The 144,179-nt window shown below is 45.2% G+C and overlaps 2 protein-coding genes and 1 pseudogene across 5 annotated transcripts; 2 read left to right on the top strand and 1 right to left on the bottom strand.

The window, feature by feature from the left end:
* The first annotated feature begins 27,852 nt into the window (after positions 1-27,852).
* LOC129554777 (beclin-1 pseudogene) lies at positions 27,853-29,251 on the top strand (annotated as a pseudogene).
* Positions 29,252-45,307: 16,056 nt separating this feature from the next.
* ADRA1D (adrenoceptor alpha 1D) lies at positions 45,308-71,297 on the top strand. The gene is made up of 2 exons (XM_055432117.2): positions 45,308-46,707; positions 69,261-71,297. The coding sequence occupies exons 1-2, from the start codon at positions 45,606-45,608 to the stop codon at positions 69,848-69,850; spliced, it is 1,692 nt and encodes a 563-aa protein (XP_055288092.2). The 5' UTR covers positions 45,308-45,605; the 3' UTR covers positions 69,851-71,297.
* A 17,721-nt stretch (positions 71,298-89,018) lies between these two features.
* On the bottom strand, positions 89,019-125,537 carry SMOX (spermine oxidase). 4 transcript variants are annotated; one of them, XM_055432162.2, is made up of 8 exons: positions 125,373-125,537; positions 103,187-103,420; positions 99,444-99,670; positions 94,151-94,324; positions 93,229-93,583; positions 92,393-92,553; positions 89,940-90,029; positions 89,019-89,494 (listed from the first exon to the last, which is right to left on the bottom strand). In XM_055432162.2, the coding sequence occupies exons 2-8, from the start codon at positions 103,392-103,394 to the stop codon at positions 89,357-89,359; spliced, it is 1,353 nt and encodes a 450-aa protein (XP_055288137.2). In that variant the 5' UTR covers positions 103,395-103,420; positions 125,373-125,537; the 3' UTR covers positions 89,019-89,356. The 4 variants fall into 4 exon arrangements, with proteins under 4 accessions (XP_055288137.2, XP_055288106.2, XP_055288116.2 ...); XM_055432131.2 differs by having other exon boundaries at positions 93,229-93,988; positions 125,373-125,536; XM_055432141.2 differs by lacking the exon at positions 89,940-90,029 and having other exon boundaries at positions 93,229-93,988; positions 125,373-125,535.
* Positions 125,538-144,179: the final 18,642 nt, after the last annotated feature.

The following is a 144,179-nucleotide window of genomic DNA, read 5'->3' as shown; positions in this document are numbered from 1 at the left end:
TTCAACATCCACAACTATGACTCCACTCAAAACCCTGGTCTTAACTGTAACACTTCCTTTTCCACTCATCAACTATTCCTAAGTCACACTCTAGACTCAAGTGACTGAGCAACTACTCAGTCACTTTAGCTATGTCCAGCTCTTTGTGACCCCAAGAAACATAGCCCACCAGGCTCCTCTGTCCGTGGGATTTTCCCAGCAAGAATACTAGTGGTCTTTTTGTTGGCAATAAAGTTGGTGTCTTCATTTCTTATTGTTGCTCTAACAAATAACCACAGATTTAATTTTTAAAACAACACAAGTGTATAATCTTCTACTTTTGGAGGTCAGAAATATGAAATGAGTCTCACTGGATTAAACTCAAGGTGTCAGCATGTTTGTGTTCACTTCTGAAGGCTATAGGAGAGAATCTGTTTTCTTATCTTTTCCAGTTCCCAGGGGCTGCACATATTTCTTGGCCTTGTGGGCCCCTCCCATCTTCAAAGCCAGCAATATCCAGTCTAATTTTTCCTGCCCTCTCTCTATTCCAACTCTTCTGCCTTCTTCACCTCCATTTAAATACTCTTGTGACTCCATTGGGCTCACTTGAATAATCCAAGATATTCCCTTTGTTTTCAGTTTTGTTGATTATCGAAGTTAATTCTCTGCAGACTTGATTTTCTCTTGCCATGTGATAAAACATATTTACAGGTTCTAGGGATTAGAAGTGGACATTTTTGCAGGGTCAATATCTGCCCACTAGCCCCCAAACATTCACAACTATTCCACATGAAAAATGTATTCATTCCATCGCAAGGTCCCTAAAGTCCCAATTCATTACAGCATCAAGTCTAAAATCTCAACTGACTATCATTAGTTCAAAAATCTCAGCTCTCACCATCTGAATCAGGTGTAGGTAAGACTCTGGCTATCATCCATCTTAGACACCATTCCTCTCCATCTGTGAGCCTGTGAAACTCAAGAAACAAGTTATCTGCTCCCAAATAACAGTGGTGGGACAGGCTATTTGATTCAAAGAAGAATAAGATGGAAGGAAAAAAGAAGTCACAGGTCTCAAGCAATTTCAATATCCAGCCAAGCAAATTCCATTTAGAACTATGGTCAGGGAAGAACCCTCTCTAGCTCAAGGCTCAACCCTTGGAGTCATGCTCACTTTCTTCTATGAATGGTCTCAGATTTGCAGCTGAACAGTTTTATCAGCTTGTTTCTTTCTGATAGAATTTTAGGAGTCCAGCAGCCTTTCTTCATTTTCTTTTTTCCATTTGAGCCAGTCTGTGTTTCTGCTGGCATAAGCTCTCAAGAGCCTTGTGAATTTCCTGTGCATATCTCAAGGATTCACTCCATTAGACAAGAGGCTCCCCTACAGAAATTTCCTGAATGATCCTGCCTCTCTTCCTGGCTTCTGTTGAGACAGCTGAGGGATCCACGAGTCATGCACCTTCAAGAGCCCTCTGTAAGATCAGAAACTCTGAACTTTGAGCTTTTCAAGGCACTAACAAAAGTTGCTGATCTATAGTCTTTTATTTCTCTCTAGACTGTGATTTCCTGACATTGAATCTCTTAATTTTAGCTTCTTTTGCCATCTGGATAAGCTGACAATTTCCCAAATCATTAAGTTCTGGTTCCTTTTCACTTAACAGTTATTTCCTCAACCTATATCTGTCTTTAGTATTTTGCTATAAGGAGCAAAAAGAAATCAGACCACACATTTAGCACATGGCTTGGAAACTTCAGCTAAATATCTAAATTCATCATTTGCAAGTTTTGCTTTCCATGTAACTGCAGAACATAATTCAGTAAGCTTTTAGCTAATCCCCTTTCCACTGGTTTCCAATAATATATTTCTCATTTCCATCTGAGCCCTCACCAGCAGTACTTTTAATATCTGTGTTTCTATCAACATTCTGTTCATGGAGACACTACAGTGTTCTTCTTACTGGCTGCAAGTAATAAATCCTTCCTTCTCAAACAAAACAGAAAAACAAAAACACTTCTGCTCATGATGATTTATATATCCTCTAAGATCAGTCCTGGGTGTTCATTGGAAGGACTGATGCCAAAGCTGAAACTCCAACACTTTGGCCACCTCATGCGAAGAGTTAGTTCATTGGAAAAGACTCTGATGCTGGGAGGGATTGGGGGCAGGAGGAGAAGGGGACGACAGAGAATGAGATGGCTGGATGGCATCACCAACTCGATGGACGTGAGTTTGAGTGAACTCCAGGAGTCGGTGATAGACAGGGAGGCCTGGTGTGCTGCGATTCATGGGGTCGCAAAGAGTCGGACATGACTGAGCGACTGAACTGAACTGAACTGAAGGCTTCCCTGGTGGCTCAGTAGTAAAGAATCAACCTGCCAATGCAGTTGAAACAGGTTAAATCCCTGGGTCAGAAAGATCCCCTGGAGAAGGAAGTGGCAGACTACTCCAGTATTCTCGCTTGGAAAATTGCATGGACAAGAGGAGCCTGGTGGGCTACAGTCCATGGGGTTGCAAAAGAGTCAGATACAACTTAGCAACTATGCAACAAAAAAGACAGTTGAGGTTTCCTCTACCATACTTCTCAATATCTTCTGAGTTATCACTGACAAAGCTATTAACATCCATATTTCTACTAACAATCTATTCAACAATCTAGGTTTTTTCCTAGATTAATGCTCCTAAAAATTCCTCCAACCTCTAGTCACTGCCCAAATTCAAAAACCAATTTTTTAATTCAAAAAAATTCAAAATATCTGCTTCCTATCGCTACTATAACAAATTATCACAGATTTAGTGACTTAATGCAAATTTATAATCTTACAATTTGGGAAGTCATATGTCCAAAATTAAGCTAGGCTTCAACAGTATGTGAACTGAGAATTTCCAGATATTCAAGTTGGATTTATAAAAGACAGAGAAACCTGAGAACAAATTTCCAACATCAACTGGATCACAGAAAAAGCAAAAGAATTACAGAAAAACATCTACTTCTGCTTCATTGACTACGCTAAAGCCTTTGACTGTGTGGATCAAAACAAACTGTGGAAAATTCTTAAAGAAATGGGGATATATGGCAAAAACTACCACAACAGTGTAAAGCAATTAGCTTCCAATTTAAATAAATGAATAAAATTTTCAAAAAGAGATGGGAACATCAGACCACCATACCTGCTTCCTGCAAATCCTGTATTCAGGTTAAGAAGCAACAGTTAGGACTGGACATGGAACAATGGACTGGTTTCAAATTGGGAAAGGATTATGTCAAGGCTGTATATCATCACTCTGCTTATTTAACTTATATGCAGAGTACATCATGAGAAATGTGTGCTGGATGAAACACAACCTGGAATCAATATTGCTGGGAGAAATGTCAATAACCTCAGATACCCAGATACCACCACCCTTATAGCAGAAAGTGAAGAGGAACTATAGAGCCTCTGGCTAAAGGTGAAAGAGGAGAGTGGAAAAGCTGATTTAAAACTCAACATTCAAAAAACAAAGATCTTGGCATCCAGTTCCATCACTTCATGGCAACTTGACAGGGAGACAATGAAAACAGTGACAGACTTCATTTTCTTGGGTTCCAGAACCACTGCAGATGGTGACTGCAGCCATGAGATTTAAAGATGCTTGCTCCTCAGAATAAAAACTATGACAACCTAGGCAGCCTATTTTAAAGCAGAGACATCACTTTGCCAGTCAAGGTCGGCAAGGTCCATATGTATAGTCAAAGCTATGGTTTTTCCTGTAGTCATGTATGGATGTGAGAGTTAGATCTTAAAAGAAGGCTGAGCACAGAAGAATTGATACTTTTGAACTGTGGTGTTGGAGAAGACTCTTGAGAGTCCCTTGGACTGCAAGGAAATCAAACCTGTCAGTCTTAAAGGAAATCAATCCTGAATATTCATTGGAAGGACTGATGCTGAAGCTGAAGCTCCAATACTTTGGCCACCTAATGCAAAGAGCTGACTCACTGGAAAAGACCCTGATCCTGGGAAAGACTGAAGGCAGGAGAAGGGGATGACAGAGGGTGAGATGGTTGGATGGCACAACTGACTCAGTAGACATGAGTTTGAGCAAGCTCTGGGAGATGGTGAAGGACAGGGAAGCCTGAAGTGCTGCAATCCATGGGGTGACAAAGAGTCAGACATGATTGAAGACTGAATAACAACAACAAATGTCCAAAATGGACCTCACTGGAAATTAATCAGAGTTTATTATTAAGAGTATCCTCCCCCTGGTGGCTCAGAGGTTAACGCGTCTGCCTCCAATGCGGGAGACCCGGGTTCGATCCCTGGGTCGGGAAGATCCCCTGGAGAAGGAAACGGTAACCCACTCCAGTATTCTTGCCTGGAGAATCCCATGGACGGAGAAGTCTGGTAGGCTACAGTCCACGGGGTCGCAAAGAGTCGGACACGACTGAGTGACGGAACGGAACGGAACGGATTCAAAGAGAACAAGTGAATCCCATTAAGAACATCAAGCCCTGATGCAATTTAACCTACCCTTAATCCATTCCCCACTCTTCAGCTCCACAATAGTCTTAAAAAATAACCCACATTCTCAGTGTAAAGTAGCTGCCTAACTGCCACAAGGAGCACAACAAAGCTAGAGCTCTTTCAAAACTACAATCCTAAAGAACTGTCATAATTTTATTGGTTTGATGATTTCTTGGAAGATCTGCAGACTTGCAAGGCTGTCTGTATTTGATTTGACTCAGTGCTTTCCAAATAGGAAAAAACAATTAAAGGCAAAATGCTTATTCATACTACCTATGGTGATGGATAGCAAACATTAGACTAGCCAAAAATTTTAAAAGGAAAACTTTAAAAGTGAGATATCCATGAGGACCTGGGAAATCTATGACATATGCCTGGGAATCTAGAAGGGAATTTGCATGCAGAGGGCTGTGCACATGCTCAGAAAAGGCTTGAGAAGACCCTCAACTCTCATCTCTGGCTGACTTGAAGGGACTACACAAGCTAGTGAAGGCAAAAGGAGGAAGAAGGGGTATTTCCTGGTTTAGTGTTGAGTTTGTGCCCTAACATGAACACATATCCCTTTGGCAAAGACTAGGAGGCTTATCTAAGAAATTCTCCATTCATTAACTGACAACTAAGCTACCAAGCAGAGATTTCAGTAGCCACACATGACAAACAACACAGACTTTACAGAATTAGTTCAGGAAAGTCAGTGAACAAACAACATCTATAACAAACAGCAACAAAAACTAACTCTGGTGGGGAAGAGAGGGGAGAATCTAATTTCCGAACTTGCCATATTGTATTTTTAAATGTACAGATTTCAGCAAAAATTTAGGAAACATAAAAAAAAAAAAAAAAAACTAGAGTGTATGTCCCATACACAGAAAGCAAGGGCAATCCATAGAAACTGTCCCTGAGAAACCCAGATGACGAACTAAGAAGACAAAGACCTTAAATCAGCTACTTTAAATAGAATGGAGTAATATTCATCTACAAGCAGGAATGAAGTACTTAAATATATTGAAACATAGATGGATCTTCAAAATATTAAGCAAGGTAAAAGAAGCTGGCCACAAAAGACATATACTATTCCATTTATATGAAATGTTCAGAATAGGCAAGCCTACGGGTATAAAAAGTAGATTAGCGATTGCCTAGGACTGCAGAGTCGGACACGACTGAAGTGACTTAGCAGCAGCAGCAGGACTGCAGAGAGTAAGTGTGAGGGATGGCTCACATTGTGATGGTAAGTATAAGGGAGTGACTGCTTATGGGTAGGAATTTTGTTTTGGTAGATTTTGGAGAATAAGTAATGAAAATGTTCTAAAAATGACTTTCATAATAATTGAATCTAATAAAATGCTCTGAATTATACTCTTTAAGTGGGTGAATTGTACAGCATATGAACTACATCAATAATGCTGTAAATTTAAAAAAATAATAAAACTAGGCCTAAGCAAGAAGTGCAGCCAAAATGTGACCACACAAGGGAAAAGCATCCCTTTGCCAAAAGCTGCTTACCCAGCTTCTTCATACTCAAAGACTCTTGACAAAAAACAAAAACAAAAAAACCTTATGTATCATATCTACTTTAATTTTGCTTTTGAATAAATTGATTAAAGGTGACCACAATAACTGCCTGCTTCCATTCAGTTCAGCTGGCTTAAACTGTTAAATGGAATTAAGTGAGAGTTGGACTGTGAAGAAAGCTGATCGCTGAAGAATTGACGCTTTTGAACTGTGGTGCTGGAGAAGACTCCTGAGAGTCCCTTGGACTGCAAGGAGATCCAACCAGTTCATTCTAAAATAGATCGATCCTGGGTTTTCATTGGAAGGTCTGATGCTACAGCTGAAACTCCAATTTTTGGCCACCTCATGCGACAAGTTGACTCACTGGAAAAGACTCTGATGCTGGGAAGGATTGGGGGCAGGAGGAGAAGGGGACGACAGAGAATGAGGTGGCTGAATGGCATCACCGACTCGATGGACATGAGTTTAAGTGAACTCCGGGAGTTGGTGATGGATAGGGAGGCCTGGCGTACTGTGATTCATGGGGTCACAAAGAGTCGGTCACAACTGAGCAACTGAAATGAACTGAACTGAACTGAATATTCATTTATTCATTACTTCATTAAGTATTTGCTGGACACCTAGAAATCTCATGTAACCAGGAAGCATGTAGATTTGTCAAGTTCATAGTCAAAAGAGTGGCTTCTACCTTGGATGGACAGTGGGTCAGTCATGATGAGTGGCCCAAGCCCAGAGTGTAACCCAAGGATGAACTGAACCACCATGCTCTTGCCCTCAGGGAGCCTCGAGTCTAGTGGGAGAGACAACCATGAACTACATTACCAACCCAGGTGAAGACTCAAAGGAAAGATGCCATCCTGCAGGAGACCATAACCAAGGGGCCTCACTAGGACTGCCAATTGAGAAGGGCCAGTTGGCCACCATGGGACGAGAATGTGTTAACATTGTATTTCTTGAGCTGGGCAATTGCTACACAGGTGTGCTTACTTTATGAAAGTTCAGCAAGTTATTTGCCTATGTATGTTATACTTTAATTAAAAGTTTACTCAACAAAATTTCATTATGTGGAGCTTTGAAGGTTGGGGGCAGGAGGAGAAGGGGACGACAGAGAATGAGATGGCTGGATGGCATCACCGACTCTCTGGACATGAGTTTGAGAGAACTCCGGGAGTTGGTGATGGACAGGGAGGCCTGGCATGCTGTGATTCATGGGGTCGCGGAGAGTCGGACACGACTGAGCGACTGAACTGAACTGAACTGAAAGATACACAGATATCTACATCCCTGTGTTTTCACCAGCTTCCTCTCTAGCTTCAACTCATGCCCTCAATCCTCATACTCTACTCTAAGTTCAGAATTCCAAGATTTTCCTGAGCTGAGACTTTTCTACATACTTTTTTATATGCCTGAAGTGCATTTGTCTTCTCTTCACAAACTTGATATTTCTGAAAATCCAATGTCAGTTGAAATGCCACTCTCTCACCTGTTTCCCAGTGCCCTCCATGATCCTGCACAGTGCCATGTGAGTGTTCATTGACTATACAGACCTTGGACAACAAAGTGATGTCTCTGCTTTTTAATAGACTGTCTAGGTTTGTCATAAATTTTCTTCTGAGGAGCAATCTTTTAAGGATAAGGAAATGCATTAAACAACACAATGACAGCAGCAAGGTCCCTATCATTCCTACCATCTCCTCACTCCTACCAACCTGGGAGGTTTGCAGAATCATAACATCTGGATTCTTAACACAGTGGCACAAGGGCAGTTCTAGTTTACCAGAAGATATGATTATCAAAACATCTTTGTGTGCAGATGTGATGATGCTTTACTCACACAGTAGAGAAAGACTACACAGTATAATTATGCCCAGCCACACTGTTATCAAAGTCACGCCACTTCCTCCCCAACACTAAACTATACCTAAAATTATCCCCCAAATGTACCATGTGCAGTTGGGGATGTTATTGTTGTTCAGTCGCTCAGTCTGGACATTTGTTCATGCTGTTCAGTCTTCAGTCTTGTCCAACTCTGTGACCCCACCGACTGAAGCATTTCAGACTTCCCTGTCCTTCACCATCTCCCAGAGCTTGCTCAAACTCATGTCTACTGAGTCAGAGGTGCCATCCAACCATCTCACCCTCTGTTATCCCCTTCTCCTCCTGTCTTCAATCTTTCCCAGCATCAGGGTCTTTTCTAATGAGTCAGCTCTTTGCATCAGGTGGACAAAGTATTGGAGCTTCAGCTTCAGCATCAGTCCTTCCAATGAATATTCAGGATTGATTTCCTTTAAGACTGACCAGTTTGATCTCCTTGCAATCCAAGGGACTCTCAAAAGTCTTCTTCAACACTACCAAGCTCGTTCTGTGAGGCCACCATCACCCTAATACCAAAACCAGACAAAAATGCCACAAAAAAAGAAAGCTACAGGCCAATATCACTGATGAACATAGATGCAAAAATCCTTAATAAAATTCTAGCAAACAGAATCCAACAACATATTGAAAAGATCATATATGATGACCAAGTGATCTTTATCCCAGGGATGCAAGGATTCTTTAATATCCACAAATCAATCAATGTAATACACCACATTAACAGATTGAAAGATAAAAACCATATGATTATCTCAATAGATGCAGAGAAAGCCTTTGACAAAATTCAACATCCATTTATGATAAAAAAAAAAACCCTCCAGAAAGCAGGGATAGAAGGAACATACCTCAAGATAATAAAAGCCATATAGGACAAATCCACAGAAAACATTATCCTCAATGGTGAAAAATTAAAAATATTTCCCCTAAAGTCAGGAACAAGACAAGGGTGCCCACTCTCACCACTACTATTCAAGATAGTTTTAGAAGTTTTAGCCACAACCATCAGAGAAGAAAAAGAAATAAAAGGAATCCAAATTGGAAAAGAAGAAGTAAAACTCTCACTGTTTGCAGATGACATGATCCTCTACATAGAAAACCCTAAAGACTCCACCAGAAAATTACTGGAGCTAATCAATGACCATAGTAAAGTTGTAGGATATAAAATTAACACACAGAAATCCCCTGCATTCCTATACACTAACAATGAGAAAACAGAAAGAGAAATTAAGGAAACAATTCCATTCACCATTGCAACGAAAAGAATAAAATACTTAGGAATAAATCTAACTAAAGAAACAAAAGACCTATATATAGAAAACTATAAAACACTGATGAAAGAAATCAGAGAAGACACAAATAGATGGCGAAATATACCATGTTCATGGATTGGAAGAATCAATATAGTGAAATGAGTATACTACCCAAAGCAATCTATAGATTCAATGCAATCCCTATCAAGCTACCAATGGTATTTTTCACAGAACTAAAACAAATAATTTCACAATTTGTATGGAAATATAAAAAACCTCGAATAGCCAAAGCAATCTTGAGAAAGAAGAATGGAACTGGAGGAATCAACCTGCCGGACTTCAGACTATACTACAAAGCTACAGTCATCAAGACAGTATGGTACTGTCTGGAATAAAGACAGAAATATAGATCAGTGGAACAAAATAGAAAGCAATGAGATAAATCCATGCACCTATGGACACCTTACCTTTGACAAAGAAGGCAAGAATATACAATGGAGAAAAGACAATCTCTTTAACAAATGTTGTTGGGAAAACTGGTCAACCACTTTTAAAAGAATGAACGTAGGCAAAACACTCTCCGACATAAATCACAGCAGGATCCTCCATGACCCATCTCCCAGAATATTGGAAATAAAAGAAAAAATAAACAAATGGGACCTAATTAAAATCAAAAGCTTCTGCACAGCAAAGGAAACTATAAGCAAGGTGAAAAGACAGCCTTCAGAATGGGAGAAAATAATAGCAAATGAAGCAACGGATAAAGGATTAATCTCCAAAATATACAAGCAGCTCCTGCAGCTCAATTCCAGAAAAATAAATGACCCAATCAAAAAATGGACCAAAGAACTAAACAGACATTTCTCCAAAGAAGACATACAGATGGCTAACAAACACATGAAAAAATGCTCAACATCCCTCATAATCAGAGAGATGCAAATCAAAATCACAATGAGATACCATTTCACACCTGTCAGAATGGCTGCTATCCAAAAGTCTACATGCAATAAATGCTGGAGAGGATGTGGAGAGAAAGGAACCCTCTTACACTGTTGGTGGGAATGCAAACTAGTACAGCCACTATGGAGAACAGTGTGGAGATTCCTCAAAAAACTGGAAATAGAACTGCCATATGATCCAGCAATCGCACTCCTGGGCATACACACCGAGGAAACCAGAATTGAAAGAGACACATGTACTCCAATGTTCACTGCAGCACTGTTTATAATAGCCAGGACATGGAAGCAACCTAGATGTCCATCTGCAGACGAATGGATAAGAAAGCTTTGGTACATATACACAATGGAGTATTATTCAGCCATTGAAAAGAATACATTTGAATCAGTTCTAATGAGGTGGATGAAACTGGAGCCTATTATACAGAGTGAAGTAAGCCAGAAAGAAAAACACCAATACAGCATACTAACGCATATATATGGAATTTAGAAAGATGCAAATGATAACCCTGCATACGAGACAGCAAAAGAGACACAGATGTATAGATCAGTCTTTGGGACTCTGTGGGAGAGGGTGAGGGTGGGATGATTTGGGAGAATGGCATTGAAACACGTATGTTTTCATATGTGAAATGAATCACTAGTTCAGGGTCAATGCATGTTACAGGATGCTCGGGGCTGGCATGCGGGGATGACCCAGAGGGAGGATAAAGGGAGGAGGGAGATGGGAGTGGGGTTCAGGAGGGGGAACTTATGTAAACCCGGGGCGAATTCATGTCAATGTATGGCAAAACTAACCAATATAATATTGTAAAATAATTTGCCTCCAATAAAAAATTAATTAATTACAAAAAAAAAAAGAATGAAGCTAGAACACTTTCTAACACCATACACAAAAATAAACTCAAAATGGATTAAAGATCTAAAAGTAAGACCAGAAACTATAAAACTCCTAGAGGAAAACATAGGCAAAACACTCTCCGACATAAATCACAGCAGGATCCTCTATGACCCACTTCCCAGAGTAATGGAAATAAAAGCAAAAATAAACAAATGGGACTTAATTAAACATAAAAACTTTTGCACAACGAAGGAAACTATAAGCAAGGTGAAAAGACAGCCTTCAGAATGGGAGAAAATAATAGCAAATGAAGCAACCGACAAAGAATTACTCTCAAAAATATACAAGTAATTCCTGCAGCTCAATTCCAGAAAAATAAACCACCCAATAAAAAAATGGGCCAAAAAACTAAACAGATATTTCTCCAAAGAAGACATACAGATGGCTAACAAAAACATGAAATGTGCCCAATATCACTCATTATCAGAGAAATGCAAATCAAAACCACAATGAGGTACCATCTCATGCTGGTCAGAATGGCTGCTACCCAAAAATCTACAAACAACAAATGCTGGAGAGGGTATGGAGAAAAGGGAACCCTCTTACACTGTTGGTGGGAATGCAAATAGTACAGCCACTATGGAGAACAATGTGGAGATTCCTTTAAAAAAAAAACTGGAAATAGAACTGCCATATGACCCAGAAATCCCACTGCTGGGCCTACACACTGAGGAAACCAGAACTGAAAGAGACACATGTACCCCAATGTTCATCACAGCACTATTTATAATAGGCAGGACATGGAAGCAACCTATATGTCTATCAGCAAATGAATGGATAAGAAAGTTGTGGTACATATACACAATGGAATATTACACAGCCATTAAAAAGAATGCATTTAAATCAGTTCTAATGAGGTGGATGAAACTGGAACCTTTTATACTGAGGGAAGTAAGTCAGAAAGAAAAACACCAATACAGTATACTAAAACATATATATGGAATTTAGAATTTATATGATAATGATAACCCTATATGCAGAAATGGTATGGACTTAACAGAAGCAGAAGACATTAAGAAGAGGTGGCAAGAATACACAGAAGAACTGTACAAAAAAGATCTTCACGACAAAGATAATCACGATGGCATGATCACTCACCTGGAGCCAGACATCTTGGAATGTGAAGTCAAGTGGGCCTTAGAGAGCATTACTATGAACAAAGCTACTGGAGGTGATGGAATTCCAATTGAGCTATTTCAAATCCTGAAAGATGAGGCTGTGAAAGTGCTGCACTCAATATGCCAGCAAATTTGGAAAACTCAGCAGTGGCCACAGGACTGGAAAAGGTCAGTTTTCATTCCAATCCCAAAGAAAGGCAATGCCAAAGAATGCTCAAACTACCGCACAATTGCACTCATCTCACACACTAGTATGACTGTGAAATTCCAGATGTTCAAGCAGGTTTTAGAAAAGGCAGAGGCACCAGAGATCAAATTGCCAACATCCGCTGGATCATGGAGAAAGCAAGAGAGTTCCAGAAAAACATCTATTTCTGCTTCATTGACTATGCCAAAGCCTTTGGCTGTGTGGATCACAATAAACTGTGGCACATTCTAAAAGAGATGGGAATACCAGACCACCTACCTGCCTCTTGAGAAACCTGTATGCAGGTCAGGAAGCAACAGTTAGAACTGGACATGGAACAACAGACTGGTTCCAAATAGGCAAAGGAGTATGTCAAAGTTGTATATTGTCACCCTGCTTATTTAACTTCTATGCAGTACATCATGAGGAACGCTGGGCTGGAAGAAGCACAAGTTGGAATCAAGATTGCCAGGAGAAATATCAATAACCTCAGATATGCAGATGACACCACCCTTATGGCAGAAAGTGAAGAGGAACTCAAAAGCTTCTTGATGAAAGTGAAAGAGGAGAGTGAAAAGGTTGGCTTGACGCTCAACATTCATAAAACAAAGATCATGGCATCTGGTCCCATCACTTCATGGGAAATAGAGAGGAAACAATGGAAACAGTGTCAGACTTTATTTTGGGGGGCTCCAAAATCACTGCAGATGCTGATTGCAGCCATGAAATTAAAAGACTCTTACTCCTTGGAAGGAAAGCTATGACCAACCTAGATAGCATATTAAAAAGCAGAGACATTACTTTGCCAACAAAGGTCGGTCTAGTCAAGGCTATGGTTTTTCCCGTGGTCATGTATGGATGTGAGAGTTGGACTGTGAAGAAAGCTGATCGCCGAAGAATTGATCCTTTTGAACTGTGGTGTTGGAGAAGACTCTTGAGAGTCCTTTCTTTGGACTGCAAGGAGATCCAACCAGTCCATTCTAAAGGAGATCAATCCTGGGTGTTCATTGGAAGGACTGATGCTAAAGCTGAACCTCCAATACTTTGGCCACCTCATGTGGCGAGTTGACTCACTGGAAATGACTCTGATGTTGGGAAGGATTGGGGGCAGGAGGAGAAGGGGACAACAGAGAATGAGATGGCTGGATGGCATCACCGACTTGATGGACGTGAGTTTGAGTGAACTCCGGGAGTTGGTGATGGACAGGGAGGCCTGGCGTGCTGTGATTCATGGGGTCACAAAGAGTCAGACACGACTGAGCAACTGAACTGAACTGAACTGAACCCTATATGTGAGACAGCAAAATAGACACAGATGTATAGAACAGTCTTTTGGACTCTGTGGGAGAAGGCGAGGGTGGGATGATTCAAGAGAATAGCATTAAAACATGTATATTATCATATGTGAAACAGATCACCAGTCCAGGTTTGATGCATGAGACAGGGTGCTCAGGGCTGGTGCACCGGGATGACCCAGAGGGATGGGATGGGGAGGGAGGTGGGAGCAGGGTTCAGGATGGGAAACACATGTACACCATGGCTGATTCATGTCAATGTTTGGCAAAAACCACTACAATGTTATAAAGTAATTAGCCTCCAATTAAAATAAATTAATTTTTTTAAATGATAAAATTTTTTAAAAACCCACCACAATTCAAAAGCATCAATTCTTCGGTGCTCAGCCTTCTTTATGATCCAACTCTCACATCCATACATGACTACAGGAAAAACCATAGCTTTGACTATACATGCGGACCTTGGTCAGCAAAGTGATGTCTCTGCTTTTTAACAGGCTGTCTAGGTTTGTCATAGCTTTTCTTCTGAGGAGCAAGCATCTTTTAATCTCATGGCTGCAGTCACCATCTGCAGTGGTTCTGGAACCCAAGAAAATAAAGTCTGTCACCGTTTTCATTGTTTCCCTGTCTATTTGCCATGAAGTGATGGAACTGCATGCCAAGATCTTTGGTTTTTTGAATGTTGAGTTTTCCACTCTCCTCTTTCACCTTTAGCCAGAGGCTCTATAGTTCCTCTTCACTTTCTGCTATAAGGGTGGTGCTATCTGGGTATCTGATGTTATTGACATTTCTCCCAGCGATCTTGATTCCAGGTTGTGTTTCATCCAGCACACATTTCTCACGATGTACTCTGCATATAAGTTAAATAAGCAGGGTGAAAATATACAGCCTTGACGTACTCCTTTCCCAATTTGGAACCAGTCCATTGTTCCATGTCCAGTCCTAACTGGTGCTTCTTAACTTGAATACAGGTTTTGCAGGAATCAGGTCAGGTGGTCTGGTATTCCAATCTCTTTAAGAATATTTTTAGAATACTACAGTTATTGTGATCCACTCAGTCAAAGACTTTAGCTTAGTCAATGAACAGAAGTAGATGTTCTTCTGGAATACTCTTGCTTTCTATGATCCAACAGATGTTGGCAATTTGATCTCTGGTTCCTCTGACTTTTCTAAATCCAGCTTGTACATCTAGAAGTTCTCAGTTCACATACTGTTGAAGCCTGGCTTGGAGAATTTTGAGCATTATTTTGCTAGTGTGTGAGATGAGTACAATTGTGTGGTAGTTTGAACATTCTTTGGCATTGCCCTTCTTTAGGATTGGAATAAAATCTGACCTTTTTCCAGTCCTGTGGCCACTGCTGAGCTTTCCAAATTTGCTTGCAAAATGAATGCAGCAGCTGGGGGAAGGTCTCTTAATGCCAAACGAGATATTGAGAAAGCAAGAAGAGCTTAAGTTAAAGCTGGTCAGAGATTGGGCTAGAATTACTGAGTCATCCTTACATCACTAGCCTATCTTCTTTGGCCAACCCCCTTATTCTTCTCTGACCACAACCCAACACCTCTCCTGAGTACAACCCAACCCTCATTCCACCTACATCTGACCTTCAGCCTCCCTTCAGATGGATCACTTTATCCCAGCCACAAACAGTCTTGTCCTTGAATGTACGTCTTATTTCTTTACCCAGACTGTGAACTTTCTAGGGCAAGACACCAATGTCTCCTCAGAGATTGAATATACAACTGGACAGTGGCCAGACCATATCTGACAATAGAACTCTAATCCACAATCTGTAGCATCCAGCCTAGTAAGCCAAACCCCTACAGCAATCATCCCAGAAGAGTCGGGAATTGGTCAGTTACTTTCAGCTTCATTATTTGTTGGCCCCAACTCACGGCCAACTAGAAAAGGGCAAATATGTTCCCCAAACCAATCATACAAGATGCTTAGCTTCTTGTCTGGACCCGTCCAGAGTCCTCATGCAAACAACCTCCAATTAAAACACACCTGAAATTCTCCTTTTCTTTTTTTTGGCTGTAATTCTTCCCTACTCTCTGCCTGTATTTGAGTCCCTGACAAATCCAAGTGATGGTGGCTGACTCCCTTGGTAGAGCAGGTTCTGAATAAATGGCTTCTGTTTTTTCTCATTTGGGTGGTTTGGGTAAATTAACAAGATGGCATCAGTCAGGCTCTCTTGCCTCACACTCTCATGCCCTCTTGCCCCACGTTCTATAAACAATGACTTTGCAGGGTTTTGTAACAGCTGAGATCACTCATAGCACTGTGCATGCATATCACAAGGTACTCACTTGGTCACAGGCAACTTTTTGCAGTACACCTATATGAGCTTCACTGTGAAAGCCTTGGTTGTTGTTCCACTGGGGCTACAATGGAGCAGCCTCATGGTTATGTTATATGAGGTTCTGTTATGTCTATGTCAAGGCTATATTATGGTTATGTCGTGGCTGCTGTGTCAGCAGGAAAGAGGCTGTGTTATGGCTGCCATGTCAGCCAGGAAAGAATAAACATGTCTGTAGCTCCTCGAGTTTTCTTTCAGCCTTCTTTTAGCTCACACCTTGCCTACTCTGGGTTCAGAAACAGTGAAGACAGTGTGAACAATTAGACAATTGGCCTCACAAACAGGATCAGCAATACAGGTGGTATATTATTTCCAGTTTTCTTGAAGGTCCCAATGAGATACAGTCTGTACTACCCATCACTGCAGATCCCAGCCTTTGGCCAGATGCATTATCTATAGATAATAACATATGAGCCCCTTGTGACTTGCTGCTCATGGCTTGTCAGATCTATGCCAACATGATAAATCAGTGGTAGGTTTGAACTCTGCAGTCCAAGCTTCCAGAAAACCAGAGCCCTGCAGCTTCCAGGGCTTCTTCCTGCCTCCCCAAGACTCCAGCATCCCCAGCCAAGGCCCCACTTGATGAGAGGGCTCCTGTCACCCCCCGAGTCCAGGGGTCCCCACTATGGCAGCCCTGGAGACCCCCAGACCCTGAAGCCCTCCTATCCAGGAGCTCTCGGGCACCACAGCCTGGAGCAACCCCCAGCCCCTGATGGAGGGAGATAAATTGCTGAACCTCCCTTGGATGTTTTCATCAGAAGAGGGGGTGGCCACAGGTGATAAGGACCTCCATCCCATTGCCCTGGTTCAATGCCAGTTTTCCAAAGGTATTCTGAAGCCACCCAGCCAAGACAAGGAGAAGTTGGGGACTTGCTGGTTGCCCTGCCCCACATGCAGGGGAGCCGGTTGGATCATCCATTTGGGGGTAGGACAGAATCCAACCAGAGCTTGTCATGGTCTTTTGAATGGACCTTCCCCATGGGCCTTCAGGTCCAGTGGTGTGGTTGCTGTGTTCCCAACCCCCTCCTCTATCACTGAGGCTGCTGAAGCTGCCGAGGCTGGAGATTGGACTGTGTACAGCCAGGAGGTAGGCATGTCCCAGCCTGTACAAGGGGCCCTGTCAGCTCCAGAAGGCCAGCTTCCCGGGTGCAGATGGATGATCCATGAGTCTCCCCAACCCCAAAGGAGATGGAGAGGGCTATCCTCAGGCCCCAACTGTCCCCCTTGAGCCTTTACCAACAGCAGGGGACCCACTCAGACCAGCCTTGTTATAGGCAGAGGAGACGTAGGAGGAATGGGAGTCCTTGGCTGGACAGGAATCCCTGCTCCCTCTAGCCACCAGGGAGGCCGCCCTGACCATCCTGGACCAGTCCTGAGTAGCAGCAGCCAGCATCCCCTGACCAGCCTTCTGTCCTCTTTGCTGACACCTCTGATCCCAGGCAGGCACTGTCTGCCAAGGAGAAGGCCGTGACCCTGACCTGAGCTGAGACCACCCAACCCAGAACAGAGATTCAAGACCCCTGTCAGGCATCCCCTGAGCCTGCAGGCCCTGAGAGCAGCTCCCAGCAGCTAGAGGACCTTCTGGCATAACCACCACTCAGTGCACAGCAGGGAGCCAGACCTGAGCTGAAGGATGCCCAAACATGCATCACCTTCTCTGAGGCGTCTCAGGTGATGCTGGTGGTAAAGAATCTGCCTCCCATTTCAAGAGATGCAAGAGATGCTGGTTTGATCTCCGGGTCAGGAAGATCATCTGGAGTAGGACAGGGAAACTCGTTCCAGTATTCTTGATGGAAAATTCCATGGAAAGAATTCCATGGCAGGCTACAGTCCATGGGGCCAAAAAGAGTTGGACACAACTAAGTGACTGAGCACATCCTTTGTACTCAGTTCAGTTCAGTTGCTAAGTCGTGTCCATGGACTGCAGCACTCCAGGCGTTCCTGTCCATCACCAACTCCCGGAGTTTACCCAAACCCATGTCCATTGAGTCAGTGATGCCATCCAACCATCTCATCCTCTGTCATCCCCTTCTCTTCCTGCCTTCAATCTTTCCCAGCATCAGGGTCTTTCCAAATGAGTCAGTACTTCGCTTCAGGCGGCCAAAGTATTGGAGTTTCAGCTTCAGCATCAGTCCTTCTGATGAATATTCAGGACTGATTTCCTTTAGGATTAACTGGTTGAGTCTCCTTGCCCTCCAAGGGACTCTCAAGAGTCTTCTCCAACACCACAGTTCAAAAGCATCAATTCTTCGGCACTCAGCTTTCTTTATAGTCCAACTCTCACATTCATACATGACTACTGGAAAAACCATAGCTTTGACTATATGGACCTTTGTGGGCAAAGTAATGTCTCTGCTTTTCAATGTGCTGTCTAGGTTGATCATAGCTTTTCTTCCAAGGAGCAAGCATCTTTTAATTTCATGGCTGCAGTCAGCATCTGCAGTGATTTTGGAGCCCAAGAAAATAAAGTCTGTCACTGTTTCCATTGCTTCCCTATTTGCCATGGAGTGACAGGACCAGATGCCATGATCTAAGTTTTTGAATGTTGAGTTTTAAGCCAACTTTTTCACTCTCCTCTTTCACTTTCATCAAGAGGCTCCTTAGTTCTTCTTCACTTTCAGCCATAAGGGTGGGTGGTATCATCTGCATATCTGAGGTAATTGATATTTCCCCCAGCAATCTTGATTCCAGCTTGTGCTTCATCCAGCCTGGCATTTCACATGATGTACTCTGCATATAAGTTAAATAATCAGGGTGACAATATATAGCCTTGACTTACTCTTTTCCCAGTTTGGAACCAGTCTTTTGTTCCATGTCCAGTTGTAACTGTTGCTTCTTGACCTGCATACAGATTTCTCAGGAGGCAGGTCAGGTGGTCTAGTATTCCCATCTCTTTAAGGATTTTCCACAGTTTATTGTGATCTACACAGTCAAAGGCTTTGGCATAGTCAATAAAGCAGAAGTAGATGTTTTTCTGGAACTCTCTTGCTTTTTCCATGATCAAACTGATGTTGGCAATTTGATCTCTGTTTCTTCTTCCTTCTCTAAATCCATCTTGAACATCCAGAAGTTCATGGTTCACATACTGTTAAAGCCTTGCTTGGAGAATTTTGAGCATTATTTTGCTAGCGTGTGAGATGAGTACAATTGTGTGGTAGTTTGAACATTCTTTGGCATTGCCTTTCTTTGGGATTGGAATGAAAACTGACCTTTTCCAGTCCTGTGGCCACTGCTGAGCTTTCCAAATTTGCTAGCATATTGAGTTTAGCACTTTCACAGCATCATCTTTCAGGATTTGAAAGAGCTCAACTGGAATTCCATCACCTCCACTAGCTTTGTTCGTAGTGATGCTTCCTAAGGTCCACTTGACTTCGCACTCCAGGATGTCTAGATATAGGTGAGTGATCACACCATCATGATTATCTTGGTTGTGAAGATCTTTTTTGTACAGTTCTTCTGTGTATTCTTGCCACCTCTTCTTAATATCCTCTGCTTCTGTTAGGTCCATACCATTTCTGTTCTTTATTGTGCCCATCTTTGCATGAAATGTTCCCTTGGTATCTCTAATTTTCTTGAAGAGATCTCTAGTCTTTCCCTTTCTATTGTTTTCCTCTATTCTTTGCACTGATCGCTAAGGAAGGCTTTTTTCCCTCTCCTTGCTATTCTTTGGAACTCTGCATTCAGATGCTTATATCTTTCCTTTTTTCCTTTGCTTATCGCTTCTCTTCTCTTAACAGCTATTTGTAAGGCCTCCTCAGACAACCATCTTGCCTTTTTGCATTTCTTTTTCTTGAGGATGATTTTGATCACTGCCTCCTGTACAATGTCACGAACTTCTGTCCATAGTTCTTCAGACACTCTATCAGATCTAATCCCTTGAATCTATTTGTCACTTCCAATGTATAATCATAACGGATTTGATTCAGGACATAACTGGATGGTCTAGTGGTTTTCCCTACTTTCTTCAATTTAAGTCTGTATTTGGCAATAAGGAGTTCATGATCTGAGCCACAGTCTTGTTTTCGCTGACTGTATAGAGCTTCTCCATTTTTGGCTGCGAAGAATATAATCAATCTGATTTTGGTATTGACCATCTGGTGATGTCCTTGTGTAGAGTCATCTTTTGTGTTGCTGGAAGAAGATGTTTGCTATGACCAGTGTATTCTCTTGACAAAACTCTGTTAGCCTTTGTCCTGCTTCACTTTGTAGTCCAAGGCCAAATTTGCCTGTTACTCCAGGTATCTCTGACTTCGTACTTTTGCATTCCAGGCCCCTGTGATGAAAAGGACATCTTTTTTGGGTGTTAGTTCTAGAAGGTCTTGTAGGTCTTCATAGAACCATTCAATTTCAGTTTCTTCAGCATTACTGGTTGGGGCATAGACTTTGATTACTGTGATATTGAATGGTTTGCCTTGCAAATGAACAGAAATCATTCTGTCAGTTTTGAGATTGCACCCAAGTACTGCATTTCAGACTATGAGGGCTACTGCATGTCTTCTAAGGGATTCTTGCCCACAGTAGTAGATAAAGTGGTCATCTAAATTAAATTCACCCACTCCAGTTCATTTCAGTTCACTGATTCCTAAAATGTGTATGTTCACTCTTGCCATCTCCTGTTTGACCACTTCTAATTTACCTTGATTCATGGACCTAACATTCCGGGTTCCTATACAATATTGCTCTTTACAGCATTGGACTTTACTTCCATCACCATTCACATCCACAACTGGGTGTTGTTTTCACTTTGCCTCCATCTCTTCATTTTTTCTGGAGTTATTTCTCCACTCTTCTCCGGTAGCATATTGGGTACCTACCAACCTGGGGAGTTCATCTTTCACTGTCCTATCTTTTTGCCTTTTCACACTGTTCATAGGGTTCTCAAGGTAGAAATGCTGAAGTGGTTTGCAGTCCCTTCTCTAGTGAACCATGTTTGAACAAACTCTGGGAGATAGTGAAGGACAGGGAAGCCTGGAGTGCTGAAGCCCATGGGGTGGCAAAGACATACAACAGCGAGAACATAAACAACAAGGGACACATGACCTAGGGCCAATTCCTCTGGGAGAGAGCATGACCCACCTCAGACTGTAACAACATCTGGTGGGTCTCTACTGCCTAAGGCACTCCCCAGTACATCTCAACTGTGGCTGCTATACCCCTTCTTTTCCCCAGCCTAACTGAGCAAGTGAGCCCTAATAAACCTTGGTCTATGCCCCTTCTTTGTCTAGGGAACAAACACCAGAGGGTGACTCACAAGCAGAGGTTGGACAAAACCAAAGTAGAACACTTCTCTGTAACCAAAGAAGAAGAGGGTAATTAGCTCCTGCAACCACAGGTGCTACAGATGAAATCCCAATTAACCTAAGACTCCGGAGAGCAGAGACAATTGTGGACTATGGGAGCAAGTGCAAGCTAAAGTCAGAGAAGGCAATGGCACCCCACTCCAGTACTCTTGCCTGAAAAATGCCATGGATGGAGGAGCCTGGTGGGTTGCAATCCATGGGGTCATTAAGAGTCGGACACTACTGAGCGACTTTGCTTTCACTTTTCATTTTCGTGCATTGGAGAAGGAAATGGCAACCCACTCCAGAGAATGTGCCTGGAGAATCCCAGGGACAGGAGAGCCAGGTGCCGTCTATGGGGTCACACAGAGTCAGACACGACTGAAGCAACTTAGCAGCAGCAGCAGCAAGCTAAAGTAAAGGCAAGGTCTGAATCTGAGCTGACCCCACACTACCCACATCAGGTCTGGAGACATTCCTAGAGATATTGGAGGACTTTCTGAGTAGGCAGAGTGACTGGAGCACACTGTGTGCAGAGGAAAATGGAGGAATCACAAGGACATTCTTCCGACTACCACTTTATATAGTTTTCTGTTTTTCTTCCTTTTTTTTAGTATTTTCTAATGTTGTTCTTTATTATTTCTTTCATTTTTATCTTTTATAATTACTTTTTCCTTTTTTATACACCTCATTTTTAAATAAATTCATTTTATTTCTTCCTGTTTTTACTGTACTGCTTAGTTACAAAGCGTTTTTAATCATGTTTTTAATTTTGTATTTATGCTAGTCTAGTTTTTAGTACTCTATTTCACTTAGGGGTTTGTTTATTGGTTTGATGGCTCTTCTCTTTTTGGACTCCTGTTTTTATCCTTTTTTCCTCTCTTCTCTCTCTTCCTTTCTCTTTGTAAATGTGTGAGTCTCCTTGCATGTTCTTGGCTGTTGAGCGTTGTTTCACCATTAATCTTGAAGTTTTGTCTTCTATGCTATGTGCCTGTGAAGTCTTGGTGCTGCAGGAAGGAGTTGGCTGAACCCCTGAGGTCAGAGAAATGAGTCCAAGACTTTGAACTATCAGAGAACTCCCAACCCCATGGAATATTACTCTGCAAGAACTCTCCCAAAGGCCTCCATCTCAACACCATCAAGATCAAGCATCACTCAAAGATCAGCAAACACCTGTGCTAGATGCCTCTCACCAAACCTTTAGCAAAACAGGAGAACACAACCCTTCCCACTAGCAAAAAGGCTGCCCAAAGCCATACCAAGCCCATAGTCACCCCGAAACACTTCTGGATATGCCACTGCCCTTAAGAGAGACAAGATCCAGCCTCATCCACCAGAATACAGGCACAAGTCCTCCCAACCAGGAAACCTTCACAAGGCACTGGTCAAAACCCAACCATGGGGGACAGACTCCATATTTAAGAGGAACTACAACCTTCCAGCCTGCAGAAAGGCGATCCCAAACACAGTAAATTAAACAAAATGAAAAGACAGAGAAATATGCAGCAGATGAAGGAACATGATAAAGACCAACAAGACCAAACAAATGAAGAGGAAATAAGCAGTCTACCTGAACAAGAATTCAGAGTAGTTATAGAAAAGAGGATCCAAAGTTTTGGAAATAAAATGGAGGCACAGATAAATAGACTGGAGGCACGGACTGAGAAGATACAAGAAATGCTTAACAAGGATCCAGAAGAATTAGAGAATAGACAATCACCAATGAACAACACAATAAATGAGATTAAAAATACAGTATAGGGAACCAATAGCCGAATAACGAAGGCAGAAGAATGGATAAGTGAGCTGGAATGGTGGAAAAAACTGAAGCAGAGCAGAATAACAAAAAAAGGATAAAATGAAATGAGGACAATCTCAGAGGCCTCTGGGACAACATTAAGTGCACCAACGTTCAAATAGTAGGGATCTCAGAAGAAGAGATAAACAAATGGCATGAGAAAATATATGAGGAGATTATACTCAAAAACTTCCCTAACATGGGAAAGGAAATAACCACCCAAGTCTAGGAAGCCCAAAAAGTCCCATATAGGATAGATCCAAGGAGAAACATGCCAAGACACATATTGATCAAACTAGCAACAATTAAACACAAAAACATTAAAAACAGCAAGGGAACAGCAACAAATAACATACAAGGTGATAACCATAAGGCTAAGAGCTGACCTTTCAACAGAAACTCTGAAGTCCAGAAGGGAGTGGAAGGATATACTTAAAATGATGAAAGGAAAAAAACTAAAATCAAGATTACTCATTCCAGCAAAGATCTTATTCAGATTTGAAGGAGAAATCAAAAGCTTTCCAGACAAGCAAAAATTAAGAGAATTCAGCACCACCAAGGGAGCTTTACAACAAATGTTAAAGGAATATCTCTCGACAAGAAACATTAGAGAAAGAAAAGGCCTATAAAAACAAATCCAAAACAACAAAATAAATAGTAACAAGACCATACATATCAATAATTACCTTATGTGTAAATGTATTAATCCTCCAATCAAAAGAATGACATTGGCTGAATGGATACAAAAGCAAGACCTCTATTATTGCTGTCTGCAAGAGATCCACCTCAGACCTAGGGACACAGAGACTGAAAATGAGGGTCTGGAAAAAGATATTGCATGCAAATGGAAATCAAAAGAAAGAGGGAGTAGCAATACTCACTTCAGATAAAATAGACTTTGAAATAAAGACAATTACAAGAGACAAGGAAGAACACTACATAATGATCAAGGGATCAATCTAAGAAGATATAATAATATCTAAATATCTATATTTTATTTATTTTTTAATTTATTCATTTTAATTGGAGGCTAATTACTTTACAATATTGTATTGGTTTTGCCATACATTGACATGAATCCTCCCCGGGTGTACATGTGTTCCCCATCTTGAACACCCCTCCCACCTCCCTCTCCATATCATCCCTCTGGGTCATCCCGGTGCACCAGCCCCGAGCATCCTGTATCATGCATTGAACCTGGACTGGCAATTCATTTCACATATGATAATATACATGTTTCAATGCCATTCTCCCAAATCATCCCACCCTCACCCTCTCCCACAGAGTCCAAAAGACTGTTCTATACATTTGTGTCTCTTTTGCTGCCTCGTATACAGGGTTATCATTTGCATCTTTCTAAATTCCACATATATGTGTTAGTATATTGTATTGGTGTTTTTCTTTCTGGCTTACTTCACTCTATGTAATAGGCTCCAGTTTCATCCACCTCATTAGAACTGATTCAAATGTATTCTTTTTATATGCTGAGTAATACTCCATTGTGTATATGTAACACAGCTTTAAATATATATGCACCCAACATAGGAGCACCTCAATACATAAAGCTAATGCTAATGATTATTAAAGGGGAAACTGACAGTAACACAATAATAGTGGGGGACTTTAACACTCCCTCACACTAATAGACAGATCATCCAGACAGAAAATTAACAGGGAGAAATGAGCTTCGAATGATACATTGGACCAGTTGGACCTAATTTATATCTATTGGGCATTTCATCCAAAAACAGTAGACTTCACTTTTTTCTCAAGTGCACATGGAATATTATCCAGGATAGATCACACCTTGGGTCACAAACCAAGATTTGGTAACTCTTAAAACACTGAAATTATTTCAAGCATCTTTTCTGGCCACAGTGCTACAAGAGTAGATATCAATTAAAGGAAAAAAATATATAAAAAGCACAAACACAATAACAGCAAATGAAGAAACTGATAAAGGATTAATCTTCAAAATATACAAGCAGCTCCTGCAGCTCAATTCCAGAAAAATAAATGACCCAATCAAAAAATGGGCCAAAGAACTAAACAGCCATTTCTCCAAACAAGACATAAAGATGGCTAACAAACACATGTAAAAATGCTCAACATCCTTCATAATCAGAGAAATGCAAATCAAAACCACAATGAGATACCATTTCACACCAGTCAGAATGGCTGCTATCCAAAAGTCTACATGCAATAAATGCTGGAGAGGGTGTGGAGAGAAGGGAACCCTCTTACACTGTTGGTGGGAATGCAAACTAGTACAGCCACTATGGAGAACAGTGTGGAGATTCCTCAAAAAACTGGAAATAGAACTGCCATATGATCCAGCAATCGCACTCCTGGGCATACACACCGAGGAAACCAGAATTGAAAGAGACACATGTACTCCAATGTTCATTGCAGCACTGTTTATAATAGCCAGGACGTGGAAGCAACCTAGATGTCCATCTGCAGAACAAGGGATAAGAAAGTTTTGGTACATATACACAATGGAGTATTACTCAGCCATTAAAAAGAATGCATTTGAATCAGTTCTAATGAGATGGATGAAACTGGAGCCTATTATACAGAGTGAAGTAAGCCAGAAAGAAAAACACCAATACAGTATACTAACGCATATATGTGGAATTTAGAAAGATGCAAATGATAGCCCTGTATACGAGACAGCAAAAGAGACACAGATGTATAGAGCAGTCTTTGGGACTCTGTGGGAGAGGGTGAGGGTGGGATGATTTGGGAGAATGGCATTGTGACATGTATGTTGTCATATGTGAAACGAATCACCAGTTCAGGGTCGATGCATGTTACAGGATGCTCGGGGCTCGTGTGCGGGGATGACCCAGAGGGAGGATAAAGGGAGGAGGGAGGTGGGAGGGGGGTTCAGGAGGGGGAACTCATGTTCACCCAGGGCAGATTCATGTCAATGTATGGCAATACCAACCAATATAATATTGTAAAATAATTACCCTCCAATAAAAAAAAAAGTTAAAAAAAATAAATAAAGTGACAAGATGACTATGAAAAAAAAAAAAAAAAGCACAAACACATGGAGGTTTCTCACACACAATATGCTTCTAAATAACCAGGAGGTCACTGACGAGATCAAAGAGGAAATCAAAAAATACCTGACAATGAAAACATGACAATTCAAAACCTATGGGATGCAGTAAAAACAGTGCTAAGAAGGAAGTTTATAGCAATACAAGTCTACCTCAAGAAACAAGAGAGACATCAAATAAACAACCTAACTTTACATCTAAAGCAACTAGAAACACAAGAGCAAAAAAAAAAAACCCAAAGTTAGTAGATGGAAAGAAATCATAAAGTTCAAAGAAGAAATAAATGAAAAAGAAAGGGGATAAGAGCAAAGATCAATAAAACTTAACAGCTAGTTCTTTGAGAAGACAAACAAAATTGACAATCCATTGGCCAGACACATCAAGAAAAAGAGGGAAAAGACTCAAATCAATAAAATTAGAAATGAAAAAGAAGTTATAACAGACAACACAGAAATACAAAGATCATAAGAGATTACTACAAGCAATATATGCCAATAAAATGGACAACCTGGAAGAAATGGACAAATTCTTGGAAAAGTATCACCTTCCAAAACTGAACCAGGAAGAAATAAAAAAAAATGAGCAGATGAATCACAAGCACAGAAATGGAAACTATAATCAAAAATCTTTTTGTGTATGGTGTTAGGGAGTGTTCTAGTTTCATTCTTTTACAAGTGGGTGACCAGTTTTCCCAGCACCACTTGTTAAAGAGATCGTCTTTTCTCCATTGAATATTCTTGCCTCCTTCGTCAAAGATAAGGTGTCCATAGGTGAATGGATTTATCTCTGGGCTTTCTATTTTATTCCATTGATCTATATTTCTGTCTTTATGCCAGTACCATACTGTCTTGATGACTGTGGCTTTGCAGTAGAGCCTGAAGTCCGGCAGGTTGATTCCCCCAGTTCCATTCTTCTTTCTCAAGATTGCTTTGGCTATGCAAGGATTTTTATATTTCCATACAAATTGTGAAATTATTTGTTCTAGCTCTGTGAAAAACACCGTTGGTAGCTTGATAGGGATTGCATTGAACTTATAAATTACTTTGGGTAATATATTCAATTTCACAATATTTATTCTTCCAATCCATGAACACAGTATATTTCTCCATCTATTAGTGTCCTCTCTGATTTCTTTCACCAGTGTTTTTTGGTTTTCTATATATAGGTATTTTATTTCTTTAGGTAGATATATTCCTAAGTATTTTATTCTTTTCGTTGCAATGGTGAATAGAATTGTTTCCTTAATTTCTCTTTCTATTTTCTCATTATTAGTGTATAGGAATGCAAGGGATTTCTGTGTGTTGATTTTATATCCTGCAACTTTACTATATTCATTGATTAGCTCTAGTAATTTTCTGGTAGAGTCTTTAGGGTTTTCTGTGTAGAGGATCATGTCATCTGCAAACAGTGAGAGTTTTACTTCTTCTTTCCAATCTGGATTCCTTTTATGTCTTTTTCTGCTCTGATTGCTGTGGCCAAAACTTCCAAAACTAAAATGGGTTAAAGATCTAAATGTAGGACCAGAAACTATAAAACTCCTAGAGGAGAACATAGGCAAAACACTCTCTGACATAAATCACAGCAGGATCCTCCATGACCCACCTCCCAGAATATTGGAAATAAAAGCAAAAATAAACAAATGGGACCTAATTAAAATTAAAAGCTTCTGCACAGCAAAGGAAACTATAAGGGACCAGGAAATAGCTGAAGGCTGGGCGATGGCAGTCTTGGAAGCCCCACTCGCAGACAGACCCGAGGCCATGGTACCCCCGTGGTAGACCGGATCAGGGTGGCGGGCTCCAGGTCCCGAGGGATGGAGGGGTCTAAGACATCCAGCAGCACCATGCAGGTGAACTTCGTGTGTCAGAGCTGCAGCCAGCCTCTGAAACTGGACACGAGCTTCAAGATCCTGGACCGTGTCACCATCCAGGAGCTCACAGCTCCATTACTTGCCACAGCACAGCTGAAACCAGGAGAGACCCAGGAGGAAGAGGCTAACTCAGGAGAGGAGCCATTTACTGAAACTCGCCAGGATGGTGTCTCTCGCAGATTCATCCCCCCAGCCAGGATGATGTCCACAGAAAGTGCCAACAGCTTCACTCTGATTGGGGAGACATCCGATGGCAGCACCATGGAGAACCTCAGCCGAAGACTAAAGGTTACTAGGGACCTTTTTGACATCATGTCAGGCCAGACAGATGTGGATCACCCCCTGTGTGAGGAATGCACAGACACTCTCTTCGACCAGCTGGACACTCAGCTCAAAGTCACTGAAAATGAATGTCAGAACTACAAACGCTGTTTGGAGATCTTAGAGCAAATGAATGAAGATGACAGTGAACAGCTTGGGTTAGAGCTAAAGGAGCTGGCATTAGAAGAGAAGAGGCTGATCCAAGAGCTGGAAGACGTGGAAAAGAACCGGAAGATAGTGGCAGAAAATCTCGAGAAGGTCCAGGCTGAGGCTGAGAGGTTGGATCAGGAGGAAGCTCAGTATCAAAGGGAATACAGTGAATTTAAAAGACAACAGCTAGAACTGGATGATGAGCTGAAGAGTGGAGAAAACCAGATGCATTATGCCCAGATGCAGCTGGACAAGCTGAAGAAACCAACGTCTTTAATGCAACCTTCCACATTCGGCATAGTGGACAGTTTGGTACAATCAATAACTTCAGACTGGGTCGGCTGCCCAGTGTTCCTGTGGAATGGAATGAGATTAATGCTGCTTGGGGCCAGACAGTGTTGCTGTTTCACGCCCTGGCCAATAAGATGGGTCTGAAATTTCAGAGGTATCGATTTGTTCCCTATGGAAACCATTCATATCTGGAGTCTCTGACAGACAGATCTAAGGAGCTGCCGTTGTACTGTTCAGGGGGGCTGCGGTTTTTCTGGGACAACAAGGTTGACCATGCAATGGTGGCTTTCCTGGACTGTGTGCAGCAGTTCAAAGAAGAAGTTGAGAAAGGCGAGACACGTTTTTGCCTTCCTTACAGGATGGATGTGGAGAAAGGCAAAATTGAAGACACAGGAGGCAGTGGTGGCTCCTATTCCATCAAAACTCAGTTTAACTCGGAGGAACAGTGGACAAAAGCTCTCAAGTTCACACTGACGAATCTTAAGTGGGGTCTTGCTTGGGTATCCTCACAGTTTTATAACAAATGACTTTCTTTTTTCCTTAGGAGTTTGTTTGCCTTAAAGGCTTTCAATTTGTTGTTTGCAGGAAAAAAAAAAGTGTTAAATTCGGGTACTATTAAACAGCATATGTTTGCAATACTAAAAGAGAAAACAAATCCACAAAAGCCACTTTATTTTAAAATATCATATAACAGATAGTTTCCGGAACTACAACATGCCATGTATAGCATCTGGTCTCTGTCACAGTTTGGACTCTTAACCTCATGCCTTCCTTTCCCTTTGTCCCCTCAAAACAAATAATTTAAGTTTGCTTTTTTTATTTTTAAACTGAGTTGAATTGAGATTGATGCGTTTTCACTGGAGTTTGTCTCTCTCAACTTCCTGCACTTAGAACGTGAACTAGAAACTTTTGTCTCCACTGAGAGGACAAGAAGTTTGAGATGCACAGTTGGATAACATGAGAAAATGACACAAGCTTTGGTCACCATGTGATATGATCAGAAGCTTGAAATTGTTCTAGTACTGAATGCCTGCTCTGCTCTGTGTTAAGAGATATGAAATGGTGTTTGATACTGTTTGAGACCTTGGTGGAGAGATTTAATTATTTGTAATAAAAGATCAACTGCAGTCTGATTAAAAAAAAAAAAGGAAACTATAAGCAAGGTGAAAAGACAGCCTTCAGAATGGGAGAAAATGATAGCAAATGAAGCAACTGACAAAGGATTAATCTCAAAAATATACAAGCAACTCCTGCAGCTCAATTTCAGAAAAATAACGACCCAATCAAAAAAATGGGCCAAAGAACTAAACAGACATTTTGCCAAAGAAGACATACAGATGGCTAACAAACACACGAAAAGATGCTCAACATCACTCATAATCAGTTCAGTTCAGTTCAGTCTCTCATTCGTGTCCGACTCTTTGCGACCCCATGAATCACAGCACGCCAGGCCTCCTTGTCCATCACCAACTCCCGGAGTTCACTCAAACTCATGTCCATCAAGTTGGTGATGCCATCCAGCCATCTCATTCTCTGTCGTCCCCTTCTCCTCCTGCCCCCAATCCTTCCCAGCATCAGACTCTTTTCCAGTGAGTCAGCTCATCGCATGAGGTGGCCAAAGTATTGGAGTTTCAGCTTTGGCATCAGTCCTTCCAATGAACACCCAGGATTGATCTCCTCTAGGATGGACTGGTTGGATCTCCTTGCAGTCCAAGAGACTCAAGAGTCTTCTCCAGCACCACAGTTCAAAAGCATCAATTCTTCGGCGCTCAGTTTTCTTCACAGTCCAACTCTCGCATCCATACATGACCACGGGAAAAACCATACCCTTGACTAGATGGACCTTTGTTGGCAAAGTAATGTCTCTGCTTTTTAATATGCTATCTAGGTTGGTCATAACTTTCCTTCCAAGGAGTAAGTGTCTTTTAATTTCATGGCTTCAATCAGCATCCACAGTGATTTTGGAGCCCAAAAATATAAAGTCTGACACTGTTTCCACTGTTACCCCATCTATTTCCCATGAAGTGAAATAATAATCAGAGAAATGCAAATCAAAACCACAATGAGGTACCATTTCACGCCAGTCAGAATGGCTGCTATCCAAACGTCTACAAGCAATAAATGCTGGAAAGGGTGTGGAGAAAAGGAAACTCTCTTACACTGTTGGTGGGATTGCAAACTAGTACAACCACTATGGAGAACAGTATGGAGATTCCTTAAAAAACTGGAAATAGAACTGCCATATGACCCAGCAATCGCACTCCTGGGCGTACACACCAAGGAAACCAGAACTGAAAGAGACACATGTACTCCAATGTTCATCGCAGCACTGTTTATTATAGCCAGGACATGGAAGCAACCTAGATGTCCATCTGCAGATGAATGGATAAGAAAGCTGTGGTACATTTACACAATGGAGTATTACTCAGTAATTAGAAAGAATACATTTGAATCAGTTCTAATGAGGTGGATGAAACTGGAGCCTATTATACAGAGTGAAGTAAGCCAGAAAGAAAAACACCAATACAGTATACTAACGCATATATATGGAATTTAGAAGGATGATAACGATAACCTGTATATGAGACAGCAAAAGAGACACAGATGTATAGAACAGTCTTTGGGACTCTGTGGGAGAGGGCGAGGGTGGGATGATTTGGGAGAATGGCACTGAAACATGTATATTATCATATGTGAAACGAACCGCCAGTCCAAGTTCGATGCATGATACAGGATGCTCGGGGCTGGTGTACTGGGATGAACCAGAGGAATGGAATGGGGAGAGAGGTGGGAGGGGGGTTCAAGATGGGGAACATATATACACCCGGGGCAGATTCATGTCAATGTATGGCAAAACCAATACAATAACATAAAGTAATGAGCCTCCAATTAAAATAAATAAATTTTAAAAAAATCTTCCAAAAAACAAAAGCCCAGGGCCAGATGATTTCACAGTGAGTTCTTCCAAACTATTCCAGAAAATTGCAAGATAGGAAAACTCCAAAACTCATTCTACAAGGCCACCATCACCCTGATACCAAAACCAGACAAAGATGCCACAAAAAAGGGAAAATTACAGGTCAATATCACGGATGAATATAGATGCAAAATTCCTTAACAAAATGCTAAGACAGAATCCAACAACACAATTTAAAAGATCAAGTGGGCTTTAGCCCAAAGATGCAAGGATTCTTCAATACACACAAATGAATCAATGTGATACACCACATGAACAAATTAAAAGATAAACATCATGTGATCACCTCCAGCTGTGACAAATCTATATAGCATATTAAAAAGCAAAGACATCACTTTTCCAACCAAGGTCTATATAGTCAAAGCTATGGTTTTTCCAGTAGGCATGTATGGATGTGAGAGTTGTACCATAAAGAAGGCTGAGAACCAAAGAATTGATGCTTTTGAACTGTGGTGTTGGAGAAGACTCTTGAGAGTCCCTTGGACTGCAAGGAGATAAAATCAGTCAATCCTAAAGGAAATCAATCGTGAATATTCATTGGAGGGACTAATGCTGAGGCTGAAACTCCAATCATTTGGCCACCTGCTGCAAAGAGCCAACTCACTGGAAATAACCCTAATGCTGGGAAAGATTGAAGGCAGGAGAAGGGGATGACAGAAGATGAGATGGTTGGATGACATCACTGACTCAATGGACATGAGTTTGATCAAGCTCTGGGAGATAATGAAGAACAGAGAAGCCTGGCATGCAGTAGTCCATGGGGTCACAAAGAGCTGGACATGACTGAGCAACTGAACAAGAATTGATAGATGCAGAGAAAGCTTTTGACAAAATTCAACATCCATTTATGATAAAAAGAAAAAACTCTCCAGAAAGAAGGTATTGAAGGAACATACCTCAAGATAATAAAGCTCATATATGACAAACAGCAAACATTATTCTCAAAGAAGAAAAACTGAAAGCATTTTCTCTAAGAACAGGAACAAGACAAGGCTGCCCACTCTCTTTACTATTATTCAACATAATTTTGGAAGTACTAGTCACAGCAATCAGAGAAGAAAAAGAAATAAAAGGAATCCAGATTGGACAAGAAGTAAAACTCTCACTGTTTGCAGGTGATGTGATACTATACAGAGAAAACCCTAAAGATGCCATTAAAAAATTGCTAGAACTAATCAATGAATATAGTAAAGTCACAGGATGTAAAATTAATACACAGAAATCCCTTGCATTCCTGTACTCTAACAATGAAAAATCAGAATGATAAATTAAGGAATGAATCCCACTCACCATTGCAACAAAAATAATAAAATACCCAGGAATAAACCAACCTAAAAAGACAAAGGACCTGTATGCAGAAGACTATAAGACACTGATGAAAGAAATCAAAGATGACACAAACAGAGAGACATATTATGCTCTTGGATTGGAAGAATCAATATTGTGGAAATGACTATTCTTCCCAAAGCAATCTACAGATTCAATGCAATCTCTACCAAACTACCAATGGTAGTTTTCACAGAACTAGAACAAAAAATGTCATAATTTGTATGCAAACACAAAAGACTCCAAAACCAAAGCAATCTTAAGAAAGAAGAATAGAACTAGAGGAATCAATCTTCATGGTTACAGACTATACTACATAGCTACTGTCATCAAGATAATATGGTACTGGCACAAAAACTGAAACACAGCCAAGGGAATAAGATAGTAAACCCTGAGATAAGCCCAGGCACCTATGGGCACCTTATCTTTAACAAAGAAGACAAAACTATACACTGGAGCAACTAGTCTCTTCAATCAGCAGTGCAGGGAAAATTGGATAGCCACATGTAAAAGAATGAAATTAGAAAACTTACTAACACTGTACACAAATATAAACTAAAAACGGATTAAAGACCTAAATGTAAGAACAGAAACTATAAAACTCTTAGAGGAAAATATAGGCAAAACACTCTTTGATATAAATCACAGCAAGATCCTCTATAATCCACCTTCTATAGTAATGGAAATGAAAACAAAAATAAACAAATGGCACTAATTAAACTTAAAAGCTTTTGCACAGCAAAGGAAACTATAAACAAAGCGAAAAGAAACACTCTCTGAAGTGGGAAAATAATAGCAATGGGAGGAAGTTTATAGCAATATAAACTGTAAATAAGAAAAAGAAATCAGAGAGAATGGGAGGAAATAATAGCAAAGGAAACAACTGACAAAGGATTAATTTCCATCTATACAAGCAACTTATGCAGCCCAATACCAGAAAAGCAAACAATCCAATCAAAAAGAAGATCTAAACAGACATCTCTCCAAAGACATCTCTCACACAGATGGCTAATAAACGCATGAAAAGATGCTCAACATCACTCATTGTTAAAAAATGCAAATCAAAAATACAATGATGTAGTTTTATACATCATTGTGTACTACATTCTGGCCTCACATAGGCCAGAATGGCCATCATAAAAAAAATCTACAACCAATAAATGCTGGAGAGGGTGTGGAGAAATGGGAACCCTCTTGCACTGTCAGTGGGAATGTAAATTGATACAGCCACTACAGAGGACAGTATGGAGATTCCTTTAAAAACTAGGAATAAAACTACCATATGAACTAGCAATCTCACTATTGGGCATATATCCTGAAGAAACCATATATGGAAAAGTCACATGTACCCCAATGTTCACTGCAGCACTGTTTACAATAACTAGGACATGGAAGCAACCTAGATGTCCATTGACAGAAGGGATAAAGAAGTTGTGGTATATATGTACAATGGAATATTACTCAGCCATAAAAAGGAATGCATTTGAATCAGCTCTCATGAGGTGAATGGACCTAGAGCCTATTATACAAAGCAAAGTAAATCAGAAGGAGAAAGACAAATATTATACATTAACGCATGTATATGGAATTTTCAAGGATGGTACTGATGAATCTATTTTCAAAGCAGCAATGGAGATGCAGACATAGAGAACAGACTTGTAGACACTTTTGAGGATGGAGAGGTTGGGATGAATTGGGAAAGTAGTATTGAAACATATACTTTAACATATGTAAAATGGATAGCCAGTGGGAATTTGCTGTATTACACAGGGAGCTCAAACTCGGTGCTCTGTGACAACCTAGAGGGGTGGGATGGGGTGGGAGATGGGAGGGAGGTTTCAGAGGATGGGGACATATATATACCTATGGCTGATTCACACTGATATATGGCAGAAATCAACACAATATTGTAAAGCAATTATCCTCCAATTAAAAAATAAAATAAAAAGAAATTCAAAGCAACTAGAAAAGTTCAAACAATTTTTGAAAAGAAGACTAAAATGGGAAAATCAAAGAAAAAAAAAGAGAGAGACTAGTCTGGTCTCATGATTTGCTTGAATGCAGCTGAAACTACATTCTTGGCCCCTGTGTTAAGAGGACTGACATCTGTTTTCTTCCTCTTGGGTACAGTCATTAAACTAAAGATATGTAGAAACACTCTGGTGGATAAGATGAAAATTTTGGTCTTTTCAGCTCCAACTGACTTCCCAATTGAAGATGACCTCATTTGGCCTGTACAGTGTAGGAAAAAATGCCAAGTTTAGCTCAATCAATGCAAAGAACTAAGAGAAATAATAAACTATTTTATATCATTAAATAATTAAATAAAAAGAAAACACAGGCCTTAATACATTAGACTGAAAGGGCTTAATTGATATCTATAAAGAATATTTCATATGAATGCAACAGAATATACATTCTTTTCAAGTGCACATGGAACAGTCTCCTCCAGGTTAGATTACATGCTAGGCCTAAAACAATCCTTAGTATATTCCGGAAATTAAAAACATCTTTTCCAGCCACAACACTATGAGACTAGAAATCAACTATAAGAAAAAAACTGCAAAAAGCACAAACACGTGGAGACCAAACAATATGATACTAAATATCCAAAGGATCACTGAATAAATTAAAAAGGAAATAAAATATACCTAGAAACAAATGAAAACAAAAATACAATGATCCAAAATGTATGTGATGCAGCAAAAGCAGTTCCAAGAGTGAAGTTTATAGCAATATAAACTATAAATAAGAAAAATAAATCAGAAGAAAAAAAAAGAAAAATTACAGATAAGCAACCTAAATTTATACCTATAGCAACTAGACTAAGAGAATAAATAAAACCCAAAGTTAATAGAAGGAAATAAATAGTAAGAATCAGAGCAGAAATAAATGAAATAGAGACTTTTAAAAAACGGTAGAAAAGAGCAATGAAACTAAAAGCTGGTTTTTGTAAAGATAGACAAAAATTAATAAAACTCCAGCCAGACTTATCAAGAAAAGAAGTGAAAGGGATTTGATTAATAAAATTATTATAGAAATGAAAAAGGAGAAGTTACAACTGACACTAAAGAAGTACAAAGGATCTTAAAAAACTACTACAAACAACTATACACCCACAAATTCTTACAAAGGTACAATCTCTCAAGACTGAACCAGGAAAAACATAAAATATGAACAAACTGATTACCAGGAATGAAACGGAATCAAACTTTAAAAACTACCAACAAACAAAAAACCAGGATCAGATATGGCTTCACAAGTGAAGTCTACCAAACATTTAGAGGAAAGTTAACACCTATCCTTCTGAAACTATTTCCAAAAAATGCAGAGGAAGGAATACTTCTGAGCTTACTCTCTGAGACTAGCATCACCCTAATACCAAAAGCATACCCCAAAAAAAGAAAATTAGGGGCCAGTATCACTGATGATACTCATTGGAAAAGACCCTGATGCTGGGAAAGATTGAAGGCGGGAGGCAAAAGGGATGACAGAAGATGAGATGGTTGGATGGCATCACTGACGCAATGGACATGAGTTTGAGTATGGTGATGGAGTTGGTGATGGACAGGGAAGCCTGGCATGCTGCAGTCCTTCCATGGGGTCGCAAAGAGTCGGACACGACTGAGAGACTGAACTGAACTGAACACTGATGAACATAGGCAAAAAATCCTCAACAAAATACTAGCAAACCAAATCCAACAATATACTAAAAGGATCGTACACCATAATCAAGTGAGATTTAATCCAAGGATGCAAGAAGTTTTTGATATCTACAAATCAATCAACATGATATCCACATTAAACTGAAGAGTAAAAACCATATGATCATGTCATCAGATGCATAAAAATGTTTTGATAAGATGCAATATCCATTTGTAATCAAAACTCTCCAGAAAACAGGTAAGAGCAAACATATTTCAACATAATAAAAGTCATATAAGGAATTCCCTGGTGGTCCAGTGGCTAAGATTGAACTCCCAAAGCAGGGGGCTCAGGTTCTATCCCTGGTCAGGGAACTAGATACCACATGCCCAGCTAAGACCTAGGGCAAGGAAATAAATAAAAATTTTTAAACCATATATATGACAAGGGTCTTCCCTGGTGGCTCAGTGGTATCAAATCTGCCTGCCAGTGCAGGAGATGTAGGTACAATCTCTGGGTTGGGAAGATGCCCTGGAGAAGGAAATGGCAACCCACTCCAGTATTTCTGCCTGGGAAATCCCATGGTCAGAGGAGCTTGGTAGGCTACAGTCCATAGGGTTGCAAAAGAGTCAGACACAACTTAGTGACAAAACAGCTACAACAACAATATATGACAAACCCATAGTAAACATCATATGCAATGATGAATTCTAATACCAGGACAAAGCAAGGATGTTCACTCTTGCCACTTTTATTCAATATAGTCTTGGAAATCTTAGCCACAGCAATCAGAGAAGAAAAATAATAAAAATAAAAGGAATCAGTATTGGAAAAGATACAGTAAAACTATCACTGTTTGCATATGACATGATACTATACATAGAAAATCCTAAAGATCCCACCAGAAAACTACTAGAACTCATCAATAAATTCAGTAAAGTTACAGGATATAAAATTAGTATACAGAAATATGCTGCATTATTACATACTAACAATGTAGTATCATAAAGAGAAATTAAGGAAACAATCCCATTTACCATCACATCAAAAAGAATAAAGTACCTAGGAATAAATCTACCTAAGGTGGCAAAATATCTTTACCCCAAAAACTGTAAGCTGCTGACAAAAGAAATTGAAGGTGACACAGATAGAAAGATATACCACCTTCTTGGATTAGAAGAATCACTATTGTTAAAATGACCATACTACTCAAGCAATCTATAGATTCTATGCAATTTCTATCAAATTGTGAATAGCATTTTTTCACAAACCTAGGACAAAAATTTTAAATTTGTATGCAAATGCAAAAGACTCTGAATAGCCAAGAGCTTCAGAAAGAAGAATGAAGCTGGAGGAATCAGGCTCCCTGAATTCAGACTATACTACAAAGCTACAGTAATCAAGACAATAAACCATCAACAAAATGAAAAGACAACATACTGAATAGGAGAAAATATTTTCAAATGATGTGACTGGTAAAGAATTAATATTCAACATACATAAACAGCTCTTACAACTCAACATCAAACAAACAAAACAAACAATGCAATTAAAAGTGGGGAACACATGTACACCCGGGGCAGATTCATGTCAATGTATGGCAAAACCAATACAATAATGTAAAATAATTAGCCTCCAATTAAAATAAATAAATGTTTCAAAAAGTGGGCAGAAGAACTGAATAGACATTTTACCAAAGAGGAAATTCAATTGGCCAACAGGCACATGAAAAGATGCTCAACATAGCTGATCATGAGGGAAATGCAAATCAAAACCACATATCCCTCAACCTGGCTGTTATCAAAAAGAAAACAAGCAGCAAGTGTTGATAAGGATGCTGGAGAAAAGGGAACCCTCACCCAGTGATGATGGGAACAGAGATTGGTGCAGTCATTATGGAAAACAGTATGGAGGTTTCTCAAAAAACTAAAAATAGAAATACCATATGACCCATAGCCAAAAAAAACCCCAAAAATTCTAGTTCAAAAAGATACATGGACCCCAATGTTCAAAGTAGCATTATCTACAATTGCCAAGATATGGAAACAATTTCAGTCCATCAGATGAATGCCTAAAAAAGATGTGATACATACACACTGGGTTAGCCAAAAAGTTCATTCAGGTTTTTAACGTACATATCCAAGGTATTTTCCCCCTAAACATCCAACATATATTAACTATATATATGAATATATATATTTCCCCCTAAACATCCAACATATATTATCTATATATATATATAGATGTTTACCCTCATTCTTGTTGATGCTTCTCAGGAGCTTTCCTCCTATGAGATAGATACTCATGCCTTCCCTAGCAGACCAGGTTCCCTGGAATGTGTGAAAACCCTCCCCAGTCATCTACTGCAAAAGGTTGGAACTCTGGGATAGACACATATACTCTTAACCATCAGTGATACTCAGAGGTTCACAGTTCTTCATGCTTTTGTGCATTTATTCATTTCTTCATTTGTTGATTCATACTTTCACTATCTCCAGCTACCACTGGTAAACAATGAAATTACAAAACATTACTCAAAGAAGAATAAATCAAAAGATACTGGGGACACAGAGGATGGTGTAAATGGGATTTTTTGCAAACACTTAGACTTCCCTGGTGGCTCAGATGGTAAAAGCATCTGTCTACAATGCGGGAGACCCGGGTTTGATCCCTGGGTGGGGAAGATCTCCTGGAGAAGGAAATGGCTCCAGTATTCTTGCCTGGAAAATCCCATGGATGGAGGAACCTGATGGGCTACAGTCCATGGGGTCACAAAGATTCAGACATGACTGAGCGACTTCACTCACTTCACTCACTCACTCAATCCTCATGCAGGACAGAGTTATCACCACTATTTTACACTTATAGGGAAATGAAGGATCAGAGAGATTAAGTGAATAACTCACAGAGGACAGAGGAAGGGAGAACTGCTAGAAGTCCATGGGGTAAGGCATAGAGAACACTAAAATGGAGAGAGCCAGCCTCATCTCCTAATTTTTTCCTGGGACACTTGGGATTTTTTTTTGCTTCCTCCTTTCTTCCTTTCCTCCAATGAATCATTACCAAGGGAAATCCTCCTTTCCTCACTGTTTTCTCCAGAGACTGAATGTTGGCCAGAAGAAAGGAAATGGAAAATGGCTTTTCGCCATCTTATTTGTGAGTTAGAAGGTTGACATCCCAGCAGGAGTGGTCTCAGCCTCCTTTATTGGGATTAGAGTCATGCAATCTTGCCAGGCCTCTTGAGTTGATTATAGGTCACTTCCTCAAAATTGAGTGCCCTATATTGACTCTGTTTTAGGAATTCTCCCTTATTAGCATTTGCAACTCCATTTGGGGATCAGGTTAGCCAAGTTTACATGTAGAATTTTCTCACATTTCTTTTCATTATCACAGAATATCCCTGTGGATCTTCTTCCCCACTATTCCCAGTTCCATATCCCACCATGGGTAATCAGATCTCGGGAATGGAGGAGATGATAACCTTATAATCTCTATTCTTTGGCTGCAAATGGAGGGACAAAGAATGTAAAGAAATGAGAAACACTTGTTCCTGGAGTTAGAGGACCAAGGTTGTAAGGGTGGGATTTCAGGCACTAATACAGGAAACGAAGGGATTCCCCTTGGTACTGAGTGGACTCTACTAGAAAGGGGTTGCTTTTTCTCCAGGGAAGTTAAAGCAATGCTACCTGAGTTTCCATTGCCCACTTTAATTCTCATTTTGCATTCCCAGAGCTGAGTGAATTGGAATTATTGTTGTCACCAGCATATTCTTAAATGGCATTCTCAACTTTAATGCTTTTTTAGTAAGCCATACTGGAAATATGCACCTTGGGACTGGTCTAGAAGAAACAGCCACATGAAAAGTGTCCAGTGGACCTGGGTAGAATATTAGCCAAGGATTCAGATCAGTCAGTCCACCTACTCTTTTCACAATGCACCTATTGGGCATTGTCTAGTTAGGGCTCAAATGGAGTCTTCCAGGGACCCCTGCTTTCCGGCAGCATAGTATCCTGCAGGCTGAATGGTCATCAAATCCATTCCCTATTCTTGGGCACTTGGCTGATCCATATTTCTCCCTTGCATCCAAGTGGGGGCATGAGCTTAGACAGGATTGCTGTACTTGATTCATAAAATGTCTATATAATCCTCCACAAAAGGAATCCCTTTTTCCTTTGGGCAGGTGGATATAGACAATCTAGAAGAGGTCTCCAAGGCCTTGGAGAATTATAGGATTCTAGGAAATAGTGGAGTCACACATTGGAAGAAAACTGGATCCCATGGAGATCTGTCCAGAAGAGCTGCTGCCAACCAGGTATATTCATATTGGATGCTGAGTAAATGACAAATAAAGTTTTACTGTGCTAAGCTACTGAAGTTTGGGGGTTATCTATTACAATTTTTAACCTACCATAACTAATCTCTGCCCTACTCCAAGAGTTTTCCACCTTAGTGGGCTTTCCAACTTTCTTCAATATCCTGCTTCCCAGCTTACTTCCTCTCCTAAAAAAAATAAAAAGAAACAAAGGATAGCTCTTACACAAAAAACAACAACAAAAATAAATAAAACAACAACAAGAAAAAAACCAAAAGAATATCTCTTAGGAGCAGAATCAAACACAGCTGCAAAGCAAACAGCCACACCAAGAGTCCCCAAAGCAGTAGGCTGCTTGCCAGGCTTCAACGAGGAATATCATTCCACTGGTGCCCATTCCCAGAATCTACCATTTCTACTATGAGGAGAGATATAATCACTAACTCCCAACTTCATTGATTTTAGGTAAATATTAGCATAAACAGTCAAATAACAGGCCTCTAGTCCCCTGTAGCCTCTGCTGACATATGAATGAAGATGGGACAATGAATTACAAAGTATGAATCTCCTTTCTGCATAAATATTTTCCCCACAAGCACTGAGAGATAGCCAGCACCAAACTCTACTGCCCTCATGGTGAAACAGTATAGCACTAATCCCTTCCCTTCACTCAGCACCCCTATTGACCATACATAATATGTATTTGAGGTGAACGGCACTATTAGGTGGATCAGGAAGCCTTAGCTTTCGAGTCAGTCAGGGTTTAGGTCAGCTTGTAACCAGAGGTAGGGTCAGGCCATTGTAAGTTTAAAGGTCAGGCCAGAGTTAGAGATCCATTTGCAGCTGAAAAATAGTAGGGATGTCCATGTCGTTCATAGTAACTGATCCCAGGAAGTGGCAACATTAGCCAACTTTTCCAATAACATATGTGAATGTGCATGCTTTCAGTCTCCACTGCTACTCTGAGGCAGGGAAAAACTGGAAAATAGTTCCTTTGGGTTTTGAGGACATAATTGAAAAGAGTCTCAGGAGCCAGATACAAAACCCAAAGAAAACTTTTCGTCCATGGGAAAGCTCTCCTCTGAACTCTTTTGGGTAACACTTTCTATAATTTGAATGCAAACGCCAGGAAGTCAGGAATTTTACTTTTGTTATTGCTGTTGTTGTTTGTCACTAAGTCATGTCTGACTATTTGCGACCCCATGGACTATAACAAGAGTGAACATCCTTGCTTTGTCCCTGATATTAGAGGAAATGCTTTCAACTTTTCATCATTGCAGATGATGTTTACTATGGGTTTGTCATATATTGTTGCTGTAGTTGTTTAGCCACTAAGTTGTGTGTGACTCTTTTGCAACCCTATGGACTGTAGCCTGCCAAGCTCCTCTGTCCATGGGATTTCCCAGACAAGAATACTGGAGTGGGTTGCCATTTCCTCCTCCAGGGGATCTTCCCAACCCAGGGATCAAACCCAGGTCTCCTGCATTGGCAGGTGGATTCTTTACCACAGAGCCACAGTGAAGTCCCCTTTTTCTTTACTCTCCCTCTAAAGGGGTCTTTTAAGGGAGAAGAGACAAACACAGATGCTTAGTTTTCCTTCTTTAACTAGAAGTCATGCTGCTGAATCACAAAGGGCCTCCAGGGCTTTGTGGTCTCCAGGGCTTACTGGTCCAGCAATTTGACCCCTTTCCAGATTTGAGCATAATAAACTAGTAGAGGAAAGTAACAATTTCATAGCTCCTGCCTTTCCCTGTTCCTTCCTCTAGAGCTCTAGAACCTCCAAAGCTCTCTTACAGACCAAGATCTGAGAAGCAGCAAAGCTGCCCTGTCTCCTTCCAGGCAACCTATCCCACAGTTCCTCCTCAACCTACTGGCAAATATACCTCCAGGCAGTCCTATGCTGTTACTCTAAACCAGAATTAGGCACAGATCTCTATGTGACACCTGTCAAGTAGCCCCCTATCACCCCAGGCCCAGTTTAGGTTTAACTATGTCTCCTATTCCAGAGAAGACAATGGCAAGCCACTCCAGTACTATTGCCTAGAAAATCTCATAGATGGAGGAGCCTGGTAGGCTGCAGTCCGTGGGGTCGCTAAGGGTCGGACACAACTGAGCGACTTCACTTTCACTTTTCCCTTTCACACATTGGAGAAGGAAATGGCAACCCACTCCAGTGTTCTTGCCTGGAGAATCCCAGGGACGGGGGAGCCTGGTGGCCTTCCGTCTATGGGGTCACACAGAGTCGGACACGACTGAAGTGACCTAGCAGCAGCAGCATGTCTCCTATTCCCAATCATCTTTGAAAACTGACCAGGATCAGATATACTCCACCACTGTTACCCCTTATCCTACACTGAGATGGCAGCCAGTTACAGACACAGAGCCTGCCATCTGATATTCCCATGTGAGAAGCTCCTGGCCTCACTTTCCAGAGTCCTCTGCCCCTCCCCTTCATAAAGGAAACCCAAACTCACAGTTGTACTTTTGGTCAGCTGCCAAGTAATCCTTATAAGGCACCTTGCTTTCATTTCAACTCTCCGCTGTAAGTTCCCAAAGACCCAAGTAAAAGATGAAAGATGCAATGGGAAGCTAATGACCTTGGAAAAGCTGTTTCTAACCCAAAACTATAGCAGTTTTGGCTTCCTAGGCTGGGGAGGGGAGTTATCCATCTCATTTCTCCCATTTTTCTGCTTCTTCTCCAAAGTACCTTCTCATCTAAGACTCTCAGACATCACAGTCAGTAAGCACTGAGACCTTGAGTTCTCTGGCCACTCCCAGATACCTCTCCAAACAGGTCCTCATCTCCCTGGCATGGCTCAAGCCTTTCTCATCCTGCACTTACTTAGTGGCATTATTCTCCCTACAATTCCCTACTCCCCTGCCACCCAGAATGTCCAATCAGGCTTGACACATGACAGCAGCCTGGTTAGTATTTTTATGTCAGCCAAAGGAATGGTCTCTTTTTGTTTCTCCCTCCCCAGTCTTGCTAGTCAACAAGAGTCTCCTCAAGCCCACCCCTCCACCTGTGTCCCAGGTTCATAGCATCTCCACATTCCCTCTGCCCTCTGTCCTCCAGTTCAAATCCTGCCCTGCCTAGTCCCACTCAGCTAAGGAAGCAAGCACTGCTCTGGAGTGTGTGCATGCATGCTAAGTTGCGTCAGTTGTGTCCAACTCTTTGTGACCCCATAGACTATAGCCCACCAGGCTTCTCTGTCCATGGAATTCTCCAGGCAAGAACACTGGAGTGGGTTGCCATTTCCTTCTCCAGGGGATCTTCCCAACCCAGGGATCTTATGTCTCTTGCATTGGTAGGCAGGTTCTTTACCACTAGTGCCACCTGGAAAACCCATAACTCTGGAGCCCTAACACATATTAATTCATTAAGCCTTCAGGTCAGTAGGTAGACACTACTCACCTTCATTTTACAGATGAGAAACTGAGACATAAAGAGGTCAAACAGCTAACATGGGGTGGAGCTTAGATTTGGAGCCAGACTGTCTGCCCCACCTCCTTTAACCATCCAGCCAAGTGGCCTTTCCCACCCTCCAGCCCTTAAACTCTCCCTCCCTAGAAGGAAGCCACTTATTTAGTGTAACAATGGGAAGTTTTATTTCCACATCGTCGGATATGGAGTAAAGTAACAGTGCAGAAGTTGGTATATGCAGACTGATGTGTCCTGGGCAGGGTCTGAAGGCTGTAACCAAATAAGTAGTCTCTTGTTCCTTCCCCATCACAGCCCCCCCCACCTCCCCACCCCCGCCAAAGCTTCAGACCTCCTCCCTGGCTCTCCACACCAAGACACTGGACAGAGGTGGTTGAGATCCTCCCTTGTCCAATACCCTGAGAGAAGAAAGGAGGTGCAGCAGATTCATCCAGGCTGTCCCTGGAGGTGACCCGCGGCAGCCCGGCGAGGTCCAGGCCGCAGTCTGCAGATCTCAGGCATTTGCTGCTCTCTGACCGCCACCGGGGACCCCGGAATCGCACCTTCTACTCCCAGCGCACCTAAGGGCTTTCTCTTAGGGACTGCGATGCTGGGGGAAAGGCGGCAGGAAGACGCAGCTGAGAGAAAAGGGTGAGGAGGCCCAGGAGGGACGCCGGAGAGGGCTGGGAGCGGATCGCGAGGAAGAGAGGGCCGGCGAGGGCATCTGAGGCGCAGCAGGGGTGGCTGCCGCGGGGTCGGAGGGTGAGCCAGCGCTGCCGCCCCTGGGGACCCCGGAACGCCAGCTGGCTCGGAGCACAGATCCCCTGCATCCCGCAAGTGTGGCGCCGGGTCTCTCGGAGCCGGCCACCCCCTCCTCCTTCCTCGCGCTGCCTCGGCTCGGTCCCGCCCCCGGGGCTCAGGAGCGAGCGCCACAGCGGTCGCCGCCCTCACAGCCCGGCCGCCGCTTTGCCAGCTCGCCTGGGCACGCAGCGGGAGCGGTGCGCGGCGCCGGCCCAGGCTCTTCGGTTCCACGACGCGGCCAGCCCCCTCCGCTCGCTGGCAGCGGCGCTCCGCGTCACAGGACCTGGAGCGGGACCCTGACGAGACCGGCGCGTGGGGCTGGAGACGGAGCCCCGAGAGTATGCCCGGTGCCCCACGCTCGACCAGTCGCTCGTCGTGTGCCCAGGCCGGGCCCCCGACGGCCGCGCGTTGAGATGACTTTCCGCGATCTCCTGAGCTTCAGTTTCGAGGGACCCGGCTCGGACAGCAGCGCCAGCGGGAGTGGTAGAGGGGGAGGCGCGGGCGGCGCTGCCGCCTCGGAGGGCCAGGCGGTGGACGGCGTGCCTGGGGCCGCGGGCGGCGGCGGCGTGGTGGGCGCGGGCAGCAGCGAGGACAACCGGAGCTCCGCCGCAGAGCCCGGGAGCCCAGGCGCCAGCGGCGAGGTGAATGGCACCGCGGCCGTCGAGGGGCTGGTGGTGAGTGCTCAGGGAGTGGGCGTGGGCGTCTTCCTGGCAGCCTTCATCCTCACAGCTGTGGCGGGCAACGTGCTGGTCATCCTCTCGGTGGCCTGCAACCGCCACCTGCAAACGGTCACAAACTATTTCATTGTGAACTTGGCTGTGGCCGACCTGCTGCTGAGTGCCACAGTGCTCCCCTTCTCGGCCACCATGGAGGTTCTGGGCTTCTGGGCCTTTGGCCGGGCCTTCTGCGACGTCTGGGCCGCCGTGGACGTGCTGTGCTGCACGGCCTCCATCCTCAGCCTCTGCACCATCTCGGTGGACCGGTACGTGGGTGTACGCCATTCGCTGAAGTACCCCTCCATCATGACCGAGCGCAAGGCCGCAGCCATCCTGGCGCTGCTCTGGGCCGTGGCTCTCGTCGTGTCCGTGGGGCCACTGCTGGGATGGAAGGAGCCGGTGCCCCCTGACGAGAGCTTCTGCGGCATCACAGAGGAGGCAGGCTATGCTGTCTTCTCCTCCCTGTGCTCTTTCTACCTGCCTATGGCAGTCATCGTGGTCATGTACTGCCGCGTGTACGTGGTAGCGCGAAGCACCACGCGCAGCTTGGAGGCGGGCGTCAAGCGCGAGCGCGGCAAGGCCTCGGAGGTGGTGCTGCGCATCCACTGTCGCGGCGCCAGCACTGGCTCAGCTGAGACCCGCTGGGGGATGCACAGCACCAAGCGTCGCACGTTCCGCAGCTCACTGTCGGTGCGTCTGCTCAAGTTCTCCCGCGAGAAGAAGGCGGCCAAGACGCTGGCCATTGTCGTGGGCGTCTTTGTGCTGTGCTGGTTCCCCTTTTTCTTCGTCCTGCCACTGGGTGAGTGACCCCTCTCCCACCAACCTCTAACCTCCCTCGCTGAGCCTGTGGCCGTTTCCCTTCCTGGCACCCAGACTTGGATGGCTCTTCCAAGTGGAGAGTGACAGTCCACCTGAACATGGAAGGTTTACTTAGTACCTGTGCTGCTTTGTGGGAGAATAACAGGCTCTTCATGCTTGCAGGATTTTGTTACGAACTCACTTTTCTGACCCGCCTTCTTCACTGCTGTTAGAAGCCCTGGCCTTGTTTTAAGCTTCCGACTGTTCTAAATACAAAAGATCAATGGAAATCTGTGTAGGTGTCTTCCCATAGTAAGTGGTGAGCTGAGTCTGTGCTTGTTTATATATCCCCCTCCCTGTACCCCCAGCTTTAAATGCCAACACCCAGAAGTGACGCCCAGGGTGGGTTGGCCTGCATTCATTCATGGGCAGCAATCCCTGGCCAGTCTACAATGAACATCAGCAGACACCCAAAGCCACCTGCTTTCTCTCAGTCGGGAAGCTGGCCACCTGTGAAAGGCCTTCCCCAACTGGTATTTGTGAATGCCCTGATCTCTCACTTCTGAAATCTCTTGGAGGTGTGGGCGAGGGGGAGGGGGGTGTAGCAGGGGTCTTTGTACGCATGAGAAAGAAAAGTAAAGGACATATAATCATATGGAAAGTTAATATTGTTCATTGTAGTTTCTTAAATTTACCGAGTCCTTCAGCACTTCCAAAGAACTTTGCTATTTCTTTCACAGGCACATTTGTAGTGCTGGGAGGTGGGCAGCTGTTCTCAGGAACTTCCTCCCATACCTTGAGGACCCTCCTGGAAGCCCTGGGGCGGGGTCAATACAGGGAGGGGAAGGGGAACAGCATCTCTGGGGACACATTCATTACACCCGTGATTGTAACTTCAGCCAGCCCAAGCCAGAACCTCCCCTTTCTCAGGCCTTCCATGCTCTGCAACTGAGTCAAGAAAGGGACAGTAGCCCCCTCCTGCTCCCTGGCAGGTCCTCTCCTCACATCAGTTAGAGTGATCTTTATGCATTATAATTAGAGTGTCATTCTCTACTAAAATCCCTCAATGCTTTTCTACTGTCCTGGAAACAAAATCCAAACTGTCCATCATAGCCTATGATAGAGTGACCTTCAAGTTTATATTACTGTCCAGACCAAAATGAGCTATTATGTATATTTACACTGAGACCACAGGTACATACCAGGACTACGGTGGGTAAACCCAGACATGTGGTCCCCCTTCTGCAAGGAAGGATCTGAGTGATGAGTTACCTCCCCGCTGACCTCATGGCTTTGTTGCCCTTTTGCTCACTGTGCACCCTGGCCCTTCTGACCCTCTTCTGGGTCCTTGATCATGCCAAACTCATACCCTTACACTTGCTCTTCCCATCTTTTAGGTCTCAGAATAAATGTTCCCACTTCATTAAGGCCTTTCTTCTTTTTTCTCAGTTTTGCTGTCTTTCCTCTGTATTTTCTCCCTTGGGCACAAGTTTCTCTTCTTTCATTAGCTCCTTAGCTGCAATCACATTTCTGTGTTGCTTGACTTGGGGTATGATTCCCCCTGCCACCACTGACCCAGAAGCTCTGTGAGGAAAGACTGTCAGTTATGTAATCACCGATGCCCAGTACAGTGCCTGGCATATGGGCAACAATGGAGGAGAATGGAATGGACAACAGGTTCTGGTGCCAGAGCCTCGTCTCAAACCCCAGTTCTTCTCCTTATTAGCTGTGCAACTGCTAGCAAATCCCTGAATCTCTCTGCCTCTGTTTTCTCATCTATAAACTAGGGATGGCAATGATGGTAATAATACCCACTTGTACGACTCTGGTGATACTTGAGTGTGATATTATGTGTGAATATAACTGGCACATGGTGAGTGCAGTGTGAGCTGTTGCTTTTGTAGTAGAGGCTCAGTAAATACAAGATAAGGAATGAATAAATCACCAGCTTGCAAATCATCTTGCCAGAGGCTGCTGTCAGGGAAGAGAGAGGGATGGTTGGAGTGGGGGGTGGCAAATAGGCAAGAGAAAGTTCGTATGGCCCACCTCTTAGAAACCCACATACCCAGGATTTTGAATCCCCCCAAGCCTACCAACAAACCCCAGCTGTGACCTGTTCCAGGTGCCCTCAGCCTCCTCCCTACCCCTTGGTTCATACTGGCCCCCTGTCAGGAATGATCAGGGTGCATATAGAATGCCTCCTCCCTTTTATGTTCCTTTAACTTCTTTTAAAAATTTTAGTTACAGAATAATACACAGATAAGGAGAAAATAACAGAAGTGCCCATATATCTGGAATCACCCATATTGAATAGATGATAATATTTCACCATATTTGCCTCAGATCACTTCCTCTCTCTCTTTTCAAAGAGACAGAACAGCCACAACTAAGTCCCCTCCTCCTGTCCCTTCCTCTCTCCCCAGAGGTAAATCTAGTGTTTATCACTCCCACACACGTTTATTCTCTTACCACAAACACCTGAATCCATAAGAATAAACAGTATTGTTCTGTGTGTCCTGCGGACTTATATAAGTTGTACCAACTGTGCACATTCATCTTCAGTTTGCCTTTTTTACCCAATGTTTTGTCATTGATATTTATCCATTCTGGTTATTTTAGCAACAATATAGTATTCTGTTTGAGTGTATTCCATGGTGTGTTGACAGAGTCTCCTGCTGGGTGTTCAAGTTTTTCTAAGTTTCCACTGTTACAATCGACACTGCAAAAGGCTACTATTTTTTGAGGTTGAGATCACGTCTGCCTCTTCTAGTAAGTCATCCCTAAATCTCTGTGGCCTCTTCCCTTGTTGGCATGCACTGCTCTTCCTCAATCCCTCATCTCTGCTGCTCCTCACACCTAGCATGGGAACCCAGGGGCTATCCTTGCCTCTGCCTTCCTGCTAGTCTGCACTGGGCACCTCACCAAGTTTTGGAACAAACCCCAGGGCCACTGATGAAGTCAAACTGAGTGGAACCTGGCAATAATGAGCAAGCAGGACTGGGGCCAAGCAAGGAAACAGAATATTCTGATCTGCCATGATGTGGCTTGGAGAGCAGGACAACAGAAAGAACAGGAGGACAGAGATGCAGTACAAGCAGGAGTCGTCTGAGGGCTGTGCAGAAGGCGAGGGCAAGCCTCCCCCTCAAGGAGCTCTGAGGCAGGCCTGCAAGAAGGGAGGCACTTTTGGAGGAACAGGGGACATTCTGAGCAACAGCTTTTGGTATGAATGTGGAATACAAGGGTCTGCCACGTTTTGGTAGGAAGTGGCAGTATATGCTTAGGAAAGAAGGTGTTGGGAACTTAGATGAGGGGACCAAGGATGGTTATGTTTGCAAAAGTAGGGTGTGAGGGTACAGTCTCCGAGGAAGAGGATGGAGGGACAAAGATGAGAGGGGCTGGGGAAGGAGGCTTAGGGAGCACCAACTTTGAAAGAACCAGAGGAGGCAGAAAAGGGGGCAGCCAAGAGAAGTGGTACCTCCCTCCTTACTGGCTGTGGTTCCCACACCAGGTGTGAGGAGCAGCAAAGATGGGAGGATTGAAAGAGTACTGTATGCCAGCAAGGGCCACAGGCCAGGAAATGAAGGCACCCAGTAGGGCCACAACCTGGGAGTTGTCGAGCAGACCCAGGGACACACATCACCACACACAAAGCCAAGTGGAAGCGGGAGCCCCAGGCAGAAGAGTGACATGGCCAGGGGGCAGCCTCAGAGGGTATCAAAAGCCTTAGGAAGTAGGCCCAGGGTTCCAGGGGGAGGTTGGCACAGAGGCCATCTATCACCTAAAATGTTTTAGTCAAGCTAGAGCTGCAGCAGAGAGACATACGGCCAAGGTATGCTAAGCTGTGGGGCCACTGGGACCTAAGTGGCTGGGCACAGACACAGGGCACCTGAAGTCCTGAGGGGCTCAGAGACGGACTAGGGGCCATTCCCCCCACCTCCATTGCCCTGCCTGTGACTTTATCTGAACAGTGACTACATTGGTGAATATATATGTAAAGTCATCAGTCTGTACTCATAAAATGTACACACTATAAATTTGACTGTCAGTATCTTATGCCTTAATGAGAGGGAAAGTGAGAGGAAGAGAGGTCGGAAGAGGCAGGAGGAGGCTGTGAGTTATCTGAGGAATTGGTGTCCAGGCTGGAAAGCGCACTTTAGCAGCCAGGCACAGAGGGTAGAATCAGTGTTTGCGTCTCAGAGTTTGGCCAAGTGCGGAGGGACCCATCTCCACAGGCTCCCTGAGGGGTACAAGGTCCACAGACACCCGGAGAGAGGCAGGGGTGTACGGTGGCAAGTCTTCAGGAATAACGTTACTGTGCCATGGCCCGAAAGCCTGAAGAAGTGACTGACGTCACATCTCCTGTCCATGCCTTTATGGCATCTGGCACATAGTAGGTCCTCAGTCAGTGAGTGTAGAGGGAAGAAGTGGCAGAATCCAGGGCCTCTTCACTTCCTTCCATGCCAAGGATCTGGGTGACAAAACATAGCCCTACATCTTTTTTATTTTTTGTTATTATTATCATTATTACTGTGGCAAGAACACTTAACATGAGAGCTACCCTTTTAACATTTCTAAACATGAATATTGTTAACTCTAGGCACAAGTTTGTATAGCAGATCTATAGAATTCGTTCATAAAACTTTATGCCTATTGACTGGCAATTCCCCTTTTCCCCCTCCCTCCAGCCCTTGGCTCCCACCATTTCTCTCTTTGATTCTTTGAATTTTAACTGTTTTAGATACTTCATAGAAGTGGAATCATGCAGTCCTTCTGTGACTGGCTTATTTCACTTAGTATAACAGCCTCTATATAAAGTTCAGTTCAGTTCAGTTCAGTTAGAGTCTTTTCCAGTGAGTCAACTCGTCGCATGAGGTGGCCAAAGTATTGTAGACCCCCCTATTACTAGCAATGCATTGAGGGTGACCCCCCTATTTATGTGACCCCAAAATTTTTAAATATAACAGCTAACATTTATTGTGTGATTATTATGAACAAGTAATGAGCTAGGGGTTTTATTTTCCATTTTTAAAAATCATGGATAGTTTCAAATACATGAGTAGACAGTGTGATGGCCCCAGTACCTATGACCCAGCTTCAACAAGTATAAAACCAAGGCTGATCTTGGTTCATTCCAACCCCCGTTTTCTACCACTGCTTATTATTTTGAAGAAATCCAAGATATCATATCAGTTTATCTGTAAATTCTTCAATATTTTTAGAAGAACTTTTTTTAAAAAGCTATAATCCATTATAATACATAAAAATACTTGTTTAATGAATACCAAATGTCTTTGTGTTCATATGTAGCTGATTACCTCATAAATTTTTAGTTTGTTTGAATTAGGGTCTCAAAAAATGTACATATATTAAATGCAGTTGATTTGTTCCACAATTTCTTTAATTTATAAATTACCCTTTTCCCACCTTTCCTTTTTAGCTTATTTGGTGAAGAAATCAGATTGTTCATCCCAAAGGAGTTGCCCACAGTTTGGAACTTGCATCCCTGTGTGCTCAGATGCTCAGTCATGTCCAATTCTTTGCAATGGTTCCTTTGTCCATGGAATTTTCCAGGCAAGAATATTGGAGTGGGTAGCCATTCCCTTCTCCAGGTGATCTTCCCAACCCAGGAATAGAACTCAGGTCTCTTGCATTTCAGGCAGATTCTTTACTGTCTGAGCCACTAGGGAAGCCCGACATTCCTATAGTGTCATTTAATGTGTCCCACTGTTCCCGGTACATCATATAAACTGGCTTAAGCAGATTCAAGCTCAGTGTCTGGGACAAGAATTCTTCTTTTGTGATGTTAAGATTGACCAGGGGTTCAGATGCAGTCAGCTTGATTCATTTACTATAAAATGTCCCATCAACCTTTTACCTCCTTGTTTTAGCAGCCATTGACCATAGCCGGGAGCCATTGTATCACTGGGACTTAAAGTGGTGATATACAAATTTTATCATTCCTTCTGCATTTGTAGACTAAAATTCTAAAAAGAATTCACCACTAGCTGTTTGGTCACTTGAAATAGAGTCTATACAAGAAAAGTAGGAGAGCTGCTTAATGCTCTCCATTATCAAAAAAGTCAATTTCCCAGCAACGTTTCCAAAAGGGACCAAAAGATTTTTCAGTTCAGTTCAGTCACTCAGTCGTGACCGACTCTTTGCGACCCCATGAATCACAGCACGCCAGGCCTCCCTGTCCATCACCAACTCCCGGAGTTCACTCAAACTCATGTCCATAGAGTTGGTGATGCCATCCAGCCATCTCATCCTCTGTCGTCCCCTTCTCCTCTCACCCCCAATCCTTCCCAGCATCAGAGTCTTTTCCAGTGAGTCAACTCTTCTCATGAGGTGGCCAAAGTATTGGAGTTTCAGCTTTAGCATCAGTCCTTCCAATGAACACCCAGGATTGATCTCCTTTAGAATGGACTGGTTGGATCTCCTTGCATGATAAAGTGACTTTTAAATCTGTCACACATTATGTATGTGTGACATAAGTTATATATGTCACACATTATATATGTTTGGGAGCTAGCCAATAGGTGCCCTTTCAGGTTGACTCATGAGACCTATGGCATAACCCAGAGAGTCTTGAACTTTCTGGTCTGATGAGATGTTTCAGGCTCAGCTTGTACTTTTTTTTGACCTGTCCCATTACTCTAAAGAGGCCTGGTCTCTTTTAGTGGAAAATGATCATTTAAAGACCATAATCTGAGCTCTCAGATGTTCATTGATATTAAGTTGGCCACTGACTCAGTGGACAGAGCCAGGAGATACTTTTTTTTTTTCTAAAAGAAAAATATACCACTGATGGAGGGTAGACTCCTGTTCTTGGGTGAATACAGATCCTTTCTCCGCTTAGGGTCTTGTCCTCTCCCCAACTCCTGCTAATATGTTTGTCCCAAACATCTGATGAGCTGTTAATCACTCCACCTCATTCTTTAAAACTAGGATACAGGGGTCATGTACTTTCTCCCGAATGTTCATCTCTACCCTAGCTATCAGTGTGACTCCACTGTACTGAGGCTGACCCATGCTGACACCCTGTGACTCTCCCTCCACTCTTTCTCCCAGAGTCATGCCCTGGCCTATGTGCCCACCTGGATCTATGATCCCCTAAATCCTCAGTAAATCTCTGCCACTTGAGTTCACCTGCTCATTCTGCATACTGACTCCAGCCTTGACCAAGCCTTCACCTCCCTGCCCTTCACATTGTCTTTTGGTCAGTTAGGCCTCCATTTCCATCTGGCACCATAATCCATCACTTTACCCTCTCTTGCCATCTTTAACTCCCTTGCCTCCACCTACTTCTGTGAGCCCCAGACCCTGAATCAGGTCATTCCTGCATGTACACAGAGGTGTGCTGGCAAGTGTTTAAGACTGGCTGTGAAGTGGGGGCTAATTTGTAACATCTGTCCATTTCCATAATGGAAATATTCCCACCACAGTCAATTTCAAACTACCAAAGAGACAGCCAGCTTGCAGAGTTCTTGAAAATTTATCAATCAGGTCTTGTGAACCACAACAAACCAGTATCTAAATAAGAACATGTATGTTAAAAAAGAAAGAAAGAAAAGAAAAATCCTACTTTCCATTGGCAGGCCTCCTCCTCAGGATGTCCTTAAAATCCTGCAGGTCCCTGTCAGCTCTGAATCTCTCTCAATCCTCTTTCCTTCCCAAGGGATTTCTCGCTGTCAGTTATTGCTCATCCCTCCTTAATTCCACCTCTCCTCTGCCTGCTCATACAACATGTATATGTGTCCACAACTTCTTAAAAATGACTCACCCTCAACCTTGTGGCCCCTTCACCCTCACTCTCTCCCACTTTCTCACTGTAATCTTTCCTGTTTTTCACCTTCTTGAATATTCCTTGCTACTTACTTCTTTAAAAAAAAATTCTGATATTAATCTTAATCCTAAATCTCAGAGCTGAGTTTAGAACCCAAGGACTCTGGCCCTTAGAGTGCTTGTTACTTCCTCTCTAGGTCAGAGAACAGAGGTCAGGCTAAAGCTAGGGTTAAGGATCAGTTGAGATCAGCCATGTTTTAAGCTTTCAGTTCAGTTCAGTTCAGTTCAGTCACTCAGTCGTGTCTGACTCTTTGCAACCCCATGAATCACAGCACGCCAGGCCTCCCTGTCCATCACCAACTCCCGGAGTTCACTCAAACCCATGTCATCAAGTCAGTGATGCCATCCAGCCAAATCTCACCAAATGCCTCAGTGCCTGCTTACTCCCCTCAGGTTCAGTTCCAGGCTCCCTTTAGCCCCAGATCCTGGCCATGAGGGCCCTGAGCATTGCCATAGAACATGACCACTTCCTGTCTGTCTTGATCCTCCCAAACCCCTAGAGCCCTTGAGCCTAGTCCTCATGAGAGAACCTCTGAGTTCCTAAGCCTATCTCTGACCCCACTTGAACCCTGCCCCATCCTGAGCTATATGCCCACAAAAAGGTCTTCTTGAATACTGGAGGATTTGCCTGCCCTCCTTTGCAGATGATGACCCAGCAGAACATTGGCCTGGGCCCCTGAAAGCCAGCATTGGGACTTAATGGGCAATGCACCATCTACTCAGTGCTGGGACTCCTGGACAGAGTGACCACTGTCTGGAAACCTTCTCTTCTCTGGCACAAGCACTGATCTGCTCTGACTTATGAACCATTTGTCAGTATGACCCAAGAACTGAAAGGTTCATGCTCAGATTAGGGTCACGTTCAGCTTAGCACAGGGCCATTTGGCAGGGACTTCGGCCTTGGGCATATGGAGCTTGGAGTGTGACTCCTCCAAGGTCACAGATCAGGAAATGAGTTAAAAAGTGACAAGAGTGAAATGAGGGGGAGAGAGAGACATTGGAGAGGTGAGAAGGGAAGGGATAAGAACTGAAGGGAAATGGATGGGGTCCAGTGTAGGACACTGAATAGGTCTATGACTCAACTCCCTTCCTTGGGCCCTACCAGGCATCCTCTGTGGCTCTAGGAACTGGCCCTCCCTGTCAATCCCTACAACTGCAGAAGGGTATCCAAGGTTAGACCAGTAGTTCTAGGCCAGCCCCACAGAGTTCAAGGATCCTGAGGCAGACATGGGACACAGAAGGACTTCTGATCAATTCTTTTCCTATCTCAAACCAGATCCCCACCAGTTACCTGTCACCATGGAAAATTGCCAACACAGGGAATTCAAGAGATTTGACTTGATACAGCTAGCCTCACAGTACCCTCAACTCCCTGTCTTCATCATCCATCTGAGATCTGGACCCTATTCAGGTTACCTCTTTCTGACAGCCTTCCATGGTTGTTTCTGCTTCAAAATGGCCTTATCTCTTACCATCTCTGTCTCCCCTTCTCTCTTCCAGCCGTCCTAACTTCTTGGTTGTCCTCCAACTTGTCAGATGCTCTGCTGCCTTCAGGCCTTTGCACATTCCCTTTCCTCTGCCTGGAATTTTCTTTCCTCAGGAAGATACATGACTCACTTCCTCAGAGAGTCTTCAAGTCTCAGCTCAAGTGTGCCTTATGAGAGAGGCTGACCCTTTAAAATATAGCAAAGAGACCCACTGCTTCCAGCCTCTCTTGGGGAAGGTGAAATTGCATTCTGAAGAGTAGAAGCATTGAGTGAGCAGCTGAAAGAACTGGAAGAATGAAAGGGAGTCTAGGACTGGGGATTCCTTTTCTCCTAGGCAGTGTGTGTGTGTGTGTGTGTGTGTGTGTGTGTGTGTGTGTGTGTGTGTGTGTGTGTGTGTGTGTGTGTGTGTGTGTGTGCTCAGCCGTGTCTGGTTCTTTGTGACCCCATGGACTGTAGCCTGCCAGGTTCCTCTGTCCACAGAATTTTCCAGGCAAGGATACTGGAGTGGAATGCTATTTCCTACTCCAGGGGATATTTCTGAGCCAGGAATTGAACCCACATTACTTGCGTCTCTGCATTGTTAGGTGGATTCTTTACTACCTGGCAAGTCCCTCCTGGGAAGCAGAAGAGACATGAATATCTGAGAGAACATGGTATTTTAACCCTTATATTTCATTCTGGCTAGAAAAAATGGCTGCCTGAGATAGAAAAGTCACTAGTCAGGGAGGGAGTGGGAAAGGGGAAAGGCTAGGGTGCAGCCTGATAGTTCGTTGTTGGCTGCAAGCTATGAGCAAGGCTGGTGGCTGAGAATTCTGACATTCTTCCAAGAACAAGTTCACTTCTGGTGATGCCAAAAGAATGCTGTTAATCACACATTCCCCTCTTGCCTTCAGCACTGTCACTCCTCAGCAAGGCTTGGCCAGATTGGCCAGCTCTAGCATCTCCTAGGCCTGGACATTTCTCTTACTTAAGAGAGGGGATTGACCTGTGATAAGGCTGCAGACTTTCCCACAAAGCTCACAGGCTGCCCTAGTTTCCTCAGTAATGTGCAAGCATGCCAGAGAGTGGGGTGACCTGCCCTCACAGGCAAGGCCCTGCTTCTTCTGATCAGTGGATGTTCAGCATCCTGGACATTAGACTAGATCCCTGATAGAGGCACCCCAGTACAGAGAATAGAGGAAGGCAGGTGGGAGCAAGCTTGATGGATACATGCGAGAACAGGGTCAAGGAGCAGAGAGAAGCAGCAAGAGCTGTGGTTGCAGTTATCTCCTACTACATCCTGACCACCTCTCCTCATAGGCTGGCCAATAGGTCCACTCCCATGCTCCAGCCTGCCTGTTGAGTGGAGAGAAATGAACGTGAACATGCACATCTATGCCCTGCCTTTCCCAGCAGTGGGCAGAAGAGTTGAAACAGTGACCAAGAGCTAATCCCTGGATTATAGATTTGGGACCAATCAAGAGAGCTTTGAAGACACAGCCATGCAAAGAGTGTCTTGGGTCATGTCCCTGTACTCAGAGCCTGAGGCAGGGGTTCTTACGTAAATGATGAACTGAGGGAAGCTCTCTGGTGGTATCTGGGAGGGAGGGAGGGAAGGAGGATAAGTCGGAAAAGATCTAACCCCAGGATGCAGTCTCAAAGTCTGGCCTCAGCCTGACCCCACGGGGAGCCCCAGAGCAAGAACGACAGCGGAGAATTGCACCACCTGGAGACAGGAAGGCTGGCCTTTTCCATCCCACTCAGTCTGTCGCTGGCTGTGGACTGCCACCTTGGTGGGAAAGTATCATCTCCCAGTTGAAGCCGCTCACATTGGTCAAGGGTAATTCTCCAAAGAAGGGGCAATTATAAGCAATTAGCAGCCAACATTCACAGCAGCTGGGAACTGGGGGCACCTGGGCGGGGCACTAATAACATCAACTCCAAACCTTTAAGGTGACTTGAGCAGAGACTTGAAGGACAGGAAGGAGATGGTCAGGTGGCTTTCTGGGGCTCCTTCCAGGAGGCTGGGGTCTGTCTGACATTCCCTCCTGAGATGCAGCAAGCAGGCAATAGCCCAGACTTTCTGAATGTTCTGGATGGTTATGGGTGCACAGTAGCTGAACTCAATGTGGCAGGCCCCACAGGCCACCCCAAAGGTCATAGGGAAGGCCAACAAATGCCACTTATGTGGAGGCAGAATCAAGGTGCTCAAGACACACACACTCCAGAAAGCACTGTCAGCTCGGCAGAATTAATCATAGAAATGCTCCTGGAGAGGCAGTTCTGTGCCCGAGTCTGAAGAATCGGAGAGAACCACTGTGGAGAAAAGAGGAAGGCCATCCTTCAGGCCAGGCCAGCTGTACGAAAGACCAGAGGTAGGGATGGGCCTGCTGCTTGTGGAGTAGCTGCTGGAAGGTATTAAGTGATCCTTTGTGGATCCTGACCTCCAGGACCCCTGGAGGACCAGGGGAAGTTTTTTTTCCTATCTTTACGTGATGTCATGAGAAGACCAAGCACTTTAGGGCTAGACTGACTCGGGTTCAAATCCTGACCCTTCCACTTGTCCTCTGGAGGTAATTAGAATCTCTGCAAAGTAGGATGCTAATGCCACGAAAATTAAATGAGAAGTGCCACATACAGAGCCCAGCATGCAGCCTGGTGGGTACTAAACACTCAGAAAGCAAGCGTGAGCTCCCATTTCCTTCTTTGTCACTTTAGAGGCTCCCTACGTCTACCCAAACAGTTCTTACTCACTCACTTTACAACCCCTGCTCTGGATCAGGCACTTGTGTTAGAGGCTGGGATGAAAAGAATCTTACAGCTGCCATCCAGAAACCTAGAGTCTAGGAGAATAGACAGAGCAATAACTAATTTTATTCGTTAAAATGCAGGCGTGCATAAAGGGGCATCTAACTCAGGTTTGGTCAGGGAGGACACCTGACCTGGGCTGGAGGGACTGCGGGGAGGAAGCAGAAATCACCTTGGGAGAAGTTTGAATCATGCAGGAATGCAGAAGGAGTCCAGCCCCTGTGGGAAGACATGCTTGTGGCTTTGTGTGGCCAATTTGGGAAGGAGGTAAGATGAATTCAGCATGGGAGTCTCAAAAGACTTGAATGAAACACAAGAAATTTTGGGTTTATTCCTCAGAGCCATAGGAAGCCGCTAATGGTTTTCAGAAGGGAATGGAGAGAAACTTTTTTCTCTTTTACAATAAGTCTCCAGCAGCTTTGTGTAGAGTAGAGGAGACAAGGGACCGTTGGGGGCTGTCACAGCCGAGTAAATACAATGAAATGCCGAAGTAAGCAAAGGCTTCAGGAACGAGATAAAGGGAGGGACCCCACTAGAGACAAAAATGAATATACCAGACATGGTGACATAAAGGGTAGAAAAGAGGGAATCATTCAGTAAACTCAGCAAATGTTGAGTACCTCCTGTGTGTTCAGTGTACTCGTGAGGTCTTCTGGGCAATGGGAATGCATTGCCAGGCAAAACAGACACTAGTCCTGCCCCACAGACTCCTACTGCAGGGAGGAAGATGATAGACAAAATGAAGAATAACTCAAATAGTACAAGAGAAGGTGATAAGGGCCACAGATACAGTTGAGGGAGATGAGGAGTGTGGGGTGGGGGACACTGCCATTTTTATTGAAGTTGATTTACAATATCATGTTATTTTTAGGTGTACAGCAAAGATTTTTGTCAGATAATTTTCCTTTACAGGTTATTATGATATATTGGATATAGTCCATTGTGCCATACAGTAAATTGCTTATCTATTTTATGTATAGTAGTTTGTGTCTATTAATCTCACACTCCTAATTTGTCCCTCTCTCCTTCTCCCCTTTGGTAACTATAAGTTTGCTTTCCTATGTCTGTGAATCTGTTTCTGTTTTATACATAGATTCATTCATATCATTTTTTAGATTCCACATGGAAGTCATATCATATATTTGTCTTTCTCTGCCTGAAACTTCACTTAGTATGATAATCTCTAGGTCCATCCATGTTGCTGCAAGTGGCAGTATTTCATTCTTTTTGTGGCTGAATAATACTCCACTGTTTGCACATACCATATTTTCTTAAACCAGTCATCTGTTGCTGGACCCTTGGGTTGTTTCCAGGCACACTGCAATTTTAAATGGGAGGTCAGACAGACCTCGCTGCAAAGATGAAGGCAGGAGCCATGTGAATTTCTGGGGGCAAAGATTCTGGGGTACAACAACTTCAAAGACCCAAGGTGGGAATGTGTCTTCCAAGAAGCAAAAGGAGGGCAGTGAGGCTGGAAGAGGGAGTAGGAGAGGATGTCAGGGGGGTCGGGGGACCACATGTTGAGCTAGGTAGTCATAGATTTTTATGTGAGGGAGAATGGAAACTCTTAGAGGGTTTTGAGCCTAAGGAGTGACATATCTGTTTATATTTTTAAAGGATTGTTCCAGCTGCCAGGTTGAGGATAGATTTCAGGCTGCAAAAGTACAAACAAGAGACAGTGGGGAGGCTGCTGAATTATTCAAGGAATGAGATGATGGTGTCTCAGACAGGGTAGGATGGCACAGGGTGGAAGGTAGTGGTTGAATTTCAACCTCATCTCCTTCCGTTCTGCCCTCAATCACGCCATTTTATCCACACTAGCCTTGTTGTGGTATATTTGTTCTGCAAATATATCAGGGCCACCTCAGCGCCTTTGCATTTGCTGTTTCCTCTATCTGGAATGCTTTCCCTGAGATGTCTACATGGCTTATTCATCTCTTACTCAAATGTCACATCCTTAGTAGGCCTTCTCTGGCCACTTTATCCAAAATTTATACTTCCACCCCCAGCCATATGCACACACACACACATAAACACACACTAGCTATCTTCGCTGCTTTGTTTTTTCTTATTAGCATGTCTTATTATATGATATGCTTGTATTTTCCTTGTTTATCGTATGTATTACTGGTCTTGCCCTATGAAATATAAGCTTCATGAGGGCCAGATAAGTGTGAGATGTCAGTAGGCATCCAGTAGAGATGTCTGGGAGGTAATTGGACTGATGAGCCTAGAATTTAGGAGAATAGACTGAGCTGGAGATAGAACTGTGGGAGTTGGTCAAAAGTCGGTAAGTCTGGTTGAAACTGCAATGAGAATGCAAAAAAAAAAAAAAGAGATTACAAGACTCTTCTTGCAAAGGCACTCCTACACAAAGCAGTGGGGACATGGAAAAAAGGGGGCAAAGGCAATTGATATGGAATAGAAAATCCAAGAGAACAGTGCCCTAGAAGCCCCAGGTGAGATGAGAGGTGTCCAGGATGGATGAGAACAGTATCTGCAGGTAGGGGTCCAGGGTGGAATAGGGCAGCAGGGCAAAGCAGTGGAGTGAAAAGCACACCTGTGAGGAGAGGAGACAGCCTGTGTGGATAGAAAGGGTGGAGAGAATTAAGTAACAGCCAGAGAATCAGCAAAGAGGGTGCAGCTGTGATAGAGGCAAGCTCACAAGTGACTGATGGGTCGAGAGCTCCACAACGCACGTAGGGACGTGAACCTTGGGTGGGAAGAGAGACTCCTTTCTGAACAAGAAGGAAGAGAGATGAAGAAGGTTTGAGTGAGGGTCCAACTTCTTTGTCTTGTTCTCTTGTTATTTTCAAAGTTTAAACTTTTTATTTTGCATTGGGATATATCCAATTAGCAATGTTGTAGTAGTTTCAGATGAACAGTGAAGGGACACAGCCATATGTATACACGCATTTCTTTGTCTTATTTTCTCTGCAAAACAGGAAGTAAGATCAGCTGCTCTGGAGAAGGTGAAGCAGCAGCAGATTGCTTGGCCTGTGGAGAGGGTAAAAGCTCAAAGGCGGAGGAATCGTGGGAGGCTGGGCAAGATTGCTGGAAGCCAGGGCACAGAGCTGAGGTCGGAGACCCTAAGCATGTTCAGAGAGTGGGTGAATCTCTCCAGAGTTAGGATCTGGCTGAATAAATACAGCCCAGTCCAGAAGGACATGGGCGTGGAAGGACTGAGGAAAGAACAGCTGGAGTGCAAGAGAACAGAAGTCTCAGTTAAGCAGAGATAATAGGAGAAATCCAAGTGGCTGGCAGGTCAAAGTACAGATAACAAAGCGGGAGAGAGAGGGTAGAAAGCTGCAGTCAGCAGTGGAATATAAGTTGAAGTGAAGAAATGAAATGCTCAGCCTTATGTCTTAAAAGGATCTCCCAGCTGCTGTGTGGAGAACAGGGTACTATGGGGGGCACAGGGACAGGAGCAGGGAGCCCACCTGGAGGGCATTGTCAGTATATGATGATAGTACCAGGGTGATAACAGGGGATGGTGCACAGTCGGGGATTCAGGACCAACAGGAGCTGGTGATGGATGGGATTCACAGTGTGATAGAAAGAGAGGGGTCAGAATGCGTGGAGCACCTGTGATGTGCCAAGCATGGTGTTGGGAGCTCACCATTTAAGAATCAAATAGATGGGAAAGCAGTAGTTACCTGTAGTGCTCTTGGCACTTAGAAGTGAATAGATATGCTAGGGGAGGAGGGAATACAACTAACTCTGCTGGGTTGGGAGGGGGTGGTGTGAGGAAGGCTTCCAGGAGGAGATGCCACTGGAGCCAGCACTACCAGGTAGAGGAAAGAGGAAGTGCATTCCAGGACAACTGTGTGCAAAAGTGCAGAGCTAATACTGGGGAGCCCGCTGTGGCCAGAGGGCAGCAAGCAGTCAGTGTGGCTATTTAGCTGATGCACAGGAAGGTGGAAGAGAGATAGGAATCACGAGAGAAAGAACAAGGGAGTTGTGCTAGGTGCCTGGGTGGCAGGATGCTGAGGGAGGGAGTCCCTTGAGCACCTGTTTCCAGTGACAACTGCCAAGATGAGTTAGCACAGCTGGATTATATGCCTGCAAGAAAGGCCGTGGACAGTGTGGGGAGTGGGAGAGGGAATCAGCTTAGGGCAGAGAAGCGGGCTGCCAGGGACTGACAGAGGCCTTGCCTTAGAACCCCTGTGGACCCACTGAGGCTTTCCTGTCACTGGACTTCCAGGACTGGCAAAGGCTTTGCTGGGCAGCTGGAGATGAATGAGAAGGCAAGAGAGGCAAAGTAAATGGTCAGCCTAAGAGGCCATAACTCAGAGTGGCTAGAGGAGAAGAAAGTTGGGAGTGGCTGAAAAGGGGCTTGTCGACTGACCCCCACACCCAGGCAGCACTGTAGGGATAATGCAAGTGAGCACCCTTGGGAGTCTCAGGACAGTTACCTACCTTGTCCATGGCAAAGGGGAGGGAAGTGTCCACACGTCCCCCTGTCCCCTGACCCAGGAATCCTTGAAAGAGGCTGTGGGCAGATAAGAGGAGGTTGGGCAGGCAGGCAGCAAAGAATAAGGCACAGTGCAAGCAGGCATATGGGGTAGACGGCCACACTCTGTGCAGAGGTAGGTATGAAGCTCAGTACTGCCGTATGTGAAGGGAACAGAGTGAAATCTCTCAGGAGCTCCTGCCTGTGGAAGCTGGAGCCCAAGACATAGATGTCTGTATTTTACATGCAGGATGTCTGTGCACAGAGGGCAGACAGCAAATGAAACAAAATTGTGGAGGCTGCCATCAGTGCCCCACCCTGCCCCCCTGTATATGGGTCACTTTCCACCCCAGCAGCTGCCTCCATCTCTTTGCCCTCGACTTTCTCTGACCAGCAAAATCCTCATTGCCCACCCACACAGAAGACAGGACGATGGAAAATTAACACCCTGAGGGAGCAGCCCAAACACTGACTAATGGGAATGGGAGTATAGATACCTCACCTCCCTCACCCTACGGTGTGACAGCTACAGTCCCCCAGAGCTCCCAGCGAGACCGCACCCCAGTGGCCCATACAGTGGCTGACTTGTTAACTCTCCTCTCATTGGCTTCCTTCACTTCCCTCTTTTTATCACACTTCACTACTGGTGTTTCATTTACCTTTCAAGTAAGCAAGTTGTATTTGAATCCTTGTCTCAGGTCTGCTTCTGGGAGGACCAAAGTAAGAAACCTCAGCAAGACACAGTAGGAAAAACGTGGGGCTGAAAGGCTGAGTTTGAATCCCAGCTCCTTTGTGTGTAAGGAATTCCGAGCTGGCAGCAAGCTTCCGCATAGGTTGGTTAAGCATAAATTAGAATTTTAATTCTTAAAAACAAGGCCCAGGCCACACTACAGATATGCCATGTTCCCCACAAAATTCAAATCAAAACCACATTGATAACAAAGCCCCTTGGCTGGTTTTTGGCTTACTGCTGAAAGCATAGTCCCCTGATTTGTCATCCTGGGCTAAATATAAAAGAATTCTAGCCTGAGTCAGAAAGTTATTTTCAGCACTAGGTCTTACTTTGCAGCCATTGAAGGATGCTGTTCAGAAGGCTGTCTTTCTGGAGGCTGAGGTCAATCCTGGTGGCCCCTGGATTCCAGGGACAACTGCCCAATACTTCTCCCAAGGGAAATTATCTCCTAAACACATTCTGACTGATGCCCCAGCCTCCCCCAAACCCACCAACCTCAGCTTCTGTTTCTGGCCACTATCCAGAGCTGAGAACAGAGTCCTTCAGGACTGAGGTCTCCTCTCTCAAAGAGCCACAGAAATAGGGAAAGGGGAAGTGAATAGACTCCAGAATTTAGTACAAACCTGCTAAGTCTTACACCCTGAAATTTATGATTCGTCAAAAAATCCCTTCCAGAGAAATATTGTTATGTATATTTCACAGAAAAGGAAAGCAAGACTTAGATGGCCAAATAACTTACTGAAGGCTGCATGACCAGAGTTTGAAAATCCTGTGCCATGCAATACTATCTGACGTTCCTCTTTCTCCACACTGTCTCTTAGCACCAGGAATCTCACCAAGTGGGAGGTGGGTGATATACAAGAGCCCACAGGTCAAAGAGGGACGCGTGGTGCCTCTGTTCCCTCAGTACGGGACCTTGCTCTTATTTCCTTGAGGGCAAGAAGAACACATGTTTCATGATTTGTCCAGGACCACTACCCTTGCTCTGCTCACCCTTGCAGACACTTGAGGCTTTTGCCTGGGATGGGACACTCTTGTCACCTATCCTTGACCCCTGCTGCTATTGCTGCGGAGGATGCTGAGGGTGACAAAGTGATCTGTGCTTCCTGGATGATGTCTTTGCACTTTGTTAGTTGCCCTTGGAGATATGACTCCTTAAGGTCCATAGTGGGGAAGGCAGGGGAGAGGTTTGTGGGGAAGAGGGTCTTTCTGACACAACTCAGACCTCCAGTGCCCCCACTACCTCCTGTCAGACTCTGCTCCCTTTTAAAGCCATCCCAGAAGCCTTCCCTGACTACTTCCCACTTCCACCAGGACAGCCCCATTATCCTGCATTCCAGCAGCCCATGGGCATTGCTTTTATTCAGTCGCTAAATCGTTTCTGACTCTTGGCAACCCCATGGACTGCAGCACACATGGATGTTTGCTCAATTTCATGTCCCCTGAGTGGCTGATGCTATCTAATCATCTCATCCTCTGCCACCTCCTTCTCCTTTTGCCTGCAATCTTTCCCAGCATCAGGTTTTCTCCAGTGATGTTCTTCGCATCAGGTGGCCAAAGCATTGGAGTTTCAGCTTCAGTATCAGTCCTTCCAATGAATATTCAGGACTGATTTCCTTTAGGATTGACTGCTTTGATCTCCTTTCAGTCCAGGGACTCTCAAGAGTCTTCTCCAAAACCAAAAGAAGCTTCTTTTGAAGCTTCTTCAGCCCTCAGCCTTTTTTATGGTCCAACTCTCACATCCATATGTGACTACTGAAAAAAATCATAGCTTTGACTATACTGACCTTTGTCAACAAAAGTGATGTCTCTGTTTTTTAATATGCTGTCTATATTTGTCATAGCTTTCCTTCCAAGGAGTGTCTTTTAATTTCATGGCTTCAGTCACTGTCCACAGTGATTTGGGCATTGTGTTTCAGTTCAGTCACTCAGTCGTGTCTGACTCTTCATGACCCCATGAATCACAGCATGCCAGGCCTCCCTGTCCATCACCAACTCCCAGAGTTCACTCAAACTCATGTCCATCAAGTCGGTGATGCCATCCAGCCATCTCATTCTCTGTCATCCCCTTCTCCTCCTGCCCCCAATCCCTCCCAGCATCAGAGTCTTTTCCAGTGAGTCAACTCGTCGCATGAGATGGCCAAAGTATTGGAGTTTCAGCTTTAGCAGCAGTCCTTCCAATGAACATCCAGGATTCATCTCCTTTAGAATGGACTGGTTGGATCTCCTTGCAGTCCAAGGGACTCTCAAGAGTCTTCTCCAGCACCACAGTTCAAAATCTTCGGCGATCAGCTTTCTTCACAGTCTTTCACATCCATACATGACCACGGGAAAAACATAGCCTTGTCTAGATGGACCTTTGTTGGCAAAGTAATGTCTCTGCTTTTTAATATGCTATCTAGGTTGGTCATAACTTTCCTTCCAAGGAGTAAGTGTCTTTTAATTTCATGGCTGCAATCAGCATCTGCAGTGATTTTGGAGCCCAAAAAATAAAGTCTGACATTGTTTCCACTGTTTCCCCATCTATTTCCCATGAAGTGATGGGGCCAGATGCCATGATCTTCGTTTTCTGAATGTTGAGCTTTAAGCCAACTTTTTCACTCTCCTCTTTCACTTTCATCAAGAGGCTCTTTAGTTCCTCTTCACTTTCTGCCATAAAGGTGGTGTCATCTGCATATCTGAGGTTATTGATATTTCTCCCGGCAATCTTGATTCCAGCTTGTGCTTCTTCCAGCCCAGCATTCCTCATGATGTACTCTGCATAGAAGTTAAATAAGCAGGGTGACAATATACAACCTTGACATACTCCTTTTCCTATTTGGAACCAGCCTATTGTTCCATGTCCAGTTCTAACTGTTGCTTCCTGACCTGCATACAGGTTTCTCAAGAGGCAGGTCAGGTGATCTGGCATTCCCATCTCTTTCAGAATTTTCCAGTTTATTGTGATCCATACAGTCAAAGGCTTTGGCATAGTCAATGAAGCAGAAATAGATGTTTTTCTGGAACTCTCTTGCTTTCTCCATGATCCAGCAGATGTTGGCAATTTGATCTCTGGTGTCTCTGCCTTTTCTAAAACCTGCTTGAACATCTGGAAGTTCACAGTTCACATATTGTTGAAGCCTGGCTTAGAGAATTTTGAGCATGACTTTACTAGCGTGTGAGATGAGTGCAATTGTGTGGTAGTTTGAGCATTCTTTAGCATTGCCTTTCTTTGGGATTGGAATGAAGACTGACCTTTTCCAGTCCTGTGGCACTGCTGAGTTTTCCAAATTTGCTGGCATATTGAGTGCAGCAATTTCACAGCATCATCTTTGAGGATTTGAAATAGCTCAACTGGAATTCCATCACCTCCACTAGCTTTGTTCATAGTGATGCTTTCTAAGGCCCACTTGACTTCACATTCCAAGTTGTCTGGCTCTAGGTGAGTGATCACACCATCGTGATTATCTTGGTCGTGAAGATCTTTTTTGTACAATTCTTCTGTGTATTCTTGCCACCTCTTCTTAATATCCTCTGCTTCTGTTAGGTCCATACCATTTCTGTCCTTTATCAAGCCCCTCTTTGCATGAAATGTTCCCTTGGTATCTCTAATTTTCTTGAAGCGATCTCTTGTTTTTCCTATTCTGCTGTTTTCCTCTATTTCTTTGCATTGATCACTGAGGAAGGCTTTCTTATCTCTCCTTGCTATTCTTTGGAACTCTGCATTCAGATGCTTATATCTTTCCTTTTCTCCTTTGCTTTTTGCTTCTCTTCTTTTCACAGCTATTTGTAAGGCCTTCTCAGACAGCCATTTTGCTTTTTTGCATTTCTTTTCCATGGGGATGGTCTTGGTCCGTATCTCCTGTACAATGTCACGAACCTCCGTCCATAGTTCATCAGGCACTCTATCTATCAGATCTAGTCCCTTAAATCTATTTCTCATTTCCACTGTATAATCATAAGGGATTTGATTTAGGTCATATCTGAATGGTCTAGTGGTTTTCCCTACTTTCTTCAATTTAAGCCTGAATTTGGCAATAAGGAGTTCATGATCTGAGCCACAATCAGCTCCTGGTCTTGTTTTTGCTAACTGTATAGAGCTTCTCCATCTTTGGCTGCAAAGAATATAATCAATCTGATTTCGGTGTTGACCATCTGGTGATTTCCATGTGTAGAGTCTTGTGTTTATTGAGGTTTAATTCTAGGTTCTTCTTTTGCCTGTTCAAAAATATCCATGTCTCCTAACTATCCACAAAACAAAAGTCTAACTTTCTTGCATTTAAGGCCCTTCACCATCTGTCCCAAATGAAGTTTTATGAGCATATCCTACTGGACATTCCCCTGCCCCAAACTTGTTATCCTCTTTCCTACCTCTCCCTTCCACTCCTGATAACCTCTACCCTTCCTCATCCTTCCTGGCTCCCGTCTGTCCTGAGACTTTGGAAGACCCCCACTCCAATATCCCGGGCACCACCATCATCCCATCTTCTTTCTCATGATATTTGATCCACATTGCTACTGAGAGAGCAGGACCTCGGGTATTTGAGGAGAGTCCAGGACAGTGCCTGGCATGGAGCAAGCCTTGGTCAACATTTAATTCAGGAGTTCTTACCCTTCTTATAAAGCTAGGGACTTCTTGGGCATCTGACAAAATGTATGGAGCCTTTATCAGAATTACTCTTTCAAATGAATAAAATAAAATACAAAGGATCACAGATGGAATCAATTTCATTTATTTTTAATTGAAATTTGTGATTTAGTATTAAATGTACTTCCACATGAAGGCTTTAAATAACAGGATCCCCTGGTGTGTTCTAGTGACCAACATTTCCAAATAGGAGCATAGACAATATTTCAAAACATCCCCACAACTGCTAATATTAGGTAGAAAACTGACAGTATTGCACTGTTGTTTTGTAGCTGCAGTTTGGAGCTACAAAACAGTGATTTCAATATCATTTTGTCTAATTCTACTCAGGTTCCTTGCTTACACTTGCAGGAAATGCTTGATTTCAGGTAAATGTGAGTAAAACTGAAGATGGTTGTTTTACTTCATCAAAGTTCATGAACACTCTTGAATTATATCAGGGACTCGTTGAGGAGAGATATCTTGATAGCCCCTAGTTGATGAATGTTCAGAGCCCAGGAAAGGTGCTATGGAGGGGAAGTAGTGTGGAGAGGGGCTGCCTGTGGAGAGGGGCTGCACCAGGAGCAGCCCGGGGCTCCCTCTTCCTGAGCATCTAACCAGCCTGGGTCTCTGTTCCCCACAGGCTCCCTGTTCCCACAGCTGAAGCCCTCAGAGGGCGTCTTCAAAGTTATCTTCTGGCTGGGCTACTTCAACAGTTGTGTGAATCCACTCATCTACCCCTGCTCCAGCAGGGAGTTCAAGCGTGCCTTCCTCCGCCTCCTGCGCTGCCAGTGCCATCATAGTCGCCAGCGCCGCCACCCCCTCTGGACTATCTACAGTCGCAACTGGCAGGCTTCAAATGGCAGCCCACACCCAGACTGCACTCCTGGCCCAGGTGCCATACCCACCAGGGCCCCACAGGCCTTCACTGTGCCCTCAGCCCCTGGCTCCCTGGGTGCACCCAAAGCACAGGCTCCAGCTGTCACCTGTCGAAAGATGCCCTGCACCTTCCATGAGTGGAGGCTTCTCCGACCCTTCCAGAGACCTGCTACCCAGCTACATGCCAAAGTCTCCAGCCCGTCGCAAAAGATCCACACCAGAGAAGCCACGTGCGCCCTGCACTCAGAGGTGGAAGTGGTGTTCTTAGGTGTCCCCCACGATGCAGCTGAGGGTACTACTTGCCAGGCTTATAAACTGGAGGACTACAGCCATCTCCAAGAGACTGATATTTAAGAACCTTGAGTTAGGCCGAGGAGAATGCTGGGGTGGCGGGAAGGGTATGGAGAAGGAGACTGTCTTTGTTCAAGAGGCTGGTGAGAATCAGAGACCGAGAAACTTATCAGCACCAGTTTTGGCAACTGCTCTCCAGCATCCGTGAGGAACTGAGATGGGGTGAGGGCTGTGAAAGTTATGGGGTCTCCCTCCTGGACACAGATGCCCCCAGCTCCTCCTTTCAAGGGAGGGGCTACAGGCTCCTTGAGGCCGTTTGCTTCCAATCCCTGCTTGAGAAACACTGCCCCATCTGTGCTGTGAACCCTGGGTAGGTGGCCCCAAGTATAGCCAGGCAGCCCTGTCCCTCCTCTTGGGGAGGAAAGGGCACAGAAGCCCTGCCTGGCTGTTCCAAATGCCTCCCCTCCAGGAAAGTTCACTGGGACCAAGGATTCTCAATGGACACAATTTCTCCTTACTACAGACTGGAGAAATCCAGTGAGCCTGCCATTGCCACCAGCGTGCTTTGGTGGCAGAATGAATGACTGTCCTACAAGCCTATTGTATAACCTGCAGGCCACTCTGCCCTACAGAGGCTCTTCCCTGCCCCTCATTTTGTCTTCCAAAGGGCCTTACTGTTTACACTCTGTATATAGCTCCTTATGCCTGTGCCCATCACTTCTTGCTGGGATCTAGAACCATCAAATGGGGAGAGCTTTGTCGTTTTTAGACATATTTATTGGTCAGGGTATTTCTATTTTCTCCAAACTGTGCAAACTGTTCCTCTTTAGCTTACAACCCATAAAGAACTCCTTTTTGTACTAAAGGCCCACAACAGGATAAATTGAGTTATCCTGCGATCTGTGTTCACTTTCTAGTTTCAGCCTAACTGTCTCTTTTAACTGATGGCTACTGTCCTTTGGGACTTTCAGCATGACCAAAAGATTTGGGAATTTTGTTGGCTCTTAAAACTCACATGATTAGTCTTTGAAAGCAAACAAAGTTTAACTTTTTCAGTCTCACCAGATGCATCTGTGATGCTCTCAGGGCCTCAGTCTGGAAGGTGGCCGTCAATGAAATGAGTGAAACATTACTTTACATGAAAAAATATACAAGCCCAAGTAGACATGTGTACATGGTGAGTGAGAGAACACCTACCTGGAACCATGCTTATTAGCGTTGATGGTTCAACAAACTGTCCAAAATTTGTTATATTCCCAAGAGGCTATAGGTAGTTCAGTCCAACTAGATAATACCAACCACACATATCCAACCAGCAAAGGAATGATGATGGTAGCCCAGTGGATCTTTGGAAGGAGAACTGCTAGATAATACCCTAGGGTGTCTGGAGTAGAGGTGTTCTGAAACAGGAAGAACCAACTGCTGGGGCCAACATGGACCAGTATTTTCAACCAGAAGCTTCCTGTAGTAGGGAGGTAGTCTGTTGAAAAGGTCACCACAATTTCAGTTCAGTTCAGTCACTCAGTCATTTCCGACTCTCCACGACCCCATGAATCACAGCACGCCAGGCCTCCCTATCCATCACCAACTCCCTGAGTTCACTCAAACTCATGTCCACAGAGTCGGTGATACCATCCAGCCATCTCATTCTTGATCGTCCCCTTCTCCTCCCGCCCCCAACCTTTCCCAGCATCAGAGTCTTTTCCAGTGAGTCAACTCGTCACATGAGGTGGCCAAAGTATTGCAGTTTCAGCTTTAGCATCAGTCCTTCCAATGAACACCCAGGATCGATCTCCCTTAGAATGGACTGGTTGGATCTCCTTGCGGTACAAGGGACTCTCAAGAGTCTTCTGCAACACCACAGTTCAAAAGCATCGATTCTTCGGCGATCAGCTTTCTTCACAGTCCAACTCTCACATCCATACATGACCACAGGAAAGACCATAGCCTTGACTAGACGGACCTTGGTTGGCAAAGTAATGTCTCTGCTTTTTAATATATTATCAAGGTTGGTCATAACTTTCGTTCCAAGGAGTAAGCGTCTTTTAATTTCATGGCTGCAATCAGCGTCTGCAGTGATTTTGGAGCCCCAAAAAATAAAGTCTGACACTGTTTCCACTGTTTTTCCATCTATTTCCCATGAAGTGATGGGACCAGATGCCATGATCTTTGTTTTCTGAATGTTGAGCTTCAAGCCAACCTTTTCACTCTCCTCTTTCACTTTCATCAAGAGGCTTTTGAGTTCCTCTTCACTTTCTGCCATAAGGGTAGTGTCATCTGCATATCTGAGGTTATTGATATTTCTCCCAGCAATCTTGATTCCACAATTTCAAGGTCACCACAATTTCAGACTCCTCATCCCAATATTACAAGGTAAAAAGACAACCAATATCATCTGGGCTCAGGAGCAGAAATTTCGCCCTGTGGCTCTATAGCAAGTACTGGACTTTCAGGCCTGGCATCCCCCAAGGAACAGGAGGAACAGTTAAAAGTGGATACTGGGAGCATGTTGCATATATCAAAGACAGCCCCATCTTGCAGCACATTGGCTGCCCTAACACTGGGAACACTGGCATGACCCCCAGATTCTTCTCACAGAGGTGGAAAGAATCTGTCAAAGCAAGGAGGCAAACTCTTGTGTCAATGTATTGAACATTGGTCTTCCAGGCAAGAGAGTTCAACAGCAGGGGAGGGTCTTTTAGAGGGTTCCCACATGCCAAGGCAGTTGAGCCCACAGGAGGTCCATAGTGGAGACAAGGGATAAATGTGGAGAGATAGCTTTCATCAGAAGGATTTAAGTGGCGGGCGAGGCAGGGGGGGTGGTGCTCCCTGTCCTGGATGACAGTAGATGTAGAGACAGGTGGGGTCAGCAGCTTGCCCAATACTTTCTCTAGGCTTGATGACCAATCAGCGAAACATATCTGACCTTTAAGCCTCAGCTTCGGTCTCCTGCACGTGGGGCCCTCAGCACAAAGCTGGCCTCCTCTTATGCCCTCCATACCAGGGAACAAGCCTTCAGGAGAGGGGGTTGGGGCTACAGAGCCCCTAGAGAGGCTGTGCCACAGCAAGGGCATCCAGTGACCCAGTTCTAAACATCAATAAAGCACTGAGTTGCTGACCTTGTTCTCAGGACATGGCAAAGAGTCCTGGAATAGCCAAGAGGAATGGAAGGAGTAGAAACAGCCTTTCTAAAGGAAGGAGCCTCTTGCAAGTGGTTTTGGGACATCTGGAAGAAGTGCATTCACTGCACCACTTTCTGGGTCTTCAGGTGCCCCAACCCAGACCACAACTGAGGGAGCAGAGAACACTCTCACAGTGCCCATGAAAATGGGACTAAGTGTTCCTTTACACAATCCTCAAGGGATGGAGTGAAGCCTGAAGGAGTCATGAGTGAAGAGGATGCTCCTGTGAGATGTGACAGGGACAGAAGCAAGCCTCCAAGGGCACTGGTATTTGCCCAATTCCACCACCCACCCCACCCCCGCCCCCTGCCAATTCCTTAGAAAGCTGCATTCCCTCTTCCATCCCAAGGTCCCAGCTCCAGTCCATCCTCCCTTTCCAGCTGGGCTCTTGCCACCCGTCTTGCTTTCTTCCCACAGTCTCCAGGACCTCTGTCCCAGCATCGCCCAGGGCTGCTTTTGCAATTCACCTGGGACCTTTCATTCCCCCAATCTCCTCCCTCTCTGTCTCTGCCACAGTCCACACTGGTGGCCACTCCCTGTTTCCTGAAATATTCCTCTCCCTGCCTGATCCACAGCCCTGGGGTCTTCTGGTCCCCTGACCACATTCTCTCCATCTCTCTCTCTGCCTCCTGTGCAGGTGCCTCTCTATGCTCTTCAGTGTCCCCAAGGTTCTTTTCTTATCTCAACTTGCCACCCAATCTCATCCACTCCAAATCATCTTAATGACCACTGTACATAAATGACTCCCAAATGTCTGTCTCTAGCTCCAAATGTGTGTGATCACCCTCCCCTGGATGACCTCAGACACCTCAAATACAAGCCTTCCAGCCTCCTCCAAAGTCATGTCCTCTACTTCTTGCAGGCATGACAAACCCACTGATGCTGAAGCTTCAGACTCTCAGAGGCCCTGAGCCTGCCTGCCCTCTCTACTTGCCGTTATCTTCCCAAGACCTCCTTCTCAGACCCCTGGCTCAGAATTAAGCCCTGAGTGGCCCTCAGCCTCTCTGGGAGCTCACACCAAGGTCATCCAGGCTTAGAGTTCACCAATAGAATCCATATCTTCATCCACTACAAGGAAGTGGGCTCTGTGACCCCAGGCTATTCAAGACTAGGTGTGAGAGTTCATTAAATCCTGGATCGATGGAGTTGCCCCATTACCTTTTCCTGCCACACTGCTCCAGTGCCCACCTGATGGCTGGCCAACATCACTGTCTTTGTAAGACCCTCCCCACAGCCGGTTCTACCAGTCCTCAAGGAGCTAGAGCCTGCATCCTTCTCTAGCCAGAGAGCCAGCTACACCCTGGACTTCTGAAGAAAGAAGTCTCCTGCTCCACATGCCCTGCTGCCCAGACGCCTCCTGGAGCCCCACTCTGCAGGCCGCTCACCATCACCACCACCAGCACTACAAGCCAGTCCCTTAGTCCCTCTGGTTCCAGGCGCTGACAGGTCCTGGGGAAAGTTTTTGGACCTCAGTGACTTGTCAGAGCTCAACTCCTCTGTGCCCTCCTGACCCTGTTTCTATTCCCATCCTGTCATACCCCCAGGGGGTTACATGTTCACTGTCCACTTGGAAAAGAATTTCCTTTTTTTTTTCTTCTTCTTGAGGTTCCAATGAAGCACAAAACCAGATGCTTATAAAGGCTAAACCCGTCCCATAGCCTCTCAGGTCAGAATAGCTCTCTAAGGAGCCCAGTAGATCCAGGTGGTACTGGGGATGATAACTTAGGGAAGAGGGGCTGCACTCGGCTCTCCTGAAGGTCCAGGCTGTCACTTCTTACTTTCCCCATCCAACACTTTGAGGGAGCAGGGAAACAAAGAAACTGTTGAACAAGACCCTGGCCTACATTCTCAAATTGCTCTTGTCTAGAGAAAAATGAAGCAGGAATTGCAGGGTGAACTTGGAACCAAGAAGAAATATAGGAACTGGGACCACAACAGGCTGAGCTTTTAGAGCCAGGAGCTGGAAGGAAGGACACATTGGACGAGGACTTCACCCATGACATTTGTGGATATTCCTTCCAGGAGTTTGACATTCATGTGACTCCATCATACTGTTTGCATCCACCTTCTTCTGTCCTGCCAGAAACCATAGGACTCTCAGCTTCCATTCCGGAGACAAGACACAATGGCTATGGTTCACTAGCCAACCTATGGATTGACTAATTAGAGGTCAGGTCTGAACACCTGGGCAGGCAAATAGGCATGAGATAAAGCACGTAGTACCCCAGTTGCCTGGGTACCAGTGTCTGTGAGTAATTCTCTAGATGGGGGAGGGAAGCAGATAACAAAGGACCTAAGTGCCCTGGATATGTTGAAAATGCAGCTGCAAGTAATAAGGAAGCTGCTTACACACTGGCTATTGTTTTTCTCACTTCACAACTTATGAAGTAGGTAGTTTCTGGCATTGTCGGTCACATACCCGAGCTCTTTCTATCTTCGCTTCATAATTTTTGGTGTGTTGGTTTTTATCTTCCTTGTCGCTTCACCATGATCAATGGTACCATAATTCACAATCATATTCAAGGCAGAGAAAAAAGGAGAAGGGTCTGGGCTATGGCATCTGCCTCCTTTTATCAAAATAATAAAAGTTTTCCCCAAACCACCCTTCCCCAGCTTATCTCCAGAAGTGGATGTGATGACCACCCTGCAAGGGAGACTGGTAACATAAAAAACAAAACAGAGTGATAGGTCTGCAAAGTGGACCAAATTTAGCCTACCACCTGACTTTATACAGACTATGAACTAATAATGGGTTTTATATTTTTTGATGGCTGAGGGGGAAAAAGTCAAGAGATTATTTCATGACAGGTGTATTATATGAAAGTCACCTCTTGGCCCACAAAGCCTAAATTTAAAAAAAAAAAAAATTGTCAAAAAGTTTGTTGACCCTGCTTTAGGGCATCGTGGATCATTGCCTCCCACTGGAAACCACTGCTACTCTGAACAAAATCACAATTCTGGCAGCAGGAGGAAGCAATGGATATTATGCAGACAGCTCTCAATGTCTGTCACATAGGCCAGTCACCGCAATACAAGCCTTTGTCAGCTATCTAATCTGCAATAGCATAAGCTAAGAGTTCCCCTTCTCATCAGGAACCCAATCAAGGGGTTTTTGTAGGAAGCCCTCTACCTCAAGGAGAGTTTCCCAAACTGACCAAAGGTGTGGAATTTTGAAAAAGTAAAAGGGGACACAATGAAACATCTGTCTGGCTATGCCTCAAAAGGCTCAAACAGTTGTTATTTGCTCAATGAACTTGCCCTCAGCCAAGGGGCTGGTCCTTGGTATTACAGGTGTAGAAAGTGAGTCTGGTCAGTGTCCCACAGTTACCAGTCTCATATAAGCTACAAAGAAGTCCTACCTCACTAGGACATGAAGTTCATAAGTCCAAAGCCAATGTGCTCATTTTAAGTGGGAACTATAACTTAACTATCACACAAGCCAGCATTCTCATGATGATAAATGAACTTAATCTGAAAGATGCTTAGTGAGTTCAGAGGCAGAGCCAGGAAGTTAAAGGGAAAATTCACTTATTTTACACCAGGTATGGGGGCTGGTTCCCGGACAGGGCTCCATGTCCCAGTGCATTGTGCCTCTGACTCCCTCTCCCTCTCCCCTCCCATCTCATGTTTTCCCATTTCAGTCTTTTGTCTTACTCTGTTCCTTAGGAGTGAGAGGTAATAACATAAATAAAATATATAGTAAATGGTGATAAGCAAAATAAATATATATAACAGGGAAAAGGAACAGGAAATGTTGAAGCTGTGGAACATTGTACTTTCAGATTGAGTACCCAGGGAAAGTCTCAGGTAAAAGGTAATATGTGAGAAAAGGCCGAAGGTAGTAATGATGTAAACCATGCAGATTGTTGGGGAAAAGCATTCTTTGCAAATGAAACAGTAGGTGCAAAGTCTTAACTTAGGAGAAGACTTGGTGTGTTCAGATTAGCGAGCAGGGCAGGGTAGATCAGGCAGATCAGGCAAAATAGAGGAATAGAAAATGAGGGTGCCAGATTTAGTCTGTGATGAGTGCCAAAGTACACAGAGCTGTGTAAATAACACAGGACTCTGGCTTTCCCTCTGAGTGAAGTGGAGCCTTACAAGAGTTTGAGGAGAGAAGTGACAGGGTCTGACTTTGGGTGGACAGGGTTATTTTAGCTATTGTGTGGAAATCAAAAAAAAAAAAAAAAGAAAGAAAGACCAGAATGAAAGCAGGAGGCCAGTTGGAGAGTAGTGACAGCAACAATCTAAGCTGATGATGGCTTCACCACAGGAATGCAGATGAATGAGAAGAGGGAGATTCTGGATATTGTGGAGATGGCATTTCCATGGACTACATCCATGCTCAGCTTTCCTTTCCCAAGTTACCATCTATACCTGTCTGCCTTATTAGGAGCCCTTAGCATCTCAGGAAAGGCTATTGTTAAATCAAAACCACTTCCAACTTAGTGACATCCTGTCAATTCCTTAATAAAACGCTTCTCGTTAAAATACCAATAAATATTTAAAAATAGGATAGAAATTCAAGACATGTCTGAAACGTAAGGATATCAGCCAACCATTTGGCAACTGAAGTGACTTAGCAGCAGCAGCAGGAACTCTAAAGGTAAGGAAACAGAATTAAAAGGCTAGCCAGAGTTCTAACCCTTGTATCAAAAGCACCACTGGCTGAGGGTGAGGAAGGAAAAGGCTCTACCCTCTTCAACCAGAGCCCCTCACAGCCTACTCCTAACTCCAAGAAGAGCCTGCCCAGTCATGTAATCTCCAACCACTGTCCTACTGCCAAGGATTGCTTTCTGAGAAGTCAAGAATATAGTCTATGATCACCCATCATCCTGATTCCCTGCAGGAACTTTCTACCTTTAGCAAAGACTCCAGTACTGTCCAGGCTTGTGTGTCTGGGTCAGAAAGGACATTGAGAGTGGATGGAAACATTGTAATTTCTCAGGTTCTCCATTTGCTAGAAAAGGAGTCACAGCAACTCTTGAATTTTTAGAACAATGAGCTGAGAACTAGGCAGTGGTTAGATCTTTCCTCAGTCAGGTAGGACAGAACTAAAAAAGAGCTTCTGTCTCTTCCAGCTCCTTGAGCCAGAGTCAAGCCATGAAATGAATCCTCCAGGAATCTGAATCCCTTGGCCCATTCCTGCCATGCCCCTTTGCTGGAATTGTGCCACCTTTGTACCCTGGGTGACTTCCCAACGCATGGGCCATTGTTCACTCTATCACTAGTGCCAACAAATATCCCTCTTGGGTTAGATGACTCTCCCAAATAGAGATTTAGCTACTGCCATGATAATTCTGCAAAACAAGCCACCCCTAAATTTATAGGTTATAAGAGCAAGCATTTGTCTTTCTTGTTTATGTGTCTGTCTACAGGCCCTAGGTTTGATTCCAGGCTTCTATAAGCTCAGATCCATTCCCCCTTTCTCCATATTCTCCTTGAAACATCAGCTATCAGGGACCTGTTCTTATGACAAATTGCAAGTACATGAAAGGCAGAAACCCAACTGCGCAAACATGTTGGAAGCTTCAGCTCATACCACAATGTGTCTGTTCACATTCTGTTAGCCAAAACAAGTCAGATGGCTAAGCCCAAAGTCAAAAGGGAGGAAAATATACTCTATCCCCAGAGGAAGAAAAGTGATTGATATTTGCTGAATAACAATTTCAAAGAATATCAGTATCAGTATTTGCTGATAATCTTCAACCCATCACAGGGAGTTAGGTTAGGACTTCAACACATGAATTTGAGGGGACACAATTCAGCCAATAACAACCTCTTTAATGAGAGGAGATGCAAGTTCACATAGCAAAGCAAGCAGAAATAAAGAACTGGGATCACTTTTGCCATTACCAACCCCAAGTGGCAACACCAATCTAGCTTTTGCCCCAAGCTAGACCAAGCTCTGGAGACCAGTCCTGGGTGTTCATTGGAAGGACTGATGCTGTGAGGCTGAAACTCCAATACTTTGGCCACCTCATGCAAAGAGCTGACTCATTGGAAAAGACCCCGATGCTGGGAGGGATTGGGGGCAGGAGGGGAAGGGGAAGACAGAGGATGAGATGGCAGGATGGCATCAACGACTCAATGCACATGAGTTTGGGTGAACTCCGGGAGTTGGTGATGGACAGGGAGGCCTAGCGTGCTGCAATTCATGGGGTCGCAAAGAGTCAGACATGACTGAGCGATTGAACTAAACTGAGACCAAGCTCTATCAAAAGGAATCAGGGTTCTCTGAAGAAGTGGCTGTTTCAATGGCAGAGACAGGAAATATACAAGCTATGCCTAGAGCAGCTTATAGTGCCAGAAAGTCAGGAAGTGTTCAAAAAGGAAAGAAAAAAAAAAAAATCCACACATTGATGGCAGCAAGTCAGAGACATAGGAGCCAACTGAAAGGTTCCCAACAACCAAAGTTGGAATAAGTTATCAACAAAATAAAGTAATATTAGATTATAATACAAAATACAAAATAAATATGCACAAAGTCCATTCTGATATAAATAAATGACTGAACAAGTTAATAAATGAAAGGGGGAAAGGAAGAGAAGGGACAATTTTCCTGTGCAGAAGAATTCCAAATAAATTATATAGATACTCTTCTCTAAAGGAGGGGAATATAACCCCCCACTCCTTAAGTGTGTGGGGTGCAAAGTGACTTCCTCCCAAAGAGGACAGAGGGGGATGGGGGAGGATAACTTCATAGTGCAGAAACCTGACACAGTCTATCTCAGCAAAGTGATCAAGGTCATATGATGAGATGAAAATGGCACTTTAACTCTGTGGTTTTCCTCCTAAAAACCTATAATCCCAGTTTAGTCTTGAGAAAAACATCAGACAAATTCCAATAGGGGGCATCCTACAATATACCTGACTTTACTACTCAAAATGGTTAAGATCATTGAAGATAAGCAGAGTCTGAGAAAACATCACAACCAAGAAGAATCTAACAAAACATGATGGCTAAATGTAACGTGGCATCCTGGACAGAATTCTGGAACAGAAAAAGACATTAGTTTATTCAGCTTTCCTTAGTGTAACCCATGAACTTTGGTTCACTGGTTAAAACATTGGTTGGCTGGTTATGACAAATATACCATATTAATGTAAGATGTTAATAGGGAAAATGGGGGTAGAGGCTAAATACTTTTTCTATAAGTCTAAAACTGTTCTTTAAAAAGATATTAACACACAAAAAATGATAGAGTTGAAAGGATAAACAGATACACAATTATATTTAGACACTTAAACTATTCTCTCAACAATCAAAAGAACTAGACAGAAAATCAGCAACGATATAGAGGAAATCAACAACACTATCAGCCAACAGGATCTAATCAACATCTGTAGGATACCGCACCCAACAATAGCAGAAACACATCCTTTTCAAGCACCATAGATCATATTCTAAGATAGACCACATCCTGAGCCACAAAACAAACCTCCACAAAATTTTTTATCTTTTTAATTGAAGGATAATTGCTTTATAATATGTGTTGGTTTCTGCAATACATCAATATAAATCAGTCTTACGTACATATGTCCCCTCCCTGTTGAACCGTCCTCCCACCTCCCATCTCTCTATAAACCTCAACAAATTTAAAAGAATTGAAATCATACAGCTCAGCTTCACTTGGGGAATAAAATAAGTTCATAGCTCCTATTTCTTTATTTAGTAAACTTACTTACTGAAACATAATTAAATCTTCCTAGCACAGAAGCTGGCATAAAAACGTCTGATGAATGAACGAAACAATCAATGAATGATGGAATGAAGGAACAAAAAAGAAAATACCTTGTTGTTCAGTTGCTCAGTTGTGTTCAACTCTTTGCAACTCCATGGAATACAGCATACCAGGCTTCCCTGTCCTTGACTAACTCCCAGAGTTTGCTCAAATTCATGTGTACTGAGTCAGTGATGCCATCCAACCATCTTATCCTCTGTCGCCTGCTTCTCCTCCTGCCTCAATCTTTCCCAGCAGTCGGACATTTTCCAATGAATCGGCTCTTCCCATCAGGTGGCCAAAGTATTGGAGCTTCAGCATTAGTCCTTCCAATGAATATTCAAGACTGATCTCCTTTAGGATTGACTGGTCTGTCAATTGGCTGTCCAAGAGATTCTCAAGAGTCTTCTACAGTACCACAGTTCAAAAGCATCAATTTTTTGGTGCTCAGCCTTCTTTATCATCCAACTCTCACATCTGTACATGACTACTGGAAAAACCATAGCTTTGGTTTTGGACCTTTGTCTCCAAAGTGATGTCTCTCCTTTTTAATACACTAGGTTTGTCATAGCTTTTCTTCCAGGGAGCAAGGATCTTTTAATTTCATGGCTGCAGTCACCTTCTGCAGTGATTTTGGAGCCCAGGAAAATAATTCTGTCACTCTTTCCATTTTTTCCCCATCTGTTTGCCATGAAGTGATGGGACTAGATGCCATGATCTTAGCTTTTTTTTTTTAATTGAAGGATAATTGCTTTACAGAATTTTGTTGGTTTCTGCCAAACATCAACATGAATCAGCCATCGGTATACTTATGTTCCCTCCCTCTTGAACCTTCCTCCCCATCCCAACCCTTTAGGTTGTTACAGAGTCCTGGTTTGAGTTCCCTGAATCATACAGCAAATTCCCTTTGGCTATCTATTTTACATATGGTAATGTAAGTTTCCACGTTACTCTCTCCATACATCCCATCCTCTCCTCTCCTTTCCCACCCCCTCCCCACCCGCCCCCGCCGCTGTGTCCATAAGTCTGTTCTCCATGTCTGTGTCTCCACTGCTGCCTTGCAAATAATTCATTAGTACCATCTTTCTTAGATTCCATGTATATGCATTAGTGTACGAGATTTTTCTCTGACTCACTTCACTCTGTATAATAGGCTGTAAGTTCATCAACCTTATTAGAACTAACTCAAAGGTGTTCCTTTTTATGGTTGAGTGATGCTAAAGCTGAAACTGCAATACTTTGGCCACCTCGTGCGACGAGTTGACTCACTGGAAAAGAAAGACTCTGATGCTGGGAAAAGTTGGGGGCGGGAGGAGAATGGGACGACAGAGAATGAGATGGCTGGATGGCATCACCGACTCTCTGGCATGAGTTTGAGTGAACTCCGGGAGTTGGTGATGGACAGGGAGGCCTGGCGTGCTGTGCTTCATGGGGTCGCGGAGAGTCGGACACGACTGAGGACTGAACTGAACTGAATATTCCATTGTATATATGTACCACAGCTTCTTTATCCATTCTGCCAACGCACATGTAGGTTGCTTCCATGTTCTAGCTATCATAAATAGTGCTGCCACGAACATTGGGTTACATGTGTCTTTTTCAGTTTTGGTTTCCTCAGGGTATGTGCCTAGTAGTGGAATTTCTGGTTCATATGGTGGTTTTAATCTTACTTTTTTAAGGAATCTCCATAATGTCTTCCATAGTGCCTGTATCGATTTACATTCCCACCAACAGTGCAGGAGGGTTCCCTTTTCTCCATACACTCTCCAGCATTTATTGTTTATAGACTTTTTGACGATGCCCATTCTGACTGGTGTGAGGTAATATCTCATTGCAGTTTTGATTTGCATTTCTCTAATAATGAGCGATGTTGAGCATCTTTTCATTTGTTTGTTAGCCATCTGTATGTCTTCTTTGAAGAAATGTCTGTTTAGGTCTTTTCCCACTTTTGGATTGGGTTGCTTGTTTTTCTGATATAGACTTGTATGAGCTGCTTATATATTTTGGAAATTAATCTTTTGCCACTTGTTTCATTTGCTATTATTTTCTCCCATTCTTGGGGTTGTTTTTCATGATCTTAATTTTTCAGTGTTGAGTTTTTTTGGGTTTTTTTATGCTCTACCTGGTGTTCTTTTCTTATTGTTTATAAATTTTAATTGGAGGCTAATTACTTTATATTATTGTATTGGTTTCACCATACATTGACATGAATCCGTCCCGGGTGTGCATGTGTTTCCCATCCTGAACCCCCCTCCCACCTCCCTCCCCATCCCATCCTCTGGTTCATCCCAGTGCACCAGCCCCGAGCATCCTGTATCATGCATCGAACCTGGCCTAGAAATTCATTTCACATATGATAATATACATGCTTCAATGCCATTCTCCCAAATCATCCCACCCTCGCCCTCTCCCACAGAGTCCAAAAGACGGTTCTATACATCTGTGTCTCTTTTGCTGTCTCGTATACAGGGTTATTGTTACCATCTTTTTAAATTCCATATATATGCGTTAGTATACTGTATAGGTGTTTTTCTTTCTGACTTACTTCACTCTGTATAATAGGCTCCAGTTTCATCCACCTCATTAGAACTGATTCAAATGCAGTCTTTATTGCTGAGTAATACTCCATTGGGTATATGTACCACAGCTTTCTTATCCATTCATCTGCAGATGGACATCTAGGTTGCTTCCATGTCCTGGCTATTATAAACAGTGCTGCGATGAACATTGGCGTACATGTATCTCTTTCAATTCTGGTTTCCTCGGTGTGTATGCCCAGCAGGGGGATTGCTGGGTCGTATGGCAGTTCTATTTCCAGTTTTTTAAGGAATCTCCACACTGTTCTCCACAGTGGTTGTACTAGTTTGTATTCCCACCAACAGTGTAAGAGGGTTCCCTTTTCTCCACACCCTCTCCAGCATTTATTGCTTGTAGACGTTTGGATAGCATCCATTCTGACTGGCGTGAAATGGTATCTCATTGTGGTTTTGATTTGCATTTCTCTGATTATGAGTGATGTTGAGCATCTTTTCATGTGTTTGTTAGCCATCTGTATGTCTTCTTTGGAGAAATGTCTGTTTAGTTCTTTGGCCTATTTTTTGATTGGGTCGTTTAATTCCAGCATAAAGCATAGCAGGATCCTCCATGACCCACCTCCCAGAATATTGGAAATAAAAGCAAAAATAAACAAATGGGACCTAACTAAAATTAAAAGCTTCTGCACAGAAAAGGAAACTATAAGCAAGGTGAAAAGAAAGCCTTCAAAATGGGAGAAAATAATAGCAAATGAAGCAACTGACAAAGAATTAATCTCAAAAATATACAAGCAACTCCTGCAGCTCAATGCTGAGTTTTAAGCCAACTTCTTTAACTCCCCTCTTTCACTTTCATCAAGAGGCTCTTTAGTTCCTCTTCTCTTTCTGCCATTAGAATGGCATCATCTGCACATCTAAGGTTATTGATATTTCTCCTGGCAATCTTGATTCTAGCTTGTGATTCCTCCAGCCTGGCATTTCGCATGATGTTCTCTGCATAGAAGTTAAATAAGCAAGGTGACAATATAGAGCCTTGACGGACTCCTTTCCCAATTTTGAACCAGTCCATTGTTCCATGTCCAGTTCTAACTGTTGCTTCTTGACCTGCATACAGGTTTCTCAGAAGGCAGGTAAGTCGGTCTCATCCTGGAGGCCAACAAAACCTCTTTTTACAAAAGGTTAAGAATGAAAAATAAATGATGCTCTGGAATAAGTTGTAATATTACTTTATTAACTTTATTCAGTATTAACTTAAGGTATTTTCTATGATTTATTGAAAAATTCTTTTAATTCAGAAAAGCTCACAGAATCCCAGACACATATGTTCTCTATGCAGCAAGAGGGCTGCATTCTGACATGGCCAGCAGATGGCACCAGAGGATATGGTTCAGCCCATGAGGTTGTCCTTTCATAAGCCTTGGGCATCCTCCTTACCTCTCCCAGCCATGGAAAGGAAAGCCAGCCTAATCCTTCCTTCTGTGGCCTGAGGACCCCCACCAACCACTGCTAGAGTAAGGATAGTGAGGGTGCAGAGAGAGCAAGTGTAGAAAATGCTAGTGTGATGCCTGACCAGAAAAAAAGGCAAGGAAAAGTGGGAGTAAGATGAGGGCTGGGGATGGGAAAGACATGAAGAAACTGAAATTCAAGTCGGAAAGATGGAGTAGGCAAAATGGGATAGGAAATGACAGGCAAAGTCCCTGAGTTTGGGGCATGGACTACACAAATGATGAATCACACACTTCCACTGTGTCTGGGAAAGGTCTAAAAGGATGGGTATATAGGCTGGCAGTCTGTAGATCTGTCAAGGAAGTTGCCTCCAGGTGGCTTCTACTTTGTCTGTGAAGCAGGAGACCATTCTGCCTGCTGACAGTTGGTAGGGGAGGTGTCAGAGTTGAAGGGGTGCTGACAAGGGAAGCCCATGAGGACTGCTGGCCAGCACCAAGGATGGGTCTGGGGGATAACACTATCCAAATCAGTTTCTTCATTCACTTGCTCATTCATTCTGCAAATATTCATTGATAACCCACTATACCAGGCACTATTTTGGACAATGCAAGCTACAACCTGGGGGAAGGGGCAAAGGGAGTAGATAAATAAATAGACATATAAATTAAAAAAATATGACATCACGGAAAGAGAAGGACTATGAAGAAAGAGGCAAAGGGAAGGATAGGGAGTGCTGAGAGTGCTGTGAATGGGGTGCTTAGGGAAGTCTTCCTAGAGAAGTGACAGCTGGTTAGAGGTCTGAATGCAGCAAGGGAACGAGACCTGCGTTACTGGGGGCACGCATTCCAGATAAACAGCACAGACAGGGCCAACAGAAGGGGGCCATGGAAGGAAGTGGGGCCAAAGAGCAGGTCACACAGGATGCTGGAAATCTCACTTTATGCTCAGTATGATGGGAGTCACCGGAACTAGGGAAGCACATAACTGGATTCATATTGGTAGAAGGATCATACAGGCTCCTGTGTGGAGAACAGGCTAAAAGGGCCAAGCATGGAAGAAGGGACACCAGCTGGTCAGTATGAGAAAACACGCTTCGTGTGACTCTACCATTATGTTTGTCAGACCATTAGTTAGACAGGCAGTTCTCTAGAACAGAACCAATAGTCCACCTCACTCTTGCACCCTGGGATCACCCATGGGCTCATTTTGACAGGCCCAAGCAAACTCAGAGTGACTCAAACCAGAGGCACTTCACTCCTACCTTTGTGTGTAGGTAGGGTAGACATTCCAAGTGGCTCCCATGAAGAGGAATACCTGTTCCAGAGCAGCAAACGTAGAAAGAGGCAGTTCTTGCCGAGTACCCCAGGGAACCTGAAGGAATATTTCAGAGGCTTCCACAGAGGCTTCCACAGAGCCACAGACCAAACACCTTGGTCGTGGATTCACTGGTGCCCACAGCACAAGAAACCATGCAACCAGTTCTACACAGAATCCAGTGCCAGGAAAGAACTCCCCTCTCAAGTGACCTCCCACAAGTGACAAGAATTGTGTAGCAGTTTGGGCACAGGGTGTTGGCCTGAGCATGCCATACTAGACACCCCTAATAGAGTCATTTGAGTATCAATCAATGCCACAGCTATTTAAGAAACCTAGTCACAGCAAGGAACTCATCCTGTGTTTATCTAGTCTCTGGTACCTATTTCAGGTGGGCATATCCACTCATTTCTCTTGGGTGTATAGCCAGGAGTAGAAATGCTGCCAGGCACAAGGCCAGTTTTAGTAGAATCAGCCACACAGTCTCCTAGTATGGTTGCACCCAGTTCCACCCTGTTCATAATGGCCTAAGATTTTCTTTTTTTTTTTTTTTTATGGCACCAGCCTCTTCTTTTTATCACACAATAACTAGAATAACCCTTCACTGTAGCACCAAACAGTGTAGCATTGGGGCTTCCCAGGTGGCGCTAGTGGTAAAGAACCTGCCTGCCAATGCAGGAGACATGAGACGTGGGTTCAGTCCCTAAGTCGGGAAGATCTTCTGGAGAAGGAAATGGCAACCCATTCCAGTATTCCTGCCTGGAGAATTTCATGGACAGAGAGGCCTGGTGGGCTATAGTTCATAGGGTTGCAAAGAGTCAGGCACGACTGAAGCAACTTAGCATGCACGTAGCACCAAACAGACCTTGGATTAAGTCTCACACCACCTATCTGAGTGAACTTAGGTGCTTTATTTGCATTACATAACCCTCTGGAGGTTTTGTTTCCTCACTGAGATGAATCACCCTTCCTAGTCTGAGGTGGCATCCATGTTAAATTAAGAGACTCTATGTCTAGCCCTTAAGTGTGGGCAAGTCAGACTACCCTCCTGACTTGCCCACACCTGAAGCTTCCCAACTTGCAATCACCAAATAAACTTCACCCTCATGCTGCTACTGCTGCTAAGTCACTTCAGTCATGTCCGACTCTGTGTGACCCCATAGACGGAAGCCCACCAGGCTCCCCTGTCCCTGGGATTCTCCAGGCAAGAACACTGGAGTGGGTTGCCATTTCCTTCTCCAATGCATGAAAGTGAAAAGTGAAAGTGAAGTCGCTCAGTCGTGTCCGACCCTTAGCGACCCCACGGACTGCAGCCTACCAGGCTCCTCCATCCATGGGATTTTCTAGGCAAGAGTACTGGAGTGGCTTGCCATTGCCTTCACCCTCATAGAGTTCTTTAAATTCCTACACTTGTGATCTGGAAACTCTACATATTATTTTTCATCCTTCATACTTATGTGATGGGCCACTTCTGTCCATCCCAGCACAGTTAGTGGGGAAAATCCAGGACATGGGGAGGGGTCAAGACTGGATCAGTGCCTCCAAAGGTGAAGTTAATAGGAGGTGCTTCCTGCAACACAACTCTGGCCAGGAAGGAGACAGACACTCTTTGACCAAAGTAAGATCCAAATTTACATTGTCCATTTAAGTACCATTATGGTAAGACCTCCAAGACACATTATGTTAACTAAAATAAGCAAAATGCAGAACAGGATGGATACTTTGTCACTTTCACATAAAAAGAGAGAAGGGTATATATTTATGATAATATATCTAGAAATGGATACACAATATACTAATATATATAACATAATAATACTGCCATTGGGAGTGGCAGTGGTACTGGGGACAGCTGTGGGAGGAGGTTGTTCAGTGTATCCTTTTATGACTTTTGAGCATGAACTACATTGATAGATCCTCTATTCAAAAAATATTTTAATACATATACTTACAATTTTTCAAGTTACCCATGAGGTGAATATGAATCCCTAACATAAACTTCATGAGGGATGTCAGGTAGGTCAACCTTCACAAAACAAGGATGCCTCTTTGACATGTGCATGTAGGTGGGTGGGGGGGGGCAGTGTGAATGTGCATGTAGGTGGGTGTGCATGTAGGGGTGTGCAGACAGGTACAGGGAGGAGAGTAGAGGCATATCCATGTGTTGGACATCTTCACCACAGCCTAAGGTAAGGGAGTATAGGATACAGAGTCATATGAAAGGCAGTGCCCTAAGCTTCTGAAGAGCTAACCCAACCTAAATTCACACAGAGTTAAACCAGGGGGTGCACTCGGCTTTTCATCACATCCTCCACCACCCAACCCCTCAACTCTGTAGAATTCAAACTCTGTCGCTAGAAATCTGGAGTAAGAAAATGACTAAATGTTCTTTAAGGTTTTATGCATGTGTGTATAGTTGTACTTGTGTATAGGTGTAAGGGTGTGGGGTAGTGTATCTGTGTAGGAGTGATGTATGTGTGTGGGGATATATAAGGGGTGTATATGTGTGTATATGTTTTTACCCACCAAAATGGCTGTACTTTTGTACTTCCCAGAAGTCAACTGGAGCATCCCAAGGGCAGAATCAGGGCCTTCTGGCCAGATGACATTGATTAATAATTAACACATCTGAGCTTGGCAAGGAGCCACAACAGGTGTCCCCTCCCATAAAACTCACCTTCACTCCATATGGCTATGTTACCCAGTCAGGCTCTGAGAAGTCCAGCAAAAGGCCAGCAGGCAGACCCAGGCCTATCTTGAAGGAGTTGGGGTTGGGTAATGAGGGGATCTTACTCCTAAGGGGTCTCACTGGCAGGAAGGGAAACAATCACAAACAGATTGGGGTGAGAGGATGCCCCTTCTACTAAAGGCAGGCATCTTCCTTTCTGGGGGTATAACCAGACCACAGCTGGCCCCATTATCCCCTCAAAGAAGATATGACAAACACACAAAGACATACATACATACACACACATGTACACATACACACACACACACACATACACTGAGGCTAAGAAAAATGGAAGAGAGAAGCTGAGGAGCACAGGAAGGGCAAGCCTCTTTTATTATCCCAAAATGCAAAGTATTGAAGGCACTTACAATAACAAGGTTAGAGATGAGGGGAAGCATAGGGAGGTCAGAGATCAGAGCACAGAGGTAAATCAACGGACCCCACCCTGGTCACCACCCAGGAAGGAGAAAAGAAGAAGCTACAGGGCCAGGTCTGAAGCCAGTTAGATGTCTAGCTCTACAAAAGATACAAATCCATTCTACAGAGGATTCGGAAATGAGGAGTACACAGCAGCAAGGGGCAGGGCTGGCAGTCACGAGTTAGTGGTTCTTTAAGGAACACGCTCGGCAGCAATGAGGCACTCAGGTCCCCTGCTGGAAGAGGTCTCGGTACATCTCAATGAGACGGGCAGCCTCACGCTGGCCAGAGAGCAGAGCACCATGGGTGGTGGAATAGTACTTGCGATGGGTGGCCTCACCTGAGAACAGCACCTGCATAGGCTGGGCAGGGGGACAGGGAAGTGAAGATGGAGGAGCAAGAAAAGCTACCTGTCTGCCCCAGAACCCCCATCCATACTACAAGTTAGAAAGGAGTAAGTGGGCATCTGAGATGCAGGTATTGCTATTTCCATAGGATGAGGATATGCCCATCCCACTTGCCCATCTTCCCCTGCTTCTTCCCCCAACATCTGGGCCTCAGTCCTTTTTTGTTCTGAGGTTTTTGTGAGTCCTGGCTCTACAATTTCAGAAATTCACACTGCCTGTTACTAGTGAACTTGGGGAATGATTTAACCTCCCTAAGCTTTGATTTCTTCATCTCCAAAATGAGTTTATACCATCTACTTCTGAGGGTGATTGTAAGGATTAAGTGAAATAATGTATCTAAAGGACTCAGAACCTGAAAGAATATAAGAACTTGATAAAGTTAGTCAGTAATTTAACAAACCTTTATGGAGCCCCTATTAGGTTCCAGGGACTGTTCTGGGCACTTGGAAGATAAAAGGTGACCAGGCAGCTGCTTTGAGGAGCTTCCTTGCTGGTGGGGAAGCCAGACACGAAACCCAATTACTAAATGGCATCATACGTGACGTGATGGGTATTTGGGCGAGGTGCTGAGAGCCCAGAAAAGAGGCCCTCTGTCAGGGAGATCACGCAAAGCTTCCCAGAGGACAGGACCTTTGGGCTTCTTCTCAGAAGATGCTGGATAAATAAACAGGCAAAGGATGTTTCAGGAAGAAGGAAAAATGGGGGCAGAAATGCATCTCCTAGGCCTTGTCTAGGAGATGGTGAGAATTTTGGCAGAGCCAAGCTTAACATCAAGAAAGCAGGCTGTTTAGGTGGGGTCCAAGCATAGAACAAATGCTTACATTCCAAGCTTGAGTTTGGATTTTATTCCAATGTACCTCAAACTGAATGTGTAAGGTACCAGTTGGGGACCTTGTAGAATGAGGTCTGGGGTGGGCTACAAGTCTACATGTCTAATATGCTCCCACATGGTGCCAGGGCTGCTGATCCATGGACCACCCACCTCAAGTAGTGAGGTTTTAACCCACCAATAAAGAGCCTGCAGAGGTGGTTAAGCTGAAAGGGGGGCACATATTGTGGCAGAGGGCAAGCCACCTACTCCACATCCTTTCTCTTTCTCCTCAGTAACAAAAATCCTGACATTTGACTGGGTCCATGGATAGAAGCAGAGAAGGCAATGGCACCCCACTCCAGTACTCTTGCCTGGAAAATCCCATGGACAGAGGAGCCGGGTAGGCTGCAGTCCATGGGGTCGCTAAGAGTCAGACACTACTGAGCGACTTCACTTTCACTTTTCACTTTCATGCATTGGAGAAGGAAATGGCACCCCACTCCAGAGTTCTTGCCTGGAGAATCCCAGGGACGGGGGAGCCTGGTGGGCTGACGTCTATGGGGTCGCAGAGTCGGACACTACTGAAGTGACTTAGCAGCAGTAGCAGCAGCATGGACAAAACAGCCTGGCAGACTACAGTCCATGGGGTCGCAAGAGTTGGACATGACTTTAGCGACCAAACCACCACCACCATTGCCATCCAGGGGGAAAAAAAATGTATCCCAGTCTCTCTAGCAGCTGGTAGAGTCATGTGACTAAGTTCTAGCCAATCAACTTCAAGTGCACTATTGCTTAGGGACACTGACTCCTCCCAAGGGTTCCCTTCTTTCACTCATCAGCCTGTCACAGACATGAGAATGAGAGCAGCAGGCTCCACAGCCCTCTTGGATCACAAGGTGGCCTGGAAGATGGAGCCAGGTTCTACTGACACTGGGCCCCATCATCTACCTCCAGACTTCCTTTTGTGTGACCTAAGTAAACTCCTGTCTTGTTTAAACCACAGTTTGTTTGGCTTTTTGTTATATGTGCTAGTCCTAACTGATGCAGGGGACAAGAGAAGGAGGATGGCTATAGCAGTAGCCTTTTCTAAGCACAGCCAGGACAGGCCCAACACATTGTTTAACTAAAATCTTCTTCATCAATTACACCAGAGAATTATTTTAAATATAATTTTGTTGGGGTTTTAACGTTTATTGTATGGGTATGCTTGGTGGGGGGAACTCAAAATATACTTTATAGGAGCAGAAATATATATAGATAATTTCAATTTATTATTTTTCTATGTGTTTTACTATATAGTTACTATAATTTGGGGGAAGGTCAGTATTTTGTTTTATTTTCTAAAACAAATTGGAGGAAATAAGCAAAACATACTGGATCAGTGCTGCCCAACAGAACTTTCCACAGTGACAGAAATACTCCATACTGACACACTCTAACGTGGCAACCTAATGAGGCTACTAATGTGGCAACCTAATGAGGCTACTAATGTGGCGACAGGTGGCTCATTGAGGCTCATTGAGGCTCATTGAGGCCACTCTAATGAGCGACAGGTGGCTCTCAAACTTGAAATCTGGCTAATGCAACTGAGGAACAAAATGTTGTATTTATTACTTTAGATTTTAATTCAATTAAATATGGCTGATGGCTATGGCATCACCGACTCGATGGACATGAGTCTGAGTGAACTCCGGGAGTTGGTGATGGACAGGGAGGCCTGGTGTGCTGTGATTCATGGTGTCGCAGAGTCAGACACGACTGAGCGACTGAACTGAACTGAATGGCTACCATATTGGACAGCACGGAATTAAAAGGCTCAGTTTTTATAACTTCAAGAAAGCATTTAAGATATCCTAGTTTGACTCTGTTTGTTCTTCCAGATGTTAAGTGTACTTTTTCTTGTTTTCTTCATCATTACAGGAGCTACTCCACCTATCTTACCTTGGCACTCCTCCCCTGGACCAAACACACATACAAAACACCCACCCCTCAAAGACCCCTCACCCCGCAGCCCCTCACGTACCCAGCACACCCACACTCACCGCTGTCTTGGAGCTCTCCGTGTACGGCAGGGGCTTGGCCAGCTTCTCCACATCTGCCCCACTTGAGCCCACCTGTGTGTATGAATAGGATCCCCAGAAGTAGGGGTTGCTGCCCCAGGCCGAGCGCAGGATTCGCCGAGGCTTTGGGATATTGGGGTTCCCTGTTGGGAAGTGAGAAGAGCCAAGGGGAAGGAGGATAAGAAATGGCTGCACACAGAAGACACTCCTGAGCAGACAACTCCCATTGTACCTTGGGGGCTCCAGGAAGGTCAGGCATGAAGAAGGGAGGGAGGGAGGCTGGGGCTCAAGCTGTATACCCGTCAATGTCTCCTTGTAATCCCCCAGAAAAACACCTCCTCTCCTCTCCTCTCTCTTAATTTTCCTATCTGAAAAACATCCCAGACAATCATGGGACCCCTTCCAATTTCAGGGGTTCTTGTGGGGCTCTTCTGGGATAGTGCAGAAAAGATGTTCGAATAAAAATCAGACAAAACAACCACAAGTCCATCTCTTAGCAAGACAACATGAATAGGAAGTGGGCAATCTGAGGTTTTGGGGTGATATCTGAGCTTTTCACCATCAGCCTTAGAAACAGAGAAGAAACACAGAGCCTGTGATCTTTAGTGTCTCCAATTCCAAATGGAGAGAGCTTGCAATTTAGGAGGCCAAAGCCAAGACACAGTGCCCTACAGCATCTCTCCCAAGGGGTGCGCCACCTCAGTTTCACAAACTGGGGATGAGGATGCTGGTACTGGCTCAGGAGACTCAGAGGGTCTAGAGGAGGAGGACAGAGAGAGGTCTGCTGAGCCAGCGGCGGGACAAGGACAAGGACGCACCTGTGAATTGCCGCAGCATCTCTGTGCAGATCTCGGCCACTGCCTCGTCATCACACTTCTCCATGACAAGGGCCTCCTCCCCACAGATCCAGCCACTCAGCACATGGCCGTAGCGCTCAGGCGGGTAGAGGACATCAAAGCCACAGATCTTGCGGTACCAAAGCTCGGGCGGGTAGGTGAGCGTGCAGCTCTCCGCCTCATCCTCCCACACAAACCGTAGGCTGTTGCACTCAGGGCCCCAGAAGGGCTCCTCGAATTCTAGAAAGATCTTGTCAGTGGTGCCGATGCCCAGTCGGTGGATGGCAGCCACCTTCTCGGCGGGCAGGCCTGGCCGAAAGAAGCTGGCATGCTGCCTCTTGAGCACGCCCAGTGACACGGTCACGATCACATGGTCTGCCGGGATCACCTCGCAGTCCTCGCACTCCACCACCACTGGCCACTGCTCATCCTCATCCTGCCTCTCCTCCCGGGGCTCCTCTCCACCCTGACTGCCCTCCCCGGCATCATGATTATGGTCACCCTCATCCCGGGGCTCAATCTCAGGGCCCCGAGGGCGGGATGAGGCCTGGTCCCAGTGAACACAACGGACGGGTTTCCCCAGCTGGATGACGTGGGCTGGGATGCCCTCAGCCAGCAGCTCCACAACCCGCATGAAGCCCGAGGGGATGACGTGGTGGGCACCAGGAATCTCAGTCCATTCCCCAAAGGCGCTCAGGGACACCTCATCCATGCTGTGCGAGCTACTCTCACAGCTTTCCACCTGTGGGAAGAGCCAGAGGGGAGCCAGGTGACCGCCAAGGCTGGGCAGGGATAGAAGCAGGACTTTAGGGCAGTGCTGCCCTCCTCGGACCCAACTTCCCCAGGGTCAGTCTTTCTCATTCTGGCATTTGTACTCAACAGAGCTCCGAGATGGTAAAGATACCTTCAGGTACTGCTGGATCATGGCGAGTTTCAGGCGCTTGGTGGCCTCTGGGTCATCAGGGTCATCCCTGATGCGGTTGCGCACCTCCTCTCGGGTGAACACCCCCACGCTGTTCTGACTCTCAGCATTAACTGGTTTACCATGCCTGAAGAACTCCTGGGTCAAGTTATAGACCTGCAAAGAGATCCCAAGAGACTGAAAACACATTCACTCCTCCCACCTCCATCTCAGACCTAAGGGTTCTAACTCAATACTCACCATCTCCAAAGTGTTCCCGGATATGCTGAGCCCATGGCACCTCTTCCTTGGTGATTAATGTGGTACTTAGTTTTGTACTGAGGCTGCACCAACAAAATGGAGGTTTGGGGAATGGCAAACTGAACCTGGGCAGTCAGCTTCCTTGCCCCCAGACACAGGAGGTGGGATGGGCCCCAGAAACTCTCTTACTGAACCCCTGCTTAGAACAGTGAAATGTCTGGTGCCTGTACAGTGTGTGGGAAAGGAACTGCCCTTTCAAGTGCTCTTCAGAGCCAAGCATACCGCCCACTAAAGAACCCACATCTACACAGATAACCCTTTTTCAAGAACCAAGTGCACAGACTCTCCCCTGACAGTCCTGTCCAAGTATATCTGCTTCACCCTCTCCCAGGAGGGCAGCATGGAGCTGTGTCCTGGCTGGTGTTTTGCAAAGGGAAAGAGCAAAAGGGGCCCATACATTGACAGGAATGTGTCTACCCTGCAACCCAGCTTTAGGACTGCTGAGGAAGAAAGGTGGTATGGCCCAATCCCCATTACTCCCTCAAGAGAAAAGCCTCCGTGAGATAGAAACATAAACATTTCTCTGAATATAAAGAAGAAAACAAGTTAAATTACTCCTTTTTCTTCTCCCGACAGTCACAAGATGCTGGGTGTTTAGCTTTAACTGAAGTCCTCAGCAAATTCCTCACCTAATACATTGCCAAGGAGTCAGGCTTTCAACTTGCCTCCTCCCCTTTAGATTTTTCCCCTTGGCGATAAGCAACAGAGTAGCCAGCCAGTCAGCTTATGTTAACTAAAGGCTAAAATGCCCAGCTGAGGACTAACAGATTTACATGATTCTTTGTGTCAACCACTGACTAGGACCCCGAAATTGAACATGCATTTGTCATGTGGGTAGTCTCCTGTCCTGGGTCAAATGACATCTTCCTAATGTGACCCAAGGGAAATGGGATGGGTCTGTAAGAGCTAACAATATTCACCCCATTTCTCATTAAGCACTTTTCACTGGGATCTCATTTACCCTTCGTAACACTATGAAGTAGGTATAACTGTGTCTGTTTTACAGATGAGGAAAGTAAAACATCTCAATAACTAGCTCATGTATATACCATTCTACATGAATGGTAGAACTGGTACTTGAGTCAAGGCAATCTTGCTCCAGAGATTAAGCTCTATATGATAACTACTGAACAAACTCATTTATTTGTTAACAAATATAACACATTCAAATGAGTAGCCCTTCAAAGTCATCGCCTTGGGAGGGAGGCTACATATTTATTATGAAGCCACCCTCAGGCAAGGCTTCACATGCTTAGAGCACACCTCTTCAGAATGGCCTCCAGCACTGTCTAAGAGCTATATAAGGAAATCTCTCTCTTGACATCACGGTTAACACCTTTTCCCTCTGACTCAAAGCAGCACCACTTAGAATGATAATAATAATAATGTAATGTTAGTCGCTCAGTCATGTCTGACTCTTTGCGACTCCGTGGACTGTAGCCCACCAGGCTCCTCTGTCCATGGAATTCTCCAGACAAGAACATTGGAGTGAGTGGCCATTTCCTTCTCCAATGATAACCCACCTTTATCTATCCTACTTTCCATGACTCACACTCTTGGCTTTCAAAAATCAGACCCACAAGCAGAAGTTGATGATGATCTACCTTCAGGAACGTTTAAAAGAACAAGTCATGGACCCTGAATATCATTCTCAAGAGGCATCCATGCTTGAAGCACTCACAATAACATAGGAATCAGGACACGACTAATTCTCAGTACACCAAGAAGGTCTGCTTTCAAGAATACTAATTCTTACTTGCTTAATATTGAGTGAGAACACACAACACTATAGGATTGTACACAACACACTATATAAGTGCTCACACATAAGACAGTGAGTGTTCCTGCCTTCCATCGAGCAGAGACAACCCCAAAGCAAAGGTCATTTCTCCTTTCCTATGCCCAAGAGACATAAAAAATGTATAATAGGTAAGTGTTGACCAGTTTACTAACCTAAAGTGAAGGGTCATTACACTATAAATGGAAGGTATCAGAAGGCAAGATCTACAAGTTACCTTGCTTGTTTTTTGCAGTTTGCAGCAAAGTTACTAAAAATATTAACTTATTCTTAAGCCGGAATAAGACAAGGGCACATTCCCTGACTTCAGACTATACTACAAAGCTACAGTAATCAAAACAGCATGGTACTGACACAAAAACAAACACACAGATCAATGAAACAAACTAGACAGCCCAGAAATAAACCCACACACAATTACTCTATGATAAAGGAGGCAGAATATATGTGGAAAAAAGTTTCTTCAACAAGTGGTGCTGGGGAAACTGGACAGCCATATGTGAAAGACTGAAATTAGAACATTTTCTCACACCATATACAAAAACAAACTCAAATGGACTAAAGACCTAAATGTAACAATGGAAAGAATGAAACTCCTAGAAGAGAACATCAGCAGAACACTCTTTGACATAAATTGAAGCACTTTTTTTCTCCTAAGGCAGAAGAAACAAAAGCAAAAACAAATTTAATTTAATCCAAAAGTTTTTGCACAGCAAAGGGAATCACTGACAAAACAAAAAGACAACCTACTGAATGGAACAATATATTGGCAAATAATATGACCAATAAGGGGTAATATCCAAAATATATAAACTGCTCATACAACTCAATTAAAAAAAAACTATAAACGTGATTAAAAAATGGGCCGAGGACCTGAATACACATGGCCAACAGGCATATGAAAAGATGCTCAACATAGTTAATCATCAGAGAAATTAAAAATGACAATGAGATATCACACCTGTCAGAAGAGCTATCATCAAAAAGAACACAAGTAACAAACACTGGTGAACACATGGAGAAAACGGAACCCTTTACCCTGTTGCCGGGAATGGACATTGATGTAGCCACTATGGAAAACATGGAAGTTCCTCAAAATATTAAAAACAGAACCATCACATGACCCAGCAATTCCATTCCTGGGTATATATCCAAAGAAAAAGAAAAGATTAACTTTGAAGAGATTAACTTTTCTTTTTCTTTGGATATATACCCAGGAATGGAATTGCTGGGTCATGTGATAGTTCTGTTTTTAATATTTTGAGGAACTTCCATGTTTTCAGATTGCCGGGAGAAATATCAGTAACCTCAGATATGCAGATGACACTACCCTTATGGCAGAAAGTGAAGAGGAACTCAAAAGCCTCTTGATGAAAGTGAAAGAGGAGAGTGAAAAGGTTGGCTTGAAGCTCAACATTCAGAAAACGAAGATCATGGCATCTGGTCCCATCACTTCATGGGAAATAGATGGGGAAACAGTGGAAACAGTGTCAGACTTTATTTTGGGGGGCTCCAAAATCACTGCAGATGCTGATTGCAACCATGAAATTAAAAGACACTTACTCCTTGGAAGGAAAGTTATGACCAGCCTAGTTGGCATATTAAAAAGCAGAGACATTACTTTGCCAACCAAGGTCCATCTAGTCAAGGCTATGGTTTTTCCAGTGGTCATGTATGGATGTGAGAGTTGGACTGTGAAGAAAGCTGAGCACCAAAGAATTGATGCTTTTGAACTGTGGTGCTGGAGAAGACTCTTGAGAGTCCCTTGGACTGCAAGGAGATCCAACCAGTCCATTCTAAAAGAGATCAATCCTGGGTGTTCATTGGAAGGACTGATGCTAAAGCTGAAACTCCAATACTTTGGCCACCTCATGCGACGTGTTGACTCACTGGAGAAGAGTCTGATGCTGGGAGGGATTGGGGGTAGGAGGAGATGGGGACGACAGAGAATGAGATGGCTGGATGGCATCACCGACTCGATGGACATGAGTTTGAGTGAACTCCGGGAGTTGGTGATGGACAGGGAGGCCTGGCGTGCTGTGGTTCATGGGGTCGCAAAGAGTTGGACACGACTAAGCAACTGAACTGAACTGAATTTGAAGAGATACTTGTACCCCAAAGTTCACTGCAACATTATTTATAATAGCCAACCTATGGGAGCAATCTAAGTGCCCATCAACAGATGAATGTATAAAGACGATGTTAGATAGATATAGATATAAAACATAGTTATATGTGTAGTATACATACACAGGTTTTATATACATGTTAGATAGATATAAACTATATTGTTATATGTACGTATATATACACACACACAATGGAATTTTACTCAGCCATAAAAATGAATGAAAATCTGCAATTTTAAAAGAATGAAAATCTGCAATTTTCAACAACATGCATGGACCTAGAGGGTATTATATTTCCTGAAATAAGTGAGACAGAGAAAGACAAATACTCTATATCAACACTTATATGTGAAATCTAAAAAATAAAACAAGCAAACATAACAAAACAGAAATAGACTCAGATATTGAAGACAAACTAGTGGTTACCAGTGGAGAGAAGGAAGGAATGAAGGGTAAAACAGGGGTATGGGATTAAGAGATAAAAACTACTATGTATAAAAATAAATAAGCAACAAATATATATTGTACAGTACAGGGAAATATAACCATTATCTTGTAATAACTTTAAATGGAGTATAATGTATACAAATATTGAATCACTATGCTGTACACCTGAAACTAATATAATATTGTAAATCAACTATACTTCAATTTTAAAAAATCAGTTATAATTCTATATACCAGGAACAATTAGAAAATAAGGGTACTTTAAAAGTGATCGTTTACAAGAGTGTCTAAGAACACTAACAACAATGACCATACACATTTACCTAGTAACAAATCTAATAGATATTTAAGGACTTTCTGGGGAAATGTTTAATCATAAGTATCAATAATCTCTTCCCTAGTACTTCTCCACTCAACGTCTTCATTCTACCCTCAAACTGGGGCCCAGAGAATGTAGAGACATGACCAGGATCACAGAAAACCCTAGCAAGTTGCCTAGCCCCCACGCCATCTCTCACACACACACACACACACACACACAGTGCCAGTGTGCTCCCTGTCCCCCACACCCTTGTGCTCAACTGTTCCCCTAATGCCTCACCTCGTTGTATAAATCACTGAATTCCTCAACCACATCCTTGGGGATCCTGCAGCCATGGTTGGTGAGGTAGCAGGCCACGCCATTCTTGGAGTAGAGGCTGATGCGGCCCACGCTGCGCTCTCCATCGGTTGTCTCTTCCAGGAGGCCATTGGCTTCTGCTAGATGATAGATAGGATTCCCGTGGGAGCCATGGATCCACGTGGCTCCCAGCTCAAAGGTAGCGTGTCCTGACGGCAACAACAGGCGCTTAGCACAGCAAGGACTCTTCAAAGAGGGCCAGAACAACAGGGCAAGGAAGGGGATTAGGTCCCCCTCTGGCAACGAACCAAAGTCTTCAGGGAAAAGCTCCCAGTAAGAAACCACATGCAGCACAAAATGGACTCCACTGTATAAATGAGGTAACTTCCACCCTCAGTGACTCTAACGACACCAAGTCGCATCACTGGAATGAGTAGATTCTCCTTCTGTGATAACATCAGACAGTAGGCCCTCCCTCCTCATTGGTGCCTCCTCTCAGGAGAAAGTCTATGGCACCAGAGGGCACCACATGGTACAGGTACCTGAAATACCCAGTGAGGGGGCCCAGCCTCCCAGACCCAAGGTCCCCATTGGGCCTTATTCCAATTCCTCAAAATCCAGTGGTTCAGGAATCTAAGCCACTCATCCAGATGGAAAATGGCCAACTTCTAACTCAGTCTAGGGCAGAAGAAAGAGGGAAAACATTCCAGTTTTGAAGACTCCTCCCCAAGGCAGTCTAAAACAGACTTCTGGAGAAAACTAAGCTTTCTCATATGGCACAGGTGGCAAAACCTTAAGAGACTGTTTGGGGCAAGGGAAACTCCTGGGCCCAAACTGGACAAGGCTGGTGGCTCATTTTACCACCCCATCCATAGCCAAGGGACCAGATACTCTGGGGCAAGTTCCCACTGTGCCTGGGCCTATTCCTCTTCTGGGACTCAGTTTCCTTTTCTCATGCTGCAGAGCCTGTGATACAGTTGTCTCCTCCCCTGCCTAGCTCCCGGGAAAGCTGAAACAAAGAAAGGAAAATATAGAGGAACATTTTTCAATGTTTTGCTTTGTTTTTGGAGGCCTGATTCAAGACATCATGTATGATAACTTTTTTGCCAAGATGGACACAATAATTCCTCCTATCCTTACACACATGGCCCTTTGTACTGTGACTTTGTCAGTCCTCCCATCAAGAGATGGAGTCTTTCCTCAGCCCTTGAATCTGGGCTTGCCTTGTGACTTGCTTTGATTAATAGAATGCAATGAAAGCAATGTTGTGGCTTCAGAGGCTAGGCCTCAAGAAACCTTGTGCCTTCTGTCCTCACCCTCTTAGACTGTGACCACCATGAAGAGAAACTCAAATTTCTGGAGCCACAGAATATCAGCAAATAAAATGATGTTGTTTTAAGCCACTATATTTCAGGCTGGTCTGTTATGCAGCAATAGCTATCTTATAAAGCATAACAGACAACAATCATCCCTCACCCCAGGAATTGGGCATTCCTCTTTTTTTGTGCCTTCTCTTTCCTGGGCTGCTTCTAATTAAACCATCAGTTCAAAAAAAAAAAAAAGGCCCTGTAGCTCTGTACGCATCTATGTGCCAAACACAGAGCAAGAGAAAAAACAATCAACCTCAAACCACAGCCAGTAAGACAGAACTTCCTGGTGACTCTGGAATCAGGGGCAGGAATGTATGGGTCCCTTTGTCCAGGGAAAGTGGGCAGACTAGAGGGTATGAAAAACTGGAAACCCAGTGCCCTTCTTCTACAGGGTTCAGGGAGGGGGGCTGGTCACTGGGGACATTTATCACTAATTATCCTTTAGAACCTCAAGTTCCCCAAGGTATTTTTTTGTTTTTGCTTTGCTTCTTTTGAGCTTCCAAAAGAAGCAAAAGGGGCTTGCATCATGGACCCTTCCCAGGGCACACCAGGGAGTTCCAAGTCAAAGTCACTGGGCAGCAATGTCCAGGCACGGGGTATCCAGGCATAAGCAGGAATAAGGTGAGCAACATCAGAGTTCCACCCTATCCCTCAAGCTTTACAAGGAGGTGGGGTGGCCCCAAGCAGCCTCAGTCTTAGGATGCTTCCTGTCCTCCCCCACAGACCTCTCATCTCTGTCGTCCTTGTAACCACAGGGTACTGGGCACCATCTCCACAACTACCCCACAGTGTCCCTGGGGCTTCTGGTCATCACTGCTGCCCTTACCACCAGGATTCACAGCTAGCATCTCACACGCTGCAGGTCCAACTGCAGCCTGGGCTTTCAGCCCCAGGTGTCTGCACACACAACACATATGCACTTGCCTGGACTTGCTCTCCCATATTCTAGCAGAGTCTGCCTTGATCTGATTCCTCATACACATCATCTGTTCCTTCTTTTGACTACCTATCCAACTCCCCTCATCACCTAAGGCCCCGCCAAGCTCCCTCCCCTCCAAGGAAGGCTTCTAGCCACATGCGTCTCCTCAGCCTCCTGTAGCCCCATCCCTTCCACTTCGCTCCCTCTACCATCTTCCCTGCAAAGCACATCTCAGTTGTCAACTACCACTGAGACCAGGCCATCTGTCTTCCCGTCTTCTGCTTTTATGTCAGACCCCGAATGTCTCATTAAGACTTGAAAACCACAAATGGAGCCATCCCATCCCCAAAGCTCCTAACCAGCCAATCCCTAAGGCTCCTAGCCAGCCAATCAGGTGTTGAGCAGAGTCTCCGGGCTTCCCCCAGGAGGTCCCCTAGCTGACTGTCCTCAGGTTTCCATGTGCCTTGGGACACACTTTCATCCTCACTGTCAACACATACTCCTGTGTCTGCCGGGGAAGACAGACATAACTTCACATATAACTTCCAGAAAATGCTCTCAGGAAGACTTTTAATGTGATCAAAGATTTTTAAAAAACGAAAAGTTTCCCATGTCTCCTGAACCTCTGTCTGTCCTAAGCCTGACCACCTACTTTTCTGAACCAATTGCCCCATTCGTCAAAAGTAAATACACAGAATCTGCTTGGCCTTGCAGCCCAGGTAACAACAGACACAAAGTCCTATGGAGGGTCAGTGTAACCCACATACGCCAGGCCACCACGGGTAGTCCCACTGGGCCATTTTCATTGTCAGACCCCTTGGCTAGGAAACCCTGACCTCTGGCTGCATTTCAGGCAATCCCCCACCCTCTAGGACCCCTGGCAAAATCTGCCCACTCCTGGGGTGTGTCTCTTAACTGGTTGCTTTCTCCAGAAGCCTTAATACTCTGAAACCTACACAGAGCCTCTTCCCAGACAATCCTAAGACCTGCCCATCACTCACAAGAAGGCCCAAAGTCTTCTTCCACCTCCACGGCGCTGAGCTCCTATTGTCCCACGGCTAAGCTCTTAGTAACGGTATACTAAATCACATTCAAAAGTTAACAACTAATAGAAACTTGCACAATTCCCCTTCCTGTGAAATAGAAACCAGTCTACCCACTACAAAGACAGTTTGGTTCTGGGTGTCCTCTCCCACCTAAACACTGTGAACCCTAAATCTTGTTCCAAAAACAGAGGCCAGATTCCCATGCTGCACACCTCAGAAGGGTGCTGAGGGGGCAAAGGAAGTTTCTGGAAAAGGCCCAGGCAGCATGCATGACAGAACACTAAACCCTGGGGAAAAGCTAAAACAACAAGATCTCAGGCTAGGCCAGGGCACTGGGAGACAAGAGGTGACCTTGGGAGATGACTGGACTGAGGTGAATGAGGCACTTACCAAGTTTCACACTCTGTACGCGGCCCCCGATGCGGCTGGACGCCTCAAGCACAGTGACATCTGTAAAGCCCTGCTCCAGAAGTGCTTTGGCCGCAGCCAGGCCAGCCAAGCCAGCACCGATCACCACCACACGAGGCTGTCCCTTTCTCCGTAGGCCACGACTGAGAGGGTCATCCGCACTGTCGCCACTGGATTCACAACTTTGCATACCGTCCACGCTCGCCTCCTAGGAACCTGAAGGGGGGAGGGGGTCACAGCTCACCTGCTCTGCCTTCACTTCCCACCTGCCCCAAGAGATGCTCTCAGTCTCTGCCCTCAAGGGGGGACCTTGAGCCCTCTCATTCTCTTCTGAGGATCTGGACAAGAAGAGCCATCTCCAAAGGATGTGGGGAGACAGGAAAAGAGGGAGCCATAAGGAAGGAAATAGGAAGGAGGGTTATGTACTGTGGGCCCTCATCAGCAAACAGGAGAGCTGAGAGCCCATCCCAAACCCCTGAAATCCATCAATCCCACCCCAAATCAACTAGGTACTGCCTCTTCCTCAAGGATGAGACAAGAGTCAGCAAGAAAGAGGATGATCAAGAAGGTCAAAATCAGGAGAAACTGACCCTGGTGCTGCTGACCCCGGACCCAGCACAGCCCAGCATCATGGCTGTGGTCCAGCTCACACCACCCTCAGGATGCTCACATGGACCCCAGGATGCTGTACAGACCTCAGGGTGCTGGAACCAACCCCAGGATACTTGTACCCACTGCACTAGACCCTCCCTGGCCTGGCCCTTCCCTGGCCCTCACTCTCCCTTCCGCTGTCTTCTCTTCTCCTCCTGCTTTCTGTTAGTCTTTCAGAACCTAAATGAGGTGGTAATTTGGTGGGCAGGACAAGTCCCACCTTCCCCCAAGAAAGTGCCACGAGGCTGGTATTGGATGAACCTCTGCTATTCCGGGTAGGTCTCCGGTTTTTTGCCCCAAGCCACCCAGCCCCTCAGTCACCACAAAGCAGCAAAGAGCCCAGGAAACAGTGGACCATGAGGACCTGTGGCACCAGAGGCCAGACATCAAATTGACAGTTACACTAAGCCAGCTTGCTCAGAGACGCCAGTCTAGGGAGCTGATGAGAGGCCAAAGGGGTCCCTGAATCTGGCCCCAGGGCTGGGAGAGGTTGCCCTTCTATTCCCAGAGTGACTACAAGGGCTTGGAGGTATCTTTGGGCCATCCCAAGGGGCCACTCAGCTCTGATCCTGTCCCCACTTCCTTCCTGACCCAAGCTGCCTTTGCTAAGCTTTCAGAGGCAGAAGTTGCATACTGTCTAGTTATCCATACTATCCATAGTATACAAGACCTAACAACAGGGAAGTGAATTCATGAGTGGAAAGCAGCTGCTGGGGCATATAAATCTAATAAAGCTAAGAAAAACCCTTCCTAAAACAGGGTATACTCCCAAGAGAAACAGGGTATACTCCACCAAATAGATACACTAGAAAGTTCATGACAGTTTTCTTCATGATAACCAAAAACAAATATCCCAAAGGTCCATCAACAGAAGAGTAGATAAATATATTGTGCTATTTGTAGTATATTCATAAAAGGTAATATTCTTCAGCAATAAACTGAACCAAACTACTCTCAACAACATTACATCGACAAAAGAAGCCAGAGACAAAAGAGCACCATATTGTATGACTATTTACGTGAAATTCATGAAGCGGTAAAATGAATCTGTGATGACAGAAGAGAGATTGGGAGGAGGGAAATGAGTGAAAGGGTCGGAAGGGAACTTTCAGGTCTGGAAGAAAATGTATCTTTCTATGAATGGCGGTTAGTGCCACTATATATATGTGTGCATAAACACCTCAATAACTATTCCTGGCTCATTGTAAAAAATAAAAGCTGTGCACTAACAACCGTCTTCCCACACTTCAAGGTCTGACCACTTATGTTTCCATCCCACCTCTAACATTTATTTTTTTATCACAGATTTTAAAAGTTATTTTTCTAAATATGCTCAGGCTGAGAAGCTGCTCCTTGAACTCCTCTTCCCACTCTACCTGCCAATGTCACACCTGGGCACGGACAGGAGTGTCACCCCATTCCTGCCCCCAAACTCTCTCCAAACTGCACCCCACCTCCCATCCCCATCCTGCCCGACTCGGTGGAGGACCTATTCCCTAGAGGGCCGGAAGGTGGCGCCCGAGACACGGAGAGCTTCGGAGGCAGGGGCTCCCCTCCGCCTAGGAGAACCTGTATCCCGGCTTCACATTCTCCCTTGCGCGTCTTCGGTCTCGCCCACCCCCAGCCCAGTGATGTTCGGTTCCGCCTCCTGGGCGCAAGGAGGTCAGAGCTGGCTCAAGCCCTTTCCTCCCCTCCCCCTTACCCTTCCTCCGCTCTCCCTCGGCCTCCCTCCGCTTCCTCCCCAGGTTCTCCTCGGGAGGACTAAAATTAGAGGTGAGGGTGTGGCTGCCTGTACCAGCGCCGCCGACAGAGAGGAAGAGTCCGCCCCGCGGCGCAGGCGAGAAGTGTGTCCTACATCAGGTTTGTAAACACGCAGGGAGCTCTAGGGTTGCTGCCGATGGGCACCACGCTGAGCACCCTGCTACGCTATGCAGGGGCGAGACTGCCCACCTTGCCCCGACGCCCCAGTTCTCCAAGACTGGGGGTCTCTGCCTGGGCGTTGCTCCCTAGCCTCCAGCCCCACCCCCAACCTGAGGCTGCCCCCCAGAAACAACCACCTTTACTCTGTAAAGAGGTGGGATTACTGCAGTGGTTTTCAGACCTTACAGATGGAACCCCTTCTCGAAAAGCTCCTGGGGAGACCAAGGTGTAATTGGGATGAAACGGGATCTCTCTACTCCCTCAAGTCCCTGAGGTCTCATGGCAGAACTCTCCTGCTCCTGGAGCACCACCTCTGAAAACGTGGAGGAGTAGGATAACTTCAGCCTTGGGAGGCCTGTAGAAGGAAGAAATGCTTGGGGCAGCACATTGGGGTGGGAGATACCTAAACTTCCTGGCTTTCCAATCTCCATTTCTTTCTCTTTCAAGTGGTCCAGCTTGTCCTAACCTATGTTATTATGACAGTTAAATAAGGCCTTATATGGATGTCTAGAGATTGTCAGCCTTTTTAAGAGCCTTGTCTAGGAAAATCATTTCTAAATTCTATAGCTAAATTTTTTAAAAGATACTTATTTATTTTGATTGTCTGTATTTACTTATTTTAAAATAAGCATCTAAGAACTCATCATCTAATACAAAAACTAGAAAATTGAAAATAACTAAATTTGTATTAGACTGCCTTTGGTATAGGCTTCAGGAATGGATTGTGGGGAATGTGGGCAGGCAGTTTGCCTTTAAGATGAACACAGAAAGGACCCCAAGTTCCCAACATATCAGAGACCTTCAACTTAAAAAGACATCATACATAGGGTACCATCATGTATGTGTTAGTTGCTTAGTCATGTCAGACTCTTTGTGACCCCGTGGACTGTAGCCCGTCAGGCTCCTCTGTCCATGGAATTCTCCAGGCAAGAATACTAGAGTGGGTTGCCATTCCCTAGCTTCCCAACCCAGGAATCAAACCCAGGCCTTCTGCATTACAGTCAAATTCTTTACCATCTGAGCTATAGGGAAGTCATGGTGGAAACAGGTAAACAGGGGCCATGTCGGTCACCTATTCCACTGGCCCTCACAGCTAACCCTCGTTCTGTGTCTCCACAAGCCTTGTTCCAGATGTGCCTATCAACCCCTGTAGCCCTTAAGCCAGAGAAGCCACAAGCACTGTCCACAGATGGCAAAATGAGGCATCTCCATCCTCCCATAGAGTCAATCTATCCTGGGATCCAAACTGAAGCCAAGAGAGAAAACTATATGTAGCAACACCTACTGTGTGCTGAGCCCTCAGTTAAATGCTGAACTGGACTTTTGGACCCTCTGTTAGCTCAGATTGGGAGGGAGCACATTTGTTTTCTGTTGGTTTGTGCCATCTCTTCCTTTGAAATTTTTTAATTTTATGAGAAAATGCCTTACTGGGGAAGAAAAATCACTTAATGCTCCTTGGTGCTTGCCTCTCCTTCTCTTGCCTTTAGTAAAGAAATAAATAAATAAATAGCATACCCTTCCTTGATCTGTATGCACAGGAGAAACAGAACACCCTGTACTTTTCCAGCAGATAAAGGAGAGAAGAAAAAAGTGCTGGCTCAGCCAGGCAGGGAGGGGGAGGGGGAGGAGAAGGCGGGGGAAGGAGCCAAAGACTCTTGCCTTCTTGCTCCTGTTTCCAAGGCAAAACAGCGGTAGGAGGGTAGGGCCCCCATGTCCCCAGGCAGGCCATGCCTAGTAGCTTCGAGAAATTAGGTCCACCCCCATTCAAGATATCCAGATGCCCCACTGCCTCCCCACCCAACCCCCACCCCCCCTCCTACCCTCACTCCCATTTCTCTGGCCTGCAGGCCACCACCTCCCCCTGCAGGCCAGAGCCAACAGTGCCCCAGCTGAACCCACCCAAGAAGCCAAATTGGAAAGCAGACAGAAGAGAGAAAAAATGGAAGAAAGGCCCTGTCCCATGGCAGGGTCACCAAAGAAGGACGAGTGAAGACTACGAGGCCAGGTGCCAGGAATGGGCACTAGCCACCGAGCGTATGTCCACTGCCGCATCCCCACCCACCTTCTCTCAGCATACTCACCAGTTTCATTTTGTCACCCTCGGAAATTTACCCCCCAAGAAGTTTAAAAAGTAAAAGTGATAATGCTGTCCAACCCTCCAAGAAGAATCTCCTAATTGCCAGATACTAAAAACATATTTTAGTCCTGGCCTCCAACATCTAAATTTGCTGAGCCACTTCACTGAGCCCAGAACTGAACTGGGGACACCATGCATCTCCTTATGCTTCCTCAACCACAGTAAAACCACTGAAATGCCAGAGCACTCACAAGGCTCAAAAACATCCTAAGTAGAAGTTCTGCCCTTACCCCTCGGGTCAAGTCTTGTCAACCCCACACCCCATATCACTGTTCCCCAGGTGCCTGCCTCCTCCGACTGAACCTCACTCCTGGAGAACTGCTGGGCCTATTCCAAGTGCCATCCCTTAAAGACAGCATGTTGTTCAGTCACTAAGTCATGTCCAACTCTTTGTGACCCCATTGGACAGCAGCACCCCAGGCATCCCTGTCCCTCACTATCTCCCAGAGTTCACCCAGGTTCATTCCATTGAGTCAGTCTTGCCATCCAACCAAGACAAGCATAGCCAGGGATAAAATCTAACACTTCATGAACATCTACTATGTACTTCTATGGGGAAAGCCTCAGCATGTCAGCCCTTGACCCCTCTGAACCCAGCTGTTCTTTCTGGTTTCCGTTTTCACTCACACACACTCCCTCCCCCTCCAAACATGTACACAACTTCACCAAAGACTCAGGTATCCCCAACCTAGCCTCTCTGAAGGCCTATGGAAAACACTTCTCCCCACACATTATAGAAGGGGGCTCTGGGTTCTCTTAACACGTGTACAGCCTTGTGAAGGACACAGAGCTTGTACAACTGTGTGACTGCACGACTGTTGACTGAACCACCAGCAAGGCCTGCTCCACTGATGTTTCCTGAAGCTACAGACATCTTGGAAATGAGAGTTCTTTGAAGCCATCACCATCCAACCCCAGCCTGTTCCCAAAGCATAAGCATCTCACCCCCAGGAAATCCTGCTGCCTGTTACTCGAGTGAGGCTGCAGTTCTGCAATCACTGAGTGGGCTGAGGTCCCAGACTAGACTGGTGACCCCTTCCTCACGCCCTGGGAGTGAATCACGAGGAGTGTCAGTGACCCAGGTTGGTGTAGGACGCCCCATCCCCCACAGTGTTGGAGCCCACTTCAGCCCTTCAGGCTAATTCCCTCCCTAATAGTGACCACTGAAACAAAAACAATGCCACAGGGGACCAGCCTCCCGGGAGCCCCTCACCCTTCCAGAATTGTCTCTCAGAAGAAACAAAAGAAAAGTCTACCTATGCTTGGCTCCCTTCTGAATACAGGCTCAGGCTCCCAAATGTGTCTGTCTCCCTATCCTTTTTTCTCAGGGTCACCCCAGGATGAATGATCATATCCCAGACAACTGTATGACCAAAGCAGTTAGCCCACCTGGCTCACCGCCAGTCACCCTTTAGAATCCAGACTCCCAACAGCTGAAGCACTCCAAAATGGGCCTACCCCTTCCAATAAGCAGGCTTCTCTACACCACATGCTTGCTCATGTGAGCTCTGTCCAGAGCTTTGGGGGCCACTTGCACCTTCCTTAAGTAAACTCAGGGACTTAAAAGGGTCTCCTCCTAACAGATACTCCTAGTGCCCTGGGGAAGCAACCCTACCTCAGTTTCTCTGAAGGAACCCCTCTCTGCCTCAGGCTCCTCACAGGAGGGAGGGAGGGGGAGGGAAGCTGGGATACTGGTCCTGAGGAATCTCTCTGGACTGCCTGACAGGTCTGGGGAGGGATTTGGATTCTCAAGGGCCCCCTAGACAATGCAATTATTCTTCAAATGTAAAAAACGCCCAGAAATCCCAGACCAGCTGCTTTGCACAGCGGTCCTGACAATGGGGCTCTGTGTCTGCCATGAGGCTCCTCCCACCCTCAACCCCAGGGAAGGACTGAGCCTGAACTCCTCCTAGCCAGACCCTCTCCAGCCCTCCTCACCCAGGCTAGCCAGCCAGGAAGTGAAAGAAGTAGGATTGCTGGGCCAGGCCTGGCCAGTCATGGAAGATAGCCTGGAGTGGGTAAATGTGGGGACAAGGCAAGAGCAGTCTGTGACCCAAGAAGTCACAGGGGGAAGGGAGAGAACACTGGCCTGGGAACCCAGAGACTTGGATTCAGGCCCAGCTCAGTCTCTCTTGGCAGTGACCCCAGACTAGTGTCTTCCCTTCTCTGGGTCTCACCTACAAATACCCCTGAACTCACCCCAAAGGCATAGCACCTGTACCCCATCTTCTGGACATATTTATCTAAGCCCCATCTGATGTGTAAATGCCTGCCTCCTTCAGTCTTTACGTTTCCCTTCTGTAAAATGGGGATAGACACAGCTACCTGGTGGGACTGCTGGAAGAATTCAATGATAGCACAGAAAAAAGGTGGGGCCACCTGCCAGGGTCACCTCCAAGAGGGAGGGAAAGGGAGGATGATCCCCAAAGAGACTAGTACAGAAGGAGAGGGAGCCACCTTTTCTAGGGCCCAGAGCTCCATTTCATGTGTAGAAGAACCTGTCTTCATCTGAGCTTAGACTCCAGCCTCAACCTTGACCCCAACCCTAATATCAGAGTGGACCTTAGCCTTGGCATCTACCAGACTATCCCACAGCCTGTGTATGACAGACCCCCCCATCCCTGACTCAGCCTGACTATCCCACCAGTCTTGCCAGGGAGTGGGTGGGGAGTAGGCATCAGATACAGTGGCCATTTGCCAACTGTCAGCTCAATCAGTGAAAGAGACAAAGCGTGTGGGCTGCATTCTGCCGAGTCCTCCCACCAGCAGTGTTCTGTGGCCCTCCCAGGCCAACATGAGGAAGGGGCTCTAGGGGCCCCATCTTCCTTCTTGGCACTTAGACTTTTCTCCAAGCATAATGTCTTTATTACCCACATTTCTTCCCTGTAACCAAATGTGTAAAGTCCCTAAAAGCACAACTAAAAGGCTTTGTAAGCCTTTTTCAGAAGAGAAGTGGGGAGCCTGCACTGCATGGAAAAAAGACAGCCCTAAACTCAGTGTCTGGGGAGTTGTCAGAGCCAAAGGCATGACCCACGAAGGCACTGGTGGGCAGGACGGGAAGGCATTCCTGGGGAGGTGAGTGCTCCGGCTAGTTTATATTTCCCTTGATGCTCTGTATGGTGGGATAGACTAAGTGAATTGTTTTAAGAACCCAGCTTATAGCTGCCTGCAGAGACAGAAACTGAGAAGGGGTGGAGGAGGGGGAAAAAGAAAGGGGAGAAGTCAGAGAAGGGATAGAGTCCTTTTGATGGGCATAAAGCTCAGCTGGCAGTGGAACCAGGAAATCCATCCTAGAGATCCTGCCCACCTTCAGCAAAAATGACTGGATCATGTTCTGACATCAAACTGCCAGAGATCAAATTGCCAACATCCACAATCCATACCTTGAATGAGGCCAGCCAGGACTCCGGACCCTATTAGCCAGTGTCCTGTATCCCCAGCAAAGTCCTAAGGCCACAGGTTTCACTGTGACTCCGTTTAGCAACCCTTAGGATGAGACCTCATGGCCTGGATGCCCTCCCTCTAAGCAGGACCTGACACCCCAACTCTAACCACTCCTCTAGGAAGCCATTAACTACAGAAGTATAAAAGACCACAGAGCTGGTTACTATGCCAGTGACTACATTGGTGTGAGACTGCCCTTGGTGACATCAATCAGGCCATGGGCAGGGGAGGGCTGATGGGAAATGGTACTCATAGTCACTCACTACCCTGGGAAGGGCTGAATCTGGAGAGAGAAAATCAGCCTCAAGACCATACCAGCCCTGTTCTGAGGCACCCAAGTCACCATGGCCCTTGGGGAACCCCAGGAAGACACCTTTTGTTTCTCTCCTCATCCTCCTTTGTCTTTCTCTCCCCAACAACCCCCCCCCCACACACACACACACACACTTTTATGTGTCCCTTGATGACTCAGTCTGCTAGTTTCCTCCTTTGGGACTACCTTTAGCACCATGGTTTTCATGGAAACCGTGGTTCACAGGAAAAACCCTCAGAGAGGACCCAAAGTGTAGGGATGAGGTCTAACTCTTAAGTGACCCAGGGAAGACTCTGTTTTCTCATCTGCAAAATGGGTATTGTCATCACATCTTTTCTCTAATGGATCTTGGACTCCCACTCCAGTTTTTGGAGGGATATATGTTTTGGCCATCTCATGCGTCGAGTTGACTCACTGGAAAAGAGTCTGATGCTAGGAAGGATTGGGGGTGGGGGGAGATAGGGACGACAGAGAATGAGATGGCTGGATGGCATCACCAACTCGATGGACATGAGTTTGAGTGAACTCCGGGAGTTGGTGATGGACAGGGAGGCCTGGCGTGCTGTGATTCATGGGGTCGCAAAGAGTCGGACACGACTGAGCGACTGAACTGAACTGATGTTTTGCTTCCCTCAAGATGCAGCTTCCCCCTCCTTCATAGCAGAATTATTCACAATAGCCAAAAGATGGAATCCACTGAATCGTCCATCAGTGGATGAATAAACAAAATGTGGTACGTGCATACAACGGAATGTTATTCAGCCTTGAAAAGGGAGGAAATTCGAACACATGCAACAACAGGATGAACCTTGAAGACAAGATGCTAAGTGAAATAAATCAGTCACAAAAGGACAAATGCTATATGATTCCACTTATATGAGGTACGAAGAGTAGTCAAATTCAGAGAGACAGAAAGTACACTGGGAGTTGTCAGGGACAGGGGAGTGGGGGAAAACAGAGTTAGTGTTTAAAGGGTACAGAATTTCAGTTTTAGTGGTGATGGTAGCACAACAATGTGAATATATTTAATACCATTGAGCTGTATCCTCAAAAATGAATAAAGTGATAAATTTTTTGTGTATCTTACCACAATAAAAACAACAATAAAGTTGACTGAGTGCTACCCTGTGACAGGCTCTTGAGGTACAGAAACAGCCAGATGCCTCCCCGTCAAGGATTGGGGTGACAGGTGTGTGTGTGTGTGTGTGTGTGTGTGTGTGTGTGTGTTATTCACTCAGTCGTATTTGACTCTTTGCGACCCCATGGAGTATAGTCAATCAGGCTCCTCTGTCCATGGGATTTCCCAGGTAAGAATACTGGAATGGGTTGCCATTTCCTTCTCCAGGGGAATCTTCCCAACCTAGGCATCGAACCCACATCGTCTGCATTGGCAGGCAGATTCTTTACTGTCTGAGCCCCCAGGGGTGACAGTTGCCACAAAGCAAAGCAGACAAGGGGAGAGGCAGCTGCTCTGTATGGCGAAGTCAGGGAAGCCTCTCTGACAGAGTGACACCAGAGCAAAGGAGTGAGAGGCAAGAGGGGACCAGAGCCTACGAATGTTCCGGGGACCTCCTAGGGACTTGTGAATGAAGGAATGTGGGAGTAAGAGCAAGGATGGGGCCAGGATGACTTGGGTGGCCAGTCATGACACCAGGACCAACCCTTACGAGTTCTCTGTCAACTGGTCGTCTCCTTTCCCCCTCACAACAAGCCTGTGAAGTAGGAAAGACAAAAATTGGTTCAGGGACCCACAGGCAGTAGAAGGGCACTGGTGGCCTGATTCCAGAGCCCAGGTCTTTCCCTGGGGCTTCAGGACGGTTAGGAATGCTTCTCCGGGCCACCTCCCATCACAGGGCTGAGCCTGCCCCCAAACACACAGCCGAGGGCCCCTCTCCCAGCCCCACTGCATAAGGCATCACCTGCAGGCATGGCCTTAACCAGCCCCTGACCTGAGCTAGTGTCCCCACATGGAGATCCGCCCATTCAGAAGATGGGGCACTTGAGGCCAGGGAGGTGTGAGCTGGCAGATGAAGAGGTAGCCTTCCAGCAGGGCTTCTCCCCTCTCCCTGCCAGGAGCCGCAGCCTCACAGTTCTGGAGGGAAGGAAGACAGCACAGTCAGCAGTTTCCACTGACTCTTTCAAAATCACTGACAAGAACTGAGGCTTGTGAGACAGCTCGGCCAGGCGCGGTTCCCCCTTGCCTGCCCCTCGTGACTCTGCACAAAGCCGATCTGTGCTTCAGCTCCAGCCCTGAGGTGGTGGGGGGCTCTCTAAGTAGAGTGGGGACTCCACCCATGGCTCTCTCAAGGAAAGATTTTCCTCTCCAGGAGAGGCTCTGGAGCCACGGGTGGGGTCTCCCAAGCCACGGGTGGGGTCCGCATTCTACTCAGCCCAGGACTCAGGCTCCTTATGGCATAGTTGGGCTATCCAAGGCTTTTGCTGGTTCAGGCAGCATTTGGAGGAAGAGGCTCCCCTTCATTCTAAGCTCCCTTCCTGAAAAGCTCCCTCTTCTATGCTCACCACCCCCAAAACTCAACGTGGTTTATCACAGAGCACAGGTGGCATGCATGATCATGAAGAAAACATCCCTCCACAGTCCAGTTACTAAATAAACCCCAGAGCAAATCTCTATTTATTAAGCCCTTTGTGTGCCAGGCCCTTTGCTGGGCACTTTCCATTCATGGCATCATTTAATCCTCCCAAACACGCTGGTGCCCATTTAAAAGATGAGGAAACAGGCTCAGAAACGTTCACAGGTGTGACGAAGGCCACCCAGACAGAGTGAAGGGCAAAGCAGGCTTGTCAATGCCCAGCTCAGCTCTCTACCCTGCACTTGCCCACCTCTCCGGCCCTCGGTCAGCCTCCCAGGGCAGCAGGCCTGAGGACAGTCCTCGATCTGGCACTTGTCTTACCCCTCCCCACACAGTGACACTGTACAAACTGTACCAGGCACCCAGGGCCAGCAGGAGGTGTCCCCAGCCCGGCAGTTACCCTAGCTACACTGCCAAACTTGCTGCCCAGAGGTCACTCGCCTCCTGGCCAAGGAATTAGTCAGGTGGGCTGTGGGTCCCATGGGAACTAACTTAAAGCTTGCCAGACCACAGCCCTTTGCCCTTGGTTTTACCCTCCATAAATAGTGACAAGGATAGTGATTTTGGTAGCACAAAATAAAATTCTAGGAGCAGCTAAATGATAATTCCCTCTAAACAGTCACCTCTTCTCTCTGGCCCAAGATTTTCCTCTCCTGGTAACTCCAAGGTGGTTTAACTGTGCTTTCCTTATACAGGATCACCCAATAAAGAGCTCTTCATAAAGTTCAACCCTGAAGCAGAACACCACCACCCTCCACCCCTGCTATCACCTGCCAGCCTCAGAAAGAGCTGGAACCAAGTCAGAAAAGTCAATGGTGTTCATTTCAAAATGCATATGTGGGCCCCATGATTTAATCCATAAAACACCTACAGAGTTAAAACACTAAGCTTAGACAATAAACATATTCTTCAAGTCCTTTCGTTGAGTTCAAAGACAAACTTAAAAACTCACCAGCTTTTAGAATCAAGAAAAGTCTGTTCTTACAATTCTATCATCATTGTTACCACTACTTTTCACTGAGTATGTCCAAGGTACAGAAGGCAATGCTAAGCATTCCGCATGGAATGTTTAGGTTAATCATGTCAACATCCCCCTTCTACAGAGGACAAAACCGAGTGGGTTTCAGGGAGTTTCCACAACCTGTCATCTGACACAAGGCAATCCAAAACGTACTGAGATATCAAGGCTCAGATTTTACTCTTTCTTAAAGCCAGAGAATGAATCAAATTCATCATCTTTTCTTGAGTTACTTTCTCAGATTAACTCAAAATTTTGCACTAATTGTATATGATTTTTTAATTTTCCAAAACAGAAGAAAGTAAAAGAGATACGTGCGTTCAACATTTAAAGACCTCACTTTAAAAATCTTTCCTATGAACATTTGCCCACTGGTGGTCCTGCATGTCTCCTACTTAGCTGACTTAAGGTCTAGCTATTTGCCTGTCCACTCAGAGCACCCATCCCCCCTCTCTCCCTGGAGGCAGTAGTCTGGGGGGCTGGGCTGGACTGGTCTGGCATGGGGAAGAGGTCTGGTTGTGGGTAGGAAGGCATGGTTGAAGGTGTGGAGACAGGCTCTGAGGGGGCCTGTGACTTGAGAAAAGGGCATCAAACCAGATGTCCTAGAACCCAGATTTGAGACCCAGTCATGCTACTTGCTGGCACTGCCAGCATTCCCTTCTTTGGGAAACAGCTCATGCCCCGTGCACCACAAGAAGAGGAATTATGTGTCCATCAGGGCCTCGGACAAGGCTGCAGAAGGAGGCTGCGTTCTTTGTTCTGTTTCCTAATAAATCACAACTCATTTCCAAGTGCTACTTCTCTTGGTCTTAAATCAAACCTTCCTTAACACCCTCCCCCCAAGAAGCAACTAAAGACTCTATCTGCCAATGCAGGATAACATGGGTTCGATCCCTGGTCTGGGAAGATCCTACATGCCACAGGGCAACTAAGCCCTAATGCCACAACTTCTGAGTCTGTGATCTAGAGCCCAGGAGCCGCAACTACTGAAGTCTGCATGCCTAAAGCCCTTGCTCCACCAAGAGAAGCCACCACAATTACAGACTAGCACCCAGTCACCACCATTAGCAAAAAGGCCACGGCAGCAGAGAAGACCCTGCACAACCAAAAGTAAATAAATTAATTTTTTTAAAAAAATGGAATCTAGACTGAGAGGCAGGGGTACTGAATTTACCTGCCCCAACACAGCTAAGCCACCCTGGTTTGGCTGAATCCAGATGTTTTTCTTCATCCCCTCCTACTGACTCCTGATTAGGAGCGAGCAGGAGAAACCTTGGGTTCCTGCCTATTTGAAGAAAGAAACGGGCAAAGGAAGAAGAGAGTGCAGCTGACCTGGGTAAGAAAGCTCACCGAGCGCCCAGGGCCTCCCTGAGGGCTGCTGTCAGCACATAGGGCTCTTACCCACATGCACTATTAACAGCAACTTCTGGATCGTTGTTTGAAATGCCATACTCCATCACCTCTACCTAAGCTGCTGAACAGAGTCCTCACACCTCAAAGGAAATGAGGTGTGGCAAGGGGCAAGGCAGGGTGACCTCACTGACCTCCTCTCCCAGCTCCAGGGGAGGCAGGAGGAGCACAGGCCCAGGGAGTCTCCTTGTCCTACACTTTATACACCCCTTCCGGGAAGGTGACAAAAGTGAGATTCTTAATCTTTGGGGAAAATGACTCAGAGCTCTGATAACCTAAGAGTCATATGAGCAGTTCACTCACCCCCGGCCCCATGCTTGAGACATGAAAGGGCGCAGCAATTCTCTTAGGAAGCGCAACAGGGAGTCCTGTACTCCTAACCCACCATCACACCCAGCCACTGTTCTCACTAAAACACTATTCTGATCAAACCACTGCCCTGCCCAAAACCTTCAATGGTTCCCAGTGGCCCAGCCACTCCCCCAGAAAGCCAGTCCTCACTCACTCTTTCTCTTGCCCTTCCAGATCACTCTTCTGTTCTAATCAAGACCCTAACCCGAGCCTCAAGGTGAGTGCAAAGAAAAAGAGCAAGCCGGGCTATCAGGCAAGAAAAGGAAATTTATTAGAGTAAAACAAGAGGGTGACTGGCCCTTAAGGAGAACCAGCGTCCTCCCTTTCTGACAGGGTCTTTCTCATACCCCACCAATGAAAAATTCTCTGAAGGGATGGTTAATTTTTAGCCTGTAGTTGAGTCCTGTGGTCACGGAGCCGGAGGTCTGGAATCTTGTGGTCTCGTAGCTTTGAGAAGGTAGGCCAGTGAGAAAACAGAATGTCATTTGGGCAATTTGGTCAGCTCAAGGATCACTGTGATTTTATTCTTTGTTTGCGAGGTCAACATAATGAGCCACCTTAACAATGAGGTGGGCCACGTAGGCCCTATCAGTGCTCTCTCCTGACCTTTGTGCCTTTCAAATCTCTGACAGTCACTTCCCTGGGATCCTTCTGGAGACACTCCCTGCAGCCATGTCAATCACATGAAGAGCAGGCAATAAGAATCTGGGTGTCACACAACCCTAAAAGGGAGATAGCATTATCCTCACAGCACCAATGAGATTGAGGCATAGAGCGGTTTCAGCTTCTTGCCCAGGGATCACAATCCCACTCGCTGAGATGAAAGGATGGGAGAGAACTTGTAGGGCAAGAAGACAGCAGGGAATGATGGGGTAGGAGGCCCTCCCAGAATCCCTAAGACTCAGGCCTGGCTACTGTTGGGTCCCTTGCCCACCCACCAAGTGAAGCAAAGCTTCCTAGAAGCCAAGCCCTAGAACCCAGGACTCGTTCCAGGCCCCAGTCCCCCCCTGGCCATCCCTCCCTCTACGGTGCCCTTTTCTTCCACTGACTGTCCAAATTGAACCCAAACCACCAAGTCCACCTCTCCCAGGAAGCTATTGCTCCATCCCACCTCCCCTCCCTAGCACTTCTGGACCCACCTATCACCCCTGTTTATAGTCTCTCATGGAACAACATCCTCCCACATCAGCCCCTCCCATCAGGTGTTTTATTGGTCAGTTAGTCATTATTAGGATGTCTTCAAAAATATTTTCTTTCTGTGATCAAATCCGTTTAGGAAATACCAGTTTCTTTTCTCCGGGACTTGTCAGAGTCTTTTAAATGCATTCTGAGTCCCCCACAGAGTTGTGGAGTGACTTTTCCAGTTTCTACCCTTGTTTGTCCCCTGAAACCTTGAGGCTTCTCAGAACAGTCTTTGAGAAACACTTCCTCCTCCCATCCCCTCAGGCTTCCCTGGTGGCTCAGCAGTAAAGAATCAACCTGCCAAAGCAGGAGATGAGGGTTCAATCTGCAGGAGAAGGAAACGGCAACCCACTCCAGTATTCTTGCCTAGGCAATCCCACGGACTGAGGAGCCTGGCGGGCTACAGTCCGTGGGGTCACAAAGAGTTAGACACAACGACTAAACAGCAACAGTCCACCCCTTCAGGACAGCCTGCACAGCAGGGAGCACTGGGTAGGAATCAAGGAGGGGAGCACGGGGTCCCCTTTTAGGAGTTATGAGTGACATTTTGGGAACTCAGCCTGAAAAGCCCTCTTGGCACTGCCCAGGGCAGCAGAACCAGTGTCTTTAGTGTCTGCTCTTCCTGCCTTCCTTTGGGTAAGGTGACTGCCTACACTTCTGCTAGGGTACAGAGGGACCTCCTTTGACCAGTGGCCTCAGATACTACCCTTCAGGCTATGTAAAGCCCAGAGAACAAGGGGTCTTGGGAGATTCCCCCAAATCAAGCTGGACAGCTCTTCTAGGCAAATCACTCACTCTACTCCATCATTAGCACATGAGTTTCAATAGTAATCCAGGATTAAAATGTAGTAAGCTGCCATTCTGGGAAGATGCAGTGTTCCACTCAACAAACCCTGCAATTCTCCCCACTGCTCCCCAGGGAGGGGACTGAATCCCTCAATTTACAGGAAACTGAGGCCTCAAAGCAGAGCAGACACTTGCTTGTAGTGACCTAGCCAGGGGCAGAGCAGAGAGAAGCATTCAGGCCTCCCCACTCCCAAGTGGCCCATCAGCAACTCATGCAACCATCAGGGCAGCTACAAGGACTCACACAGGCCGGGTGGGGATAAGGGTTACTTGCTGGGGGGTAATGGCTCAGCATCTGGGGAGACTTTCGGGGCTTTGAGGAGAAGATGGCATTTCTAGGGCTGGAGTCAGCTGTTTCCCTAATCTCTTTGGCCACACCCTGGCTAGAGGAAGGGTGCTCACCCCAGATTGGCTAACTATAGGCCGGCCTGGCTGTGGGGAGAGATAAGATGCCCTACATGCTACCCGCATGTCATCGTGCCCTGGGGCAGTCACCTAAGATACTTTCTCATGGTTTTGGGAGCTCCTCAAAGTCTGGCAACTAGAAATCAGGCTTGTGTTCCCAACCTGAGACCCAAGTCCCCAGAAGCCCCTCACTTGGCCCCACCTCCCAACAGAGTAGCCCCTCCATCCCATACCCTCTTCATAACTCCCCTCTGCCCTGTGCTCATACAAGTTGTCTTTACATCTCCCCCAACACAGTCCACAGCAGCCAAGTCCTTTACCTGTTTCAGGTCTCACCTGATCTGTGGCCATCCCTGCATCTGCCTGGCCCAAAGTCCCCAGTCTCAACCCTTGCTACACAAAGATAACCCATAAGCCAGCAGCATCACACCACCCAGGAGCTTGTTAGAAATGCAGAATCTCAGGCCCCATCCCAGACCTGCTGAAATGGAACCTGAATATTATTAACAAGCTGCCCAGATGACCCATATGTATGCTGCTGCTGCTGCTGCTGCTGCTGCTAAGTCACTTCAGTCGTGTCCGACTCTGTGTGACCCCATAGACGGAAGCCCACCAGGCTCCCCCATCCCTGGGATTCTCCAGGCAAGAACACTGGAGTGGGTTGCCATTTCCTTCTCCAATGTGTGAAAGTGAAAAGGGAAAGTGAAGTCGCTCAGTCGTGTCCGACCCTTAGCGACCCCACGGACTGCAGCCTACCAGGCTCCTCCATCCAGTTTGAGAAATACTTTTATAGACCACTGATGTAATCAAGTCCTTGCACCCATGGCAAGCCTCGACGGCTCCTCGGGGGCCTAGTGAATCAAGTCTAGACTCAGTGACTTGGCAATCAATGCTTCAGCTGACTTGTCCAGGCTTGGGTTTCCACTCCACCTCAGGAAAACCATCCCCTCCTGTGTTAGCCAAAGCCACCCAGGACTTCAGAGCCCCCTTAAAGCACCACCTCCTCCAAGAAGCTGTTCTGAACCATGTTCCACTATCATATCTGGCTTGGCTCACTCTTATTTCCTGATGAGTGGGGACCCTGTCCTGTGTTCCCAGTGGTTCCAAGCACCAGGATGGGGCACAGAAGATGTCAGGTGCCAAATCCAGGTAACAAGGCCCAGTGCCAGTTATTGGGAAGTCCACCCTCGGCTCTAGCCTGTCTTCACCTCAACTCAGCAGACAAGGACTCGGGCAGGGTGGACAAGCCCATTGCATACTTCAGAGAGGAAGCACTCCTCAGAAACATGGGCTTAATGAGCTTCCAGCAGCAATGTGGAAAATGCAGAAGAGAATGCCACCGAATCTCTCTCTTTTCCTGGAGGACTGGGAGGTCTGCTGAGATAGATAAGCAGATCCCCTAAAACCTGGGGTCGGAATGTGGAGCAAGGAGACTCCATCCCTGTGTGGTCAACAAACCTTTTTTCTGCCTATTGGTCCCTGGAAGGCCAAGTCACCTGCCCCGAGGCATCCTCATGACCAAACAGGAAAGCCTCAAAGGACAAGGCTGCCACACCCTTCTGCCCACCCCCTCCTTTCTAGCCAATTCCTGCAGGCTGGCATCCCATGGGAAGTCCTCGCTCCTTTACCCTGGGTCTGCAAGAAGGTATTCAAGCATGGACCTCAAGGAGTTCCTGGCTTCCACAGGCTCTGGGGATCAAAGAAAAAACGTCTCTTGACTCTCATTTTACAGACACAAAAAGAAGTAAGGACAGGGCCAATACTGAAGTAGATTAAGCTCTTTTCAGTTCCGATTTCTCTGTTCCCCCAGCTCTGCTCCCATCTTCAACGCAGACCTACTTAGACCCCCATCCAGGTTTCCCAAGGCCAAGTCTGAACCTCCACCTCATAACATCCTAGATGGAATCCAAAACAGGCTAGTTTATCTGCAGAGCTCCCATCTGACCTCTGTGGAGTCGCCACAGGCAGATGAAGAGGGCAATGGGGCAATGCTGAATCAAAGAAGTGACATTCTAATGGTGGTATCTCAAGCAGGGAGCTGTTTTTGTACCAGAAGAAAATGTCCTCCCTAGTTCCCCGAAATCACATTATGCATGACACCCTACTTGGCCTGGGCACAGTGCCCCTCCTAGAAGAAAAGGAGAGGCATGAAACAGACAGACTCAGCCACCCACTCTGAGTAAGGACTCCTTCTATCTTAGAGGGTTTGACTTCTTTCCTACCTCTCCAGCCCCAAGGCCAAGCACCTCTGGGAGACAGGAAAAAAACACTTGTTAAAAAGACTTCAGCTCACGTATCTGAGAGGAAAGAAAGAAGTGACAGAGTAGAGTGACTTAGAGCATGGATTCTGAAGCCAGATTGCCTCAGTTCAAATATTGAGCTGTATGACTATGCCTTGGTCTTCCAGTCTGTAAAATGGGAATAAGACCTACCTCATAAAGCTGTTAAGAGGATGAAAGGAGCTAATATTTGCAAAGCCCTTAGAATACTGCCTGGCACCCAGTGAGTATACCAGGGCCCTGGACTAGCCTCTTGGCCTCTGCTCTATTTCTCCCACCCAGGACACCCTCTTTTCTCCCCCCTCTATCCCAGCTCAAAGCCTTTCCTAGGCATGCCAGCCCAGTTGTGATTTGAACCCCAAGCCCCTAGGTCTAGCACTCACCTCACAGTGTTATCTTGGTCCATCACCAGTCTCCCTGTCTAGCGCTGCGCTTCCCACTCCCGACCTGAGGACCCTTGACTCCTAGCCCTCCATTCTGAGAGCACTAGCCAAACAGCTCAATTCCCAGCTGGGCTCCTCTGTGCAAAGAAGAGAGCTGTGGGTGGGAAGATAAAGGACCAGAGACGCACCCCTCCCCACCCCACCCCACCCCACCCCCCCCACCTCAGTTTCTTCCTCCCCTTCAACTCTCTGCCCCCAGGGCTCGGTACCCAGCAATCACCCAAGAAAGTAACCTGAAATAAAGCCCTGGCTGCCCAGGCCATCTCTATCTCCTGAGTTAGAAAACACACACAAGCACACAGGCACATACCCTTCTGTCGACCTAATCTGGATTTCCACCAAAGGGAGCAAAGGAAATCATTGATCCCCAACCCACAGCAATCCACATCAACTCCACACCCCCCAAATCCATCCAATCTCCCACTGTGTGTACAGGCCTGCCTTTAAGCCATTTGTACCAGCTTTACTTCCCTTTTTCTTACTGGTCCCCTCAGTGATCTGCACAACTGCTTTCAAGGAAAGAAAATAAAAATCCTATGATCACTTGAGATTTACAGGGGGCTCCTGCACTGCCTGACCTTCCCACCTGGCTGAAGATTTCCTGAGTATTGGCTACATTCCAGGCATTCAGAATTCAACAGTGGGCCAGTCCTTAAGATACTACACAAAGTAAACAGATAACTGCAACAAATGGTTATGAACTGTGATAAGCACAATGAAGAAAGTAAACCACATGCTATGATGAATAATTACAAAGAATGATGGGAAGGCATGTTTGAGGTAAGACCTGAAAAATAAGAAGGAGCAGAGCCAGTCCAGTAGAAAACCTTGGAAGTACATTCTAGGCAGAGAAAACAGCACAGGCAAAGGCCACAGGGCAGGAAAAAGCTTAGGTGTTCAAACGGCAGAAGTGATTCAGGTGTGGCTGTCAGAAAAATGCAAAGGGGACAGTGGTCAGGATTAGCCTAGGGGAGGTCAGCAGTGACCAGATCATGAAAGACCTGAAAGCCAGGGGAAAGCTTTGAAATTTTACTCCAAGTGCAAAAGGGAGCTGTTGAGGGTCTTAGAGGAATGAGACTACTCAATATTTTTCTAAATTGTTCTTGTTGCTGTTAAAATGGATTTGAGGAGGCAATTGCAGACTTGGGGAAAGGAGGCAGAAGCTACTACAGTATTCAGTCAAGACAGAAAAGGTAGCTTGGCCTGGGGCAGTAGCCTAGGGCAGTAGCATGGAGTCAGAGTATGAAGAATAGGCCTGAGATCGATTCGGCAAAAGAACTTGCTGTAGTACCAGCTATGGAGAGAAGGAAAAAGATGCTACCTAGTTTCCTGTCTTTGACAACAGGTGGGTTATGGGGCCTTTACTGAGATGGAAAGGCCACAGGAGGGTCATGCTTGGGGAGTGCAGTCAGGATTCTGTTTCATCCATATTAAGTTTTCATACCTATAACATCATAAATCATTAGATTGTGCCTGGATAGAGAGGTTAGAACTGAAGATAAAATTTGCTACATAAAATTATGAGAATGAAAATTATGTACATTTAAAATTTGTGCTTGTAAATTAATGTTTGAAATTAATGATTTTAAAAATTATAAGAAAAAAAATGAGAGCTTGAGGGGAACGTAAATAGAAGGGACTCAGGAGAAAGGAGGGGGCTAAGAACAGAGCCCAGGATCCTCCAACATTTACAACTGTGTGAAAGAGTCATCCTTAAAAACAAGTAAGGAAGGGCTCTGGTAGGAGGAAAGGGGATTTGTGATGAAGAAAACCAAATGTCAAGAGAGGACATTGCAAAGAATGATCTAGACCAAGGGAAGTCAAGGAAGATCTGCTTGTAGGGGAGTGTAAACCACTGGAGACCTTTACTAGGGCAGTTTCAATGAAGTGGTGGAATCAAAGCCAGGTCAAGTGAGCTGAAGAACACAGAGACCACAGGTACAGGCAGCTCTCTGGAGAAGTTTTACTGTGAAGGGAAGTGAGGTCATCTGTAGCTGGGGGAGAATGAGGGATGAAGAAAAAAAGGTGGGGGAGGGTCATAAAATGGAAGCGTTGGGGTGCCAAAGCATGTTAAGAAGGCACTGTTGTGAATGATCCAGGAGGAGAGGTCACTGAAGAATGAGGGACAGGGAGCAGACTACGTTGGAATCCTAGTGGAGGCATTAGCCTGTAGCAGGAACTGGGATGCTTCGACCCCAGCTAACTAGAGGAAAGGGGAGGAGCAGCAAAGATGCAAAACGCAGAGGTGGGTCCTTCACTACACACTTTCAGATGCACGCATACCCATTCCAATGACCCCCCTAGACACCTGCCGTTTTGCTGCCTGCTCCAAACACAGACAAGTTACCCACCTACTTCGCGGTCTGGCACGGGAATGTGCCACCACCGGCAGATCCTGCAACCTGTGGGCACAACTCACCACAGGTGCCAGCTACAGCCCTAGTCTTGTCAGGCCAAGCCTTTTCCTGGTGCAAGCTCCGAGGGGGTCCCCAGGCCTCTCACCGGCTCTATCTCTAAGCCCCTCCCCCAAGTTGAGCACTCAACACTCCCTAGCCCTTTCCGAGAAGGTAGGGAGCCTAGCCTACAGCAGCCTGTGAGCCCCTAGTTGGCTCTTCGGAGAGAGCTGCTCCCCACCCTGTCCGGGGGACTCCTCCCATACCCCCCGCGAGGAGACTACCTGGACGCCCTTTGGGAGGACGGCCCAGCCTCTTCCAGCGTCCCGACCATCGCCCCGGCGCCTTCTCTTCCCTCCCTAGTGCCCACCCTCCGGGTCGCCCGAGCAGTCGCGGGGCGCCAGCGCCCGGCTTTGTCTGCTCCCACCGAGGACGCCCGCCGGGCGCACTGGGTGCTCTCCTGCCGCACGCAGCCCCAGGGTCCCGCCTGCCCTCCACCCCAGCGCAGCCCCTGCCCCAGGGACCACCGCCGCCGAGTCGGACCGCCGCCTCCCGCAACACGAGCAAAGGGGCGCGGCACCCACCGCCCTCGCCAGCCTCTGGGAACGCCGGGCACCCTCGCCCTCCCGCGCGACCGCCGCTCTAGCTGCCGGAGCCCCGGACCGGCCGAGCCCTCGGGGCTGCTGCGGGCCCCTCACCCTCCCGCGGTCGACTCAGCCCCAGCCTGCGCCCGAATGGGGCCGGCGGCCGGGGGTCGAGGATCGGGGAGCAGGCGCGCGCTGTACCTTTCCCTGCTGAGCCGGGGAAGAGAGTTTTCCGCGAGTGGCGCTCCACCTCGGCCTCCTCCGCCTCCCCTTCTCCTCAGCCGCCTGGCTTCCTCCTCCAGCCGCTGCTGGGACCTTAGGGGCCCGAGCCAGCCGCCGCGGCCTGTGTGGGGCCCCGTTCAGCCTCGCGTCCCCGACCCACCCCGCCCAGTCAGTTCAGGCCCAGCCCCCGCTCCGCCTCTAGGCGGGGACGCGCCGAACTCCTCCCCGGCTCGGCTGGCCAGGGGCGGGGAGGTTGGAGGCCGCGTTGGCAGAGGACCTCCGTGTCCCTTCTTGCAGAGGGACCGGGACCCAGCGCTCCCCACCTGAGCTCCAACGTCCCCTCCTCAATCTGGGCACCTAACGTTTCCACCTGTCCCCCAAAAGAAAAGGGGTTAGTCCGGCCCTGCCTGCCCTGTGCTTGGGCGTAAAGTGGAGCCCAAGCTGCCTGCCAGGCAACAAGCAGAGCTAGGCCCTTGGACTCAGTTTACCCGCAGAACTCCAAACCCTGCCGTCGAAAGGAAGAGGAGCCTCTCTCTCCTCTGAGAGCTGCCTTCACTTCCGCGGATCCACTGGATCTCAGTTGGGGGCGGGGGTTCCCTAAGGGGCTACCTCTAGCCTCAGATTGTCTGCAACACCACTGCGCACCCAGTCACCACCACCCCCTCCCATGCCACCTCACATTAATACTGGTGCGGAAATCTCAGCATCTCTGTACACTGGTGCCAATAAAATCTCAGAGATAATGTCTTGGGTGAAGTAAGAAAGGATAGCTTTAGTGCTTTGCCCGCAAAGCAGGCCACAGCTAGCTCATGCCCTCAAAACTATTCGTTCCAAATTGGGGAAGATAGTGAGAAGTTTTATATTAATTGTTCAAAGAGGGCATGCTCAGCTCCTGGACATTCTTCTGCTGGGCTGGTGGTGAGGTAAGTAGGAGTCAGCATCATTAATCTTCAGGTCCAGCTGGTCTGGGGTCTGCATGCTTGTGGGCAGCATACCATCATTAATCATTAACTTCCCCCACCTGGAGCAGGTTTCAGTATCTGTGAAATATCTCAAAGATATTGTTGTGTGTATCCCTTGAATAGCAAGGAGCAATAAAGGGGTCTTCTTAAATGAAAAGAAGTAGAGGAAAGCTATAGACTGCGAAAGACTAGATATCTCTTCAAGAAAACTGGAGATATCTAGGGAACATTCCATGCAAGGATGGGCACAATAAAAGACAGAAACAGAAAGAACCTAACAGAAGCAGAAGAGGTGGCAAGAACAGAAGAACTATACAAGAAAGATCTTAATGACCCAGATAACCATGACAGTACGGTTACTCACCTCGAGTCACACATCCTGGAGTGTGAAGTGAAGTGGGCCTTAAGAAGCATTACCACGAAGAAAGCTAGAGGAGATGACAGAATTCTAGCTGAGCTATTTAAAATCCTAAAAGATGCTGCTGCTAAAGTGCTGCACTCAATATGCCAGCAAATTTGGAAAGCTCAGCAGTGGCCACAGGACTGGAAAAGGTCAGTTTTCATTCCAATTCCAAAGAAGATCAATGCCAAAGAATGTTCAAATTACCAGGCAGTTGTGCTCATTTCATACACTAGCAAGATTATGCTCAAAATCCTTCAAGCTAGGCTTCAACAGTACATGAAGTGAGATGTACAAGCTAGATTTCTAAGAGGCAGAGGAACCAGAGATCAAATTGTCAGCATTTGTTGGATCATGGAGAAAGCAAAAGATTTCCAGAAAAACATGTGCTGCGACTCATTGACTCCACTAAAGCCTTTGACTGTGTGGGGATCAAAACAAATTGTGGAAAATTCTTAAAGAGATGGAGGTACCAGACCATCTTGCCTGTCTCCTGAGAAGAACCGGACATGGAACAACTGACTGATTCAAAAACTGGGAAATAAGTACGATAAGGCTGTATATTGTCATTCTTCTTATGAAACTTATATGCAGAGTACATCATGCAAAATGCCAAGCTGGATGAATCACAAGATGGAATCAAGATTGCTAGGCGAAATATCATCAACAACCTCAAATATGCAGATGATACCACTCTAATGGCAGAAAATGAAGAAAAACTAAAGAGCTTCTTGATGAGGGTGAAAGAGGATATTGAAAAAGCTGGTTTAAAACTCAACATAAAAAAAACTAAGATCACGGCATCTGGTCTCATCACTTCATGGCAAATAGAAGGGGGGAAAGTAAAAGCAATGACAAATTTTATTTTCTTGGGCCCCAAAATCACTGCAAATGGTGACTGCAGCATGAAATTAAAAGATGCCTTGCTCCTTGGAAGGAAAGCTATGACAAACCTATACAGTGAATTAAAAAGCAGTGGTATCACTTTGCCAACAAAGTCAATATGTTTGTTTCCAATTCCAAGCTTGGTCTGTTTGCAGCATGACAGGCCAGTTAATTCAACAACAGGCTATTGAGACAAGGAATATGACTCTATTCGGAAAGCCAGTTGACAGAAGAAAATGGTTGACAAGTGTTTCAAAATAACCATCTTTTTGGGCTCTGGATTCCAGCTTCTTTTATAGGACAGAATGGGGGAGGAGTTGAGGAAGTAAAAGCCAAGTCTATACCCCCACCACTAATGCCAGAGAAGATGAAGTTGAACAGTTCTATGGAGATCTCCTAGACCTTCTAGAACTAACACCAAAAAAAGATGTCCTCATCATCATAAGAGATTGGAATGCAAAAGTAGGAAGACAAGAGATACCTGGAGTAACAGACAAGTTTGGCCTTGGTATACAAAATGAAGTAGGGCAAAGGCTAACAGAGTTTTGCCTATAGAACATACTGGTCATGGCAAACACCCTTTTTCAACAACACAAGAGATGACTCTACACATGGACGTCACCAGATGGTCAATACCGAAATCAGATTGATTACATTATTTGCAGCCCCAAAGATGGAGAAGCTCTATACAGTGAGTAAAAACAAAACCTGGAGCTGACTGTGACTCAGATCATGAACTCCTTACTGAAAAATTCAGACTTAAATTGAAGAAAGCAGGGAAAAACCACTAGGCCATTCAGGTATGACCTAAATCAAATCCCTTGTGATTATACAGTGGAAGTGACAAACAGATTCAAGGAATTAGGTCTGATAGACAGAGTTTCAAAAAACTATGGACAGAGGTTCATAACATTGTACAGGAGGCGGTAACCAAAACCACCCCCAGAAAAAGAAATGCAATATACACAAATAGTTGAGAAAAAAGAGAGAAACAAAAGGCAAAGGGGCAAAGGAAAGCTATCCCATATGAATGCAGAGTTCCAAAGAGTAAGAATAGTAAGGAGAGATAAGAAAGCCTTACTTAAAGTAAAGACTATTATCTCAGAAATATCTCCTGGAATGGCCAACCTCAGAGTGTGTGCTTGTGCTCAGTTGCTTCAGTTGAGTCCGACTCTTTGTAACTCAATGGAGCTACAAAAGCCTGCAAGGCTCCTCTGTCCATGGGATTCTCCAGGCAAGAATACTGGAGTGGGTTGCCATTCCCTCCCCCAGCGGATCTTCCTGACCCAGGGAGCAAAGCTGGTCTCCTGCATTGGCAGGTGGATTCTTTACCACTAGCACCACCTGGGAAGCCCCAACCTCAGGGAAAGTGAAAGTGAAAGTCACTCAGTCGTGTCTGACTCTTAGCAATCCCATGGACTATATAGTCCATGGAATTCTCCAGGCCAGAATATTGGAGTGGTTAGCCATTCCCTTCTTCAGGGGATCTTCCCAAACCATGGATTGAACCCAGGTCTCCCGCACTGCAGGTGGATCCTTTACCAGCTGAGCCACAAAGGAAGCCCTGCTGCTGCTGCTGCTGCTGCTGCTAAGTCACTTCAGTCGTGTCCGACTCTGTGTGACCCCATAGATGGAAGCCCACCAGGCTCCCCCGTCCCTGGGATTCTCCAGGCAAGAACACTGGAGTGGGTTGCCATTTCCTTCTCCAATGTGTGAAAGTGAAAAGAGAAAGTGAAGTCACTCAGTCGTGTCCAACCCCTAGCGACCCCACAGACTGCAGCCTACCAGGTTCCTCCATCCATGGGATTTTCTAGGCAAGAGTACTGGAGTGGCTTGCCATTGCCTTCTCCGCAAAGGAAGCCCAGGGATGTATTAATCTCTTCAGGCAGAGGGGCAAGGTTCTCCAAGGTAGGTCATTATGGATGATTATAATAGCAAAAACAACAAAAAACAAAGGTTAAAGTCAAAGAAACAGATACATCTTGGAGCCAGAATTGGCTCTTCCCTGCAACACAATCAAGGATATGGTTTTTCCAGTAGTCATGTACAGATGTGAGAGTCGGATCATAAAGAAGGCTGAGCACCAAAGAATTGATGCTTTCCAGTGGTGGTGCTGGAGAAGACCCTTGACAGTCCCGTGGAATGCAAGGAGATCAAACAAATCAATCCTAAAGGAAATCAACCCTGAATATTCATTGGAAGGACTGATGCTGAAGCTGAAGCTCCAATACTTTGGCCACCTGATGCAAAGGGCTGACTCATTGGGAAAGACCCTCATGCTGGGAAAGATTGAAGGCAAAAGGAAAGTGGGGGCTGCCCAGGATGAGATGGTTAGATAGCATCACAAACTCAATGGACATGAGTTTGAGCAAATCCTGGGAGATGGTGGAGAACAGAGGAGTCTGGCGTGCTGAAATACATGGGGCCACAAAGAATTGGACACAACTTAGTGACTGAACAACAACAATCCCTTGATGGGGAAACAAGACCTTGCCCCAAGGCTGCTCTTGACTATTTCTCCCTGGTCTCACTCCTCCTCCCTTTCCTAATTAGCAACTATTTGAATTTACCCATTGGAACTCGGGAAGGTCATGGAGGCTGCATGAAAATTATTTACTATAATCAAAGAAATGGGGGACACAGAAAGGCCTTGTGTCCAGAAGCCCCACAGGACCCTGCAAGGGTGGTTTAACTGCAAGGAGAGGAAAATGGGGTGGGAGGGGGAGCATTCAAATCACTGGAGCCTGTACCTTCACAGTACATGACCTTGAGTGGAGGTGGCCTCTGTAAGAAAATATTTTTCACTTGTACCCACTGCCTCATCCTCAATTTAATAAAACCCGAAGCAACTCTAAGTGTGAGGCTTAGTTTTTCCTTAAAGAACAAAAAAAAACAAAAACAAACAAAAACCCCCAAAGATTTGGAGGTTATTTGTTCATTTGTTTTCTACTTGAGATTCTGCTCCCTGGTAGTCTTTCACTGCTCTGCTTTGGCGGCCGGGAGGAAGGAATGTCTTTGACAATTTCATTCTATTTAATCCTGTGAGCATCTCCAGGGCTTCCTGGTAGTGACAGAGTCTCAGTCCAAGGGGTCAAGCCTTCCATGGAAGCTGGGCCCTGCCTCAACTGAGTCCACTAAACTCCTCTGTCCATGGAATTCTCCAAGCAAGAATACTGGAGTGGGTTGCTCTGCCCTCCTCCAGGGAATCTTCTCAACCCAGGGATCAAACCGAGGTCTCTCACATTGCAGGTGGATTCTTTACCCATCTGAACCACCAGGGAAGCCCCTGGTGTAATTGTCTATTACTGTGTAACAAACCAACCCCAAAACTTAGTGGATTAAAGCCCAGTGAACCCTCAGAATTCATTGGGTTCACTGGGCTCAGCTAGATAATTTTTCTGTTGCATTCACTGTTGACCAGGGACATCAACTGAAAGTTTGTCTGGAGCTCAAACAATCCAAATGGCTTCTCTCTACAGAATATACTAACAACCTGGCAGCTTAACTTCCCAGATGGTGAAAATGGAATGTGCTAGGCATCTTAAGACCTAGGCCCAAGAGGACCTGCAAGATGGTGGAGGAATAGGACGGGGAGACCACCTTCTCCCACACAAATATATCAGAAAATCATCTACGTGTGGAACAATTTTCACATAACATCTGAACACTGGCAGAGGACCCCAGACTTCCAGAAAAACAAACCAATCTCCTCAGAATCAGGTAGGGCAAAAGATAAAGACAAAAAAAGGGGAGACAAAGAAGTTCAGGACAGAGACCTACACCCCAGGGAGGGAGTTGTGAAAGAAGAAAACTTTCCACACACTTTCCTAGTTTCCTACCCACTCACAGACAGGCTCAGAGGGGAACTTCAGAACCTCAGAGGGGAGCGCAGCAAGACAGGTGCTCTAAAAGCAAAACAGAAAATTCACCACAGAGATCACGCCAAATGGCACTTCCCAGCTGAGAAGCAGCTTATATGTTTTCATCCACCCACAGCAAGTGGGGGCTGACTGCAGAGGCTCAGGCCTCAGGGGCCGGTCCATAGGGACAGGACCAGAGTTGACTGCCATGAAAATACTCTGAGGGGGCTAATGTGACACTGCAGAGGCAGACCAGGGAAAACCACCTGAGGAGCAAAAGATCGTTCCTGCAGGAAGGCTTTAACACAGTACTCTAACTCCACATGCTCACAGAACAAAGGAACCCTGCACTAGCTAATGCCTTAAGGGAGAGAGCCAACTATAGCCTACAGCCCTAGAGGCAGAGAAGCTGGTGAGAATGCCAGAGATGGAAGGCAGGGTGGTGCTATGGTCCCAACCCCAGAAATCACAATTACCACCAAGCTGTGAGCTGCCTCGGGTTGCTACCCATGGCTTCCTGGGAGCCCAAGTGGTTCAGCTCTGCCAAAGGTGTCACAACCCAGGACCAACTCCCATACGGAAGCGCAAGACCCACCTCAGACTGTGGCAACCTCCTGCAGGGACCAACTGAGGCGAGCACTCCCCACACACCCTAGCAGCATCTGCTGTACTTCTACCCTTTCCCAGCACAGCTGAGCAAGTGAGCCCTAATAAGCGGCTACCTTCACCCACCTCATGTCTGGGCAGAGAACAGACACTAGAGAGAGATTTACAAGTAGAGGTAGGCCCCAAACCAAAGCAGAAGACCAAGGGCTGCGTAAGCAAAGGAAAGAAGGGGAAACCACCCTGGAAGTGGCAGGTGCAATGGTTTAAATTCCTGCAATTAGCCCGAGACTGCACTTCAGGGACAACTGTAGACTTTGAGAACAAGTACAAGCTGGAGCAAAGGAAGATCTGATTCTGAGCTGATCCCACACTGCCCACAGCTGATCCCCACTGACTTTCCCAGGTATATTGGAGGACTTTCTGAGTAAGCAAATCAACTGGAGCAGGAAAATGGAAGAATCACTAGGTCATTCCTCTCACTACTGCTCTCTATATATTTCGCCCCTTTCCCTTTTTTCTCATATTGTCCTAATATGTTTCTTTATTACTCCCTTAATTTTTTATAACCTACTTCTTCCTTTTTAAAAAAACATTCTATTTTTTAAATAAATTCCATATTTTTGATTGTTGGTTTTGATGTTTTGTTTTTGATTTTGTATTTTTGAATCTAATTTTTTCCCATGTTTTTGATCTTTGTTTTTTGATCTTTTACTTCTGATTTTGTATCTTTGAGAGTCTAATTTTTAGTATTAATTTTCACTTAGGAGTTTGATAATAATCTTGATTGCTGTCTTCTGACTCCTTTTCTTACCCATCTTTTTTTCTTTTTCTTCTTCTTCCTCCTTTGTTTCTCTATATAAGTGTGTGAATCTCCTTGGGAGTTCTTGGCTATTTAGAGTTTTTTCACTGTTAGTCTAGAGATTTTTGTTTTCTGTGCTGTGTATCCTGTGAAGTCTTCATGCTACTGTAAGGAACTCGAGTCCTGAAATCTGGACCACAAGAGAACTCTTACCCCATGGAAGATTAATAGGCAAGAGCCCTCCCAAAGGCCTCCATCTCAACACTAAGGCCAAGCGACACCCAAAAGACAGCAAGCTCCAGTGCTGGATGCCCCATGCCAATCCTTCAGCAAAACAGGGACACAACCCTGCATATGGCAGACAGGCTACCCAAAACCATAAAAAAACCCATAGAGACCCTAGAAGACACTACTCAACAGGGTACTGCCCTCCAGAGAAACAAAACCCAGCTCCATCTACCAGAGTACAGCCACAAGTCCTCCCAACCGGGAAACCATCACAAAGCCCTGGCCCAATCCCACCCAGGGGGACAGACTCCATAATTAAGAGGAACTGTGACCTTCCAGCTTACAGAAATGAGACCCAAAACACAGTAAATTAAACAAAATGAAAAGACAGAGAAAAATGCAGAGGCTGAAGGAATATGATAAAAACTTACAAGACCAAATTAATGAAGAGGAATCAAGCAATCAACCTGAAAAGGAAGTCAGAGTAATAATAGAAAAGATGATCCAAAACCTTGAAAATAAAATGAAGGCACAGATAAATAGACTGGAGGCACGAATCAAAAAGATGCAAGAAATGTTTATCAAGGACTTAGAAAAGAGTAAATAATCAACAATGAACAACACAATAACTGAGATTAAAAATACAATGTAGGGAACCAACAAAAGAGTGACTGAGGCAGAAGAACAGATAAGTGAGCTTGGAAGATAAAATGGTGGAAATAACTGAAACAGAACACAGTAAAAATAAAAAGTAATGGGAACAATCTCAGAGACCTCTGGGACAATGTTAAGTGCACCAACATTTGAATCTTAGGTATCCCAGAAGAAGAAAACAAATGAAAGGGCATGAGAAAATATTTGAGGAGATTAAGTTGGAAGCTTCCCTAAAACAGGAAGGGAAAAAGCCATCCAAGTCTAAAAAGCCCTTGAGAGTCCCATACAGGATAAACCTGCGGAGAAACTTGCCAAGACATGTATTAATCAAACTAACAAAAATTAGGCACAAAGAACAAATATTAAAAGCAGCAAGGGAAAAGCAACAAATAACATACACGCAGATCCCTAACAGCTACAAGCTTAACAGCTAACAAGGCTGACAGCTGATCTTTCCACAAAAACCCTGCAAGGCAGAAGGGAATGGGAGAATATAGTTAAAGAGATTGAAAGGGAAAAGCCTACAACAAAGATTATTCTATTCAGCAAGGCTCTCATTCAAATTCAAAGGGGAAATCAAAAGCTTCACAGACAAGCAAAAGTTAAGAGAATTAAGCACCACCAGACCACATCTACACAAACACTAAAGGAAAACCTCTAGACAGGAAACACAAAAAGAAAAGGTATACAAAACAAATTCAAAACATAAAGTAAATGGTAACAGGATCATACATGCCTTAAATTACCTTAAATGTAAATGGGCTAAATGTTCCAACCAAAAGACACAGATTGGCTGAATGGATGCAAAAACATATATTCTGTCTACAAGAGAACCACCTCAGACCTAGGGACATATGCAGGCTGAAAGTGAGGGGCTGGAAAAAGATACTCCATGCAAATGGAACTCAAAAGAAAAGTGGAAGTAGTAATTCTCACATCAGATAAAATAGACTTAAAGACTGTTAATAAGAAACAATGAAGGACACTACATAATGATCAAGGGATCAATTCAAGAAGAAGATATAACAATTATAAATACATATGCACTCAACATACAAGCACCACAATATATAAGGCAAATGCTAACAGCTATCAAAGGGGAAATCAATAGTAACACAATAATAGTAGGGGACTTCAATCCTATATTCACGCCAATGGACAGATCAACCAGACAGAAAATAACTAGGGAAACACAAGCTCTAAATGATAGATTGGACCAGATCAGATCAGATCAGTCGCTCAGTCATGTCCGACTCTCCGCGACCCCATGAATCACAGCACGCCAGGCCTCCCTGTCCATCACCAACTCCCGGAGTACACTCAAACTCATGTCCACAGAGTCGGTGATGCCATCCAGCCATCTCATTCTCCGTCGTCCCCTTCTCCTCCCGCCCCCAACCTTTCCCAGCATCAGAGTCTTTTCCAGTGAGTCAACTCGTTGCATGAGGTGGCCAAAGTATTGCAGTTTCAGCTTTAGCATCAGTCCCTCCAATGAACATCCAGGATTGATCTCCTTTAGAATGGACTGGTTGGATCTCCTTGCAGTATAAGGGACTCTCAAGAGTCTTCTCCAACACCACAGTTCAAAAGCATCGATTCTTCGGCGATCAGCCTTCTTCACAGTCCAACTCTCTCATCCATACATGACCATGGGAAAAACCATTGCCTTGACTAGACGGACCTTGGTTGGCAAAGTAATGTCTCTGCTTTTTAATATACTATCAAGGTTGGTCATAACTTTCCTTCCAAGGAGCAAGCGTCTTTTAATTTCATGGCTGCAATCAGCATCTGCAGTGATTTTGGAGCCCAAAAAAATAAAGTCTGACACTGTTTCCAGTTGTACCTAATTGATATATACAGGTATTTCACCCCAAAACAATAGATTTCACTATTTTCTCAAGTGCACATTGAACATTCTCCAAGATAGATCACCTCTTGGGCCATAAGTCAAGCCCTGGCAAATTTTTAAAACTTGAACTCATTTCAAGCATCTTTTCTGACCACAAAGCTATAAGATTAGATATCAGCTACAGGAAAAAGCTGATAAAAAACACAAAGCCTAGGCCCAGAACTGCCAATTCATTATTTCTGTCACATTGTATTGGCTACAGAAAGTCACAAAGCCAGCTCAGATTCAAGGGAAGAATAAGTTTACTCTACCTCTTGATGGGAGGATTATGATGTTATATTAGTTTGCTAGGGCTGCTGCAACAAAGTCACACAAACTGGGTGGCTTAATCAATGCATTGTTTCATAATTCTGGAGGTTAAAGTCTGAGATCAAGGTGCCAGGGGGTTGATTCCTTTTATCAGATAGAGAGAATATGTTTCATTCCTCTGTCCTGGCTTCTGACTATTTTCTGGCAATTGCAGCCTTCACCCCTTTATCTTCACATGCATTCTCTCAGTGTGCCTATGCCTATCTCTGTGCCCAAATTCCCCCTTATAAAGACACCAGTTGACTAGGGCCTTCCCTGATGACTTCATTTTAACCTGATTACCTCTATAAAGACACTGCCTCCAAATAAGGTCACATTCTGAGGTCCTGTGGATTAGGACTCCAACGTATCCAAGATATCTATTAGGAGGGATATAATCCAACCCATAACAAATGTGCAATACAGGGACAGGAGTCCTTAGTAACCATCTTTGCAAATATCTACCACAAAGCAGAAGCTCCAAGAAATACCTCTCTCTTATCTTCAAGAACAGATTCTTCCGGTAGGCAGTTTTAACTGGAGCCTGAACTTTAAATGCTCCTTACAAATCTAGCCACCAGCATCAGCCTTGGGTATAACCTGTTCTTCTCTCCCCCCAAGGGAGACTTTGGAATCTGATTGGTGCAATGTGACCTGGAGCTAAGATACTCCCTCATTGTTTTCTCCCAGAACCACAAGAGGAAAAGGTCAGGTTCAGGCACCTGACCCTCTATGAGATCTTGAGCAGGTTTGCCAGATTCCCATTTGCCATCCTTTATTCCCACTCCCATCCTTTAAATGGGAGTAGTGATAAAAGACTGTCTCTCAGGATGGGGGTGAAAATGTAAAAGAACAAAGTATGTAAAAACTAATGTCTAAACTATCAGGATTTCTGTGTGTGTGTGTGTGTTACTCACTCAGTCATGTCAAACTCTTTGCAACCTTATGGACAGTAGCTCTCCAGGCTCCTCTATCCATGGAATTCTCCAGGCAAGAATACTGGAGTGGCTAGCCATTCCCTTCTCCAGAGAATTTTTCTGACTCAGGGATCAAACCCAAGTCTCTCACATAGCAGGCAGATTCTTTAACATCTGAGCCACCAGGGAAGCCTTCTAGATGGCCATAATTATTGGCATCAGTCTCTACCACATCAATCCAGCTGACTTAGACAACATTTTGAGTTGAAACATTAGTAAAGCATTAATCATAGTAAGACTTCATTTGTGTGGAGAACTACACAGTTGACTAAGCACTTCCACACCCACCATCACAGGGAGTCAGATCTCTCTGTTTTATGAGAACAGAGTCCTTCACATATCTGGAGAAAAACATGACCCAAAAGAATACATGCACCCAGTGTTCATTGTAGCACTATTTACAATAGCCAAGACACGGAAGCAGCTTAAATATCCACTGACAGAGGAATAGATAAGAAGATACGGTACCTATAGACAATGGAATATCACTAAGCCATTAAAAAGAATGAAATAATGCCATTTGCAGCAATAGAGGTGGACCTAGAGGTAGTTGTACTGAGCAAAGTAAGCCAGACAGAGAAAGAGAAATATTGTATGACATCCTTGTCGACTTAAAAAATGGTCACAGCCTAAAAGTTGAGAATTACATTTTATTCAGTGGGAATTTTTAGGAGACGGCCCAGGAGACAGCATCTCAAGAAAACCTGAGAGAAGTGCTCAGGAGGTGAAGGGAGGAGCCAAGTAATATAGAAGTTTTGCAACAAAGGTCAGGTAGCCTGAACATCAAAAGATTGTTGTTACTTAAAGGAAACTAGATATCCCAAGTTAAGGAATTTAGTGATTTTCTATGTATGGGAAGATGCAAGGGTCTGGGCTCACAGAAATCATTCCTTTCATATGTATCTCAATTATCCGGGCCAGTATCCTGTGTTTTTCACATCCTGAGTTCTTAAGGGCTCATGGCAGGGAGTGACTGCAGCCTGATGGCTGCTAAATCACAGGTATTCTTCTCCTTTCTGCGTGCCCTCAGGAACTCACATTGAAGGGTTGGAATAACTGATGACTGTGACATATTTATTTACTGACATGGCAAGAAATACTCCATTTCTCATCCCTTATAGTGGAATCTAAAAAGAAATTATACAAATGAACTTACTTACAGAACAGAAAGAGACTCACAGACTGAAAATGAACTTTTGGGTGCTGGTGGTGGGGTGGGGGAAAGATGCAGGGGAAGGGATAGTTAGGAAGTTTGGGATGGACATGTACACACTGCTATATTTAAAACGGATAACCAACAAGGACCTACATGGAGCTTTGCTCAATGTTATGTGGCAGCCTGGATGGGAAGGAAGTTTGGGGGAGAATGGATACATGTATGTATATGACCAAGTCCTTTTACTGTTCACCAGAAACTATCACAACATTGTTTGTTAATCAGTTATACCCCAATACAAAATACAAAGTTTTTAAAAAAGAACAGAGACCTCAAAGAAAGGACTTTAAGAAGTGTATTAATAAAAAATAAGTAAGTGTATAAGGAAATGGTAACCCACTCCAGTATTCTTGCCTGGAGAATCCCATGGATGGAGAAGCCTTGTAGGCTACAGTCCACGGGGTCGCAAAGAGTCAGACATGACTGAGCGACGGAACGGAACGGAAGTGTATTAGTAAAAATAATACTGCCTCCTGTAACAAAGAGACCCAAGAATACAGTGGTTCAAACATAAATAGAAATGTATATTTACTCACATGACAAAGAAGTGTTCCCATTTCATAATGGTCTTCATCCACACAGTGATTCAGGGATCTAGGCCCATTCTATCTTGCACCTTCAGCGACTATTAGAGTCTTATAGTTATCTGCACAAAGCCTGCAGCTTAGGAAAGCCTTAGCTTGACAAATGGCACTACTTCAACTCATATACCATTGATCAAAATGAGTCACATAATCATCTAACTACAAAGAAGACTGGGAAATGTGTTCTAGCTAGGAGACCAAGAAGAGTAGGAAAGTGATTTTTGGTGAACAACCAGTAATTTCTTCCATGGGAGAGTTTATAAAGTTCTAGAAGGGATAGATCACATATTCCCAAGGAAGTATAGTTTCTGGTTAGAGGATGCAGTAAGTTGATGTATGGGCCATAATTCTTCACTTCCTATGTAGTACTGTGTACCCATAATATTGCCATGGACTCAGGGAGGTGGAGTATATTTTCCCACCCACTGATATTGGACTTGACCATGTGACTTTCTCTGGTCACTGAAATCAGGTAGAAGTGGTAGTGTGTCAGTTTTGAGCTTCAGTCTTAAGAGTTTCTGCATGTCTCTACTTTTCTTATGCTTTCACCATCTCCAATAGAAATTCTCCCCTGGAAAATTACTGCCCTTCAGCCTGGGGCCACAGAGTGAAGACAAGAGAAGCAGACCAGAGCTCAACCCAGCACTTAAAGCCCAGTTCACTAAGGTCATCATCGTGAGTGCCTGTCTGATGCGAGTTTAGATCCCCCAGCACCCAGCCAACTTGTAGATACATGAGATCAGCAAAGTAATCTCAGTCAACTCACATACACATGAGATATAAATATTAGTTGTTATATGCCACTGAGGTTTTACAGTTGTCACACAGCACTATTGTGGCAATAGCTGCTGATACAGAAGGACAAATAAAGAGTATCCTCATTCCCCCTAGCCTTTTGTAAGTGCTCAGTTGTGTCCTATTCTTTGCAAACCCATGGATTATAGCCCATCAGGCTCCTCTGTCCATGGAATTTTCCAAGCAAGAATACTGTAGTGGGTTTCCTACTCCAGGGTATCTTCCCGACCCAGGGATCAAACCTGTATCTCTTGCATTGGCAGGCAGATTCTTTACCACTGTGCCACCTGGGAAGCCCAAGTGATGTCCATTCCACCTGATTGAAGAAAGGGTTAGAAAATAAGAGACTATTTGGCTCAGCACCAGGCATGCAGTAAATGAACACTGCATCTGAAGTCAAAACCAAACTGTATACTTTGCTTGTCCTCTCCACACACCCTGACTTGGAATCCTCAGATTTCTCCTCCAGGACAGGATTCCCTGATCTTCAGCCAATATCCTTGGTCACTGTATGGTTATTCTGATGTAATAGTGATGCATTAATGAAAAGACACTAACAGACCCAGACAAACATAAGTTCCATTACTTAAGTCTTCAACTTTGTACACCCAAGTAAAGGAGATACTGAGCAGACTGATAGAGGGACCAGCACCCATGGCTTTCAGGTTCCCATTGAAGGAGGCCAGCTGCTGCCAAGACCATCCCATCAAGACTAGGCTCCTGACAGATCCACTAAAGCAGGTCCTCTCAGACTGCATACAAAGCACCCAGGAACTTTGTTAAGTGCATATTCTTATTCAGCAGGTCTGGGATGGCACCTGAGATTCTTCATTTCTAACCATCTACCAGGTGAAACTGATGCCTCTGATCTTCAGGCCAGACTTTGAGTAGCAAAGCTCCAAAGCAAGGTTATCAACCTTGGTTGCACAATCTTAGCTGCACAATAACCTAAGAAGCTTTAAAAACATTAACTACCCCTGGGTCCCACCCCTAAAGGTTTTGATGCAGGAGATCTGGGATGCCACTTGGGCATCCTGGCTATTCCAATGTATAGCCACTGCTCTGAAAGCACCCTCTGCTGTTTCCAAGGGGTTTGTGCCCTCTTGCCTCCTCCCTGTTTTCTGGAGGCTCTGACTCTCTGCTTGCCTGACTATCCTTTATTTTACCAAGTAAGAGAATATAATATTTTTCAACTAAAATAATTCCCATTTTGTGAAAGAAGAGACAACCATTTATCAAAAAGGTAAAAGAGGAAGACAAAAATGAAGTCCTTCAAACTGAACTAATATGACCTTATGAAAGTCCCACTCTCCTGCTCTTCTAGTTCATCGGTGCCTGATGCAAAGAATTCCAGGGCCCCACATGCAGCCCAGGGCCTACTTCTGTCCACCTGAAGAATTGGCCATTGAGATGACAAGGCCTTGCTTCCCAGGTGGCTCAAGTGGTAAAGAATCTGCCTGCCAATGCAGGAGAAAACAAGGCCTTAACTAGTCCACAAGCAGGTGTAAATAAGTGGAATATGTTTGCTTTCTAACCCAGATAGTTTAATACATGTTTTATATCAAAACAAGGATAGAAACATGGAAATTAACTTAAATTTCTGTGAGTTCTTTCAATGAAATCCCAGATTTCAAAATAATTCAGGGTCTGTCTCAGGTTGGAGGTAGAGGCTGAATTTTGAAGGGTTTGGAAATGTTGCCAGATCAAGCGAGACTCCCAGTTCAATGTCAGTTTCAGACAATGAGTCATGTCTTTGTGGAAGCATGGGCCCCAGTCACACAGTAGTGAGTGCTGGAGTTGGACCCCTGAACCCACGTCTATCTGGTTCTTCACCATCATAGTTGGTATGCAGTCAGGCCTGGACACGGACCCTGACAACCCTCTCAAAATATCAAAGGGCATCCACCTAGACTCTAGGTTTACATGCGTTTTATTTGTTCCTTGGCTGTTTTTGTTTGACAGTCTTTGTCTACGTGGGCTTTTGCATTCACAGCTTACAAGTCAGTTCCCAGGCAAGCACCTTGAAAACACAGCACCATCTTTTTGGCCTGGATTCCTCCATGCCTCCACAAAACATTTATCCCCTACATGTTTGGCCTTCAGTTCAGTTCAGTTCAGTCGCTCAGTTGTGTCCGACTCTTTGCGACCCCATGAATCACAGCACGCCAGGCCTCCCTGTCCATCACCAACTCCCGGAGTTCACTCAAACTTCTGTTCATTGAGTCGGTGATGCCATCCAGCCATCTCATTCTCTGTCATCCCCTTCTCCTCCTGCCCCCAATCCCTCCCAGCATGAGAGTCTTTTCCAGTGAGTCAACTCTTCTCATGAGGTGGCCAAAGTATTGGAATTTCAGCTTTAGCATCAGTCCTTCCAATGAACACCCTCCCGCCCTTTCCCCACTCATACCACCAACACCTGAAGACTTTGTCAATCCCCAGCCCACCCCTGTATATTAGCCGTGGCATAGGATTTGGGGAAACCAAGAAAAAAAAAAATGTGTATCTCAAATCACATGAACTAGTCAAGAAAGGCAGAGCATAGAGGGGATGTGGTTTAGAGTGATCCATTCATTCTCCAAGCTCTTTGCTGTCTCTGGTCTTAATGCCCTCCTCAGGCAGAAGTGGGATCTCTGAGCAAGATGCCTTCTACATTGTCCCCTTTGAGTGCTGCCCTTCTGGCTTCTGAGACCTCCCCTACCCTCCAAGGAGCTGTGCACTATGCACTCAACTTCAGTCAGGATATCTTTTCTGAGCTCTGAGTCCATACCAAGCTCAGACCAGCTGACTGTCTCACAAGATCCCAGACATCAGAGTGGGACAGCCCAGGACCTCGCAGCTCTGGTGGAGCAGGCTGACCTGGTCATGGCTGAATGTGTGTCTACCTGTGTGTGTCAGCATCCTGGGCCCCACCCACACCACCCTCGCTGGCAGACAGCCTTGCTGACCACAACCCACTGTGTCAATAAGTAAACAGGATGGGTTTATTGCTGCCTTGGTAAGCAAATACCAGTCACCATCTAAACAAGAAAGAACTCAACCCATCGGGAGGGGAACCTTCACAACTCTTTGTATTGTAGGAAAGAGGGAAGAAATGGATAGAGAAAAACAAAGATGGACAGGGAAGCAGTGAAGGAGGCAGAGAGAAGAAAACCAGGGCTGGCATTGTAGGCAGTGCCAAAACAAAGGTCTTGGGCTACTATGTTTTCACCAGCTGCTCTGTGTCCCCAGAGATGCCCCTACTTGCCAAGCACCCTTGCCTCGGGCCTGCCTCCCCACATCATACTTCCCGTCCCTCCTTCCATGAAGGCCTCCCTATCCTCCTGCAGGCCCTGATCAGGCTATAGTTTGTCCTAGAAATCCTCAAGGATAAGCCATCTCCAGGTCTCCCCCTTATTTGTACAGAAAAAGTCCAAAGTGTGTCTGTCTCCAGCCAGATAAACTCCTGGAAGATTCATCTTCTCTTATTTGGGGCCCTCTACTGAGTCTATTAATATTGTAGGATACTCAGTATAGGGACAGTGAACCTTTCCTTGGTCCATCCAGGGTCACCAGCAAATGCAGAACAAATTTAGCCTCCTACATCTTAGCCTTTCATCTCTCATCTTCTATCCTTTTCCACTTATCCTTGACCTTTCTTGGCTTGCCTCCCTGGGTCTCAGCGGTAACTGTGTCTTAATAGGAGCACCTCTAGTGAGACGGTGAAGAATCTGCCTACATGAAGCCGGGCACTCAAAGTCAGTGCTCTGAGACAACCCAGAGGAAGGGGGAGGGGAGGGAGGTGGGAGGGGAGTTCACAATGGGGGGACACATGGGCACCCGTGGCTTATTCATGTTGATGTATGGCAAAAACCACCACAATATTGTAACGTAATTATCCTCCAATTAAAATTAATTAATTAATTAAAAACAAAATAAATAATCTGCCTGCAATGTGGGCAACTTGGGTTCAATACCTAGGTTGGGAAGATCCCCTGGAAGAGGGCATGGCAACCCATTCCAGTATTCTTGCCTGGAGAATCCCCACAAAAAGAGGAGCCTAGTGGGCTACAGTCCACAGGGTCACACAGAGTCGGACACGACTGAAGTGACTAAGCAGCATCAACCCTGGGTCTCAGTGGTAACTGTGTCTTAATAGGAGTATTCAAGGCTGGTGACTCAGGTAGGGGGAGGCTGGACCTGCCAACTTCCTGGGAGGAGTACTTACCCTAAGCAGACCATCCTCTGAGTCACTGGGAAGACTGGGAGATTCTGGAGGTTGGCAGAGGCTGACTCATCCTTGTCTTCATATTTCAGTGGAGAAGGAAAAGTCCTCACACAAAGGAAAATGGCCAGTTCATCGTTGTTTCTCCACAGACTTGAAAGCTGGGTTTGAGTCATAAGGAAAGATGGCGCAGGCTTCAAGAATGCCCCTGTGACAGCCCTGGAGGACATGACCTGGGGAGAGAAAGGAGAGTCTGGGGTCCTTTCAAAATACCATGGCAGGAGCAACGACCAAGATATAAAAACTCATTCAAATTCAGACTCAGAAAAATAAAAAGTGTATTTGAAGGCTATGTTTACCTTGTGAAATAATCTTTCATCATAAAGATCAGAGTTCTTAACTTTATATAGCATTCTGTTCTT

Source organism: Moschus berezovskii, chromosome 15, assembly GCF_049115385.1.
Source record: "Moschus berezovskii isolate FMDL1 chromosome 15, NW_MosBer_1.0, whole genome shotgun sequence".
Classification (NCBI taxonomy): Eukaryota; Metazoa; Chordata; class Mammalia; order Artiodactyla; family Moschidae; genus Moschus; species Moschus berezovskii.
The sequence above is the reverse complement of the archived record's forward strand: the minus strand, read 5'-3'. Positions and strand labels throughout refer to the sequence as shown.

What these genes read in the sequence shown, in the direction of transcription:
- ADRA1D (XM_055432117.2), top strand. Translation starts at nt 45,606, where the DNA reads ATGACTTTCCGCGATCTCCTGAGCTTCAGTTTCGAGGGACCCGGCTCG. An exon ending in TTTCTTCGTCCTGCCACTGG is followed by an intron (nt 46,708 to 69,260) that starts GTGAGTGACCCC and finishes TGTTCCCCACAG; the next exon opens with GCTCCCTGTTCCCACAGCTG.
- SMOX (XM_055432131.2), bottom strand. Translation starts at nt 103,394, where the DNA reads ATGCAAAGTTGTGAATCCAGTGGCGACAGTGCGGATGACCCTCTCAGT. An exon ending in CGGAGAGCTCCAAGACAGCG is followed by an intron (nt 90,030 to 92,392) that starts GTGAGTGTGGGT and finishes CTTCCCCACCAG; the next exon opens with CAAGGAAGCTCCTCAAAGCA. An exon ending in CTAATAGGGGCTCCATAAAG is followed by an intron (nt 89,495 to 89,939) that starts GTTTGTTAAATT and finishes CCCCCTGCCCAG; the next exon opens with CCTATGCAGGTGCTGTTCTC.